Source organism: Prosopis cineraria, unplaced genomic scaffold (genome assembly GCF_029017545.1).
Source record: "Prosopis cineraria cultivar Desert tree isolate PC_DT_omini unplaced genomic scaffold, ASM2901754v1 PC10, whole genome shotgun sequence".
NCBI classification, from domain to species: domain Eukaryota; kingdom Viridiplantae; phylum Streptophyta; class Magnoliopsida; order Fabales; family Fabaceae; genus Prosopis; species Prosopis cineraria.
In genome coordinates, this window is record NW_026555341.1 from 6,473,745 (window position 1) to 6,595,640 (window position 121,896).

The 121,896-nt window shown below is 34.0% G+C and overlaps 8 protein-coding genes, 2 long non-coding RNA genes and 1 other non-coding gene across 16 annotated transcripts; 3 read left to right on the forward strand and 8 right to left on the reverse strand.

The window, feature by feature from the left end:
* Positions 1-1,052: 1,052 nt before the first annotated feature.
* On the forward strand, positions 1,053-10,783 carry LOC129322269 (uncharacterized). 2 transcript variants are annotated; one of them, XM_054968480.1, is made up of 12 exons: positions 1,053-1,342; positions 5,027-5,145; positions 5,234-5,340; positions 5,425-5,512; positions 6,476-7,559; positions 7,673-7,727; positions 7,846-7,927; positions 8,076-8,156; positions 9,504-9,551; positions 9,679-9,728; positions 10,030-10,150; positions 10,504-10,783. In XM_054968480.1, the coding sequence occupies exons 1-12, from the start codon at positions 1,165-1,167 to the stop codon at positions 10,582-10,584; spliced, it is 2,094 nt and encodes a 697-aa protein (XP_054824455.1). In that variant the 5' UTR covers positions 1,053-1,164; the 3' UTR covers positions 10,585-10,783. The 2 variants fall into 2 exon arrangements, with proteins under 2 accessions (XP_054824455.1, XP_054824454.1); XM_054968479.1 differs by having other exon boundaries at positions 1,055-1,342; positions 9,504-9,608.
* A 20,864-nt stretch (positions 10,784-31,647) lies between these two features.
* Positions 31,648-35,360, reverse strand: LOC129321569 (uncharacterized). The gene is made up of 3 exons (XR_008596036.1): positions 35,249-35,360; positions 32,392-32,450; positions 31,648-32,257 (listed from the first exon to the last, which is right to left on the reverse strand). It is a non-coding gene; the product is annotated as an uncharacterized LOC129321569 (long non-coding RNA).
* Positions 35,361-36,622: 1,262 nt separating this feature from the next.
* On the forward strand, positions 36,623-40,355 carry LOC129284412 (homeobox protein knotted-1-like 7). The gene is made up of 5 exons (XM_054919892.1): positions 36,623-37,406; positions 37,507-37,627; positions 39,143-39,333; positions 39,436-39,567; positions 39,933-40,355. Exons 1-5 carry the CDS (start codon positions 37,125-37,127, stop codon positions 40,071-40,073), a joined length of 867 nt encoding a protein of 288 aa, XP_054775867.1. The 5' UTR covers positions 36,623-37,124; the 3' UTR covers positions 40,074-40,355.
* Positions 40,356-47,829: 7,474 nt separating this feature from the next.
* Positions 47,830-50,529, forward strand: LOC129321606 (bifunctional dTDP-4-dehydrorhamnose 3,5-epimerase/dTDP-4-dehydrorhamnose reductase). Its single transcript, XM_054967437.1, has 2 exons — positions 47,830-48,380; positions 49,894-50,529. The coding sequence occupies exons 1-2, from the start codon at positions 47,928-47,930 to the stop codon at positions 50,341-50,343; spliced, it is 903 nt and encodes a 300-aa protein (XP_054823412.1). The 5' UTR covers positions 47,830-47,927; the 3' UTR covers positions 50,344-50,529.
* Positions 50,530-53,774: 3,245 nt separating this feature from the next.
* Positions 53,775-55,820, reverse strand: LOC129284605 (transcription factor TCP9-like). The gene has a single exon (XM_054920131.1). The coding sequence runs from the start codon at positions 55,607-55,609 to the stop codon at positions 54,449-54,451; it is 1,161 nt and encodes a 386-aa protein (XP_054776106.1). The 5' UTR covers positions 55,610-55,820; the 3' UTR covers positions 53,775-54,448.
* A 3,607-nt stretch (positions 55,821-59,427) lies between these two features.
* Positions 59,428-67,879, reverse strand: LOC129322148 (hydroxymethylglutaryl-CoA synthase-like). 2 transcript variants are annotated; one of them, XM_054968232.1, is made up of 12 exons: positions 67,505-67,878; positions 66,224-66,330; positions 65,595-65,727; positions 64,896-65,039; positions 64,559-64,717; positions 64,318-64,391; positions 64,145-64,220; positions 63,895-63,950; positions 63,725-63,812; positions 63,462-63,602; positions 63,225-63,374; positions 59,428-59,962 (listed from the first exon to the last, which is right to left on the reverse strand). In XM_054968232.1, the coding sequence occupies exons 1-12, from the start codon at positions 67,565-67,567 to the stop codon at positions 59,750-59,752; spliced, it is 1,404 nt and encodes a 467-aa protein (XP_054824207.1). In that variant the 5' UTR covers positions 67,568-67,878; the 3' UTR covers positions 59,428-59,749. The 2 variants fall into 2 exon arrangements, with proteins under 2 accessions (XP_054824207.1, XP_054824208.1); XM_054968233.1 differs by lacking the exons at positions 64,145-64,220; positions 64,318-64,391 and having other exon boundaries at positions 67,505-67,879.
* A 6,493-nt stretch (positions 67,880-74,372) lies between these two features.
* LOC129321903 (uncharacterized) lies at positions 74,373-78,090 on the reverse strand. Its single transcript, XR_008596139.1, has 3 exons — positions 77,433-78,090; positions 74,780-75,045; positions 74,373-74,670 (listed from the first exon to the last, which is right to left on the reverse strand). It is a non-coding gene; the product is annotated as an uncharacterized LOC129321903 (long non-coding RNA).
* TRNAL-AAG (transfer RNA leucine (anticodon AAG)) lies at positions 75,723-75,803 on the reverse strand. The gene has a single exon. It is a non-coding gene; the product is annotated as a tRNA-Leu (tRNA).
* A 3,522-nt stretch (positions 78,091-81,612) lies between the features above and the next one.
* LOC129321902 (protein HOTHEAD-like) lies at positions 81,613-84,784 on the reverse strand. The gene is made up of 6 exons (XM_054967867.1): positions 84,519-84,784; positions 84,079-84,421; positions 83,694-83,995; positions 83,193-83,578; positions 81,986-82,551; positions 81,613-81,877 (listed from the first exon to the last, which is right to left on the reverse strand). The coding sequence occupies exons 1-6, from the start codon at positions 84,601-84,603 to the stop codon at positions 81,832-81,834; spliced, it is 1,728 nt and encodes a 575-aa protein (XP_054823842.1). The 5' UTR covers positions 84,604-84,784; the 3' UTR covers positions 81,613-81,831.
* A 2,410-nt stretch (positions 84,785-87,194) lies between these two features.
* Positions 87,195-94,518, reverse strand: LOC129322811 (SPX domain-containing membrane protein At4g22990-like). 2 transcript variants are annotated; one of them, XM_054969218.1, is made up of 12 exons: positions 94,292-94,518; positions 94,121-94,200; positions 93,308-93,366; positions 93,077-93,197; positions 92,534-92,845; positions 92,332-92,436; positions 91,726-92,180; positions 91,089-91,390; positions 90,198-90,370; positions 88,752-88,942; positions 88,362-88,495; positions 87,195-87,838 (listed from the first exon to the last, which is right to left on the reverse strand). In XM_054969218.1, exons 3-12 carry the CDS (start codon positions 93,358-93,360, stop codon positions 87,600-87,602), a joined length of 2,085 nt encoding a protein of 694 aa, XP_054825193.1. In that variant the 5' UTR covers positions 93,361-93,366; positions 94,121-94,200; positions 94,292-94,518; the 3' UTR covers positions 87,195-87,599. The 2 variants fall into 2 exon arrangements, with proteins under 2 accessions (XP_054825193.1, XP_054825192.1); XM_054969217.1 differs by having other exon boundaries at positions 94,121-94,210.
* A 5,639-nt stretch (positions 94,519-100,157) lies between these two features.
* On the reverse strand, positions 100,158-117,913 carry LOC129322328 (DNA-directed RNA polymerase IV subunit 1). 3 transcript variants are annotated; one of them, XM_054968608.1, is made up of 16 exons: positions 117,693-117,913; positions 115,565-115,689; positions 115,144-115,264; positions 114,914-115,038; positions 114,241-114,288; positions 113,929-114,141; positions 111,876-112,031; positions 111,678-111,773; positions 109,307-111,588; positions 108,112-108,257; positions 107,586-107,842; positions 107,331-107,504; positions 107,098-107,235; positions 105,459-105,682; positions 102,778-102,889; positions 100,158-100,947 (listed from the first exon to the last, which is right to left on the reverse strand). In XM_054968608.1, exons 2-16 carry the CDS (start codon positions 115,649-115,651, stop codon positions 100,783-100,785), a joined length of 4,344 nt encoding a protein of 1,447 aa, XP_054824583.1. In that variant the 5' UTR covers positions 115,652-115,689; positions 117,693-117,913; the 3' UTR covers positions 100,158-100,782. The 3 variants fall into 3 exon arrangements, with proteins under 3 accessions (XP_054824583.1, XP_054824582.1, XP_054824584.1); XM_054968607.1 differs by having other exon boundaries at positions 117,657-117,913; XM_054968609.1 differs by lacking the exons at positions 115,144-115,264; positions 115,565-115,689; positions 117,693-117,913 and having other exon boundaries at positions 114,909-115,015.
* Between the last annotated feature and the right edge of the window lie 3,983 nt (positions 117,914-121,896).

The window sequence follows — 121,896 nt, forward strand, 5'->3', positions numbered from 1 at the left end:
AAGAAGAGTATCTTTCACTTGATCATGGTGTACATCACTAGCTGTTAGGGCAAAGAAGAAATATAGAGCTTTCCTTTGGTCAATCATAAGTGTTCGTCGCTAAAGCAAAGAAGAGAACGAGCAAGCCTAAATTCCACCAGCCAAACTCATAAATTGAAGAAGGGTGTTTTAGTTGTTTCTTGTTATATCAAAATATTATTTAAGGATTTAAGAATTTCATCGGCCTTTTAAAATTACTTGAGACCTGATTGAATTTAATTAATCCCTTTGGGACTTAATTGTCATTTTCCCACCCATTATTCATTTTGCTCATTACAAAAAATAAAAACAAGGAATAGCAAAATTGGGAGAGTGTAAATGGGATTTTTTCTTATATTATTTATAACTCACTTCATTAAATTTTTATAGCACATTTTTTCATTTGACCTTTATTAAATATTGGGAAGAGAAAATACATTATTAAAATATGTATATTTATAGGGATAAAGTTGAAAAGTAATCAATTTCTCAAGGAATTTTTACAAATATAGTCCACATTATAGGACTAAATCAAACAAACAGTTTAACATTTATTATATTTTACATTATAATTAATTTAATATATTTGTAAATGATATGCAGTTGTATATCAATGATAAATTTTATAATTTTTTAACTTTTTAATGATAAATTATTTATATATCAATAATAAACTCTTATATATCAATGTGTATCAGTCACATTTTTAAATTTTAAAAAATTTGCTCCATATTTTTTGGGTAATTTTTTTTTTGGCTGTGCCAATTTATCCAATTTTGTTAGACAGCATTAATGAAACTTTAACTTTTTTTTTCTTATGATAAAATATATTAAAAATTAAAAATTATTTATAAATAAAATTAGGGGAGTAATTCGCAATAGCACCTGCTTAGGGTGAAAGTTAAAATCCCAGGGCTGTTCTTGTTTCCTGGAAATGGAAAGTCAAGAAAACGAATAAAAAGTGCGATACAAATTCCCATTGACATTGCCGTCAGCACTCAATAAACTTTACTCATTCGTCATTTTCCTCCTAATTTTTTGTTTTCCTAAATCCTAATTGGCCCACTCATCGCTGTTCTCTACCTAAAGACAACCCAAGAACGTGCACCATCGTCTTCATCAGGCCAGAGAAAACTTCTCTCATTAATGGCGTCGTCTTCCCCTAAACATGAGCTGAGGGATCAGGAAAAGGAGCAACCACAGCCGCCACAGCAGGAGGCACTGAGAGAGTTTATGCACAAGACCAAAACGATTCAGTTTCTTGGACGCACCATCCCAATCGTTCTTCAAAATGACAACGGTCCCTGCCCTCTCCTCGCTATCTGTAAGTCTTTCTCCCATCTTCGGCTCTTACGTACGCGTTTCTTTCTTTTTCTTCGATTCCGAAGGCACTCGTTTGGTGGTTCCTATTTCATAAGAAATTGAAACGTTTGAACGGTAGGTTCCTCGTCGATATTTGCTTTCCTCAATTGCACTATATGATTCCATTTCTCGATACCAGAACGAATTTTCGCTCAGTTAGGAATGGTTGAGACTGAAGTATTAATATTACTCTTCTCAGAGCGGCCGATTGATCTTAGTTGAAGGATTACTTATTACCATCAAACTCTTACGCACTCTGGCTCTATTTTATTTTTGTTGTCATAGTCACTGTCGATTGAAGGCCAGGAGCTCCTTATCGTATCCTTTCCCTGTAAATTTACCCAACAAACATTATTGGTCTGACTTTAGGTTTATCGCAACCGCTCATATTGGCACCAACCTCATTTCTCCCCCTTTGTTCGACACTGCTTGTTGCGTTATTTATTTCCTTTGGAAGGTCAATAAGGTGGAGTAATTTGTTGTGCGAGTACAATTTTTTTTTAAATGATAAAATATATTCAAGAGTATCTAGTGCTATTTCAGCTTTGTCCTTTAGTTTTAGATATAATGCTACTATGGAGATAGGAGGATGTCTGAGTTTTCCCCTACAATCATACTGAAAAGATCATAACAGATGCTGGTGAAAATAAAAAAGGCTAGTTGAGCCTAACCCTAAGCATTTGAGGTTGTTGATATAAATATAATACTAAGGACAAAACTCACGTGTTCTATTTCAATTTTCAAAAGTCATTGTATAATAACAAGTTCCTTGTTCACCTTTATTTTCTTTCATTCAAATATTTCAACAATGTCATTTTGATGCAAAATAAGGGAGTTAGTTAAGGTAGTTAATAGTTATAGGAATGGGTAGTCAATAGCTGTTGGACTTGTGTCCGTACAAGGCATTAGGAATTTTTTTGATTGAGGCTTTTGGCATAACAGGAATTGAGTTCAGCCTTCTGTTCCTCTACTCAATACATTAGTGGGGAGAAAACTCTTGTTATATTTCAATTTTTGAAAGTCATTGTATAACAAGTTTCTTGTTCTCCTTTATTGTCATTCAGTGAAATATTGCCTCAATGTTACAATGTCATTTTGATACAAAATAAGAGTTAGTTAAGGTAGTTATAGGAATGGGTAGTTAATAGCTCTTGGACTTGTGTCCATACAAGGTATGAGGAAGTTTTGTGATTGGCTTTTGGCATTATAGGAATTGAGTTCAGCCTTTTGTTCCTCTACTTAATACAATAGTCGGGAGAAAACTTAGTAATTTTCAAAAGTCATTGAATAATAACAAGTTTCTTGTTCACCTTTTTTTTTTCTCTCAGTCAAATATTTCCTCAAACAATGTCATTTTGATCCAAAATAAGAGAGTTAGGTAAGGTAGTTATAGGGATGGGTAGTTAAAATAGCTGTTGGACTCGTGTCCATATAAGGCATGGGGAAGTTTTATGATTGAAGCTTTTGGCATAATAGGAATTGAGTTCAGCCTTTTGTTCCTCTACCCTCTATCTCACATATCTATGTATTTCTTCGCTGCTTCTCCTTCTGTTCTTTTCTTTCGTAACTCATTCTTGGTCTCCATGGGCCAAAATGTCCCCAATGAATGGAAAGTTAATCAAGATTCCTACACATTTTATGCTTGGCTGCTCGAGTTCAATGAATATTCTTTGGAGAAAGAATCCCATCATTTAAATTTAGAAGAATGGAAATTTGCTTAACAAAATGGGAGGAAAGCCACCCTGTGTGAAGGAATAAAACATTTTTGGACAAAACTGCCAAAGACAGCCACAGCATTCATGGCCATTAACCTGGGATTAAGAGCATTTGGGCGATGAAGATGGCTGTGAACAGAGTTCAAGAAATCCTTCTATCTGGCAGCTTGGGAATTTGATCAAGAAGAGAGTTCAAGAAATTGTGGAAAAAGAGGAGCCAGAGTGATAGCTGAAAATCATGAAGGGTCAAAATTAACAAAGCAGAAACAAATGTCAAAGTCTGCTGCTTAAGTTTTCAGCAGGAAATTGCAGAAACAGAGGTAAAAGCTGAAGATCAATCAGTGCAGAGGCATGGGTCAAAGTTGAAAAGATTGCTGCTCGTATAATGGTGATACAAATACCAAAACAAGAATTATTAGCAAAATGCGTCTACTGGTTGCTAAAATAATAATTATAATTTTGACATAAAGATAGCGTTGAATAACATGAAAGAGAAATCATTTATATGGAACAAAGTTACTTCTATTTTGGGCCAGTCAAACAGAGCATCAATATTTTCCACCATCTATTGAGTGAAAAATGATAGAAAATTGTTTAAGATGGTTTGGACTACAAAGAAGACCGTGACAGGCACCAGTGAGAAAAGTGGAATAGATAATTTTGAGCCTTATTAAGAGGGATAGAGGAAAGTCAAAGAGAACACTTATGGAAGTTGTTCATTGAGACTTCTTAGTTGATAACATTTTTAAAAACTTGGTAAATAATAGAATTTAATGGTGTCATGCAATCTATGTAGCTGACCTCACCTTGTGGGATGAGGCTTGTTGTTGTTGTTAGAGTTCTAAAATCAATTATTTATTTTAACTGTTATTTAATTTTCTTTCTTTTGTTAAGCTATTCATAAGGAGTATCTCAAAAAAGAACTTTGTGGATAACATGAAAGAAGTCATCTTTATTTCCCTTGTGGGCTTATGCTCTTCTTGCTGCACATACTTGCTTCTTTCATCTCTCAGACCAATTATATGAGTTAAAATTGTAGCTTTTCTGTGAGGTGAATGCAGATGAGTGCAAAATTAATATTGCAGTGAGAAGCGTATTTTGTAAAAGTAGATTGGGAATTTAGGATGATGCTAATGGTCTTGGTGATTTGGAGGGATGAACTTCTTGTAATTTAGCTTGATGGTTGATGGTGCTGAGGGTGAAGATTTTGAACACAATGATGGTGAAGAGAAGGAGCACAAGACTAACAAGGCCAAGCATGAAGGCCCTAAGGATGGAGAAAAGAATGCTAGCTCAATGGAGAAACACAAAACTACTCCAAGTACATAATGCTCCTACTGTTGTAGTCATGCAGATGTATAAACTGCAGCTTACTTCTTCAGCAATCAAGATGTTGTGTTGGCATCCAAATAAGCATTTAACTTGCCATTTCAACCATTCATTAGCACTGTTTTGCCACATCATCAACTTAAAGACTAAACTACTGATAAACATATCTATTGTTTTTTTTTTTTTGTCAAAGGGGCAAATATATCTATTTCAAAAACTAATGTCCACTATATGGACCAAAAGATTAGTTTTTTCCTTTTTTCTTGTTCTTTAGCAAAAACTTTGTTGAACGTGATCTCTTAATTAATAATATTTCTAAAAGCTTAATAAATGATAGAGCACAATGGCGTCTTGCAATCCATGTAGCCGACCCCACCTAGTGGGATAAAGGCTTGTTGTTGTTGTTGTTGTTGTTGTTTTAGCAAAAACTAGCTCTCTTGGATGATAATTTAAAACTTAGAATCTTTCTATCTCAGTCCTTGGTTGACCAAATTCTGTGCTTTATTTATGCTCTTTAGTTGTCTTTTATACTTTAAATTTGATCTTTCTTGCCCTTTTGCAATGCTCTGATTAATGGTGGTTTGTATATCATATGGCTGCAGGTAATGTGCTGCTGCTAAGAAACATCTTAAATTTGAGTCCAGATATTGCTGAAGTTTCGCAGGAGAAATTGCTTTCACTGGTTGCTGAACGATTAATTGATTCCAACAGTAATGTGAATGTAAGAATTGACAAGTTTATTTTGTGATTTTTTGTGATCTTACTATTGTTGTGTAGGTTGCTTTGACAACTTTTCTTATTGCTTGTAGAATAAAGATGCAGGCTATGTCAAAAATCAGCTACAGAACATTTCCGACGCGATTGATTTGCTTCCAAGACTTGCTACTGGCATTGATGTAAATATAAAATTTACCAGGTCAGTTATGATGATTTCTTTGCCTGACATGGGCTTTAATTATCCACTTTGATGGTTTGATAAAAGATTACTTGGTAATTGCAGAATAAATGATTTTGAGTTCACTCCAGAATGTGCTATATTTGATCTGCTGGACATCCCGTTGTATCATGGCTGGATTGTTGATCCTCAGGTAAGCTTTTTCTGTTTTGCCTGTATATAAAGGAAGTAGTTTTGTTGATGTCACACAGCAGCAATGATTTGATTGCTGTACAAATGTTCTAGATACACTCTAACTCTATTAATCCACATGTTATTCGTGCCATTGGTTGGCAACTCACTAGTCTCCATGATTTTGGGGGCCTCTCATCATGAGCCTATCCTCTGTCTGTCCTTTATGGCAAGAATTTTGTTGTTGCTATTTTTGAACTCATCAGAGTAGGGTTTTGGGAACTACTTTTTTGATCCATGTATTACCATTCAGTTTTAAAATTAGTCCTTGTAATTTAAATTTAAAATTAGTCCTTATAATTTAAACTTTTGTAATTTGATCCTATGGTCCTTATAGTTTTGACAATTCTAGTTTCTTGTATTAAGCTTTTGACAACCTTCTATTAAAATTTTGATGACGAGGCCACCTTCGATTATCTTAATATTATGAATATGAATGCTTTCAACTAAAACAAGTAAAACATCATCTACGTGTATGATGCGTGATGTAACACATATTACATTACTCGGATGAAATGGTTCAATTGTGTGTGTTCAGGGTGTCAAGACAATATATGGTTGACTGTGTTAACAAGACAAAATACAGCTTTATTGGTCAGATTTTAGTTAGGTGAATTATGTAAGATATCCAATAGCAAATTATTAGGATTTGTTTGTTTGCTTCTCTGTCAGTTCTGTTTCTTCTAAAATAATCTTTTTCATGTGGAATACTTGATATGTTCTTAGCTTGCCTATTTGACATTGGGAAGATGCACTTTTGGATGGAAGCTATTTGTTACCTCACCTGGCTTTACCATTTCCTTGACACTACAGCCAGACTTTTCTGTTCTCTGATGTCATAATTTATTTAGTTAAATCCATTTATTTCTTCTTGATGTGCTGGTTAGAATTTGATGCCAAAAACCTTTGTGTGCTTGTGAACCAGGATTATGATACAGCTAATGCAATAGGGTCCAAGTCCTATAATGCTCTTATGGGGGAGCTTGTTGCTCTTGAAACAAGAAACATGGAAGGTCAGCATAAGAATAGTCCTGAAGAAGATTGTGTTGATTTTGTGGCTGCAACAACTGCAGCTCTTGGTGTTCCTTCTCCAAGTCTCTCAAAAACCAGGTCCTTTGATGATTCTCCACATTCTGTTTCTGATCGACAAATGCTCAGAAAAGGGGATCTTGAAGAAGAGGCAGAGCTGTTGAGAGCTTTGAAGTTATCTGAGGCTGATTCAATAACATCAGTGAGTAATGCTGTTGAGGATCATGTAAATGAAACCACTATGTCTGTCAGTAAGGATGACAATTCATTTGACAAGGTTATTGCCATAAACTCTGGAGATGAGTTTAGAAAGAAAACTGATTCTGAGAACAATGACTCTCATGAACCAGTACCCCTCATCCGTGATGATTGCATTTGCACTGGTTCTGGTAGTGATATCGCTGAGGAGATAGCTTCTGCACCTACTATGGGGGAAGTAGCCAATTTATCTGTAAAGACTGATGGGGTAAATAGCTGGGATCAATTGACTCATATGGGGCCCAAAGAATCCATTGATAAGAATAAGAACGGTCTTGATATTTTGGTTCAGAATGAAAGTGAACCTCTCCATTCTTCTGGAAAAAGTTGCCTGTCTTCAATAGAGAGCCATATGGATGTCTCAGAAGGGGGTGAAAAGGTTCACAATCAGCCCACTGTGACAACTAATGTTTATAGAGCTGTAGATGAAACCCATGAACATGATCCTACAGGATTATCATTATCTGCAACTGATAGAAATTCAGAATCGTCTAGTGGCAGAGTTCAGCAAATTGATTCCTCTGAAGAAGTATTGTCTTCAAGCATTGATGGGAGTGAGCCCATATATGAAGGAGAGGAATGTGTATTGGATAAAGGAAATGCAAACTTTCAGGATAATGAACCTGTCTACGAAGGTGAGGTAGTGCTTGCAGAACAAGCAGACAAAAGCATTCCAACGCCCTCTGATCCAAGCACTAAGGATGAAATTACACTCCAACAAGGTCTGTCTTAGCTGCTATATACTAGGGCGATGTAGGGTTCTTGTAAAACTATGTTTTTGATGGATAAGTATATTTTTTTAAGTAAGAAATATCTTCTTGTTTGATGGTCTCAGGGGAATTGATCAGGAGCTTCTTGAGGAACAATGCCAGTCAGTTGACATTTTATGGGTATGTTACTGTGTTGTCCTCCTTTTCTAAATCTCTCCTAACTATACGTCTGAATGCATATGTTTTCTTCAGTGTCCATGGTTAAGTCTCTATATTTGCGTTTTATATGCTTCTGCAGCCTATTTTGTTTACAAGAAGGTCTTAAAGAGCGCGAGTTATGTGTTTTTTTCCGTAACAATCATTTCAGCACCATGTTTAAGGTCAGTGAAAAGCTTTGATGGTTCTTGTATTTGGTGCTTTGGTCATTTGAATTAAGTACCTTTTCTATCAGTGATAAAGTTTCTTTAGTTTGGCATAATCGATTATGTACTAGTTCAAGAAATACATAATTATCTATCTGTATTACAGTATGAGGATGAACTTTATCTTCTAGCTACAGATCAAGGATACATCAACCAACCTGATTTGGTGTGGGAAAAACTGAATGAGGTAGAATTCTTTTCTGAACTATCCTTTTCATCTGACTTTCTTTCAACAGTTGTTTTTTTTTGGTGGTTATTTTCTTTATGGGAGACGGGGTGCTGGTGTGCACTTCCAGATTTTGGTCAAAATATAGTATGATTCCAATGTTTGTGGGAGTTATAGTTTTTTGCATTTAAGTTTTACATATTTAGATAGAGCATAATAACGTTATGTAATTCATGCAACCAACCCCATCTAGTAAGATAAGGTTTGTTTTTGTTTTTGTTGTTGTAAGTTTTACATATTCAAATTTTAAAATTCATCTTGTTGAGGACATGCAAAGTTCTCATCTTGGTTACGTGAGCTTCATTTATGTACTTTTGACAGAATTTGAGCAGTTTTTGAGGATGCAAAATATGCTTTTTCTGTGTATAAATACCACGTGGGGAATCTTTCATTTCTTCCTCTGTTTATTTTATAGCCTTTTTGTATCTTTGGCTTTGCTATGGAATTTCTATTGCCATGAATGAGTTCACTTGTGTGAGATGTGACACCCTTCCCAAAAGCTATCTAATACTGCGAGAGAACCAATCAACTTAAATGCTTTGCAGAGCATCCATCCCGTCTTATCCTTGTGAAACTTAAGCATCCTATGCTACCTTATTCTCTATCAATTAGTCATTAGGAGAGCTGGTGTTCTAGGGGTCCCACTTTATGACACTTGGTGACAGTTCACCAACTTCCTTGCTGGTTAACTCTCAACAAGTAAGAACCCTCCGTAGATAGCTATTTCTAGAACTGTCTATCACTAGCATCGATACTAATTAATGGGTATTCAAGTGGGACAGAAAACCTTCGCCTAGAAATTAGTTATTGAGGTGGGAGAAGCAACTCACTCAAAGACCACATAGAGCATCCCATATTACTTCACGTGGGATCAGGCATCTCATACTACCTTAGTCTCCATCAATATTATTATTGTAAGTATTACTCCGAGAAAAAGAATCTCAACAATGCTTGAAGGTTTCTGGGATGAATTAACTAAACACCAAATTACTTGTTTGTGACGGTGCTAATCAAGATATTTTGTTGAAAAGAAGAAATGTTGCAGCTTGGTTAATTTCTTTTAATTTCTGCCTTTTATTTGAGTTCCAAATACTTGCTTCTCTTTAGACACATTCTACTGCTACAAAACGGAACTTTGGTCACTGGACAAGTACCTCCAAAAAATCAGAAAGCACTTACGAATTGCTCAACAGATGCGCTAAGCATGCTGTCGGAACCATAGAGACGCAGACATGAATGGTTTAGTTACATAAATTCTGAATTATTTTGGATTACAATGTATTAGTTTGATTTGTATTTTTATTGCAGGTCAATGGTGATACATTGTTTATGACTGGTAATTTCAAGGAATTTAAGGTAGAAAGTCAGGAAAATAACAGCTGGGACGAGCATAATGCTATGACCAGTACTGCTGTATGTATATCCTTTAAAAGTGAAACATCCGAGCTTATTCTTTCCTTGATATTAACATTACATTTTTCAGGATTATCTTGCCAGCATAAATAGTGCAGCACAGGCAGGCTTAGATATAAAGTAATTTTTCCAACTTGCTACTGCCATGTGTGTATATATATTTATATAAGTTTTTATTTGACAGCGTGGAAAACATTTCTAGCTTAAAATTATTATTATTGTTTGTACATCTTGGTTTCTTTGTCCATCCGTGACCATGTTAGATATTTCATTGTCATTGGCATGGTTTAAAACTCAGAATGATTTAGGGAAAAAAAAAAGGATATTTTCTCCTCATCCAAATTGAAACCTGTTATTGTTCCAGGGGTATCTCAAGTTATTGATTTAAAACTTACACAAACCTTAACTCTAATTGCAACAGTTCGGATCTGCAACTAGCAATTGCCTTGCAACAACAGGAGTTTGAGCAACCGCCACCTCGTCAAAATTCACAGCAACCATCCACTATTGGCAGTTCCAGACTGGTCACAGGTCCTCCCCAGGTAGATTTTGTTTGCCTGTCATTTATTGCATTGAGTTGATGCTTGGATGCCTGTGTACAGATTTATGCTCAATTATATTGAATTTATGTGCACCACACTGTAAGTTTAGATCGTCACTGGTTTGGTCAAGTGCAATCTCACATGCGAGTTGTGTAAGCTTGTATTGATTGGCTAGTGCTTCGTAATTGAAGTTTTTAATTACTGCCTATGTTTCTCTCAAATCCCCGGGAACGTGAATTTTTATTTTTTTATTTTAAATGTTTGAGGGAAAATAATCTCTACTATGGTATTTTTTTTTTTTTTGGGTCATATACAAGATCTTTTATCTGAATACAAACGGATGCTATTTGCAGGCGGCAAGAAACAGCGAAAGGCATCCATCTTCCTCTTCCAAGGCCGAAGGGAAGTCAAAAGAGAAATGTACAGTGATGTGAATATCATAAGCGAGAGGAGTAATAGAAGATTAGAAACTTGCAGTTCTTAATGCTTGTCTTGATGCTATTGTATCCCGTAACAGCAACGCCATTCATCATGTATGTGATTTAAGTAATGTTTCTTCTGTAAATAGAAGAAGTATAGTATACCTCAGTGCTAGATCTTTTGAACTTGTGACACCAATCTCAACTTTTCCCCTGCTCTGCTTGCCTGGACTAACCGCCACAATGAACGTTTCTGTTAGCTTTCTGCCAATAGTTTCTTTGCAGGTTTTATAGTTTTTGAAGTAGGGAAGGAAGAAGGCCTCACCCCTCAAAGCCCTATTCCTAGAATTGTCATCGCATCTTTGTGCTCTCGCGGTACCTCTTTGATGTAAAAAGCCACAGATTTTAATATAGATTTTAGATTTGCATTAGGCGTCGTCGTTTTCAACCATATATATAGGTCAGATGGCGATGGGAGAAGCAAAGCGAAAACATCGTATGGAGATAAAGAAAAGTTGGCAAAAGCCGTTGGTTTTTAAAGTATTTTTTAGCTGGATAACTTGTAACCGATAATTTAACCTCGTATTTTTAAATGCTAATATGACCGTACTGGTTACAACTCGTTTGTCGGTGTTCGATAAAATTTTAAAATGATAGTTATATTTTAAAAAGATGAATTAATGATAGGTTTTTGACAAAACTTTTTTAAAATGAATTATAAATATTAATTCAAAGTTATGAGTAAAATTTTGTTACAATTTAATAGTTATATTTAATGTTTAAATATTTATTCGGAATTGAAATTTTTTGAATTTGCAATTATTTATACTGATCGGTATGTTTGAGAATCAAAATATTTTATATGAAGAAATAGTTGATATTTTTGAATTCTTTAAAGTGAATAAGAGTTTGTTTGTTTGTTTGTTTGTTTTTTGCGAGTGAGTAAGAGTCCATTGCACATTAGCACATGAATGCACTTGTTTTCATTGGCAAACTGGGATAGCATATATCCGCATTATCTTGACAAAGAACAATAATGCGAGCGAATAGATTCATTGAAAATCGAAAAAAATTGAGCAAATAAATTGATATGTTGCAAATGGTAAGTTTTAAATTTCTAAGATATGATAATGACATGTAAATGTATATACTTATGTAAATGTTAAAAAGTTAAACATAATATAAATAAATTGAGTTTCAAGGAAGTGTTTCCAAAATAATATAAAAATAAATATAAAAAAATACAATATGATTTTTTTTCTAAACTTTCGAGTAATTTTGAAACATATAGAAAAAATTAATAATTTAAATATTAAAATATATAATGCATATTAATTACAAGTTATAATAGGTGGAGAACATTGGGTATAAAACAATACTCTTTGTGTTAAAAAATATAAACATTTTTTGAGGGTTTGATGTTAAAAAATATAAAATATTTTTAGTGTTTCGATGTATAATTAATGCATTTTTTCCTCAAAATGTTCAAAATAAATAAGAGAGAATTGGTGAAAAAGACCTGCTTGAGAAGAAAATTGTGCCCAAGAATCAAATGAAATTTAAAGCCCAAATTTGTTATAATATTTAGAAAAGAATGGATGAAAATGCTCTTTACCCATTCAACATTGCTCTTTGTCTATATTTCAAGCTTCCACCTTTGTCTGTCATCATCCTTTGTCTCTCACTTCATCATCTCTCTCATTGGCCTACCACCTTCCTCCCCCTATGGCTTGCGTTCTCTTCGTTTTCATTGAGCTTGGCCACTTTTTTGATAGCATTATGCTTTGTTGCTGGTTAGTCTTCCTATAGTTTTGATTTTGGTTTTTAATTGGTTCAACAATCATGATATAATTGTACACCATCTATTTCTAATATAATTGCCACATGCTTTTATTTCTTGGAGCACAACTATAAGCAAATCATGTAATGGAGATTACTTTGGCCAACACAATTTCTCAATTTGTGTTGAGGAAATATGATTTGATTTACAATATGAAATTTAAGGTAATGGTTCAGAAATTAGGAAATATTATGATACATTGTGTAAAGATTGAAAGAATTGTCTAATTATTAAATACAGTCACTTATGGAATTTAGCATTTTGAGGCATAGTTTATGTAAAATTTCAGTTCTTATTATACATCTCATTTTCCATTATAGTTTTTACATCAAATCTTAAAAAGTTATTTTACAGCTGAATGTTTCTTGTATTTTTGCAGAACTTCTATCAAGAACTAGGAAAGAAGCATAAGCTAGATCTCTACCTTTTAATGTTTTGTTGTTGGAATGGAGGAATTGTACCGGAACTATAAAATTGCAATACATACATTTTTGTTATTCTTGTTTATTCAAATAAATTTGTGGTATACTTCAGATGCCTTGTTTAGAAATAAATTTTGTCTATGCATACAAAATGCAATCATTTTGTTTGGAATCACTTAATTTTGCAATAGATATAATATAAATGAAATACTTGACCATGATCTACTTGACTAAATCATGCCTAACATCATAATGAAATCATGTAAATATTCAGAATTTCATAATGAACCTCCAAAAATTTATATTTCAAGTATCAATAATATCTTGAATCCATCACTTTTTTAATCTACTCATGTTTGTAACTTCAACATTATCTTGTGATTAGCATATTAGCTTATGGTATTGAATTAATACTGGTGTGCTTTTTATATTGCAATTTTGTCTTTAATATGTTTTCTTTGTTATTTTCATAATACAAGGCAAACTTGTTACAACATTAAATCACCCTATGTCAGCTGTCATAGGGAATCTAGATTTCTCACAAGGCAATTGTAAATTGTAATGACTTATTTAATTTTCTTTTGAATTACTAGTTGTAATTTTGTGGGTGTTGTGTTTTAATGATTGAATGATCCACTTGTGATAGTTACTAATTTTCATTTCAAGCATACTATTTTAGATGTACTAAAGCATAAAGTTTTGCTTGAAGATGAGAAAAAAAGTTCAAGTCAAGAAGTTTTTACATGCATATCATAATTCAAGTGAGCTATAACAAAATGTTGATAAAGGGATTTCCCTGAAAGATTGAATAAAAATGTAAGTGTAGAATTGAATTACATGTAAATGACTACGAATTATATGTAATTCACATTGATATAACACATGCCTCGTAATTGGCACCCAAAGTTAGACCCCTTGCACCCTAAACCAAAACACTTACACCCAAGCCATACTCCTTGTATAATGTCTACCTTGACATTACCAAAACAACACACTTATTTGCTGTTGTGATAACTAGAATTAGATAAAATCCCAAGCAAAGGTTATCATAACCTAAGGGTTTTAAAATATAATTAGTTAAAATAATGAGATCTCAAGAAAATCCTTTTTAAAATATTTTTTGAGTTCAAACTATAGTTCAAAATTAATTAAATATGGTAACGAAAGCATGAAAATCAAAATAGTAATTGAAACAAGCTGAAGCAAATTTAAAAATTCTCCATATTATGGCCCATTTGCCACAACACAAGCCGCGATCCTCATAACGGATGGCATAAAGAGTTGAGTCCCTTGAAGGCCACTTGCGCTGCGGCACAACTACCATGCACCACGGTGTGCACATACTGTCATGACAGCAAATTGCTGTCATGATAGCTCTCTAAATTTTTGGAGAATGTTGTTTCGTCATTCGATATTCAATTTGAGTGGTTTAAGTATCCACACAAAGCTCTTCTAACCCTCTAACTAATGGCACTGGTCTCACACTCAAATAATCATTAGTTAAGAAGATGGACACCTAAACTCAAAATAGTTTGTTTTCACCTTAAAACACATTCAAAAGTGTCTAACTCACGATACCAAATGTTATTAGCCCTAGATACACTTTGACCACATCAAATGGACCACACATAACATGACAATTCATTTATATCACACAATTAATCAATCATACTCAAAATGACCACCAAACTCTAATTTTACAATAACACAAATGGGTGGATTAAATTCAACGCACATGTTAACTTAGGTCATTTTAGCACATAAATTACTTTAATTATATTACTTGTAAAAGTAACTTAGCCAAGCACACATAACATCAACCTTGGACTAAGATACGCACATTTATCATAAATTTATACAAGTGATATCTCAAAATAATGTCATGTTCTTAAGTTAGTATTATAACATAGCATATTCGTTACAAACCCACAAAAAGAAAGGGAAAAGCTATACAACAACGTTCTTCACCAGTTGCCCCTTCCTTTCCCTTGCCCTTGCTAGATCCTTCACCTGTAAAATATAACCACAGGTTGAGATAAACATCTTAATATTAGAATAATTCACTACTATTAATTAACGTACACAACCATAAGAGAATAAAGCTATAAAGCTCCAAAATATACTTTTAGCGTATTATAACATACTCTTTTTCATCAATATAAATTATTTACCACTAGTATGATCATTCTATCATCTAAGCCTCCATATCACATCGACTAAAACCATAGGCTTTTGAACTAAGTGCACATCCATAATGGTCCAAGCTCACCTTCGGTAGTAGAATCACCCGACCAAAAGCATCCTATCCTACTTTTAAACTATGGTCTCCCCTTATCTCACATGAATTGGGGTGTCGTTACTCCAACGCCGCATCATTGAAGCTAAGGAGCGTCATTCTCCAACACCGCATCCCGCATAGATACTAAAGAGACAATCTCTATCATCGTGCCTCACTAGACATTAAGGAGATACATGCCACATGGATTTTTACTACTCCTTCCTACGGGTGAACTCTCATCCCTTAACATGATCATGCTTACACTCATCATATATAACACATATACATTTTAAATTTCTCAACTAGTCTATATAAAACTTTCATCATTCTCATCATTTATAAATAGTTTTTCATGTACAAAACCACATTTCGCAATATGCAAGGTTATCAAATTTTAAGTAATAAATTTAACATATTGACAAGCAGATAGTTAAGCAAAATAATCAAATAGTATAAATTATTTCCTTACCTCAACTCTTTGTCACATAAAAGGATTGTTGTAACTCAACATTAGTTTCACACGTTCTATATACACGAGGTAGCTCGAGTAATACGTAATCTACACAATCAAGTGACAATCATCAATTATCACTCCGGATAAACCCTAAATTTTTTAGGTTCTAAGTGCCCATAACACTCAATTCTTTTATCTAACCACACCGACCATTTCAAAATACTCTAACCATCCTATTAAACATCCTAACATACTAAATTCATCATCTAATTTTTCACATTATCTTAAAATCTTTAAATTATACCTAGGGTTCGTCCAAACCCTTAATAAAAAAAATCTCTAATCACCATAAAACTCATAAATTTAGGATTAAAAGCTTGATTTAACTCTCTAAGACCTTAGATAAATCAATGAATTCAATCTAAATCTAAGAAAATAAAAATCAAAGCCCCCATTACCCTAAAAGTTAGAAATCTTTGCATAAAGATGAAAGAGAGGGAATGTGAAATTTACCCAAGAATGATTCAAGCTCCGAATGCTCCTAATGTGGCTTAAGGATTTTGCCCTAGCATTACACGAGCTCCTCTCTATTTCTATCCCATTTTCTTTCTTTCTTCCTTCTATTTCTAGTTTGTTTTTCATGTCTGATAAGTGCAGATTTTGCACGTGTGTTGTGGCGCATTGACACGCCTATCACGGCGCATGGCATAGAAAGTCCCATAAAAAAATTAAACTTTTTTTCGTGTCATAGCCCGCTTAAACATCGACCTGGCCTTCTCCTAAGGCTATCCAAGAATCTAAAAATTATATTAGTTTTCCATAAACCTCATTAATCAATAATTTATCTAAATTGACCAATTTATCCTTGGAAACATTGATAATTACTAATTAGAAAATTTAAAATATTACACCTTATGGTCAGGCCAGATCTTGTAATATCCGTCTTGACATTACCATAAGTCACCATATAAGATCACCACGCATAGTAATTATTTTTACATGTACCACAATGATAAAAGAGTTAATTAATTAAACATTTAAAAATATTTTTTTAAAAAAAACCTTTGAGAGGGTAGTTTGAACTCAGACTAAGTGTTTAAAATAATTTAAGAAGTATGGAAGCTAATCATAAACAAAACACAAGAAAACAGGGTACAAAATGTTATTTTGGCATATTCTGACATATATGCAATGGCATGTGATCAATGCGTCGCGGCACGTGGTATAGATAAGGAACTCTGTCCTCTATACCATATGCAGCAACATGTGAACCTTGTGCATGCATATGCCTTGTCATGATAGTTGTTTTAGACTAATTGCACCATTTTTGCATTTAAAGTTTGATTGGAGTAATTCAAGCACATACACAAAGCTTATTTGATAATCTAGCTAATTATACAAGTTTCATTATGATTTGAGATCATATATGAATTTTGGACACCCTGATGTAAAAAATCATATTTTAAAATAAACTTAGTGCATCCAAGTGCTCAAATCATAAATGTTATACCATTAATTCCACTTAGGGCTTGAACCAAGTCCAATGGACCAATATGCACTTGATTAACCAACCCAACACATGTTAATACATCACACATGTTTTGGCCACTTAAAGCCCTAGTTTCATGTAATAGAGCCAATTATCATTCAACATATTCATTACTTGGCCATATCATTCCTACTTATCATATCTATTTACATAATATTTGTATTTATACTAGTATTTTAGCCCATCATTACAAATCACCACACATTTCACCACATAATACAATTCCTTGGCTAAAATACATCATCGCACAATATCATACAAGTGCAACTTAAAAATGACATTCATTTCTAGCTGGTAACCCAAAATACTAAATATTCACAATCATGTACACAAACTCAAAATGTGAAGTGGACATTACAAATTAATATAGCTATGAAGATATTCCTTACCCACAAGATGAGATAAACATCTCAGTAACTAGGACAGTCTATATTATCAATTACCAAGCAAAATTATAAATAAGTCATAGGAGTAATCATTTAAAATATACTATTCAAGTAAATAACAAATCACTATAATATCATGCATGATCTTATCCATCTAAACTTTCAATACTCCTAACTAAATCTATAGGCTACTTCACAAGATCAAACCATATGTTTGGTCCAAGTTCACCCTCTAATGTAGAACTATCCAGTAAAAGGTTTCTTAATCCACTTTTGGTCTATATCTTTCCCCTATCACAAGTAAACATAATCTCGTTACTCTAACACTGCACCCTTTTAGGTGCTAAGGAGTATAATTCTCCAACATCAAATCCCTTTGGGTATTAAGAAGAATATAAGATGTACTCAGTGTCTTGATATGTCATCTATATCATATGGATTTTAATCACCAATAACATCACTAAGGTAAACTCCCACCCATATTAACATATACCACTAATGACTATTTAGTCATGCATATGAAATTTTTCCATAAACATTATCAATTCATAACATAATCATATATATATATATATATATATAAAATTCACCACCTTAACATGCCAAATAATCAGGCTTTACTATCTATTTTAAATTGTACATATAAGTAATACTTTTACCTTCAATTGAAAATACAATTTAACTTTAAAACACATAAATATATGTATCATTTACTATACATATGTAAAATCTTGATTTTTTTTAGATAAAAAAATTGTTGTGAAATTTAAATTTTTATTAAAAAATGATGATAATAATAGGAATTTATATTATGTGAGATTATTTAGAAATAATAATATGGTTAGAAATTTAATTATGAATTTAAAACTTAGGTTTAAAAATTATATAAGAAATATTTTATTAAGATATAATTTTAAGATTTAGAATAATAAAAAAATATGTATGTGTGTGTGAGAAAAAAAAAGAAAGAAAGTAAAAAAAAAAGAGGTACTGTGGAAGTCCCACATCGTTTAGATATGGGAAGGTGAGGTGCCTCCTCACATATAAAAGGAGGAGGCGCATGCGTAAGGAGCGGAAAGCAGAAGCAAAATGAAAAAGTTTGCAATTTGTGAAAATTGCAGCTAAGGGCCCAAGATGTAATTTAGAGAAAATTGCAAGTAATGGCCCAAAGGTTTGAATAATTAAATTCAAACCTATAATTTTTTTTAATAATATAATTTTGTCACCCACAATCCTATTTTTATATTATTTTTCTATCTTCCTCTCACGTTGCTTGGCATTTTCTCGCAAGGGGGATTATTTTCTTTTTCTTCAGGTATGTTCTAACTTTCCTGTTTAAATTAGCATTTAAAAATTTATTTAATTATAAAATTAATTTTACAGTTATTTTTTAAATAATATTAGCTTTCTAGTGATATGATTATTTTATAGGATAGAGCAAATATTCTGATTAGAATTTTTCTATAGGATAGTTAATCTAATGATATGATAGATTAAAAATATAGGTTAAAGCTCTTAGGAATATAATAAATATCATAGAATATTTTCTTGAGGTTGAAACTCATGTTTAAGAATTTTTAAGTTAAAATCTAGATCTATATTGTTAAAATTATATTGAATCTGAGATGTAAGGATGAACCTCTAATTATTAAATAGTTATTTAAGTATGAATAGGTATTTTTGAGGTTATAGAAAGGTGATTTGAGGCTTCAAGATAATTCTAAAATTTTTAATTTATTTTTGAATGAATTTTTAGAATATAGATGGATGAAATTGTAATACTAGAAATGATTTGAGGCTTAAAAATAATTTATTAGGGTACGAGAATTTTAGAAAAGAATTTAGAAAATTAAATGAGGCATAAATCTTACATTAGTGTTAATATGAATTTTAGATCTAAGAATTTCTAACTCTTTAATTTAGAGTTATTTATTAATTTCAATGAAAAATTAATATATAGTGTTGTGAAATAATTATGTAGATTATATTGATAAAGATAGTGGTGAAAGAGGAGTTGTGAAGGGGAACTTGTTATTCAAGATACAAGGTAACCATTGTTAATGTGTTGTGATGGGTGTGTTTGTGAATGGTTATGTGTTATTTTATTATTTGGAAAAATTATGAATTATTAAAAATAAATACTGTATATACTTGTTTGAAATTATTGCCAAGTGGGTTAAAAATTTATTTTTGTTTATCATGATGAGATATTATTGTTCGGATATATTTCTGTTTGGATATTTGAATGATGCATGACTTGTCAGGGTATTTTAATGTATGGTGTTAATGGGAATTTCTGTTCGGTTAATTATTACCACGTGGTAAGCCCTCATTGGACCCAATGAGTGGCGTGTCGCTTGGTCCAACTCACCTTTGGCCGGGTGATTTAGCGTCTGAGCATGGCGAAAGGAGGATATAAGGTGCAGTCATGCAAATTAAATACTTGTTCGGTTTGTTTGGAAATATTGTTCGGTTAAATATTTTTGTGTGCCCACTTAGCAATCGCATGATTAGTTATATCCGCATGCATCATTACATATTAATTTTTAGTTACTGGGACTTTTAAGTCTCATTCCCCGTGGTTAATATTTTTACAGGAGAGAGTCCGGCCGAGAAAGCACCAGAGGTGTAACTATGGTGTATGAGACACCATCTTTTACATTGCCTCTTATTTTGGATTATACAATGTATCTTGTGCCAACTTAGGACATATCTTCTTTGAGAAGCATGTAAACTCTAATCCTTTTTATTAAAAGTATTTATATGATCAAGAGGATTATGTCTGTCTCTCTTGATTTATGATCTGATTTGAATATCATGTCATGAGGATCATGTCTATTCCTCATGGTTCTAATTGCTTTTTGGGATATTTTAAGACCTGTGGTATATCTTGGATGTATCATGGTAAAAAAAATTTCTACCATGATAATGGTTTTAATAATTTACGAAAAATTAGTTTGTAAATTTGAGGGTGTTACAACATATATAGATGCATGCGTGCATGCATATATATATATATATATATATATATGTATTCATGCAATACTTGTAGACAACTTTACAAGCTAATAGATAATATAAATTATTTACTTACCTCAAACCTTTTGTTACTAAATAGTTACTCATGGCACGTATTCGCTACTATCTCTTCCTTAACCTTTACAAGGTTTCCAGTGACAGAATCTACAATAATAAGCACTATATGTTAATTTCTCAACTTAATGTAAGTACTTTTAGTTAAATTTAACCCAATTGCACTACTCACAACCTATCACCTTAATAGTTAGGCTAGTTAAAGCTACAACCAGCTCACACCATTACCTCAAATCCTTACTTAAAAAAATCACAACATAAATCAACTCAAAAGGCTCTAAAACCCTAAAATCTTTTTAAGGCTTCACCCAAACTTAACCTACAACCACTACTTCTCTATAAATCACTTGTCCCAATTCCAAGGAACCTAGATCAAGCTCTTAGAGTCACATACAACACTTAAAACATGGATCCCTAACTTTTTCAATCCCTTATCAAAACTTTCTCACTTTAAATTCCCATAGAAACAAGATGAGAAGTAGAAAAGAGTAGTAAGAAACTTACCTACTAGTTAGAAGGTTTAAAACAACTACTAATATTTCATAATATGTTGCCCTAGCTGAGCCTCCCCTCTTCTCCTCAGTCTTCTCTAAATTTCTAAAGTTTCCTTTTGCCTCTTAAGTTGAATTACAAGTTATTAAACTGATTTAAGTGCTATACACCATGCCACATAATGCACATGTTACGGCATGTTGCACAGTGAGAGAATTCTCATTTGTCTTATACCATGCGCCATGCCACATAATGCACATGTTGCGGCATGTTACACAGTGAGAGAATTCTCACTTATCTCATATCATGCAGTCCTGATCTGATCCAATCTCCATCCTAACCCATCCTCAAAGTTGTCCAACAATTCAAAACATCAATTAATAATAAAAAACATAATTAATTTACCCATTCACTAATTCTACCCTTAATTAGTACTTAATTTCTAGATTAAAAACCTAAGATGTTACAGATCCCTTGCACGCTAAGTGAAAACCCTTGCACCCATGTTAAAACTCTTGCATCCAAGCTAGATCCTTTGCACTTAAGCCAGACTGCTTGCACCAAAGCCAAATCGATTGGACCTAAGTTAAAACCCTTGCACCTTAAGCTAAAATCTTTGCATCCTCTAGTTATTAAGTTTACATACTATATTTGATAATTACATGTAATCAAGGGGTATTGCCTTTTTTTAGTGACCCTTTATCAGCTGGCACATCATTGCCTGTTGGAGTGGAGGGGGGACTTCAATGGTAGGATGTTGTGCCTTTTTTAATTTTTTTAATTAACACAGAGGGCATTTCGATCATTGGTTTAGATTGTTTAATGAATAAAATATTCAACTTTGTCCCTTAATTTGCTTTGGTCCTTGGGCATAATTTATCTCTCAAGGAGGTCTCTTTCACCAATTTTTTCAATAAATAAATTATTTTATATGTACTTTAAAGTGAAACACCCTATTAAATAGATATAAATATGAAAATATAGTATTAGTGTAAAGACAATTAACTACTTATTGAGAGGTAAAATTTAGTTAAAAATATCCTATATTTTTCAATGGAGGGAGTATCTAGTAGTTCTCGTGTAATATTTTTAGCCTAAGGAAACATCTAGTTACTTTATCACTATATATTTAATATATTTCTTTCAAATTAAAATAGATTTTAAAATGTTAATAGTATTAATAATGAGAATTTATTATAAAATAAATAATATATAAAAAGATTCATATATTTTAACTTGATTGAAAACAAGTAGTTTCAATATATAAAACTAAATATAAAAGAATTTTGCTAACCACTATTTTCCGTTCCTACAATTATATCAAAATAAAACCGTTGGTCATCTAGATCAACTAGCTAATGGTTGATCTAGTTTTATCAGAAGTCTCAAATTTGAGCATTGAATATGTAATAATAATTAAATTTTTGGCAGGAGGCATAAAAATTACAAGCTACAGGCTAGATTAGTCCATGCATCAAGAAGCAAATGCACACTGCTTTTAAGTGGGCCTACGCAGAGTGCGATCACAAAGATAAAACAAGCCAAGGAGGATCCAATTAAGCACCGACAGTCAACCAAACCATCGTAAGGTTAAATTCAGCTAATTGTTGTTTAATGCCATTGTTATCTGTTAAAACTTAAAAGAAGCTCAGGAATGGTGAAAGCGCTGCATGATTGTTCATTTTAATATAACAAAGCTTTGATGGCTGAATTGATTAATTAATTAATTAAAAAGTGGGATTTAGATAATGAGAAAAAGAAATAGTGGGAAAAAGTGTTGTTGCTCATTGGGAGTGATGGGATGGCACCTCTGATTTGTGATTATCACATCACGCCCCAGTTGCGTTTGCTTTCTCCTTTGCTTGGATTTGCATTCGTCATTTGAATTAAATCTGTGTCTAATGATAAGGGGGACCACTGAGCAACGCAGCTTCATTTCCCCTGAAGAAGACGACAAAGCTCCAGCTGTGATGTTGACCCAGCTGTTAATTCCGTCGACGACCGCCACCGCCACCACCGCCGTATCCCGCCTTCTCTTTTCTCGAAAACTATGTTCTTTTTTAACTGTTGCTTTTTTCCTCGCTCTTCATTCCCGTTAATTAATGCAGCACGCTCCTGTCTGAATCTGTCACGTTTAAGTAATTAGGGTTTCGAAGTGCATGCAACGGTTTTGCTATTACAAGTCAATTTCTCGAGGTAGAAGACGATAACCATTTTCTCACTCGGTTACCATTTCTTCATCTTCAAGTGCAGGTTAATTGGTGGCACGAACTTGCTCATGAATTTGTCAACCTAATTATTACGCTCTGATCGGAACTGTCACCGCACGTTATTGTCACTGTGATGAAAATGAGAAGAAACCCAGAGCCCCATTTACCCAATGGATTTTTCCTTTTCTTTTTCAGTTCTCTTTTCTCGTTATTTGAGAATTGAGATTGATGAGGCTGGGATATGATTTATAAATGCATTGAATCCTTTTTTTTTTTTGCTTATAAATATTTTCTCAAGACAATCCTATTAGAGATATGACACCTATTTTCATCACATTGTGAGGAATTAACCTGGTACACCAATCTTTATTAATTAATAATATATTGATATGAATATGGAGCTGGAGAGGGAAAACCAGAAAACGTTTGGGTAAAACGACGTCGGACCGCACCACTTCATCTGGTCCACAGGATTTCTTGTTTCTATGCACCGTGTGCGTGAAGCTATTCCCTACAAGCATCAGAGTCAAGTTTGGCCTCATCGACATTCATGAATTTACAAACATTGAAGTGTTCCTTTCACGTTGATATTTGGGCTGTTTCCTTTCTTTGCTGGCTAACGTAATTATGATTTTTAACGCCTCAAACCAGAACGTCTACACCTCACATTACTTTTTTTTTTTCTTTCTTTTCTCTATGAAGGGCAACAACTCATTTTAACCTCAAACTCAATTAAGATAAAAAAAAAAAATTTTATAATCATATTTAATTTATCACAAAACATTAAAAGCTAATTCCAATAAACCCATAACAAACTCCAACAAAAATAAATAGCATTTCAGTTGCAATTCAAAGGATTTAAATTCATAACAACATTCAACAAACTTCAACACTACATTATAATTATAATTATATTAAAATAATTTTATAGGACTGAACCAAGTAGTCTGAAAGCTTGTTCTCCTATCCAATCCCACCCTAAGATGAATTCCTGTCTTGTTAGTCTTTTCAATAGGATTAAACCATGTTTGTTTGGTTTGGATAGAACTGAAAGACTTTTGCATAACCTTACCTCTAACTATGTGATCTAAATTTTAAAAAAGGTTGGTTGAGTTATTAATTTTACATGAAAATGGAATAATTTTGTTTATTTACTCATATTTAAACAAAAACTTAATTGATTCCCATTTATAACAAGAATTGTTCTTATCTTCGTTTTTTACCATCAAGAAGGAAGCTTTCATAGAAAACACGACCAAGCTTATAGACAGAGAATGGGTAAAAGGAACAATGAAACAAAGTCATAAGCCAACATGGTAGAGACCTATAAAAACATAACAGAAAAAACCAAATCATAACAATAATAGAAATTAACCAATGCCTTCTCGATCACTAGATATCACTGGATGCTAAAATTCCCTTTAAGAATCGCCTGAATCCTTTAGAAAAATAGCAGTAAGAGGGAGTAGGGGGTTAATAATCTAACCATTAGGATCCACTCCCTTGAGAGAAAAATACCAACCAATCGATAGCAGAGTTTCCTTCCTGCTTAATGAATGAGAAAGAAATAAAATCTATAGACTCAAGAGAAGCTAGTTAGTCTTCAAGAATCCTATGCATAGACTAAGAGCAGTAAGAGGGGTCTTTGCAAGAGACAGCCTTATAAAGATCCAAACAATCTAGTTCAATCAAAAGCTATAGAGATAGCTTTTCACATGCAAATAATTTAGAAAGAACGTTTAAGTTTGCAGTAACTTGTTCACGCCAACCTTTTACAAAACATCCAGTATTGTCCCTAACAATAATGCCTATAGCTGCCCTTTTTCTGAAGCCAAAATAAGCTCCATCACAGTTAATCTTGAAAGTGCCAACATCAAGGGAATTCTAAACAGCATTAAATAAGTTTTAAGCAGGAGGGCTCATTTGATCTTTGTAATTAATCTGCTAGTATTCTTCAATTGTGGCATTTGTTATGGTGATAACTTGAACAGGATTTAAAGTTGCTGCATTAAAAATAGAGGCAGATCTAGTTTTCTAGATGTTTCGATAAAGACAAGTAATGTATGCTTTGTCATAATCCTTCAAAGGGTTATCATCAAGAAGAAAGGAAGTGCACCAGCTTGCAAATGAAGAGATTGTTAAAGGATTCATGACCAGAGTCAGAGGGGACCCGAACCAAACTCTCCTTGACCATTCACACAGCAACAATAAATGTTCAATGATGTCTGGTTGAGTTCCACATATTGGCAAGTAGGATCAACAACACATTTTCTAGAACAAAGTACATCCTTAGTAGCTAAAGCCCGATTTAAGGCCTTTTATAGGAAGTGTTTAACTTTAGGATACATTTTAACTTTCCAAATCTGGTTCCATGCTATAGTAAGGAACCCATTTGAGGAACTTGGAGCATCAATTGTTGAACTTAGAAGAGTATTTTCCATTCTTTGCTCTTGTCCAAACAACAACATCAGTAATAGAACGCCCACTACAAGAAAATTATGATTTAGTGAGGACTACATTCCTCACTAAATCTGACTTATTCCTTACCAATCATGATTTTTCCTCTCTAAATTCATAGCTAAATGACGAGTCGCTAATAATTAGCAAGGAATAATGCTTTCCTCATTAATTTGGTGAGGGAATAGTGAGGACATAATTTCCTTGCTAATAGTAGCGAGGCCATAATTTCCTTTACTAATTTTATATTTTTAGCATGGCCATTGCAAGGAATGCTATCCTCACCAAATTATCGAGGAACCAATTCCTCACTATTTCCTCACAAATTAGTTCAATTAGAGAAGAATAATTTTCTCATTATTTCCTCATTAAATTGCACGTAATAAATCCAATTCAATCAAGAAATTGACTCACAAATTAAATTTTTATTAGCAAATAATTCAATCCATAAACAAGAACTCTATAAGAACTTTAAGGTACACAATATAACATAAGTTTGCCACATTATAATCCCTACCAAATCTAAAGTACCTAATATAATCCTTTTAAGCAAACCCTTATACACCTTGCCAAAGCCTCACTCTCCTAATACAGATTCAGCTCTAAAATTTTGAGTTGCTACCTTCAGTTCTTCAAAAGTGAAATCTATCAAGTTTGCCACATCCTAGATCTGTCTATTAGGAAGCTCCTCTTCACCTCTTACTTTAAACATTTAGCTGATATCAAAGCCTAAAAGAGATGTATTAGTTACACTTTAATGCTAATTTGGAAATGATATCCCCTCCTCTACCAGAAAAATGTTTCCTTGAAAAATTTCAACTCCTTTAAAGAATATAAACATGCAAGGAAAAGATTAAAAATTAATAATGGCTAGAAATTGGATGAGCTAGATAGTTATTGTAGATAAAAAAATATTAGCAAGGGTCACCATAGCTAAAGATGGTTATATGGGCTCATGATCAAATAGTATTCAAGAGTTAGAATAAAACAAACTCACCTAATATATAGATTTATTCTACACTTGTTTCACAGCAATAGGTAGGTATTTAGAGGATTAAAGAAACATTATATGAAATCAACCCTGTTTCTAGAGCTTAGAAAGCAATGAAATGCATATAAAACCATAGAAACAGGTACCAAACAATAAGGGATTTGAACACAAAATTCATCCAAAGTAAAAGTAAAATTAAATTTTATTGATGTTTAATGAATAATCTTCCAACAACATCATATAAATAGAGTTCAACAGGGAAAATTAGGTGTGCAAGATTAGGATGGATTTTTTCCGTGATTTGTCCATGCCAAAGCATTCATGATATATGTCCATGCCAAAGCATTCATGCCAAAGATTGGGATGGAAGTCACAAAATGCATATGATGAATTTGTGAATAGTTAAGGGTTGAGTTAATGTGCCTTCATATCCTCCTTCCTTATATGGCATGTATAATATAATTGGATTTTTATTTCTAGTATTACTTGCGTATATGAATTTCATATCACTTGAATTATATTATTAATGGATGCTAGGGTTATAGTTTAGATTGACCATCATTAGTTGAAGTTAACTTCCTAGACTCCAGGGAATACATATAAATATGACATATAATTATGCAATAATTGATGTCTTTGTTTGCCCATGTTCTTGCTTGGTTTTTGTTTTTGAGTGGTCAGTCCTTTGGCTTCACATATGATAATATCTCTGGCAAACCTAGATCACTTGGCTATCTAATTCTAAGTTTCTTGGTTGTCTTGTCTTGATTATAGGTTCAAAGGATGACATCATCACCTCATAAGGCTAATAAACTGTCTTTATCTCTCAAGGCTTTTAGAAAGATTCAATAAGAGTGTGCTAGCTCGCAAGTAGTTAATAGTGTAAAGAATGCCAAGTCTAAATGTTTAACTCCTGAATTTGTTGGCAATCACATAAATCCAGTGACAAAGCTAAGAAAGCAAGTTGGATTGCTAGATGCTAATCAAGTATATCTAAATAAAGGAAAGCATAATATTCAATCAAGAAAGCCTTGCACAACAATCTTAGATTTATTGGTTAGGATTTTAGTTCTTTTAGTTCAAAAGAAAAAAACAATATATATATATGTATGAAAATAAATTTAATCCTTTTTAGGATTATATTTTTAAAAAATATTTGTTTAATTGAAGATCAGATTTTTAAGTCCCTTAATCTAATTTTAGAAATTACTAAATGTAATTAAAAAAAGAAAAGAGCAATTAATATTAAAATATGTAAACTTAGTTTGGTTCTTCATGTGTCATGCACGTTCCTGCACAAAGAAGAAAACAAAAGAAGCAGAAACAAACACGCAAGAATAGCAAAGCAGACAATAAATAGAAAAGAAAATAGAAAGCATAGCAGACACATTCACGCGAGTAGAAAAACACAGCAAAAGGAGCAGCAAGCAACCATGATGCGCACACACAGACCTTTGGTGGGTAGAGAGAAAACACCAGTGAAAAAGAAGCAGAACATAGTAGATGCAGAAAAGACTAGACAAGAGAAACGAAACACACACAAAACGAGCAGAGCAGATCAGTGGGAGCAAAGGGAACCCAGATGTTCATGGCAAGAGGAAGATCTCAAGCTTCAGTGATAAAGAGCAGAAATGCAGCATGCACGAAAAAAGGAGCAAATTCGAGAAAGGATGGAGAATGAGAAGGAGACAAAGAGTGAGAGATGAGAAGGAAACCGAGAAAAATAGAGCATGAAGAAAATACAAAAGGGAGAGAGGAAACAACACAGAAAAAAAGAGACCGAGAGAAGAAAGAGAGATAGAGAATGAGAGAGAGAGAGAGATGAGGTTGAGATTAGAAGCAAAAAGACAGATTTGAGACAGAGAGAAAAATAGAACACCAAGGAAGAAGGAGCACTGATTCAAAATTGAGAAAAAATGAGAAGCAGAGATGGGGAAGAGAGGGAGCAAGGAGAGAACACAGACAGCATGCATAAAACTGAAGAATGAGAGAGCACAAAGAAAACAAAAAAATAGCACAAAAGAAAATAGAGCACAAATGACTGGACGAAAAGGAGTAAGCAAGGCATGTTGCAAAAAAGAAGAAAATAGAGCACCAAGAATGAGAGAATTGAGAACGGATGAGAAAATTAAAAGAAAAACATAGCAGGAGATGTGTTGGAGACAAACCGAGCTATTGCCAAGTTGTTAGAGATGGGATTTGCACTTGGAAATGAAGGAGAGGAACGTTGGAGAGCTGAGGAGGACGCATTATAAATTTTTAAAAAAAAGACAAAGAAGTGTGTCTGAGCATTATGTATAGGAAGCTTTTAGAATAGTTCAAGCTAGCCCAGAGCAGAAGAAGAATGAACCATAGCTTAAATCAGGTAATATTTAAAGTTATCTTCCTTAATATAGATTCATTGATAAAAACACATGCATATATATATATATATATATTGATAGATATTGAGAGTGTGGATTGATCTAGATATGTATTTAGGCATTAAAGATTCAGGAATTGAATGTTTTTATTTAGAACATATCTGAGAGGTGTTTGACAAAATAAAAAAAAGAGAGCCTGTGATAATATTGTTGATAATTTATGGGGTGATTGTGGTTCAAAATTATAATCCTGCTAAAAGTTTATGCCAAATCTAAATTCTTTTTAGAATATATCCTCAAGTCAAAAGAATAGTGAATTGTCAAAATAGTTTATTTCTCTACTCTTTTCATTGCCTTTATTGCATGAATTATCTAGCCAACCATAATATTATGCACTGACTATAAATGTAGATATTTCAATTATCTATTTGTCATGTGAGATTTTTAAAATCTCCGTAGGCATTTAAAATAATTTCATACCGTGTAAATCAATAAGATTTTACAAGTATGAGTATCAATTTTGTAGGTATTTATATGGGTTTCGAAGGGCCATTATTAAAATTAATTTTTTTTATAATAAATATTTAAGTCTCATGTGAGATTTCAAGAATCTTCATAAAGAATTATATTAATTACCTTATCATGTGGGATAATAAATCCTCACAGATATCACGATTCTTAATTTATATGAATTTTGTTAAAAAAATAATAAATATTTTTTATAATATTAATTAATTAAATTAAAAAATATAAATTTTAATTATATTGTCTAATTAGATCTTTTGGTCATGTGAGATTTTTAAAACTCCGTAGACCTTTAGAGTAATCATACTACCGCATGAGTCAATAAGACTTCATAAGTATAATGATTAATATTTTTATATTTAAAAATATGCATTGTATAATTATGCATTAAAATATATTTAAAATGAATATTATTTAATCCTTTTATCATGTGAGACTTTGGATCTCTGCAGATATTTAAGATAATCTCGTATAGTGTACATTAATAAAGTTTTGCAAATATGAAAGTAAAACTTATATGTTAATATGGGTTCAAAAGGCCCATCATTAAAGTTAACTCTCTTTTTATAATTCAAATTAATAATTTATTTAAGTCCCATGTGAGATTTCAAGAATCTTTATAGAGACTTAAACTAATCACATTATCATGTAGGATAATAAGTCTTCGTAGATGTAGTGATTTTTAATTTTTATAATAAATAAATAATTTTTATAAATAATGATATAATTCACAATTTAGCAAATTAATTAACCCAAATTAATGTATTTAAATTGTAATTACATTTACTGATTATATCTTTTAGTCATGTGAGATTTTTGAATCTTCATAAACTTCTAAGATAATTGTGTTAACGTATGAGTCAATAAGACTCTGCAAATATAACGATTAAGTTTTTAAAATATATATAAATTATATATTAAATTAATTAAACTAAAAATGTATTTAAATAAATTTAATTCCTTTATCATGTGAGATTTTAGAATCTCCACAGATATTTAGGATAATCATGTTACCGTATAAGTTAATAAAGCTTTGCAGGTATGACGATTAAAATTCTTTAAAAACATATATATATACATATACATACTTAAATAAATTATTATTAACACTTAAAAATATAAATAAATTGCTAAATTTTTTTATCGTGCGAGATTTTAGAATCTCTACAAATGTTTAGAACAACTGCATTAACGTATGAACTAATAAGGCTCTACAAGTATAGCAATTAAAATTTCCAATCATAAAACATAAAAGAAAAATAATTTTAAACTCTTTTATTTCTTTATTCCAAAAATTTAAAAATTGAGAAAATAAGTGAAATTAAATTAATTTTTGCAATTTAAAACATACATATCAAAATTTTAAAAATTATTTTATTTGTAAAATGGTGAATTATTTCTAATTAATTTTTTTTCAAAAAAAATATTTTCACCAACAACTTTCAAGCTCGAACTACGTGGACTTTAATCCCTATCACAGGGTACGTAGGCCTCACAGTCAAATTCTGAGTCAAGTCCTCTCTCGTAAATAAATAAATATTTCTTACTTAATTCTTATCATTTTTATATCAAACACATAAATATAAAAGAGATAATTAAAATAGTTTTAAAACCATATTAATATAGCACAATAAACTTCAGGTAACCATTCTCACAAATGGGTGTTGTGCCGCCAAACACCTTCCCCACACTCAATCGACTTCCGAACCTATTTTTTATTTTCACAGACCATCCTTATCCTCTTTTAATTAGTTTTTCAAGATTTTCTTCAAAATTTTAGTGGCAACTCCTCATTCATGCGGTGCTCGCCTCGAAGGTCGGTACCTCTGCTGGCGCACCATTTGCTTCGCATTTTTCAGGTGTGACAGGGAAAATTTGGTTGCTATTGTAACCGCCAAGTGTAAAAGAGAACATGTTGAATTTAAAGCTAAGAAGCTAAAGAAAGATAAAGTGCCAATGGAATGTATTACTGATAAATTTTCTAGATTGATAGGTGATATCCGAAGGCAAATACTATACATGAGAAAGATAAGGAAAAGAGAAATGTAGCTATAGGAAAATCCATGATATGTCCATGCCAAAGTAGACAAGGACTGGCTAAGAACCTTGGGAGAAATGGAGAGAACTTGTGGGAAGAATAAGTGGCCAATAATCTCAATCTATACTCAATAGCTAAAATTCTAACAAATAAGAACCTCTAGGGCTGTGTATAAAGCTGTATATACAACAATTAAAATAATAATAATCCAAGTTTTAAAATAAATTATTTCCATCTACGAATATTCCTATTCGGTCACATAAGACCTCTGCCTCTTCTATGGAATGAGCTGAAATAATGCAATATAAATGAACAAAAGAAACCACAATTGCACTGTAACGAAACCTTGGACAAAAAAAATGAGCAGATATGTTTAAATTGTAGACAGCTAGTAAAGCATAGGAACGATACATTATCAACAATTGTAATATTCTATCACAATCATATGAGGCAAGTCCTACTAAAAATATGATTTTTATTCTTTTTAATTGCAAAAGTAGACATAATGAAGCTAATTAACAAGGTTACCTATGCCAATTGATTTAGAATTCTTCATTATCCTCAATCTCTTGCAAGAGGCAGTGAACATCCTGAAACAAGAGCAAAGGGATAATATCAGGAAGATAAATGCGCATATCAACTTGATCTTTGTTCATACTAAAACAAGAGCAAGGCGTGATTGTATTACATCAGTAGCAAAGTCATTTGTCTTAAAACCAATTACCTTCACAAGAAAAGGAAGTGAATTAGCATCGCAACCCAACACAATTGCACAAATGATTCCTAATCCAATCCAATAAATCAATACAAATAGTTAAATTAACTATAGAATAAACAAACTTGAGTCCACAGCATGCATCCAAACCATAACTCTATATACAAAAGGCATCATAGATTTATTGCAATATGAAAATATGGTCTTACAATATTTCTCAAATAATCTAGAATTCCAAATCTTAATAAATAGAAATTGAGTTCGTTGCCTAAAGTAAGCTACCACAAGTCCACAAATCAAAAATTGCTATGGTCTTGTTATTCAAATATTAAGGAAAAAATTCAAAAAAAATAGCAAAAAGTGATATACCCGTGAGGAACAAAATAGAGATTACTCAAAATCTCAAAGACCAGAGGGAGTGAGCTTTATAGATTTAAATCTGATTTAAAGTTCACACTATAGAGGGAGTAAGGAGGCAAGGATGATGAACCCAAGGAAGGACAGAGCTCGGCTGCTTAACGAGAGGCACTTTCTTTACTCACACTCATAAGGGTAGGGGTGAGTATCGGTCGGTTCGGTTTGATTTGGTTCCAAAATATGCAAAACTGATCGATCGAATAACACTGAAAATGAAAATTAAATTAAACAAACCAATCAAATCGAACAAGGACCGAACCGAAATTTGATAATTCAGTTCAGTCGGTTAATTCAGTTTTTTAGTTTCATATTGGGCTATTGAAATTAGGCCTATTTTTTAATTATTAAAATAAACAACACTATAAAATTGAGCCTTTTTTCTATTCATTTTTTTTCAATATGAACCCATTTTAATTACACCCATATAACATAAAACCCAAATATTATAAAGGCATGGATAATCAAATAAATAACCACAAATAAATACCAATGATCAAATAATAGCTCCATGATCCAGTCATAATATCATAATCTAGTCACAACCATGCTAAATATATAATTGTAATAAAACAGACATATGAGTGATGAAAAATAAAAATAAAATAAAAATAATTTATAAATTAATAAATTATATGTAATTCGGTCGGTTCGGTCTATTCAATTTTAAATTTTACTAACTGAATCGAACCAATCAACCAAAATATTTAAAATAAAAAAATCGAATCGAATCGAAAAATCAAATAGACCGAATCAAATAAATAAAATTTGATTCGATTTTTGATTTCGATTCGGTTTTGCTTACCCCTACATAAGGGCATGAATGTGAGGCAAGATTCAAGAAGCTGAGATGGAGGAGGTAAAACTTGATAGATGATAATAGCACTCACAAGGACACAGATGCGAGGCAAAATTTGAGAAGATGATAATGATATGGAGGCAAACTTTAGACTGGATCAAAGCTCGACGGACGATGATGGCTTTGACAAGGTCACAAATATGAGGCGAGAGAGAACAAAGAGGCGATCAGGACTTTGGGCGAGAGGCAAGGTTTCCTGAGCTGAGACTTGATATTGGGTTAGAGTTTATATGAAAAAAAGAAAATATGGAGGGAATATAATCTATAAAGTAAAAACAATTATTTACGTATAAGATGTTTAATATTTTTAAGAAAAGTATATATAAGATAATATAAATTTTTAGAAAAAATTTTTTATATATAAGATAATATAAAATAATAGATTTTTTTTTGGTAAAATAGGAACTTTTAAAAAAATAAATACAAGTTAAACCTTTTTAATTCTCATTATTATTTTTTTATTTTACTATTAACTTTTTAGAGAGGAACAACTATTCCTCTCTAATTCCTCGCTAACTAAAAAGGATTATATTACCTGACTAATTCTCTCATTATTTAGACCATTTAAAAAGGATTATATTATTTCTCGCTAATTAGATAAATGAGAAAGATATATATTATTCCTTGCTAATTTTTTTTAGAGATGAAACAAAATTCTTTGCTAATGCAGTAATTTAGAGAGAAATAATTAAGTCCTCACTAACATGACTCTTTCTAGTAGTAGCAAGGGAATGCAAATTTTTTACTTAAATCCAAAGTATCTTTAGTGACAAGATTAGGGATAGGATCCAAGTTCTAAAGCACCATTTGAGATAAGGGCGTCTACTTTCAAATTTTTTTCAAGCATAGCATCATTAAATGGCTTTATAGTTGGACAAACCTAGAATCTAAGGGTTTTGATCAAGGGAACGCCCTAAGCCGAGTCTAAAGCAAGCATCTTTAAGGAGGAGAGGTCTCGCCCTATTAATATACTACTCCAAGCCTATAAGGCTCTAAGACCATTTTTTGCTTGTAAAAAGGAGCAGGATGGAAATTAAACAACTTTAAGGACTTGAACCCACTTCTCATTTAGATTTTGAAGAACCTACCAGGCAGTTTAGGTGAGCAATGCATCATTAAAACTCATAAAATCTTGCAAACCCAAGCCTCCATCTATTTTTGGGGCACAAAATTTGTCCCAAGCCTTTCAATGAATGCTATTCCTAGATTTAGATTGACCCAAAAAAAGTTAGCCATAAAACTATTTAATTCAAAACAAGTTCTCTTCGAAAACTTGAAGCAAGTCACAGGAAAAATTGGAATGACATTTTTTTATCCTTCCTCTTTTCAAAGTTTATCCCTCAAATATCCCTAGTAGGGTAAAGAGTGAAATTTTTTCGAATCCAATTTACTTAAGATAGGATACACTGGTAGTACAGTTATCCTAAAGTCTTTCTAGTGATCTAATTCTTAAAGGCTTGGTATAATGCATACCCTTAAGGTTTGATCCCACTATCGGTTAAGGTCTGCTGAGAATCTCCACAAGACCTAAAGAACAAATAAAGAAACAATAAACAAAAAGGGAAAAGAAAAATCACAACACTCAAAAACCACCTTCACAGATTCAACCAAGTAGGTAGCAAAGAATGCATAAAATGATGGAGAAGACAATCCTTACAAAACGCCACAGTGGGTGGCAACTAAACTACATGGAGAGAAATCCTATGCCCGAGAGAGAGGAGGGAGGCTCCCCACAAACTCCCCATATGCATAATTATTCATATCTCTTATAAAATGTGTCTTATAATACAAGAGAGCAGTTAGATATATTTCACTCTTTTTGCTTTGGTTTTTTTTTTTTTTCAAGTGGAAGCAAACCGAAAGCATGCTAGTTTTGGATAAAACGCTTCCTAGTTTTCAACGCTACCACCCACACTTGAAACATACAAAAGTAAAGCGCCTACATTCATTTCATTTTGTTCATATTTAATTAATTTTTAATTTCTTTATTTTTTATCTTTTTAGGTTCAACCACCATGTACCCACCACCAATTAAGCAACTTCTACAGTTCCTACCACATACATAGAACCACCCAGTCTACCCACCTTATATATTACTCCTCAAATCCGAATCTTTTGTTGGTCACATAAAATAATAATTAATTATAATACACATCAATTGATTTATGAAAATAGACACGCTAGTGTAGAAGGTATAGTTGGAGGGACGTAACAAATACGAGGAAATATTGAGATGGTGGGTGACAATGGCAATTTGCATTGGACATTGGTACTCCAATTATAGGCCTTACCGAATGGTGATATTAATTTAAAGCCTTTAATTACACATTTGCTGGTGACGTGTCACCTTTTTTCTTAGTTTAAATTTAAATAATAGACAGGTGCCTTTTGCTAACTGCAATGAGGTACGTTTGATTTGATTTCACCCACCATACCAGAATATTTGAACAATTTTATTCATGAAAAATTTAAGCTTAACTAGTAAGGATAGTTCAAAATGAAAAAGAGAAATCCTTGAAAGCTCAACCTTCACCTCACTTTCTTTCTTTTTTGTTTTTCGCCAGACTTCACCTCACTTTCTAAACAACTAATTAACAAGCTTCGAACTCAATAAAGGTTGGTGGGAAGAAAAAAGATTAAAAAAAAACTAAAAATGAAATTTGTGGATTTTATCTTTTTTTCTTTTTAATAACTTGACTTGAGGCAGGAAAACAGAAGTCCGTCGACAAACAAAACTGTGTAAAAAGTGTACTCTATAATTCTTAAGCCTAATGACAAAAACCATGTGGGAAAACAATTGTCTGCGGACAACCCAAAATTATGATCACCAATCAACATCACATCAACGCACCTAACCTTAGCCCTGAAAAAAAAAAAAAAGGACACTTCCACACTCAAAAAAAAAAGAAAAAAATAAAATAAATTGTCAGGCCACAGGAGCAGCTTTATCTTCTTTTCCTGACCTCGCTTCCAAGCTCCTTTCATAGTAATGATTCTGCAGCTTGCTCCTTTTCTCTTTCCCTCTCTCATCTTCTCACAGATTCAAAACAAAATTTGAATACACCTTCTTTTGATCTTTTCCATCTTCTCTCTCACGCGCAGCGACGCACAAGCACCCGCATATAAATCGTTTTAATGCCTCTGCATCTTCCTCTTTCTCAGTGTCTGTAAAGATCTTTGTTTCTATCAGTAGTAAGAGCGGAAAGTTTTGTGTCCCAGATCCCTATATAAGGCTTCTCTCTCTCCCTCTCCCCGAAAACGATAAACCGTCCAATTCTCTCTCCTGGCAAAACACGATCTCCCACCAAAGCTCCCTCCTCTAATTCGTGCCTTAGAGTGGTCCTCAACTCTCACATCTTTTTCCCTTTATAATTCGCTGCCTCGTCTTCAATCCTTTTCGCGTTAATCAATTCACTTGCCTGTTGGCTGTTGCTTCTGCTCTGTGCCTTTACTTCATTCATATCAGGAAATGCAATCAGAACCGAGCTTGGGAATGATGGGCGGTGGTTTTAACGGAGACATGACTTCCGGTGACCACCTCCGACAACTCAAGGCGGAGATAGCCACTCACCCTCTCTATGACCAGCTTCTCGCTGCGCACGTTGCTTGCTTACGTGTCGCCACTCCCATCGATCAGCTTCCACTCATCGACGCTCAGTTATCGCAGTCACATCATATCCTCCGCTCATACGCCTCGCAGCAAACCCATACCCTTTCACTTCCTGAGCGTCAGGACCTTGACAATTTCCTGGTAAAGTTTCAGCGTACATATTTGATTAATTTTGCTACTATTTCTTGTTCTATTTTTTCAATTAATTTGAGGCTTCATGGTCATGGACATCACTTCGCAGGCACAATATTTGTTAGTGTTGTGTTCTTTCAAAGAACAGCTTCAACAACATGTCAAAGTTCATGCTGTCGAAGCTGTCATGGCCTGCCGTGATATTGAAAATACCCTACAAGCTCTCACCGGTATATTTACTCTCCACTTCTATTCTTTATATTTCAACCCGTATCAATATCATCTTTCTTATTATTTTGTTCTAGATAGGTGAAATAATGATTGTTTCTGCATGATATACACATATATACACACGCGTACGCCACTAATATTAGGCAGAAACGTATAAACAACCTATTGTTGATACTGCTGTTTTTTCCTCGGGAGGGGGGCTATGTTGTTTACTTGTTTTATATGCCATTCTGGGCTTGTGTAGAGATCTCAGACATGTAAGAGTGAGATATCTTATTTCTTGGTAAGATGTGAATTCACTTTTTCTCTTGCGTTGGACACGCTTCGAAAGGAAGGGCAGAAATAAGCTATAGGTTTCGTTGTCATTTAGTTTAGGTAAGAGGGAAATCAGTGGGACTGGTAGGGTCTGCTTTATAATGTTATGTAGTTAGTTTGGCTAGCAGTGGAAGTCCCACCCGCTACCAGCAATATCTCTGGTGGTTCCGTATCATATTTATAATTTTCTTCCTAAAATTAAGGAACTTCCAGATTTATATGTTTATCCCTAAAATTTTCTATTACTTCTTTTTGAAGTTTGTATCTCAGAGTTTGCTTATTGATTTAACATCTATAGTTCATACAACATACAAGGATGTCAATGTGAAATACTGATGTTCGATGATTCTTTACCGAGTGAAATTAACCTCTTTATGTGTGTGTCTCTGCTACGTGCTTAGTTTGTAATGATCCACGTGCTTAAATCCATTCTGTTTAGGTTCAGGACGATAAGAATAATGAACAACTTGGTAGGCTGTCTCGTTTTGGAGTAATGTGGATCCTCTCTATTCATGTCGATGCACCCCTTTTTTTTTTTTTTTTGCATTAAAACTATGACTTTGTTGTGTTGGATCACCTCTAGGTTTATATCTACGGTGATCCAAAGTTATTTTACGCAGATCTGGATAGTTTTTAGAGAGACTTCAACTTTGAGGCAGCTCTTTATAGTATTACCTTCAGGATATTATAGAAAACAGCTTGAGAACAACTTTTCTAGAACTTATTGTACATCACCTTCTTCCAGAAAAATATATGCCTAGTGAAACATGGTACAATTTTGTATGACCGAGGCTGTTCAAAAATGCATGCTTTTTCTCGTGCTGGAGTCTTTGCGCAAATATATTAGAAAACGTATTTAAGTTTACTGGTAAAATGATTTTTCAAAAATTTATTATATATAATGAATAGGTATATATAGTAAATACATATAATATTTAAACTTTATGCATAATTATATAAGTTCTGGAGTCAAACTAAGCATCAGTAAGTAATTATTGATGCTGCGAATTCCCCCAAATAAAATCTCATGGAAAAGGCAAAAGTGTTCCATCGATCTCGTTGGTTCTAATCTCCTAGAGATAGAACTGGATCGATGCTATAATTGGGTGTGTTATGTACTTCACATTTTCAAAATACGAGAGCTATGAGGAGGCTAATTAACTCCGATGCACTTAACGGCATAAATGGTTAAAGTTCAGGTGTAAGTCTGGGTGAGGGAAGCGGTGCAACAATGTCAGATGATGAAGATGATTTGCCGATGGATTTTTCTTTAGATCAATCCGGCGCTGAAGGTCACGACATGATGGGATTTGGTCCATTGCTTCCCACGGAATCTGAAAGGTCACTGATGGAAAGAGTTCGTCAGGAACTAAAGATTGAGCTGAAGCAGGTTAATTATTCTCAAAATCACCTTCCTATAGAAAAGTGACTTTTAACTTTCTTTTATCTCCTTTTCCCCTTCTGAATAATAACTCAAATATTGAATCTTTAGGGTTTCAAGTCAAGAATTGAAGATGTCAGGGAGGAAATATTAAGGAAAAGAAGAGCAGGGAAGTTACCTGGTGACACAACCTCAGTGTTGAAGAACTGGTGGCAGCAACATTCAAAGTGGCCCTACCCAACTGTAAGCCCAGTGACCATCTTCTTCATAAATAATTATTGTGTGTATCCCCAACGAGTTTAAACGTCTTTATTCTTCATCTACTCTTTCATGCTCTATTCATGATGTTTTTGTCAATGTGAAACCAACTCTAGACGTAGAAATTTATTACTTACTGCTGCCACCATCAATATCACAAAGTTCTACGTTCAGAAATTTGTCTCCTGAAGAACTATTCTGTCCTTTGTGTATTTCTGTGTTATGATGCATGACCTTGGACAGTTCTCTCATATATAAGAGAAACTAATAACTTCTTAGATATTTCCTAAGATATATAAAAATGCATCTGGTTTAAGAAGGCTGTTGGATAATCACTTGCAAACTGGCAGGAAGATGACAAGGCAAAACTAGTGGAGGAGACAGGTCTGCAGCTGAAGCAGATCAATAATTGGTTCATCAACCAAAGAAAACGCAATTGGCACAGCAACTCTCAGTCAGTCACCTCTTTGAAATCCAAACGCAAGAGGTAGACCCTACACCTGAGGGATCGAACACCCAACAACAACAAAAACGGTCTAATTACAACTTTATGCTATAGTGTAGCCTTCGAGATATACATGATGGTATGGAACTGTGGTGTAACTTTTTAACTCTGATGTATCTGTTTCTTTATTAGCGAGGAAAATGGTTCTTAATCCCTTCTTGTATTTTGTAAATCGTTGTTTGCAACGTTTCTCAGTCCCGACCAGCTGAACAAGTATTAGTGCATTAACATATAGCGCTTGCAGTTGCAGGCTTTGCTTTGCGGTTCATAGACCCTATTCATATGTGTATATATATATGAGTCGTGTCATTCACTCATCATTTGTCTTCTTAAGCAGATAAAGAAAAATGGTTTTTTAAAAAGCGGATCTAATTTCATAGACCCTATTCACTCGACGATGTTGAGCAGTAATTACGATAATTCGAAGTCGCCTTCAAAATGACAACTGATTTCAAATTTAATTTTGGCCAAAATATAACTTGGCAAATTGGGCGAATTGTGGTGTTAGTGCGAAGTTGATAGATCCTTGAAAGGATAAATAAAACCGGGAGCAAATTAAAGCACTGATCAGAAAGATTAATGCTTGATTATTGAATAATATAATAATATTGGCCCCTGGGCCTTTGTCCCCCAACAAGATCAGTACTTGACAAGTAATGATTAATGATAACGGTAATGCGCCATTACGTTGTTGGTCAAGAATCCAAGATATATAATTAATCATTAGAAAGCGAACAATATGCAGATTCTTTTTAGTAGTACAATACACTGTTCATCTCACATGATCATACCCCTTATTTTACAATCAAAATTAGATCTTGATCGGAAACAGAACATTGAGTGGGGGCTTCTCAAGTTATGCCCATCAATATCGTTTTAAGCATGGCATTATAGAAAAGTGAAGAACAGGTTGAAAGATAAGGAGAATAAGGGTATTAATCGTAAAATCACAAACATAAGCTTCCGATAGCTTTCAGTTTCTACTATTCTAGAAATCTTATTGGTTCTTTTAATTTTAAAAATTGTTCAAGTGATGTTATTAGAGCTTTAGGATATGTGGCTTAACAAACATTTTTCGTTGTTCAGTTACATGTGCAGAGGTATTGGATTACGATAGCTTTGTTTTATTGTACATTCAATCATCATTTATTGTCGCTGATTGCCTTGATGATTTGATTTGATATAAATATATTAAGTATAGAAGGTTAAATACATAAGTTTTATCCTTTCTCAAACCATAATATTTGTCATCTTCTAAAAAGTGTGTTCTAAAGTATAACCATTGGTTATAATTTTTTTTTCAACTATACCCCTACTTCATTAGTGACTCTTTTTTGAAAAAAATGATACAATAAAATTTTAATTATTATTATTAAAGTATTTATATAGTGTATTTAATGAGAATATAGTTAAAAAAATGTAAAAAAAATCAAGAAATTAAGATTTAAACTAACTTTTTTTAAAATTGTGAATTGATTTCCAATGTCATGTATTGCCATCCAGAGAAAATATTGTTACAATGAATTTTAGGGGGAAGGCAAATCAAATAGATAAGACCTGTTTCTTAACATGATCAGTAGATCATAAGTAGGATGCAGTAATGTAGAAATGAGATGTTTTTGCAGATAAAATAGTACATTTCTACCAATGGGGGTTAAGTCCAATGGAAGGGTTAAACCAAAATTTGTACCACTCTATGATTGGACACATACTTAAGGTCAAACTAGGATCCTACCTTGAGCAAATTAATCCACTTACAAAACACGGCCCATCACAAAACACGGCCCAGCACTGTAGCACCTGCTAATAGCCTAAAGCTAAAGTCACACATCTTTTTTTAACTGGCAGAGTCACGCATATCTGAAGATAAGGAATATTTACTCTTCACAGAATAGTGACTAAGCCTCACCTCGTGAATCATGGTTCATCTCCCATCATTGCACCATAAAGTCTTGAAGGCTTAAAGCTAAAGCCTTGCCTTGTAATATGAAGATGAATGCTAAAGTTGCTGTTGAGCTGGGCCTGAAGCCTCGACCGACTTTGCATCTCGCACCCTTATGCATTGTGACTCGTGATCTGAAGACTGAAGATGCTAAAGCCTTACGCGCATCCTTCTCCTTTAGATCTACAAACTTGTCATCGTCATTGCCTCAAACTTAAGGAGTCACCACTGTCATCATTGCAAATATCCTGCTTGCATATCTATTACTCTCTACACCCATTTCTCTTTGTCTTTCACGCTCTCTTGCTTATATATTTGCTATTCTTTACCCCTATTTCTATTTTCCTCATATGCTTTGCTCCTTTGGTAAGATCGTGCAAATTTATTGACTTTTTTCTAGGTTTATAAATTTGTTAGTTGAGTTCTAAATATGCAAACTTCTCCTCTTGTTTGTGATTTTATGATGTTTTTAATGAATTTTTGCAATTTCTATAGATAAAATGGCTAACTAAAACCCATACAAGTTAACCTAACCTATTTTTTAATGAGTTAGAATGAGTTGGCTATGGGGTACAAGATAACCCATACCTGTTTTGCATTATATGGGCAGCACTTTTGGTTAGCCCATCCCACCTATTGCTCAACCCTATTTTACAAAATTGCCTATTAAATTATCTCATATAAGTCAATTTAGAAAATAGTCTTGGAGTTGCATGCCTTTATCTCTAATCTCCATCAATTAATAAATAATTACTAAATTTCACCAAACTATAGTATGTCATACACCGTCGGACTACAATAAATTATACCACTCAAACTACAATAAATCACAAAGGTTACCTCCCAATAATTCATGCTCTAAAATACAATCGCATTTTCTTTTCACACACACTCTTCCACAACACAAGGTAAGGTACACAACATGATTTTCAAGATACACACAAGCAAAACTCATCATCGTAAATCATTTTCACATTTCCCACAATTTCAATATGCTACTTACAATTTTTCATAATCATTATATTTTCCAACAACAATATTCATCACAAAATACCATCTTTCAACGCATATTCATATAAAAGTCACAAACCACTCTTAAATGAATATTAGCATTTTCATATTAGAACTAGACTTTTTATTATCATAACACATTTCTAGAAACTATCAAACACCCAAAAACTATCTAGTATGCCCATGTTATAACAAGGATTAAGCCCAGTTACTTCTAACTCTGCAAGTTCGAAGGGCAATAAAAACAATTAAAATAACTTTGCGAAGCCAAACAACTTTCATACTATGATCCAAAGATAGTAACCTAGTTACTCAGAAGCTCACAACAATGTCTACAAGGCCCATACAACAACCAAAGCACAAACATACACAAATCAACATCCTAAAATATTATCCCAAGCATCTCAACTATCAGAATTTATCCCGTCAAATCCAATGATAAATTCTCACACCAATTTTTACAATACAAATCAATTTTCATTGTTCATCTCCAAATAAGGCCTTTTTGAATAGAAGTCTCGAGTTTAAAATGATAAGTTCAATTAATTTCAAACATAGCAACCTTATTACCCAAAGTTTCTAACCGAGTAAATTATTAGACAAAACTATCTTTCAATTAACCAAGACCAAAAATCTCAAGGGATTTCAAAAATAAATGCACCTAAAAACCATAAATTCAATAAAACCACCAATCCAATTGCAATTTTATATTCTAATGAGTATAACTAAGTTACCTTAATCCAATGATCACATTCTTCAACTATCAATTCCCTAAAAATTCAAATTTGATTTTCTAACAACACAGGTATTCTCCAACAACCATAATATTCATAAATCCACAATCTAAAATTCCAAACAAGGTTAGGGAAAGCTTAAAATTATCTCTTGGAGTCAAAAAAATGTCTTCAATCAACCTAAAAATTAGACCTCAACACTATCAATATCACAATCCTTATAAATCCTAAATGTCTATCGATTAAAAAGGAAAAGTGAGGGGGAGAAATCACTTGCTATAGGGGTTGGGAGGTTTAAATCAAAGCTCCAAGGCTTTAAAATGGCATGCCCTCACTTTCTCTCTCTACCTTCAGCACTCTCTCTCTCCCTTCTCCCATAAATGAAGTCTAAAGCTCTATTTATAATCCAAGTCAATGAATTTGCTCGCGAGCGGTTGTGCCCATTGTAATTATGTCCATGCACAGGCAAACATTAAAGGGGAATTTTGCCTATTCACCTTTTGTTTGTGAGCAGATGACCATTCAATGTGTCTTGTCTGAAATCAAACATGACTTGAGACATTAATCCTCCTCCCTCTTCCCATGTCCGCAAATGAATGACCTTCATTGTAACCTTATCTGCTAGCGATCAAGACCAAGAGCGTTAGCTCTTGGCCAAAACACCTTGATTTTACCAAAAAAATACAATTAAACTCTTAATCAAATGCTTAACCAAGGTTTAAAACATTGGTGTTATAGCTAATTCCTTACAATGTGATAAATCAAAGTTTGAATTTTTGCTAAGAGGGATATGTACGATAATGCATTTCTTCCTTCCCAAAATATATTTATGTGAGCAATGAGTTAAAAACCTTACCAAACAAATATACATTTTCGTCGTTTATGTTAGCCACTTGTTTACTTCCTCCCGTTACAAATATAGAAACTAAATACATAATTCAAACATATTAAGAAAATTAGTTATGCCATTCTTCTAATATTATTTATAAGTCACTTTTAATATATTTTATCAAAATTAAAGAAAAATTTAAATTCATCAGCTCTACCTAAAAATTTAATAAATTAGCAATTGCCTTTACTAAATAAAACTACTTTAACATGACCAAAATAAATAAATAAATAAATAAACCTACTTTAATAACATATTTTCTTTCACTAACATTAAATGGAAGGGAAATGAAAAATTTTGTGATAAAAAATTAATGATGTAATTTATAAATAAGATAAAAAAAATTCTCTCTTCATCTTATAAATAGGATTAAGGGAGTAATTATTTCTGAAAAAAAACATGCATTTAATTTTCCTAAAATATCCTCATTTTAATCATTTATACGGGAAATTATCTCTATTAATTACACACATCAATATATTCAACCAATATAAGTAATTTGGGGGAAAAAAAATAAAAAGGGGATTGACATCTTATATTTACCACCAAAGCAGGCTTTTCGTTTTTTGGCTCCCAGTTTAAGACCGAGGCAGGGGATAGTGCGCATGTGCATGTGGGGTAGAAAGGGAATAATACATTTTGAGAGAGTGAAGAACATGATGTATATTTGGGTTGTACTATTTGCTTTGGGCCGTTAACTTGGATGGCGTCCAGTAAGCCCAAATTGGGTAACGTACTTGTTTAGTTTGGTTTGATTCCCGCTTCACGACGACGAAGCCTCGTATGAAAATTAAAAAGCACGAGGACCGTGAAAAGCGACTGGACTCTAGAGGTGTGCCTTGAAATCTCACTTGCGGCGATTCTTCTCTGCTCTCTTGTCGCCTTATACTTCAATTTCTAAGACCAAAAATGCTATTATTCTCTTCGCCTCCCTCTTGCTCTGCATTTTTCATTTAGGCCAATGGATTGGACCAACAAATTGAATTTAGCTTCAGGATGCTTTTTGTCTGTGCATGTGAATCTCAATCAGCCTTACTTAGCGTGTGTTTGATTTTTATTTTATATTTAGCAAAAATTCATTTAAAAAAATCCAACTATTTATTAGATTTGTTAAAATACATCTAAAATATAATTTGAATATATTTTGAACGGTTACTCAAATTTACTTTTAGTTCCCACCAACACTCTATTAAGAAACAAATTGAGGGTTCGGTGATCTTTGATTAGTCTGCAAAGAGAACACTTGCTTGTTAATTCTTACCGCGCCCATTTTATTTTGCACTTATAAAAGTAATGTATTTACATTATTTACTTATTTTAATCTAAATATACTAAGCACTGCAGGAAAAACAATGACTATAATCATCGAAATTAATTAATTATATAATGAGGTGAGGTGAACGCTTTCATCACGCTCTTTCTTTTTGAAAATAATAATCATAATAATTTTGTTAGGCGATTTTTCTGTCAGGATTTCGAATTTTAATAGTTTTTGGCTAATACAATAAGAGGAGAAATCGTTTTCTTCATTTAACTTGTGAAAACCAGCCTCCCTCCTTCATCCGGTGCTGCGGATAACTTCGGATCACATCCCATTGAATTTCACCCTCCACGATTTTCCTCAACCTTCAAGCCTAAAAGGACCCTGACATGACTGCCCATTCTCCAACTTTACTTTGTTTCTTTTAAAGCAAGGCACACATGGAACTAATCACAATCTTACATTAAATGGGTCCATGACACGCAAAATACAATTTTTTTTTTTTTGGGCCAGCCACAAAATACAATCTATATGTATAAGACATTGTATTATTCACAAAACATATTACGTGTCTCAACTCAAAATTTGTACGTTCCCGTTCTAGTTAGGAAATATATAACTCAGAAAAATGTAACATGACAAGAGTTGTCTCTTCTTATTACAGGTTAATGTTAGGTTTAGTTTGGTATGTGAAAAAATCCTTTATGGAAAGAGAATGGGATGGAAAAAAAATAGACTCATGTATTTGGTACGCTATAAATTAATAATACATTTTCTAATCGTTAGTTAAGAGAATAAATTTTAAGCCAAACCCTTTTCTCATGCTAATTCCTATTCACGTTTTCTTTTTCTTTTTTAAATTTAGAATTTTAGATAATCCCTTAAGGCGTTTGAGGAGTTTTCTCTTTATGAGTAGTTGAATTTTTTTTAAAAAAATATATTTCAATAATTTTTAAGTATTAATAAAATTTAATTGTTATAATTGAAATATTGAACAAATTCACCTCACTCAAAAATTATAATTTTTAGGTAAGAAATTGATAGATTTAAACGGAGGGACATGGTTTGCATTTTAATTTGAAAAAATGACAGAAAAAATTATTTAAATTATATAAATGATATATTAATATCATGAAATAGTATAATTTTCATGAAATCTCATCAATTTTTTTGTCATTAGAGAATTAAAAAAATGATTAAATTATCCTCAAATAAAATAAAAATTTTTAGAGTTGCAAATGATTATTAAATTATTATGAATTTAGAAATAAAAGTTGTGAATTAAAAGTTACAAATTTTTAACACCAAATGTATATCAGGGCATGCATATGTGGAGTTGTGAATAACTATTAAATTATTATGAATTTAAAAATAAAAGTTGTTAATATAGAAATAAAAATTATAAATAAAAAATTGTGAATTTTTAACACATAATATATATATATATATATCTCAAGATCTGTAAATACAGAGTTGTGAGTGATTATTGAATTATTGTAAATTTAAAAATAAAAGTTATTAATATAAGAATAAAAATTATAAATTTTTAACACCTAATACATATCAGAAACTACAAATCAAAACTTACAAATATCTATGAAACTATTGTGAATTTATAAATAAAAATTATTAATATATGAATAAAAATTATGAATAAAAAATAATAAATTTTTTAATATAAATAAAGAGTAAAAGTTTCATTTGCTATAACTTTTTAATGATAGAAACATCCTTAAACTTTAAAAAAAATTATGTTATTTTATGAAATCAATTCATCATTTACATAATTAAAATAAATTTTTCTGTCATTTTTCGTTTTAATTTTTATTTTTAATAATCACCGTCGGGCAGTCTGCGTCCAAATAAAACATTTAAAAAGGGCTGAAAAAACGAAGAGTACTCTGCTCCACCCGGTATAAAGGACAGCATCGCCAAGATCTTGCGCAGCCTCCTGCTTGAAAGAAATTGAAGAGAAGAAGCAGATCCCATCTCGCTCGCAGGAGATGGGCTTCCCAGCTCACGGCTCCTCCGGTGACAAGCCCTTCAAGTTCCTGATTTACGGCCGCACCGGCTGGATTGGCGGTCTCCTCGGCAAACTCTGCCAAGCTCAGGGCATCGACTTCGAATACGGCTCCGGCCGCCTTGAGAATCGCTCTTCTTTGGAAGCAGACATCGCTCACGTGAAGCCCACTCACGTGTTCAACGCTGCTGGAGTTACAGGGCGCCCGAATGTGGACTGGTGCGAATCTCACAAAGTTGAGACCATCAGGACCAACGTGGTGGGCACTCTGACCTTGGCCGATGTGTGCAGGGAGAGAGGTCTCATCCTCATCAACTATGCCACTGGCTGCATCTTCGAGTACGACTCCGATCACCTCATCGGATCCGGCATCGGCTTCAAGGAAGAGGACACTCCCAATTTCATCGGATCCTTCTATTCCAAGACCAAGGCCATGGTAAGTTTATTTTTGCATCAATTTCTTCCTCCGTTCAATAATTAAACTCGCTTCGGTCCCTCTAGCCTTGATGAGAATGTAGTAGACTAAAATTACGTACAAAAATTCGAATGGATGTGATTTATATATCTTCTTTTTTTAGATAAATGTGATTTATATACGAGCTTTTGAAAGTTTCATATGTAATTCATTGCAATGAAATTGAGTACCTTAACTTAAGCTGAGTGTCATTCATCAGTAATTGCTTTAACATTTGTTAAGCTGTGTCGTTGTAAATCTCTGGATTTCTGTCTCAATTATGTGCCGTTGGCAACACATTTGGTGCATAAATGCCAAAAAAAAAAAAAAATCACCCTGGACATGACTGGAATTGTTTACAGTAATAGATCTGGACTCGTGACGTCTCGATTTCCTTTCGGCCCTTTATTTCTTCTGATATCTTACAGTTACGGACTCCGTTTTTTTTTTAATGATAAATAAATAAAATAACACAAGTCACATTTGCTGCTTAGCGACTGTTGGTATTATTAGTGGGCCCAAATCTCCACCTGCGAAGCTAGTTTTTTATGAAGTTCTTGGTCTCCCGAGATCAGATCTCGCATGAATGATTGAATTGAAATGCTATAAACCGTGCCATCGTCGAAATTATTGCTAAACATAGTTTAAGTATGCTAGATTGATGAACACATTAGAAGTAGAGTATTATTGGAGGATCTAGTTTCAGGGTTATCATATAAATGAGCACTAGGAGCGTATTGTCTTTAAAACATTCAGATTGAATCTAGATAATCTAAATTTACAGCTTTTCAACGGTTGTTTTTTAAAATAAAAAGTTACTTTTTTGAAAAACTGACAACTAAGAAATTGTTTTTATAATAAATTCTGTGTCCATCGAAATAATTTTTTTAAAAAAAATTAAAGTAAGAAGTTATAAATATAGATCATCTAGATTAGATCTAAACAGTCTAAAGTGGATGAAACTAGTTCCTATTATTGGCTAAGCACATTCTATCTTGAGAGGTGGATTAAGTCAATGAGAAATAACGACGTGGACATGTGATGTACCTACCTCCCAGGTGTCACATGTCCATGCATATCTCAGTGGATTAGTCTACCTGTTTTCATCCACCGAGGGTACTTCAGAGTTTTGGGTACGACCTATTTACTAGTCAGTTGACAGTTATTCACAAGCCAGCCTATGCAAGTGGTGGACCCAAGACCCTGTGTTAGGCGGGTAGAAGAGCAAGGTTGAAATTAGGGTCAAAACATTAAAGCCAATGGGGTTAACAACGGTAAAACTTACATGCCTTACATGCAATATTTTCAGAAGTGAGTGGGGGCAAGTGTCCGCCCTCATTAGCAAGTAGGTCTGCCACTATGACAGCGAGACATGGCGTGTTGAAGATTTTCTGGACCTTTAACTTCTAATTGGTTAGAAGTTAAATGACAAAATCTTACATATAACCCTTTTAGCTCAGCCATATTTGCTGAATTTGCCTGTTGTTTGTTTCAGGTGGAAGATCTGCTCGGGAACTATGAGAACGTCTGTACCTTGCGCGTCAGAATGCCTATCTCATCAGATCTAGCTAACCCTCGCAATTTCGTCACAAAGATCACTCGATATGAGAAGGTAGTGAACATTCCAAATTCAATGACTATATTGGATGAACTGCTTCCCATTTCCTTGGAAATGGCAAAGAGAAATCTCACTGGCATCTGGAATTTCACAAACCCTGGAGTGGTAAGCCACAATGAAATCTTGGAGATGTACAGAGATTATGTCGACCCGAACTTTGCTTGGAAGAACTTTACCCTTGAGGAGCAGGCTAAGGTAATAGTTGCCCCCAGGAGCAACAATGAGCTTGATACGGCTAAGCTGAAGAAAGAATTCCCTGAACTCTTGCCTATCAAGGAATCCCTCATTAAGTATGTTTTCCAGCCAAATCAGAAGGTTAAGGCTTGAAGCATGTAGGTTTTCATTGTTACCCCTGCTGCTGTTGCACTAAATTGCTTGTATGGACGCTGTTTTCTGTAATCTCAGGTGTCCCTCTTCATTAGCATGCATCGCAAGTGCATTTATTCTGTTGGATTTCTTGTATTTGTATTGACTTTATGGTGAATAAATTAGTTGCAGCTTATTTATGCTTAATTATGCTTTAATTGTTTGTCTTTGAAGATATTTAAATGCCACATTTTCACTGCGAACATTAAGCCCTTTTATGATAGCAAGCATGATGCAATATAGGCGGCTGAGCTTGTTACAGCGATCAATAATCATAACTACGGAGTTGATGACTGCGTGCCGCAAAACGTAAACATGCTCGGAAATGGTAAAATAGACGTTTGCTAAGGGCATATGCGTATAATCAACCAAGTGTTGCTTTTAGAGGTTGAGATCTTTTATTAATTATTATCAAAAACTAACTCTGTAAAAAAATTAAAATATTTTTAATTAAATTTTATTTTAATAAAATAGTTACTAATTTTTAAATTAATTTTGTTTTTTTATATTTATTTCTATTTAATAGAATATTTTATCTTAAATTAAATGTAAAATAATTTATTTAATAGAGGCACTTTTAAAAAAAATAAGACAATGATTATATTTTAAAAAAATTAAAAATATCTTACATTTTTTAACATTCAATCTTAAAAAATGACTCATATTTTGTAATGGAGGGAGTAATTTTGAAATACATATATCTTGTAATATATCTTATTCTCTACTCTTTCTATATTTACTCTTATTTAATAGAGTATTTTATTTTAAATTAAATATAAAATAATTTATGTATCATGGATATTTAAAAAACACACATTAATTATATTTTAAAATATTAAAAATATCTTATATTTTTAAACATTCAATCCTTCAAAAAATACATTACATTTTTAAACAGAGATATTAACTAGATATCAAAAGAGGTAAAATTTACCTGCATCCTATCCATTATACAGTCTAAAAAAATAAGATGGTTTTATTTATTACTTATAAATTATAAATAATAGGACTTGTTAGAGTTTTTATATTGATTTTTATTTTATCATGTATATTATTAAATTAATATATACTCAATGTGATCCAAATTGTAACACATTTTTTTCAACCAAGCTTGATCTAAACTTGGTATTTTTCAAATTATTTGTCTAAATTTATCTTTGTATTGATTAATGTGTGTACAAGAAATATAATTTGACTCAATATTTCTTCTCACCATTTTTGATGAAGTAAGGAAATAAATACTTTTTAATAAATCAAAAGTTTAAGTAAGTTAAGTCTTAGACACTCAATAAGCATAGAATGTCTTTTGACTCGAAATATACTTATAAAAATATTTATAAATTATTTTTTAACAAAAATTTTATATCGATAATGAAATTTGAATTATGACTTCGTGAATTATAATCTAAATACTTGTAAACTGAACGAACATTTTCTGACAAAATATTCACTTTTATTAGCATGTAAAAGATGGTTGAAGGTGTCTTGCAATTTGCACCATGGTACTTTTTTGGGTGATGCTATATTAATATATTGTTATCGATATTAACCATGTTATTAAAGATTGGGCTTGTCAGAAGACAGTGGGCCCACTTACTGCTTAGCAGATCCGGGCCTTGAACTACAGCTGCCGGTATGAAGAGTATTTTAAGCATCTCATGTCGACCTCGTGCTGTGTGGACAGCGGGCCCCCCCTTACTAACCGCACAAGATTAACAACTAATCATATGATATTGATTCATGTATGATTAGTGCTGGGTTTCTGTGAATGACGAGTTGGAATTTGTTGCCAGAAAAAAAAAAATTAAAACCGGAGACGAGTTGGAACAATTTGTTAATCTTTGATTGACCATGGATCTCATTTAACGAGATTAAAATTACATAGATATGTGTGTTTATTTATGGTATTAGTCAATTGGAGAAAGAGTCAGCAGCAAGTGCGAGATACATCTGAATCCTGTCCCGTAATTCATAATTTAATAAAGAGAAAAAGAAAGAAAGAAAGAAGGAAGGAAAGAAGTTACATGGGCACAATGGAGAGAGAGGCTTACGGCCGAAACAGATTTTAGGGTGAAATCGCATGTAAAGTTTTGGACAAACCGAACAGATCTCGTGAATTTCAAATAACGAGTAGAGGGAACACACCGTGGGTGTGGATGCTCCTTGTCCTTGTAAACTTGATCCATTTTTGCAACAGTTATGATAATTATCTTGGGACAGCTTCTGCATTTAGTGTTTTAAAATCCAATTATTGTGCGGTTTTTCTTTTAATCCCTAAGAAACATATGACATCGCGAAAAGGCTACATAATCTCCCTTGTTGTTTCAACGAGTCCTATGAAATATTTAATCATCACATGAGAAATCTAAACAGGGTGGTATCTTTGGCAAATGACAGCAAAAGAATTTGAAATTTTAAAATATTATATAATTGTATAAAGACACCGAACGAAGCACCACATATCTCCTCCTTTACACGTCACAGTTGCCCTGCTTGCTTAACACAACTCACAGTACTTGACCTATCTATTACGTTATTCTCCTCACATGCTACGACTCATCTCTAACAAGTAGTTTTCAATTTTTACCTCTCATGTATTCATTTCTGGATCTGTCCCCTGTCGAATTGTCTTAGGTAAAAATAACGCGTCTAATCGTTCTCAGAATTAGAGCTTTGTTGACGAAACATAGGAAGCCTAGTTTGTGTCGAAAGAATAGCGTGTTGGCACCACTCGGAGCACCCAATATGTTTTTGCTCCATTATTGATAACAACCAAACTCATTGGTGGAGCCTCACCAAAATCCAAATGCTTATGCGCTCTGTTATCCGTGGCAATAGTTATTCCATAAATCAACTCTTCAGCTTTGCAAATGTAGCTTTACAGAAGGGTTCACCATCACATGGGGCAGGGGGCAGCTTGGCTCAAGTGGAGTCATTGGACCCCACGGAGAGTCGTTGTGAATGTAACACGCGCGTGTGGAGTGCGGCCCCTTGCGGGGCCCACCACCATGACCAGTCTCTTCTCCACAGATCATTTACATGCTCCATCTTTTCTCTCTCTGTTTTTTTTTCCCCAACTTTTTTGTCTAAGTCATTTATATGTTTTATTTTTTTAATCACTTCTAACTAACTCAAAATAATAATAAAAATTTAAAAATTTATTTTTTATTTTGTCTCAATTAAAAAAATTTAAAATATGAATTTTTTAAAAAATTAAAATAATATACTTCTTTTTAGAATTATACATTAAAGATTAAAAAAAAGCCAAAATAACTTATATAAAAAATCAAAATTTTTTAAAGTATAACTAATAAAAAGAATGGAGGGAGTATATCGCATGAATTTTTATTTTTTAAAAAAATCAAAATACTTTTTGGTCACACACGGATCTATTTATATAGAAAGAGATAAATAATTAAATATATAAAGTGATGAACTACAATCACAGGTCACGGCACATCCTCACCACCACTTCGTCAACCTCTCTCTCACCTTATTTACAAGCTGCGTTCCCTATTCCCCCAAAAATACAAAATCAGTTAGTGGAAGGTGGGCCAGACCACCACTCACTTTCACACGTGTCGGCCTATCCATCCACGTGCTTGAAGCCCAAAAAGCCTCCGTAGTCCGTACTCTTCTCTCCCTCCCCACGTGTGCCTCATCCTCACTCCTATTTCTCTTTTAATAAACTTCTCACGGATCCTGCTTCTTTCCTTTCTTCTTTCCTTGCTCTCCCCTGTAATGAATACCAGACCAGTAGTTGAACATTGATTGCAGAAAGTGTACGCAAAGCCCAGTAGCCTACTTCGCTTATCACTGCAACTGCATTTCAAACGTGTGTTTCTGGGTTGTGTACCAAATCCTCTATAGAAAACAAAAGGTCAAAAACACACAATAATATCGCTTAAGCTGCTCCGACGTCAAAATTGCTGGCTCCATTCATTGAAAGTTCCAAGTACAAACGACAGTAAAATAAAGAGAAAAGGCTTCCCATGTCATTTATTATTCTTTCTATTTCAACAGCTTTTCAGTTAGTGGAAGCCAGTCCCCTTGATTGATTTGAAGCTTACGCTTGTTTATTCGCTGACCGCCCCATCAACTGCAACTCTTGCTTATCGTAAATCTCCAATGAAAAATCCCTCAGCATCTGGGCCTTGCTGCCGCCGCTACTACTACCGCCCGTCGCCCCGCTACAACTAACGCTCGGTGCCATCGTCGATTTCTTCGCCGCCGTTGGCCCCACCATGCTCGTACTCACCGCCGCTGAGTTGGACGAATTATTGCATCCCACTGGCGAGACTTCCATGCCGCTCGAGGTATTTGTTATTGCTGCCACCAGAGATGATACGGGTCTGGCTGACACATTCAATACAGGCGTCACCGTCGGCGACAAAGTCCATATCTGAGGTGGTTGGTTTGACGATCCCGTACTTCCACCCGCTGGCGTCGCCGCCGCCGCCGCAGGAGGGATCATCCAAAAGGCGTTCGCCGGGATCATCATATTAGTGTTGCCCACTGCCCACAGAGGCACTAGGCCGTGCGGGAGAGCCGATTGAACCGGGGCCAAACCGGACGATTGTGAAACGGCTTCACTCACGTCCACAAACTCGCTATTCGACGGCCTTTTCCGCTTCTTCCTGAGTTCGGAGTCCGGATTGCTGTTGGCGCTAGACGTTGTGGGAATCTTTAGAGTTCCCCCAACGGAGACAGCGATGGCTGGGACGGTGCCGGAGCCGGTGGCCTCGATGATAGCCTGCTCCGCGCGTTCGAGGAGCCACCGAACGGTCTCGCCATCAGATTTATGACCTAACTCCCGAGTCAGCTGGAAGATCCGAGCCGCGCAAGTGGCGGGTATTCGGATCCTACGTCCGCGGCCTTCCACCTTCGTGTGACGGTCCTTGGCTGAGGAGCGTCTCGCCGTGGAGACCGGCATGGACATGGGCATAGTCAGGGGCATTTGCATCTGCATCGCGACAGGAACGACTCCAATCGGAGCAGACGAGGAAGGCTGCGTCTTTTGTTCTTGGTCTGACGGCGTATCCGAATCAAGGGGCTCCTCCTTCAACGGCAAGACCTGGAAAGCCATGGGATCGTCCGAGACGGGCCCCTTCGAAGGTCCATTGTTCCTGTCGGTGTTGATGGCCGCGGGATCCCCGGCGCTGGTGCTGAGGTCGGAAGTTCCGCCATCGTCGTCTTGATCCATGTCATGCTCCTGAGACGACGTCATTTGAAGAAATCGGAAAGAGAATGGAGAAAACAAACAACGATCAGAGAAATCACAGAGATATAGGGAAGGAGCCTGGAAAATGGAAATTGAATTGCTGGGAACACGAGTAAGTCCAATAAAACAGAGTCCGAGGGTATGAGTAAAATGGCAGAGAAGTGAGCAACGAAGGATGGGGCCTTGGGGGCTTTCCAAGTGGGGAAATTTTCCTTTTATTTTTCCCTCTTGCTTTTATTTTTAATTTTAATTTCTTATTGGGGTGATAACAATGCAAAGTTTCTGCGAAACCTCAACGATCCAACGGTGATGATTAGATCGAATTAGTTAGGGGATCACCAGAAGATGCCACATGTTCGGTCCTACTTGGTGGCCATCCCGATTTGTCCTCCATCCCATTCTGGGGACCACTGGGGAATGGTGGGGACGGGTGGTCTCATTTCTACACCAATAGGTCCAGAGGCTGACGTCAGGAGGACCTAAAATAGTTCTCTCATTGATTTAATAAATGGTTTTTATTGGCTGGCACCACCAATATATGGTGGTCCACGCACACTAGAAAAGTGTGAATATTTTTAAAAGGTGACAGGAGTATGCTTCTGTTTCCTTTTACATATATACATATATATTTCTTTTTTTAAATCCAGCTTCAGCTCACAGATAAGAACTCATTGGAGCGTGGTTTATAAGTTATAATAAAGTTTAGATTAGCTAAATCTATTGTCCAAAAAGGATACACCCTAAATCCTATTGACAAAAGGAAATGACTAGGGAAGTCTTGGGCCGTGAATCATAATTCCTATGGAATGATATGCCTCATTCTGGAGGTATCGTCATTTTAATACTTCATTTATGGTTTTGGCAAATCATCCCTATTTTATCAAGTTCTAATTTCCAAGAGCAAATAGGGTTTCAGTGTGCCATTATCGGATATACCAGCGACAAGATTTGACCTCATACTTCAAATCAGTATATACGGTCTACTAATTAAATCTCAATTTGATCAAATGGAAGTATAGTTATATGGGCTCTTTAAACATTATTTTAAAGTTTAATTTTTAGAGAGGCATATGAAAAAACATTACTTACGACAAAATAACTCTTTAAATAATTTTTAAATTTTTTGAGAGATTAATCTCATGACTCGATTGTAAGAATATTTTGGACAATCAAAAAAGTATATACAGTCTACTATAAAATTTAAATATTTTTATTTTAAGCCGGCTAATTTTTTTTAAATTCCTTTTTACTTTCTTTCTCACTTGAATATAGGATAAAAGTATAAATTTAATCATAAATTATTTTTTAAGAATTATTGGTTAGCTTGTATAATGAGATGGTGTTAAAAAAGGGGACGGGAGAATTTTAGGTGGGGACCCTTGATTCAATATAATAAAAAAGAAGACTCCAGAATTTTTAAAATTTTACTAAAAGATACATACAGAATTTCTTTTAAATTTGTGATGAAAATGGCAACACTGTCCTCATTTAATTAAACAACATAGACAACATATTTGTTTTGATATGATATATTATTCATTTACTTACAGAATATTATTAATTATTTAACACCACTTATTTATAACCTTAGTTTCACTTGATTTCACTCCAAATATTAGTTTTATTATAAGACGATTTGTTTGTTTTCATGCTATATGTTATTTTTTTATTTAAGGAATGTTATCTGTTTCCTTACTTCATTTTTTATGACCCTTGAAACAAAATTAAGTGAAAATAGGACTATAAACAATTAAATTAAGGAAATGAATAAGATTCCGTAAGTAAATAAACAACATATAATATGAGAACGAACATATTGTTTATGTTGTTCATTTAAATTAGGGTAATTTCATCATTTCTGTTACAAAGTTTAAAAAAAATTATGTATGATTTCTTCAGTGAAATTTCAAAAATTACGAGATCCTCTTTTTTATTATGTTTAGTCAGCGATCCCTCATTAAAATTTTTCAAAAAAAATTTAGTTATAACTCAGTATCTAAAGTTTTACTTGACTTAGTTATAACTTAGTTCTTAAACTTTGACTCGTTATAACTCAGTTTTTAAAGTTCCAACTCAATTATAAATCAATCTTTAAACTTTGCTTCTTGCAAATTAGTCCCTGAAATTTTAACCTTTTAAAAAATAAAATTATAAAGATTAAAAATATTTTAAAACTTACTATGAATATTTTAAATTATTAAACCTTTTTAATCTTTATAGATATTATATATATTAAAAATTTAAAATAATTTTAATCTTTATAATTTTATTTTCAAGAGATTGAAATTTCAGAAATTAAATTACAACAATCAAAATTTAAGAACTTATTTATAACCAAGTTAAAACGTAAGAAATTGAGTTATGATGGTCAAAATTTAAAAATTAAATTATAATTAAATTAAAATTATAAGAATTAAATGATTAATTTTTTTTAAAAAAAATCAATTACAAGAACATGTGCAACCTTCCATCCATTGTTGCTAACGTCCGTTAACTCAAGTTTGTAGGGTCCACATTCCCCACTTCGTTTTTCCATCAGCGACTGAGCTCTTCAACTTCATCTTCTAATAATAGATGCAGTGCAGTTCAATAAAACAGAAATCTCAATCCTTCTATCACTCCCCTCTCACCTCAAATCGTCAATTGGAGCAATCCCTAGCTTTCTGCGCCAAATCCTACATTCTGATCATTAAGTACACTCTCCCTCAACCGCCGATGCCATCAGCTGAAGTCAATTTGGGTTCGCCGCGTATTGTGTGGGTTACACTAAGAATGAAGAGCTTCGATGCGAGAGGAAGCTTGCATGGTCGAAGTCGTCGTCGGCGTTGGAGGATCAGAACAGCGTCGTGCATAAGCTTGCCAGCGTGGCTTCTGCAATAATCAAATTGTTGCTCGAGGCTTGATTTGATGATAGCTTTGTGATATGTAACTCTGTTTCTTCCCCTTTGTAGTACTTTAGATGGTAGTTCTAGTAACAATGGAAGGATGTTCTTTTATAATTGGTGTTTATTATAGTTATGGCTGAAGACGATCAAGACTAAACAGGATGGCGGTGCCAAGAGGGAGGCCAATGAAGGGTGGGTGTTACACTTCTGAGAAGAGGAAGACACCCCTTGGCGCCTAGCTGTGAGGTCCAAGCTTAGGTAGAAGAAGATGGAGCAATGGAAGGGAGCTAGACTGCCGCCTGCACAAGAGGATGATTCCAGTGTCGTTTCAGACGGCGTTGGGGAGTGTAAGGACAGCCCATAGAGAAGATGAAATTGATCGTGGAGTGATTGGAGGAGGAGATGAGGCCAAAGATGGTGGAATCGCAGAGTTTGAAGAGCTAAGATTGAAGATAAGGTTAGAGAAAGAAGATGAAATCCAAGGGGGCGGAGAGAGAGAGTTAAAATAAACGACCGTCTGTGAAAAATGAACGGGAAGTTCTAGATGTACCATTTTTTATAATTGATAATTTTTTCTACACCATTTTATAATATAGGCTAGCCATTAAAAAAAATACATAACTACATTTGTACCTTTATTCTTGAATTTATATGTTTAATTTTTCCTTTTAAAAAATTTAAAATTAATGGAATTGACATGTCTTGTAATAGTTACTGCAGATTAAAGCAAAGAGTTATCACAAATACCGTTAACTCGCAACTCGTCATGCTTCATCTCAACAAAATTTAACAAATAAATAGCTTTATCAGACGCCAGTATACAATTCTTCCGTGCCAAGTGCTAATGTGCTATATTAGACATGACAATTAATTTTTTACACTAAGACTTATAAAAATAGTTTTAAAATCGACCTGTGATACAGCAGCATACAAATGCAATACATCGACAAAACATTTGCTCAACTTACCATCATCTCTAGTTTATGAAAAGGCTTGCATTTAAGTGATGCTCCCCTGAAACTAGCTGAATTTGATAACAAATCATGTTTTACATTACCAACACTATTGAAAAACAAATTAATTTGAACAACTGGCACAATTATTTGAAGCAAGGACATCGAAAAGGGGGGTGGAATTTTTGAATTTTCAACATTTGCGACAACGACAACCAATCGCCTTCCCTCCGAACACGTAAACGTAACTAACAAGGACACAAGCACAGATACCAATCAGAGCATTTCACGTTCTGTGTGTTTCAGTATCAGTGACCATTGGCAGTCACACAATTTCCAGCTGGGGCCTTGCCGATCACACTAGTTTTGGTTGCATAGAACCTCCGGTACATGGAATCTACTTCAGTGAGATAGAAGGTGCCTGGAGATAGAAGGCTAGAGTCCTTGCTCGTCACAAAGCCCTTGGCACCATACCTATGTTCCATTAGCTTCAGAGTTTCAATGAACTTCTCTGGAATAAACTGCATCAAACCATGCACTTATCAAAAGTTTATTCAATTGTATGGCCAGGAAGCGCGACTCTGGTTTAAGCATACAACAACAACAACAACAACAAGCCTTTATCCCACTAGGTGGGGTCGGCTACATGGATTGCAAGACGCCATTGTACTCTATCATTTATTAAGCTTTTAGAAATATTATTAATTAAGAGATCACGTTCAACAACTTCCAAGAGTGTTCTCTTAGGCCTTCCTCTACCTCTCTTAATCGGACTTAAAGTTATATGTTCCACTCTTCTCACTGGTGCCTCCCTTGGTCTTCTTTGTACATGCCCAAACCATCTCAACCGATTTTCTACCATTTTTTCTCAATAGGTGCCACCCTCACTTTTTCACGTATGTGCTCATTTCGAATTTTATCTTTACGTGTATGTCCGCACATCCATCGTAACATTCTCATCTCTGCTACTCCAACTTTATGCTCTTGCTGTCCCGTTAGAGCCCAGCATTCACTACTATATAACATTGCCGGTCTGATAGCAGTACGATCAAACTTTCCTTTAAGTTTATTAGGCACCTTACGGTCACAAATAACTCCTTTAGCTTTTCTCCAATTAAACCACCCAGCTTGAATTCTATGTGAAATATCTCCACTGATTTCGCCATCATTTTGAATAATGGCTCCCAAATATCTAAACTTTTCCACTTGAGGTATAATTTGATCTCCCAATTTCACTTCCAAATTATTTTCGAATAGTCCTTTACCAAATTTACAATATAAATATTCCGTCTTACTTCTACTCAGACGAAAACCTTTCGACTCCAATGTCCTCCTCCATAACTCAAGTTTGCAATTAACCTCTTCTCTTGTCTCTGCTATAAGAACTATATCATCCGCGAAGAGCATACATTTCGGGATTTCCTCTTGAATATGTTCCGTCAAAACATTTAAAATCAAGTTGAACAAATAAGGACTCAGAGATGATCCCTGATGTAGTCCAATCTTTATAGGAAAATCCTTTGTTTGACCACTAGGCGTTCTTATACTAGTTTTTACCCCCTCATACATATCTTGTATGGCTTTAATATAAGCAATCCGTACTCCCTTTTTTTCCAACGCTTTCCAAAGCACTTCTCTTGGTATACGGTCATAAGCTTTTTCCAAATCAATAAAAACCATGTGTAAATCTTTATCTTTACAACGATACTTTTCCATTAATCCCCTTAGTAGATAAATTGCCTCTGTAGTTGATCTACCTGGCATAAAACCAAATTGATTCTCAGAAATACTTGTCTCCAATCTCAACCTGTGCTCAATTACTTTCTCCCACAATTTCATTGTGTGGCTCATGAGTTTAATCCCTCTATAGTTAGTACAATTCTGAATATCTCCTTTATTTTTATAAATAGGAATTAATGTACTTCTCCTCCACTCATCAGGCATTTTCTTGGACCGTAAAATCACATTAAATAACTTAGTTAACCATCTCACCCCTTCTTCACCTAAACATTTCCACGCTTCGATAGATATACAATCAGGTCCGTTAGCTCTACCATTTGCCATTTTCTTAAGAGCTTCCTTTACCTCCTTATCACGTATTTTTCGATAGAATGACAAATTTTGTTCTCCTTCACCAGTTACTAAATCCTCCAAGTTACTAGATGAATCCTCTCCATCATTGAAAAGTTTAGAAAAATAAGTCTCCCATCTATTTTTAATTTCATCATCTGTAACTAAAATTCTTCCCTCTTCATCCTTAATACACCTTACCTGTTCTAGATCTCTTGATTTTCTTTCCCTACTCTTGGCAATCTTATAAATATTTTGCTCTCCTTCCTTCGTCTCAAGGTTCTTATAAAATTCTTCAAAAGCTTTGGAACGAGCTTCACCCACAGCTCTCTTAGTTTCCTTCTTAGCCATACGGTACCTCTTCCAATTTTCTTCATTGTTACACAAATGTATGGCTTTAAAACAGTTCTTCTTATACTTGATTTTGTCCTGTACACTATTATTCCACCACCAAGACTCCTTATCTCTCGGACCAGAACCTTTCGATTCTCCCAAAACTACTTTTGCAACCTCCCGTATCTTTTTAGCCATATCCTCCCATATGATGTTAGCACTTCCCTGAGAATCCCAAATTCCTTTATCCAAAAGATTTCGCTTGAAAATATCTTGCTTCTCACCTTTTAATTGCCACCACCTAATCTTTGGTGTTACTACTTGTCGACGTTTTTGGATTTTACTCATAATACACACATCAAGGACTAGGACCCTATGTTGTGTCGTTACAGCATCTCCAGGGATCACCTTACAATTTTTACAAAGTTTTCTATCTGTGTTCCTAACCAAAAGAAAATCAATCTGCGACCTTGAGGCTCCACTTTTGTAAGTGATGAGATGCTCATCTCTCTTCTTGAAACAAGTGTTGGCAATCTTAAAATCATACGCCAATGAGAAATCAAGAAGAGTTTGCCCTTCATTGTTTTGCTCTCCAAAACCAAAACCACCATGCACCCTCGCATACTGACCAGCTTCCCTCCCGACATGCCCATTAAAGTCTCCTCCAATAAAAATCTTTTCACTCTGTGGTATGTGTCGAATCAACCCCTCCAGATCCTCCCAAAATAATTCCTTAAGACTGGCTTCTGTCCCGACTTGCGGCGCATAAGCGCTAACAATATTAACAGTCTCACGTCCAATTATCATTTTTAAAGAAATAATTCTGTCTCCAATTCTGCTAACTTCTACAACGTTCTTCTTCCACTCATTATCTATAATGATGCCTACTCCATTGCGTGCACTTACTTTTCCTGTATACCAAAGTTTGAAACCTTGAATATCCTTAGCTCCTTCTCCACGCCATTTTGTTTCTTGCAAGCAAAGGATATTGATTTTCCTTTGAATCATAACCCCTACAACCTCTACAGATTTACAATTTAATGTCCCAACATTCCAAGGTTTAAGCATCTTGCTCAAAATTAGAGCAATAGCCCAGAAAGGTAAGTCTGATCAAGTCAAAACCGTTTATTCTCCTCGCATTGACATGTGCTAGTGTCAATCCTCAAGCTACACTTCTTGGGCATTTACACATCTTCATTTTAGTATTGTTTAAAAAAAAATCTTCAAGAGCTTGTATCTCTGTCAACCTTATCTGATGCTCTGATTGCTTTCCTACGTCATTTTTTTTTTTGAATAAAACTTCCTACGTCAATTTTAAACCTATCAAGCACACAAATTCGAAATAATTTCATATTTGAACAGGCTTTTGAAAATCAGTACCTCATGTCTTGACTTCAATTTTCCGTCAACATTCATCACTTTAGCAATGTTCGATAAGCTGAATGGATGTTGACCATCATGTAATCGCAAAGAGAACATTGTGGCAGTTAGGCCACTTCCATATGAGAAGAGTATCACCCGGTTGTTTGCCTGAAAATTATAAACATTATCAGAAAGCGTGCACTTTTGAAGTGAGCAAGCCTTGTATTTGATACATTTAATAACCGAAGCATTTACCAATGTGCTATGTTTGTTGTGAATGAGGGATGCAAATGCCGCATAAAGAGAAGCAGTGTACATGTTGCCAACTTGTTTGGGTATCAAAGTAGTAGGTTGGACTTTTGCATCATACAGCGGCTTTGCAACTTGTTGGGATGCCTGCAAATCAAGAATATTGAACATCATGAGCAGCAAGTCTAAAAATCTTCAATTGCTAAGAATTTTATACATGTTCGGTAACTGAAAAAACTAGCTTCCCAAATTGTGGTGCTCTGCCTGACCTTTTCAAGATCTCGGCTTTGGTAGCTTTCATCACCAGATAATGTTAAAAAAGGCTCCAGCTTTTCTTTAGCAACCTCATCCGCAGAGCTGCAATTGATATCAATGTTCAAACACCCAAGCACGAGACAAAAATAAATTGAAAGAGTTTTCCAGACGAAATAAAGCAAACCTGGGATTTTTCAGGTAGTCGTTGAACACCAAACGAGCAAAACTTTTTTGTACAAGCTGCAGTAGTTCAAAGTATTAAAGTGTCACACTGATATATTAAACAGATACCCATTAATTATGGTAGATATAATTAAAAAATGAAAAATTAAGATGCTAAATAATGTATTCTTAAGTACCACAGAGACTTGCATGTTTCCCCCTTCTTATTCTATTATGGCCTGGGAATCTGGGACCCTAATAATCTAACCTACCTTGTTATAAGGAGAGTGAAATACAACGTAGTCAGCATCAGAAATAAAAAATTGTTTCCCCTGAAATTTCTCATATCTGCAAAAAGTAAAATGGTAAAGCACGTAAACATTACTTGGAAATCAAGAGTACATGAAAACTGAATTAAAAATACACAATGTCACAATTAACGTACTTGTGACAGAAATGTTTATAGCAAGAATCAAGAGCCATTAGGTAACATGTTTGAGAAAGCTTCCCATCAACAACCTACACCATGTAAATTAGATGGACAGGCTGCAGGTGGAAACCAAAAAACTAAAAAAACCTTCAAATATTATCCTATCTCGCACAATATATTCTCAAGACCAAACTAGTGCTACAAGGATGCTAGAAAAGTGCTCGGACATAAATTGTAAAGGGATTGAGAAGCTTACTGGATATTCACTAGCAAGATTAGGCTTGTAAAAGTCATATACATGAGACATATGACTTCCCCTCAATTTGCTTTCAAAAGCAATAGGCGCATCAGGACCAATTAGCATGGCAATAGCAGCAGCTCCACCAGTAGGCCGAGCAGGCCCTTCAGCATAGACCTGAGAAAGAACACATGCATAAGATTGTACTCAATAAGAATTATGAAACCTGGAACCCACATCTTCGAGGTCTGACTTTGTAAATGCTCTGGGTCTTGTATTCAGAAGGGAGTACGAAACATGTTTACAGTTATATTATATAGTCTAAATGCCAAGTGAAAATGAGAAGTGACCTCACCGCACTGTCAGTGCAGACAACAAGTCCATAGCGTCCATCCCATGAACTGCTTTCCACCCAGTTTACACAATTGAACAAAGCAGCAGTTCCTCCATAGCATGCATTTGTGGAATCAACACCCTCAATGTCAGAATTTCCATATTTCTGTTTGTTTCCAACAAGTAAATGAGTATTCCATTAAAATGCTGTGATTGTGGATGGATGGTAATAAAAGCAAGCATAAAAGTGCACCAATTCCAACTGATCAATAACAAGACACACACACTTAAAAAGTATCTGAGACAGTTAAATTTAGAAGTGTACTTTCAACCATTCTTATTGAAAGCAATTACTGAGAATTTATCTGAGACACACAAATTTAATGACACTGCAAATTTAAGACAAGCAATTTCAGAAGGAAAAAAAAGAAGAAGAAGCATTTATTATAATCTAGTCATAGACCCAAGATGAAAATCTAGCCAGCAATTTTCAACTTTAGCAGTGTGCTCTGCTGGGAATACGCAATAATGAATCTCAATGGCTTTTAAACCAACATTAAATACTTCAAACTGAAATGGATACCTTTCGACTTGAGTAAATACATATACAAATTGGTTAAGGTTCTAAACCACCATCTCATGGCAAATGAAATAAATTATACTCTAGGAAATTACTTTTAATCAGGAGAATATAGCCTTGCAGTTGAAAATGGAAACGTACCTCAAAGATCTGCATCAAGAAGGTCTTAATGGACTTGCTCTTGTCTATCACAGTCTCGCTGCCTACTTCCAGGCGACCAATTTGTTTGGGATCAATCTCATAATTCTCAAGAAGGGATGTTACCACTGTCAAACTGAAAATGAAAAAGTTGAGCTTATAGAATGAAACTAGGAAAGATAACCACCTTCATAGAAGTTAGGAAGGAATATATTTAAATTCATAATGTGCAGCAATGGTTCATTATTATTGCTTCTAGAAGTTCCCCCATTATTTACAAAGCCCTACAATGTCATAACTCATACAAATTGAAGATAACTGATTCAATACAGGGGAAGGCTAAAATGTTTCAGGATTAGATCTTCCCATCTTCCTGTCAACTTCAACAACATGGCTTTGCAACCAAATCAAGGAAAATTGATTTGGTTTTATAACATTAGATTAGGCATGCCCTGATATTTGAATTCCCATTATTCTGTTCTTTACATTAGCCGAGATTGAAGCTTGTAAATATTCAATGATAGCTTTCCTTAGTATTTTGAACGATGCACAAAATTATCTTTTACTAAGTGTTTCAGTATTCACTGCTATTGAGCTGAAAAATCAGAGATTATTAAATCGAAAATAATAACCTCATTGAGATGACATCTTCCAACTCTGTACAAAATGCCATGCAATCTTGTCCCAGCCCGATGGTATACTTCCCTTTACTGGCACCATCATGAGCCTCCAATGCTTCCTGCATGCATAATGTGAAAAAAATGAAAGCATTACTTGAACGGAAAGATTTGCAACCTCAACTTAAAGAACAATCAAATAGAAAATAAATCAAGGACCAGATACATATTGCCGAGGATGCATTAAGAGCATGGTTTGACTTGAAAGAAAATAACTCAGAGATGACCAATGGGAGTGTGCCGCCTTATTTTTTAACCCCTTTCTCGCAGTAAATGAAGGAAGCCTTAGAAGTTAGAAATAGTCATTTGAACAATAATTTAAAGTGATTTCCTGATTATCCCATGGAAAGCTGGGTTTAAAGAGAATGTTATTGGTCGCTTGTCTCCTATGGATACTTTGTAACCTTTCTTATTGGGGGGAAAAATCACAGAGAGAGAGAGAGAGAGAGAGAGAGAGAGAGAGAGAACGTTATACGGATTTCCCCCTTTTTCTCAAGTGATGATTTCATGAAAATTTCCCACTAATTATTAAGGGCCAGTCCTTTTCACATATATAGAAACTTCACACAATACTCACCAGGCAAAATTAAAACAGGGAATTACATCACAGGCATTCCATCTCAACTTATAACAAGCCCTTTAAGTTTTCTTTTCTTTTGTTTTTTTTTTTCCAACCAACCACCAATTTAATGGTCATTATCTCACAAATGCAAATGACAACTTCCGGCCACATGGTGAGCTTTCGAGAAGAATAATATCCCCAAATGTACGGAAGAAAATTAAATCGATTCAATCCCTCACAGCAAAACCGTAAAGCAGCTGCAGAAGAGGTAACCGTAACAGAATTCTGATCCAAAATGGTAAACAACTATAAGAAGCAAAGGCTTTGGAGGCAGGGAGAACATGGATCTTCTTTGCATTCAAATGCAAAATAGCTTCTAAACTGTAAGCTTCAGCATCTTCAATAATTTTAAATGTTCTTATGGCCCATGTACTGTTTTTCCCAAATAATTTACACAACATAGAACGGATGACAAAATTCCCCCGAGCCCTTTCATGCACGGAAACTCATTTTCTACTGATTTTCTCATTGATGAAACCCGATCAGCACTACTTACCTCGCGGCAAAAAAAAAAAAAAACAACTCACTGTCACTGGTTTTGGCATTACTCGAGATTTCCAACCAAAAAGGCACAGGAAGAGGAACGAAAAGAAGACCGAAAATGAAAAAATGACCTGCTGAACGAATGTGGGAGGGAAGTAGATGTCGAGGGCGAGAATCCCAACATTCTTAGCCATTTGTGCAAACTTGGGATTGGCAAGCAACGGTTCGAGAGATCTCCAACGAAAATAGCGCCACTCTTTGTATGGGTTCGCAGCTGCGCGAAGAGAAGCTTATGTGAGAGAGGGGGGGGGGTGAGAGGCTGGGTAATGTTTGAGCCTGTGCGTGGAGTGCCGAGGGATCTCACATGCAGGTGCTGTAGTATATATGTGTATATATAAATGCAGAAGCAGCCACACCACCAAGCTCCCCCACCCCCACAACGTCTAAAACGAAGTCTTCGTGAGCTTTCGCTTTACGACAGCCTCAGAGCCCCCTTCTCCTATCGAGTTTTTACCCTTTTTTCGTTCCTTGCTCTCTTTCCTTCTTTCTTTTTTCCTTTTTGTTTTTAATTCGTTCCATTTATTGATAAACAGATTTGACAGTCAAAAAAAAAAAAAATTGCATCCCCTTATTCATAGGTTTGAGTCGGTGATGCATCGTTGCATGCTTCATGTTTTTCTCTTTTTCTAAAAATAAAAAAATAAAGCTATCCAAGAGGAAAACATTTTGCTCTTTTCATATGCCGCTTTTTTTAATGAGGTGAGGATTTTATATTTATTATTGATATATAGAAAAATAAAAAAACTAATGCTTGTAAAATTTCGTTATGAATACATTTTGAGCTTTCCTATCCCCTACTCATTTGTTTTAAAAAAAATATTTTGAAAAATTTTAAATTTCAGAATTTTAAATTCTTCAAAAAAAAAAACAAAAAGAAAGTTATCATATTTTTTATGGACTTTAAGCAAAATAAAATTGAAAAAAAAAAAGGCGGGACCTTTAATAATTCAAGCTCTACTGGAAAGGTTCATAATTATTACGAGTAAGCAAAATATGCTAGGTCCTTTTTTTTCCCTCATCAGGTATTTAATCTTATATATTTAATATATTTTTATTTAATTAAATCAAAGCATGTAAATTTTAATATGTTAATAATAATAACAACAAGAGTTTGTTATAAGATAAATAATTTATAAAAAATTCATATATATTAATTTAATTAAAAAATTAAATACATAAGATTAAATATATAAATTTTTCCCTCTTCCCATATTAAGTGAACTAAATGGACCATCCACTTTAACATTATACCAACAGGGTTACTGCCAGCGGCCAACGAATTTGGTAAAATTTTCCTGATGACTGCAGAAAAAAGTAAGTGGAATCTTTAAATTTTATACAAATCTCAAAAAAAAAAAACAAAGAAATACACATATATATTGATACTGCAAGTTTTCTGTCTACGTGTGCACAGAAAACTTCCATTTATAATATATACGCAGAACTAGAAAGTGACATCTAAATCAAAGATGCATATTTTCATGTGCTCTTTGTGGTCCCTGCACTCACGCATTATATCACGAATTTTGAGCCTAGAGAGCAGAGCATACTGAGAGACTGAATTTACTGAGAAAAATAATAGTAAAAGCTGGAATCTTTTCTGACATGTTAAAGTTGGCCCTGGCTCCCTCTATCATTTGTCTATTCGCACTTTTCCGGTTCATGCCTCGTGCTTTCGGTTCCCCCCCCCCCCCCCCCCTTGTTTGGTTAAAGCAAACAAGAAGAGGAGAGATCGAGGTGAAGTAAAATTCGAAGTGCAAGAAAACTAAAAACGTGGAATTGAATGGGAGAATGGACATGACACTTGGAGTTCAAGTGTTGGGTAGATGATTACGTGAAGTAGCCGATCTCGTAGCTTCCTAAAATGTCTTCATTAACACTCGGATTGGGTAAAAATATAGACAAACTCTCTCGAGGATTATTTGTGTAACTTCATTTTGAAGAATCAGTTTTTGTTGGTCGTTTTTTCTAGTGTTCTCTCCACCCTATCTTTCTTATACTTTTTTCTTGGTCATACTTTTACTTCTTTTCCATTTATTTGCTTGGGTTCTAATGTAATAAATTAATTGTTGACTTTTCAGTAAGGTGGGGCGAAGTATATGACGATGGAAGTTGAAAATTCGCTAAGTGCAAATTAATCTAATTCCACTTGCAGTCTTGCACGCACCCAACCCATCCTTGTCTGTATCTTCTAGAGGTGTTCATGAGACAGGATGAGACCGGGATACCCCTGTTCCGTATCTCGTTTTGAAAAAAAATCGGGACTGAATTTTAGTCCCATTTTTCGTCCCATCCTGAAAGTCGTTCCATCCCGTTAAGAGTCGGGACAGGACTGAGATAAGATCGGGACGTCCCGCCGTCCCAATAAATGAAATAATATCGAAAAAAGATCTAAATAATAATGTTCATTAAAATTTTAAATTATATAATTTATTAAGTTTAAAATCAAAATAACACAAGTACATAAATAATAATAATTTAAAATTAATTATTGAATTATATTAATCACAACTACATATTATAATAAAAAATACAAGTGATCTTTATGTTATAAGATTAGCAACAACAGGCAAGTCAAACACAACATCAAATAATTGTTCTTCTACTTTAGTGAAGATGTACTAAGTTAATTACTCTTTTAAAAATAAGCAAGAAATATGTTATGAATAAAAGTTATTAAATATATAGATATAAGAATAAATGATATTAATATAATTTATATATTATAAAAAAGATATCGTCATGTTTACTCCATGTCATTAAAATTATCAATATAAAAACACTTTAGTTTTAAATAAGAATTGTAAGTATTAAAATTATAATTGATATAATTAATATAAGTATAAATTATATTAATATAATTAATATATTTAAAATAAAAAATAATATATATAATATTCGGGAGGGGACGGGACGTTCTGATGGTAATCTCATGTCCCGTCCTGTTCCGAACCTCTTTCCTGTCCCGTCCCATAAAGTCTCATCTCGATTATTTTTGGATCGGGACAAGACTCGTCTCGATATAATTGAGACGATACCGGATTAATCGAGACGAGTTTAGATTAAACACCCCTAGTATCTTCCATACCTATCAGCACCACAAGCGCATTTTTGTACGTACACACAAGCTAAGTTTTAAATTATGCACACATGCAAGTGATGAGGCGCGCGCGCGTACACAATCAAATTCACGTGGAGTTGCGTTGAGCCGTCCTCTGTTCAATGATCAATGGACCAATTATTCCACACAAAAAAAAAGGTAAATGGACCAGAATAAGCGGGGATGAGTTTGTAATGATTTTTGGGTATCCCAGTGTGAACCCTATGCGCCTGCCAAGGCGGAAGAATGTATCCATCAACAAACACAAGGCGAGCTGAAGTTTGAAATAAGAGAAAATAATTCAACGCAAAATCTTAAAACTTGAATTTATAAGTCATTTTATTTAATGAATTCAATTCCACCCCATACAGGGTTTTGCACATCAAAGTCTATTATATGAATAATTTTTTTTTTTAATATATACAAATGTGATGTAGAGTGAAAGCGCAAGATATGGTAAGGGCCACGCGGTTCACATTGGGAATAATGAAGGAAGAAAGGAGCAAAGGGAAGCATAAAATAATATACCCAATTCAATGGAAGTTCTGCAATGGATAATGTTATTATTTGGCCTCACGTTTCGCGCGCGATGGGAATATAGATTATGAACTACTAACTGGGAACTGATATCCCATATCCTGTTGCTGCGCGAGATTCATCTTCTTATTTATAAATTCAATCCCTCTACTTCACTATTAATTAACGTAATAAAAATATCTCCAGGCAGGGCATATATATACATATATATCGGAAGATTCAGTTAAAATAACAGCATATTGGAATTGATTTTTTCCAACTAATGAACGTTCAAAGCCACCAAAAACAAAAAATGCTATCGCAATTGGATTCGTTGGAGCTTTCGGCCCTTAAATTGGATTCATGGGAATTCAAATTTTTAATGCCTTGAATTAAGTCAATCGTTCAATCGATCCTATGAAGTGCGTAGTTTAAAAAAGGGGGGAAATGAAGAAGAAAATTGAAGACTGGCATGGAAAATGATTTAATTTTTCAAATACATTAAGTTAACGTGGCAGGTGCACCTCCTAAAATTATTTTGGGAAAGATGTTAATTATTTTTAACTAGAGTTTATCTTTGATCTTCAAACTTTATATAAAATGTCATTTTAATCTCTTATTTTTTTAAGTATATTTTCAATCCTTTAACTTTAATATTATTAATTTAACTGATTATTTTTTGTGTCAATCATTATTACTTTTAAAAAATTAAATTAAATTAATTAATATTTAAGTATCTTTTGTTAATATTTAAATTTTAATGTAAAAAATTTTGTTGATGAGACTAATAATGCTATAATTAAATGATTAAACAAGACACTTTATAAAATTAAAATAAAATCTTATATAAAGTTAAGAGAGATGGACTTTAATCATGGCTGCTTTTCATGAACAAATTAAAATGTTTTTGGAACACTACTTGACAAAAAACATTTAATAGAGTCGAGGATGGATACTTCTTTGTGGGGTATTTAATCTTCTTCTTAATTAGTTGCAATAAAAGTCCTCCTAATTATATTAATTGTCGGTCATGTAAGACCTAACCTCACACGCACACTGTACGGTTCCCCTTGTTTATGAGAAAGAAGCAACAATGATAGCATTTTTGTACGCTTGTCGGTCCAAGGTGGCAGGTAGATGATTCGTGTTTAACACTAAACAAAATTTAATTTTTGGTTTTTTATGACGAATTCATAAAAGAAGCTCACCCCATCGATAAAACACCTCTCCGGGCTCTTCCCAAGGGAGTAACCAGATTTTAAAGCCATGCCATGCACTAGTTGATTGGGGTGGAAAGTAGAGGAGGAAGATGATAATAATGAGTTAAATTAATAAATTTTAAATAAATAAACAAATAAGATTATAAAAATTTAATAAAGAGAATGTGTGAAATGAAAGTGTAAGAAAATTCAATTATAAACTTGTAACCTACTTTTTTCATTTAAAAATATAAAATATTTTTTTAAGAGTTAAATGTTAAAAAATGTAAAGTATTATTAATTTTTCAAGGTGTAATCATTACTTTTTTGTTAAAAATACCCCTATTAATGAATGACTTTATATTTATTATATGATATTTAATAAAGGTAAATATAAAAAAATAGAGTTAATTTGAAAGTAGATGACTATTTTGTTGGAGTGAGATTCAATTAAAAATATTTTATATTTTTTAACAGAGAAAATAAGTTCTATATTTTTAAAACTGGTGGTTTTTCATTCATATCCTTTAAATCAAAGTGCTAAATATGCTATAAAAGCTAATAAAATTAAAATATTTAGTAAACATTAAAACGATAATTTTAAAAAATAGTATCTAAAATACGTGAAATATTTACAATGAAAGAGAGATAATATATTTTATTTTTCTGAATTAAAAATTGAGAGAGAACTATTAGAATAGTTTAAAAGAACATGAAAAAAGGTCCACACAATGCTTCTAAATCCTACATTTTTTTGTCAGATCATAGATACTTTACATTGCGGTAAGAAAGATAATACAAGATTAAAATAAATTATGGAGAACTGTAGAAAAAAGTAAAAATAGTGTAGAAAGAACGGTACTCAATGCAATTTACAAAAGTAATAATAAAGATAATCCAAAATGTTATCTCTGTATAATGAATTAAATAAAAATAACTATATTTGAATAAAAATTATGTATGCTATTTTAGTCTTGGGGAGATTGTGACGTGAAGCAAAATTGAAAAAAAATATTACCAGTGGAATTACTAAAATAAAAAATCAATTCCATGAAAAATTAAACGAAGAAACCTGTCAAATCAAAATTTGAAAAATATATTTCATCTTTTTAAGAGTACAGTTTCTATACTCGAGTTTATTCCTCTATCAAGATATTTAAATAGAAAAATAAGTCACGTTGATAAAGACGTCCATGGTGGCAATTATTCACGAGATGTATAAAGCAAAAGGTTAAAGCGAGATTTAGTAATAAAAGGAGACAGATAAAATGAGTGGCATCCGTTTCGATATATAACTAGATTGGATTTCGGGCGTTGCACTGGTTTTATGTAAGAAAATTGCAAGAAGTAATATAGATAACAAAATTTATAAAATTTCAATTTAAATAATAATGCTGTCTTGTTAGACAGAATGAAGATTTGTTTGCGCATACATTTACATTCAAGTCAATTTCAAAGTTAAAAAAAAATAAATGAATGAATATTAATTTTTTTTAAAAAAAATTGAACACGTTTAGTCAAGGAATAATAAAATTTTTTGATCACAACTCATGTTACAATGTGGAAGAAATATATCACGTAATGTTTTATTTTCATGTAATATTTGATTATTTTGATAAGCTACATTGGATAGTTGTGAAAAATAGTCTAATACAACATATGAGAAATAATATCATAAAAAATGCAATAAAGATTTTATAAAATTTTAAAATAACTAAATATAATCTCTATTTTATAAATAGAACTTTATGAAAATATCATAAAATATAAAAATAACTAAATAATAAGTACTTGTAATCATCACCATCATCTATAATGATTTAACTTGTCATTTAAATTTGGGTAAAATTAGAACTTTATTCTAGGAATAATGAACTTTTAACCTCTTAAATTTGCCTTATTTTTCAATTTAGTCTTTTGAATTTAAATGATTTGGTCATAAAAAATGAAAACAATGGACTTAAATATAATTAGAGATGCCTTATAGAGACTAATCTATATAGTAGTTAAAGAGAAACTTGATTGAGGTAACTACTTAATAGATAAATGCTAATCCCAACATCTCTAGTCAAAATTTAGCCATTGCAATCTACTAAGGTTGGCTCCAAAATGTTCATTAAGGATCAGGTCATCAATCCTTGATATCCTCAGCATTCTCATGTTGTTATTTATATCCTCTGCATGTGGTCCATAAAGCTTCTTCTCGATTTGCATGTGACCCTCTTCAGTTGAAGTTATGAAAATACATGTTAGATAATGAGAACAACTTATATCCAGGTGAGTATCAGCAAAAGTGGCCTTCGCTCCATATATCCTCTTCAGTTGACTGATATTGCATATCACCGTTTTAGATAATGAGAACAGCATATATCGTATCAAGTGACAACGCAAAATATGCTCAATTGCATTGATCTCAGATCCCCTACGAGGAAGATACGTAAAATAAGGATTATGAATTTTGAAAATTGCAATGTAATAATTATCTAAAACAGTGAGCCACTTCCATTTTCAAACTAAGAAAGAAAATATACCGGAAATTGGAGTGTCAATGACGTTTAGAATGAGGTCATGAGAGTGCAGAGAAGCGTGCATATGAACAAAAGGATGTAACACCAGAAATGCTAGCCTGAGACTTGAAGGCTTGTGTTCCAAGAATAGTACTTGCCAGTTGCACTCTTGCCATTCCCTGTGCGACCCATTAACACCATTGTTCTCCCTTGTTTGCTTGAGCGCACACAAGTAATCTCCCATTCTCCACCCAATAATACTGTACGTAGATTCAATTCACTTGCAATTACTGCATCACACAGAAAATGTGGTAATTGTATGATATTTGATTGATAGGTCTCGCCTAGAACTAACTATGATATTTGGTCCAAAATATAAAATATTAAGTTTTTTTTTACCTCTATCCTTACTTCATTTATTACTCTTTTAAAAAAATGATGTATTAAAATTTTAATTATCATTATCAAAATATTTATATAAGTTATTTAATAAGGATAAAATAAATTTTTTAAAAAATTAAAATTTCAATTAACATTTTTCAAGAACTGTGAATTAGTCACCAATATCCCATATTTTAGTGGAGAGAAAGTAAATGTTTATTGATTATTAGCTTCTAGTTTCATTTTAGGATTAATCATGCACAGTAAATGTACTTTAAAAAAGGATTTAGATTATCTGTTTATTGATTATTAGTGTTCTGTTTTATTTTGGGATTTTTTTTATCACCGGCTGCATTCAAGAAAGTATTTGCTTTTTACCTGGTCAATTGTTTGTTCTTTTTTATTTACCCTTGTAATTTTTCGTTATTTAGAATCATCACATTATAAATTTAAAATAAACTTAGAATCGAAATGCTACTTAATCAAAGTTAAAGAAAAGGCCCGCAATGAAAAGAATGCAGCGGTGGGCTCAACTGGAATAGAAGAGCAATTTCATTTGAAATGGGAAAAAGCGGAGGGAGAAACATGTTGAGAGTGGGATTTGAACCCACGCCCTTTCGGACCAGAACCTTAATCTGGCGCCTTAGACCAACTCGGCCATCTCAACAATCAACATTGAGAGACTGACGCTAAATTCTATATAAATAATAATATTCCCAAATTACCCCTCCCAAAAAATTCCACGCGGCTTAGAAAAGAGGATTCATGCTGTGCTCCAATCAAACTGACAATTTTTTTGGTCAATAGATTGTAACAATTTGACACGCCATTTGATTCAAACATTGTTAATTTTTTGAATATGAGCAAGTCAGTCTCAATTCAGAAGAAAGCCTTAACAGTTATTTTGACACGCGCATCGTGTATGACTAGAGCTAGTTTAAGTGGTCACCATATAAATTAGTATTGAAAGTTCATTGCCTCTTAATTATTTTAATAAAAAATATTAACTATCAGTTTTTTAAAAAATAATTTTTATTTAAAAAATATCTAGTAAAAAAATATAAATCTAGACCATGAAAATTATATCAAAATAATTCAGAAATAATGAGCTTTCAATGCTTATTTACATGATGAACATTGAAACTGGTTCCTTATATTGTTAGAGAATATAGTCACGTAAAGATAGAAAATGTATAAGAATCTCAAAATATAAAATCAATAATTTTATAAAATATTTATGATGTTTTTATCATCATTATTGTTTTAATATCATTAGTATTATTAATTTTATGTAGAAATACCAAAATTCATTTCTGTTAAATATATTGATTTCTTTCCCAATATACTCCTTTTTTTTTATAATTACAAACAAATTCATAGTCAAACTTTTTGCCGAGGCTTAATGATTCGATGACATAAAGAACCTCCCGCGAATGGGAGAAGTTGTGAGTTCAAACTGATCATAGTGAGTCGTACAATGTGAGTTATCTTTCCAATAAGAAAAGTAGGGTGCGTGTGTGTGATTTAAAAAAAAATAAATTAAAAGACAAATAACGTGGATAAGTAATGCATCTCAGAATGCATGTTTTTACTTTTTCTAACATTATATTTAACTTATGTTATTATACGTCAAACATGATGAAACATTGTGTGAAGAATTCCCATTCAGGCGGCATATCTGAAACTAACCTTCCCAGAATTTGTTGGTTATCTGGGAAAAATACAAACATATCTTCAGGTAGGGCATCACATGACAGCTTCCAGAGGCTAGCTGGCGCCACAATCAAATGAAAGACACGCCACACTACACCCTACCTTAACGCTTTGATCTATCATTCAACCCATTATCTGCTCATACCCCACACACACACACACACACACGTGCCTAACCTTGTTGGACTATTAATCTTATTCCAAGTAAACCCTGATTTAGTTAACTCTTTAATTTATATATACACCTATCTGTCTATTGCTCAATCTGTCTACACATAAATTGATGGGTTCTTATTCAAACAATAATCGTGAACAAGAGCACGTGATTGAGTAGCTGATCATTGAATATTCTTCATCGTTACATGAACAGGCCAGTAAGGACATAAATTCACACCAGCTAGCGTTATATATATACATATATATGCAACTCAAACATGTATGTGTTGGTCTATGTGTTGAGCTTTCACCGAAGCTTCTGCTAGACAAGGCAAATAGAATCGATCATATCGTAGACTAATTGAAAATGTCCAGAAATTACAAGACTTTGAATCGGAACGTGAATTGAATATTTCTCTATACATACCCGTGATGATCGATCATCGTCACGTCATCAGAAAAAAAACTCATCGGCCACGTGCGGACCTCCAGCTATATATCTGGTGCTTATGTATAAGCAGATAGATAGAGAATATGAATCAACGAATTAGGCATAATCAGTTACAGGGCAACTCTCCTTTGGCAGGTCGGATGGTTGAAGTGAATCCACAGTATTCATTATTTTGAGCACCTGCCAAAGAAGAGAAGCCCTGCAACTGAGTCGCTTATGTGTATTGGACTGCTATGGGAGAAGAGAAAGCCCTGAGATGCATCTTTATAAGTGGCCCTATGAGAAGTAGCAATAGCATATGCCTTGGGGATATCCTCTCATCCCAGAGTGCCTGCTTTTTACGGATTCCATGCAGATTTATGAAACCGCCCAATACCATAACTTTTTCTCTAAAATCTCAAGCTAAGTGAGAGATGCTTGCTTGCATCTTGATCTGTGTATCCCTCTTTATCCTTCTCTGCTGTCTCTGGGAGACGGATTTTTCGGGAATGAGGAACAACTGAAAAAGTAATGGTGGCCCTCTGAAAAGGCTAAGGACTCAAACGGGGTAGAGATGCCACCAGGATCTTGGCCGGGACCAGGTATATCCCTGTCATATTCTTCTTCGTTTTATTTTTTCCCCTTAACGTATTTACTTTTTATATGCACACAGTAATTTAAATATTTAAAAAAATTTAATAAGTTATATCATAGAGATATATACATACAGTATCGGAGCCACATACACTTGAGAGGGAGGCATATGCACCCCTTCAAGTTGGAGAAAATTATAAATAAGTAGTAGATATTTTGTAATTTTACTTTCTCTAGTTACACAATTTTAAACCCCTTAAAATCTAGGTTCTTTTTTTTGTAAATATTTTAAATTAAATTCAGTTATGAATTCACTAAGTCCATAGCTCTAATATAATTTTTAAAAAAGAATATACTTATTTATTTAATTTTTTTAAATCTCTAGTTAATTATTATATAGTTTCATATATAAATAATATCATAAATTAGTGACTTATATAGAAGAAAATACTTTTAACAGCATTTGATAATAAGTATGGAACAATTATAAAATATATGATTATTTTAAAAAAATTAAATAATTCTTTTTAAATTATTATTTTTAAAATTAATTTGCACCCTTGATATATGGTCCTGGCTCTCCGTTACTGTATGTGTGTGTGTGTGTGTGTATCAATTGCCATCGACTATGGAGAACTGAAGACATAAATCCCCTGTCAAGTGATTGATACGGTCAATTTTTTTTCTAAAAAAAAATTCTCAAATTTAAACAATAATATCGGTAAATTCTATAGACCGTGCAACAGTGAATGATCTGATGGCGCTTGTACTTTTGAAGTGTCATATTTAATTTTTTGAACCGCCTGGAAGTTGATTCCATTGAAAAGAATTACGTTTATTTATTATAGCATTTTTGAATTCTCAAGTCATTACTATATCTTGGTCCCTTGAAAGCTCATTGCTGAGTTTATACCATCGAATATAACCTTGAAGTGCCCTCAAACTTTCTGCCCTGTCAGAAGATATTTGATAATTTAATATATTCCATGCAAAAAGCTTTCAATCTTATTGTTTCATTAAACAAAATCTTCTATTGGTCTCGCCATGGTATTTAACCACCCGTATTATTTGGCTATTCCCTTTTTTAAAATAATTTGTTATACACCGGAAAGCATATTATTAATTAGGCTATTTTAACTGTGCTAATATGATCATCCTTGGCAATATATATATATATATATATATGGAATCATTCATTGTAAGAAGAAACATGCCTGCAAGAAGAATTACTTTGGATTCAGAAATTTAGGAGTGACTGGATCAATCTTGGCAATCACAACGCCTCCTATTATCACACCAAAGCCAAAACTCGCAGATCACAAAGCAAAATCTCCTCACTTAAAGACGATAACAGGGACTGGATCTCTAAGGAGGAAGCACTTAAAGAGTTGGTACAAGAATACTTTATCAATCTATACTAGACTCCTCCAGTTGCAAACTGCTTGTACTTGCACCGAGGTATGTTTCCAACAATCTCTACTTGCTCCTTTGACATTTTAAGTGCTGACATCTCCCTTGAAGAATTGAAAAACGCTCTACTCGAAATAAAGCCCTTAAAAGCCCCTGGGCTCGATGGTCTACATACATTATTTTTCCAAAGTTAAGGGGATATTGTTGGAGACTATTTTGTATGGTCAATAACATTTTTAATGGAGAAGCTCTGGGACTTGGTTGCCAAACCCACCAACATTAAGGAATCCTGGCCTATTAGTATGTGTACTGTGACTTACAACCTTGTAACTAAATTCCTTGCCAATCGTCTCAAACACGTGATGCCCACACTTGTCCTACCCTTCTAATCTAGCTTCATTAAAGGTAGGAGTATCATTGATAATATCATCATTACTCAAGAAGTCATTTACTCAATGAACAAGAAGCAGGTCAAGAAAAGTTAGCTTGCAATTAAAGTGGATCTAGGGAAAGCCTTTGACAAGCTAAATTGGTCCTTTGTAGAAGATACTCTTCGAGATGCCAGATTGCCTAATAAATGTGTCTCAACTATTATGCAATGCATCAGCACACCAATAATGCGAATACTTTGGAATGGTAAGCTTTGCCAACAATTCCAACCAACCAGAGGCATTTGCCAGGGAGACCCCTTATCCCTTTTTATCTTTGTGTTATGTATGGAGAGGCTCTCTCAATTTATTCATCGAGAAGTGCATCTTGGTAACTAGGATACCATCAAACTTGGAAGGAGGGCCCCACTACCCTCTCATCTCTTGTTTGCAAACGATCTTATACTATTTGGAGGTGCCACATACAGCCAAGCCTAGGTTATTCAAAAGATTTCTAATGATTTTTGCCAAGCTTGGGCCAAATCGTGAGCCAAAGTAAAACACGTATCCATTTTTTTTAAAATGTCTCCAGAAGGGATAATGGCTTGATCTTTGACATGCTTAATTTCAAGCGCACCAATTGCCTTAGGAAGTATCTAGGAGTACCCTTCCTTCACTCACATATTACTAAGGACACTTATCACTACATAATAGAGCAGGTGCAACAAAAGTTAGCCAACTGGAAAGCCAGGTCCCTATGTCTTGCAAGTAGAATCTCTTTAGCAAAATCTATGCTTAGTTCCATACCATTGTATACCATGCAGACATCTTTGCTCCCAATATCTTGTTGTGAAACTACAGAAGAGCTCATTCGAGGATTTATCAAGGGTGCTGATAGTCAGAATAGAAAAATTAGTCTAGTGAAGTGGTAGGACATGTCTCAACCTCTTAACTTTGGGGGTTGTGGCATTAAAAACCTTGAAGGTCAAAATCAAGCATTTCTATCAATTTTAGTTCCAAGTAGTTAAGGCTAAATACAATTGGGCCTGAGGATGTGCAGCTAGTTTCAAGACCAATGCAGCTTTATACTTTTAGTGTAGTATTGTTGGAGTCTAGCAAGACATCGAGATGCATACTGCATGGCAACTTGGTAATGGGCAACATGTTAGGTTTTGGTTGGATAGCTGGATCGATGATATGGGACCACTCAAAAACATTGCATTTGCTAATATTCTGCCTACAGACTTATCCAACAAAGTTCATGATTATGTAAATGAGATATGTCACCAGACCACCGCAACTTGCTTAGGAGCCCAATAGCTATTACTGGAATCTCACAAATAGCAGTGAATTCTTGTTGCTTCTGCATTAGGATCTACTCAAGAAACTCCGTGGAATGAGGAACATCAAGCATGGACTTGGATATGGAAGTGGCCGAGCATCCAGAGAGTTAAAACCTTCATATGGTTAACCAAGAAGAATTGCTCATGCTAAACAAGTGAGAAGGGGAATGGCTTCGAATTAATGCTGCTTGTGATGTTTGTGATGGTTCTGTTGAAGATGTTGACCACATCCTGCGTAGATGTTCCCAAGCTAGGCTTTGCTGCTAGTTAATGGTTGTCCCGCAACATGCCACCATTGCCTATGTTTGTGATTTAGTTTTTTCTATTGTTAAAGCCCATGACGTGATTAAATCACTGGATCATGAAGCCTAATCTATTGGCTGCTACTTTGTTGTACTTGTAAATATTTGTTAATATTATTCCTCTTTCACTCAAACAAAAAAAAAAAAAAGGAATCATTCATTGTAAGTTGTAACAAAAAGAATATCTTCATTAAGTTTGTATTGTCTAAATTGAAAGGTTTATAAAATCTACTAACTTTTTTTTGCTTTTGCCAACAATCTGTTAACTCTTACAATAATAATTGCCTTTTTTACACCTCTCTGGAAGTGATCTCTAACATATAAACTCATTGATGAACCTCGTCCCGAAATAATAGAATCAAATTAATATCACTAATCATTAGTCAGCAGCAAGTCTCTGCCTCAGCATTTTGATTCCCATATACCTGCACCATCAGAAAGAAAAAACCAGCCGAATGACCATTAATGGATAGATTCTGGAAGAATATCTTAACTAATTATATATATATGAAAAATGCAGATAATTGAAGTACCTTCCTAGCATCATAACAGTGGCTTGAGGATTAGTTCCCGGAGAATAATTAAAGGTGGAACCATCAATAACACGTAAAGAGTCAACTCCAATAACCTTATAATCACTATCTACGACCCTCCCTACTTGGCACCCTCCATGATAGTGCCAAATCGTCATCACTGTGTTCCTGCAAAACTCCTCCAATGGCGTCGCCGAATTCACGTGCTTCGGCAATAAATTCACCGGCCATCTTGAACTCATGTTGGCCAGAAACTCCTCTGCTATATTCTGGTACGTGAACGGCGAGAATGCCTGCGATTCTATCACTCTCTCGATTATTCTCATGCCTTCGACGCATCTCTCCAGGTCTCGTGGGTCCTCAAAGTAGTTGAACGTCACTAACGGATCGTCGTTTACGTCACGGGTTGGGAGCTCCAAAAACCCGGTTGAAATTGGGCCCATTATTTTCTCAAGAATGAACCCGCCTCTTAACTCCGCGTCCTCAAGACTGTCCATCAGCTGTATGGCCTTTGCCAGGGCTTCTGGGGTTCTTTCCTTCGGCGGCACCTTCGAGAACTGACCAATCTGTAATTGTCACCGAATCAAGCCTCTTAGCAATAATAGTTAACACTGTCAGATCTTCTTTGATTGGGCTCGTGCAAAAGAAGTGTGAAAATGGACTTAAAAAACGAGATACAGCAAAATACTTTTTTGCTACAATTTATAAGATATATTTAGAAAATTCAATGTCCTGAAATAAAACACTTGACAAAAATAATATTTCATTAACTATGCTTCTTCACTATTACATTTTTTATATATTATTTCTATTTAATATTCTATCACAAATCTAATATTAAAGTAAAGTTAGTTTTAGAAGTTTATATTTTTATTTTTAAAAAACAAAATTATAAATTGTATTTAATAAATATATATGATTTGGTATAAAAGTGTTTCATAAATTGAGATGAAGAGAGAGAAAGAGTAACAAAGCAAAAGAAGCACTTGAAGTTAATTTATAAGTTATGGGTTTAAATTTTGTTATTAATTTGAAAACATTGTTGGTGGGTTTGAGCTTTTTTGGTCCAAAAGCATACTTTGGTGAGGTTTTGAGACTTGACTTCCTTGAACAACTTTTTTTTTTTTTTTTAAATAGAAAAAAGAGTGGATCCGCAGAAGAAAAACAAATACGGCGGCCTTATTTTCTGGGGAGCTATGATGCTTACTCTTGGCGAAAACAAGCCATAGTTTCTGGGATCACCGCGGCCAAAGTTTTCGCCGCTGGCGGCTTCGATGTAGCTGCCGGAGCTTGTGATGCCGACAACCTGAATGAGGGAGACCTCCACAGGGATAGGGGATGGCACGAATACGGCGTTCATGGGGTTATCTGACATTCCTTGGCCCACTAAGGGTTGGTCCAACACTACACTGATATTATGGGCCCTGAGGTGGGCTTCTGGGCCTATCCCACTCAACATCAGAAGCTGTGGGCTTCCAAGGGCACCGGCTGACACAATAATCTCGTTCCCCTGCCCGTATCTCAGGTAGGCCCTGTGTAACCCCCCAGACGCATCTCTAAACAAAACTCCTCGGGCCACTGGTTTTGACCCTCCTGTTGAAAATTAAGATGCAGATTAGTGACTAGGGAGCAGTGAATTAACCAAGTTTATCCGAAAATGAGTTGTAGTATTGTTTGTGAACTGTGCAGCTCTTAATTCTAGACGGACCTTGAACTCTGAACGATATACGGTGGACGGTGGCATGCAAAAGCACAGTGATTCTGGTGGAATCGGCATATCGGAGAAGATCAGCAGCAGTATGCCTGTGACCTTGCCGGTCAAAAATGGTACCACCGACCTTGGTTCCCTCCATGTGGTCGTAAGTGAAGCCATTGAAAGGGAGCACTCCAATCTCCAGCAACCCATCCCGAACGGCCGACTGCCACTGACGCATCGGCGGCTCAAAAGCCACCGACTGCTCCACCCATTCGTACGATTCGTTCACCACCCTTCCGTCCCAACCAGCATCCCTACCAATCCAATTCCGATAAAGAAAGTCAGAAAGATGCATAGATAAAGGTGAAGATGATGCATGCATGTTCATATAATATACCTGACGTAGAGAGGGCTAGCACGAGTGTAGAAGCCGGCGTTCAGGCAGGTTCCACCGCCGAGAACTCGGGCTCTGGAGTTGATGACGCCGTCTTGAGAGATGAAGCGCTGGGCGGGAGAGGCAGGGGAGGTATCGGAGAGAGGGACGCCGAAGGAGGCCAAGTCGGTGATGTTGGGGTTACCGTAAGGAGAGCCACCGCGTTCCAGGAGAAGCACCGTGTAATTTTGGGACAGCGTCGCCGCTAAGGGACAGCCAGCTGTACCGCCGCCTATTATTATGTAGTCGTAGTACGACACCTTCGGAGCTGTCGTTGCGCTCCGCATGAATGGATACTTCCGGCGACCTGTCCCGACAGACACAAGAAAAATCCCGTCTTCCTTTAATTAATGCTTCCCAATTTTTACTCTTTTAATATATGCTGTAACTATATAATTAATTACCTTCCCGTGATGCGCAATGCTGAGGAGAAAAGAAAATGCCAGAAAGAGCAGCGAGAGCAACGAGCCTCAACCAGCAAGCACCCATGAGCGAATAGCTCAGGATTTGCGACTGCGGGGTTGGTTTTGGCTACACGCGCGTTGTACTGAATAAGACAACCATTCTTCTTTGATAATATATACTGCAGATATTTCCTATAAATTTGACTAATGTAAAGAGCACTCGTTGTCTTTGTCGCCGAAATTAACAGATTTTACTGTATATGTTCTTCTCACGTCCATCCGCGGAGAACAAGGCGCGCGCGCAAGAAAGTGCAGGTTATGTGACACCAACAAAAATGCCAAAAAAAAAAAAAAGGTTCAGTTCCAATATGTATAAGTAGCGTCTTTAATTTGTTTCTAGTTATGGTTTATTTTCATAATTTTCGACCCCTTTTTTAATCATCTCTTCCGGCACGGTAGATGGTGGTAGACTTTTCCCAACCGAACGGTTATATGTTAGATTCTAGATTTGAGTATAATACCAGGAAATAGGCTTATAGTATATTTACAATTAACTTCTAAAATTTACAATTGCATTATTTAACTGATTTTGAACAATTTGGAGAATAGATTTCACATTTGTGCGCGCATTTGTCTTATATTGATGACGAGAAGTTTTAAATAGCTCGATGACGACGTTCCCATGATCATGGGCTCAAATGTAAGATTGGTTATCAATACCTGACTTGCCACTTGCCAGTAGTCAGTGTCGGAGCTCAATCAAATTGATAGCTGCCACCAGCAGTGCCAAACTGCCAACAATGTAGCTCTGTCATTAAGCTCCAGCATCCACGATTATAGCAAAGGGAGAAGAATTTTTTCTAAAGAGAGGATGAATATTTTAGTACATGCACCTCGATTTTAAATTTCATCAAAGTTTCTCAAGACTTAAATGAAAGTGAGAAATATTTGAGCAGTGAACTTGGGATGCGACATAATAATAATTAATACCCATTAAAATTTGAAACCTTAGTTTAGTTTAAGAGGATTAAAATGAAATTAATTTAAATAATATAAGTACCAAATAGCCTTTATTTAAATATTAAAAAATATTAGTCAAATTTACATGTAATGTTAAAAAAATAACAATTAAAATTGAAAAATTAACAACTGAAATTGTTCTAGTAGTACACTTAAATTACTTTATTTGACTTATTAATCCTTAAAAAAATGAAAAGACTTGTTAAATTAGTTTATCTGAAGTTAGGCAATAACTTCAGTTATTAATTTCCCAATGTTAATTGTTGATTCCCTAACATTACACGTAAATTTAACTGTTATTTTTTAAATATTTAAATAGAGACGATTTCAATAAGTTCATCATTTAAATTAATTTCATTTTGGCTCTCTTAAATTGAACTTAAATTTCAGATATTAACAGGCCTTATTCATTATTATATCACTTCCCTAGCCCTCTACTGAAATGCTCCCTAAATGAAAATTCTCCAAGGGACTAATTGTAATTAGGTCCCTTAGAAGGAAATCTAATTGAAATTCTCCAATAAAAGACACTTGGGCTTGATAATTATTATACAATTAAGGAGAACGCCGCTTCCAATCAATTAATAAAAAATAAAAATTATTTTTGTTGCACCTTCCCTTGATATTTGGAGTTTTTTTAGACCTAGACTAATTTAAATTAAGTTAGGTCAAACCAGTTAATAAGGGCGTCAAGCTCTCCAAACAAGTGTTTAACACAAATATATACTCCCTTCGTTAAAAAATATAAAGTATTTTTAATCTTTCGACGTACAATCATTATTTTTTTTCAGAAATACTTCTATTGATAATGACTTTATATTTATTGTAAGATATTTAATAAGAATATGTATGAAAAGATAGTGTTAATTTAAAAATAGATAATTATTTTATTGAAAGTGAGATTTAATTAAAAATATCTTATATTTTTGAATGGAGAGAATACTTTATTTTAATTAAAGGGTAGAAAATATTTTTCTTTTTAACTCTCAAGTATTTGTTTTAATTTGCTTCCACCTCAGTTTACTCCTAACATTGCTCAAAGGCTTGGTTTGGTTTAACCGAGTAAAAACCAAACCGAGTTGGATAAAGTTGGGATGTGATCATTCATAAGAAATTCAATTCGAGTTGGGTTGGATCATGCTAAGATTTTCTTTTGGTAATTTATTAATCACTTTTTTCTTTTAATATATCTTCAATTATTTATGATTTTAATCAAATCTGTTGTGATTCGAGATTTGAGAATATATAAAGGTAAAAGAAAGCCAGGCAACATACCCTTTTGACTTGCTATGATTTTATATTTAAAAATTTTGACACAATTAACATTAAATACACATTGAAGCGTGCATATCTTCAGGAGAATGGAGAGTAGTGATCTTGGTGTAAGTATATCTAGTGCGTGCATGATTCTTGACAATTTGAGGTGGAAGCTAGCTGCCAATAATGATAATACATACGAATGCTTATGAAGAGGATGAACCACACGGATTCTCTCAATTTGCAATCTCTTTCATTTGTATTCATTCGAATCTGTAACCATTAGATTAACGTAAATTATTATCATGTTATTTTCTTCGTATATTACACTAGGAAATTCGACATCCAATTTGTCATTTTATTTGGATTATAGATCTATAAAAAAGAATGATCCGAAAATGGTGACAAAAGGTGAGAATCTAAATGTTGATTCTGATGTTATTGGGCTCGAGCTATGAAACACTTTCAGCTTACAGACATTAAGCTAACCGTTGATTCTGACTAGTGAGAATCCATCATGACCACCTGAGTTCTATCAATAGACAATAAAAACAAAAGAAATGATATTCATGTACCTTTTAGATACTAAAAATTCACCGTCGCATCACCTACATCAATGAGGGAAGCTAGATAGATCAGCTATATTTTGCAACTTCATGGAGCCCAAAGGACTTGAATGGGGAAAAATTATGTTGAATTCTTGAAACTTTAGCCGGATATTACATTGAAACGGCCACGATGAGAAATGGGAGGTTGCGTTGACCGCCACGGAAATCTCTTTGATTTGCAGCCAGGAGACAGAATTTAATACAGAGAGTTGTAGGTATAGCAGGTGGCGATGATGGAGATGATGCAGATGAAGAGAGAAGGAAGGAGGGTGATATTAAGGAGCCTACTCACTCCCAGATAGCCAGCAAGAGTAATAGTTGCATCAGCCACCACTCTCGCAAGCGTCCCAGCCTCCGTTGACAGTAGCCCCCCATTATAGGTTCCGCGAGAAAGCCTTGATGACATGACCCGGGAAAGAAGTGACAGGTTGACCCCTGTAAGTGTATTATATCAGTAAACAGCACCATCTTTTTTCTACTTTGTAGCATTCCAGATTACTAGAATCATGCAGAACATCAATATGACTTGTGAGGTAATATAAAATTAGAGATTTGAGGTCTGAGTTATTGCTTGTGAATATATTTTACATTGATTTATAACGAGTCATGTTGTTCACAAGTCATAAATAGTATTAGCTTACCCAGACTTTGTACAATGCACTGAATGCACCTACCTTTTTGATAGAGAGTTCTTAATTGTATGCTTTTTTATTGGAATTAAAAAGCTAGGTGTCAAGCCAAATAGAGATTAAAGATCAAAGTACAGGAGCATGAAGCTCAGTGTAAATGAACATGAACTCAACAACCATCTCACAAACCTAGTAAGCAAACCAGTTAACAAGCATTCTATCTGATCTTTTTTGCCGGCGTGAGTAAAACAACCTCCCTCCTGTGCACCTTCACAATATTACTATATTTATTATTACCATAGATAATAAAATCAGTATTAAAATCATACCTTCAAGGACTTCCGCGGCAACAAACATAAGGAGACCTGAACAGATGTATTGTGGCTGGGTGTAAGGAAAGAATAAATGGAAGCTCAGAAGTATGCCAAGGCAAACCATAATTTCTGAGACCAACAAAATTTGCCTACAAAAGAAATCGACAACAAATGTTCTCTCAGCAGTATGTGGAAAAGATTTCAACAACTTCAACATTCAATACATGGATCTGGGAAAAGTAAAGGGAAGTGAAACCTTCGTCGCTAGCTTAAGGGGAAAAAAAAAAACTCTCTCATGCATTAACATGCACAATGTAACAGAATGCATTTTCAAAGCAAGATCCAAGGCATATATTTTTTAATGGGTGAATATTAAACGAAGCATGGATTTTTATTGCACGTTACCTGTCTTCAAACATGTTGCTTATATAGCTTCCCACAACAATATTTACAGGAAGAACTGTCAAGCCAAGGCAAGCAAGAAAAATTGCTACCGAGCTTGTTGACCAGTTGAAGTAGTATGTTGTGATGACACTAGATTCTGATAATAAAATCTCCATTGCATATTTGAGCATGAAATATATTAATAACTGAACCTGAAGATGTTACAGAAATTTTGGTCAGCAAACACATTCCTTATTTTCATTTAACAATCTCCAGCACAAATGTGGAGGATATTAATAGATTACAATATCAAATTAGAGAAACAGTATCTTAAAGAATTCACTCCAATAGGAATGTTAAATTACATGAAAATGGCAAGATCTGGGTTTAAGCATAGAAACAGAGAGAACTTCTACCAAACAAAATAATGCCAGAATCTGAAAATACTACTAAAATGGACAAAGGAGAATCTCCATATACAAGTTCAAATAGTCCAAAGACACCCTCTACCCAGTTTTCTATAACAACTAATAAAGAAAATGCAAATGATAACTGACTACTAGCTGAGTACGCGTGCTGTAAACATGGAGAACATGGAATGTAATGCTTAAGTGCTAAATAACTGCTGCTCTAATGCTAAAATACTAAAGAAACTGTTAGCTCTAATTTTAATTTACAACTGCTAATTTCTCCCTGTTGACATGGCATTAGCTTTCCTCCACTCTTGCTTACTCCCTCTACTGTACATAGGTCGTGGTACTCTATCAGAAAATCATTTCTAGATCTGCAAGTGTTTGTTTTAGCATGCTAATTGTTAATACCACTGCTACAAAGTACTCCAATTAAATTCCGTTCCATGACCTTACCTAATCATAAGCTGGCCAAAACCTACTCAATATGTACAACAGTCTGGCAGCAATGTGGCAGCAAGATATTTCACAAGCAGTTAACATATTGTAATGATGTATGCATAGTTAATAAACTCTTAATTATCATATATCAACGTCTATTTTTTTTTTTTTTTTTACTTGTGTCAACTAATTTTCCCTTCGACTATATCTTCTCTAAGTTCTATGGCATTTTACAACTAATAAATGCATAAGAAGGATGTAGATTTTTGTTATACCACAAATTTTGATTGTAAAACATGTCTTTGAGAGCTTCATCAAACTATCACTTTATATGGAATTAGACGATAGGGGCAACCAATCAAATGCTCTACTTGACTTTTTTGTCACATTATCCCAAAACAATTAATTTCCCTTAGGTTTGTCATCTATAGCTTTCCAAACAGTTTTTTGACAGGACAGTTAAAGCTCTACTTGTATACTTTCGCATATGCATCATTTCTTTTAAAAAAATTTCAACAATGACACGAAACATATTCATCTTAACAGATTTTCATCAATTGAAAAGGATACAACATAATATTGGTCGATAATGAAACATCTAGAGGCTGCCACAAACCTTTACAGAGGGTGTGAGTAGTCTGTATGCTGATCGAATTGAAGTGGCAGGCTTACGGGATTCCTCTGGAGCTTCTTCACTATCATCACAGTCCTGCTCAGCATCTTCGTCTTCCTTGTGGTCTGAAGTGATCAGTAAAGGTTGTTTAACACCTTCTTCAAGAGCATCATTTTCTGCCAAGCAAAATAAAGAGAATAAGAAAAGGGGCCCAACATAATGAACAATGTCATTGTTTGAATACAAAATCCATGTAATATGAAACAATGAGGTAAAAGTCACTCATTATCCGTATCAGCAATTTAAATTTCTCCTCGATTTCTAGAGTATTATATCATGGCAGAAGTTATACTGATTCACTGGAAATAGAATTCCAGATATGATTTAGAGCATAAATAATTAAATATTGCTAGAGGCCTTTATTAAATTCTAAGGATAAGCCCCTGCAAATCCACATTCAATTAATCTAGTAGTTGTGACATCCATTACATTGATGGTCAACAGAATACTCATCAACGTTGCATCAAAGGTATTGAGAATGAAATGGGACAACAACAAATACAAAAATAAATGCTAACCGAGGGGACAAGACATATAATTTAAAACTTTGCTATGCTCCATTAAGCCAAACAGGATGTAGACTGATAAAATAAATTAATTAAAATTGTTAATGAGTACTTTGGTCCCATAACCCAACTGCATGGATCAGTCTGCATTCTTGAGTGGCAAGAAGCATGTATAAAGCAAGCTCTTTTTTCCCGCATTATTTGTGAACCATATTTGAATAGAATAGTGAAATTAGAGGTGTGATAATTTCAATGAAAGCACATTGTTGACAGGGAATAATATCATTGCAAGAATCATCAGCAAAAAGGCCATGGCATAGAACAGTACCAGCATTAGATTGATGAGGTACGTGATTCTCTTCAACGTCATGGACAGGTTCTTTAAAAGTGATCCACAACCAAACTAGATATACCAGCCAAGCAACGGACATAACCCACCCAGGCAAGGTGTCTTGGTTGAAGGTGAGCTTGTATATTTTAAAATTTGTCTGCAGTAAGCCAGCTAACGCAGGGCCACAAGCCATTCCAAGAGCACTAGCACTTACAAAACCAGCCGATGCTTGCATGCGGATTTTAAGAGGGACACAATCACTGATGTAACGCCGGTTAACAGCTCTGGCAGAGCCCAATCTGCAATGAATTAACATATTGGTTAACCATAACATCTATACGTGGAAAACATCTCATAACATTCCTAGGTACAAAACTAACCCACAAAAATGTGTCCTCAACTTTCCTAAATCCTAGTGCAAATGATGATGATTTGCATATTCATGGAATACATCTCAAGTAAATAACAAAATTCCTTGGTCCATGACAATAATCCCATACAAAGGTACCTATTTGACAACCAAATGGATCACAAAAAACTGTGACAATACGGGGGAAAAGATGTATTGAATCTTTTCTAAAGTGAAATGAATAAAGGCACATGACACCATAAATGGAAATAGAAGACTACTTACCCACAAAAAAGACGACCTAGTAAGAGAACCCATATTGAATTGAGATCATAAGCCAATGCATACATAGTGTTGCCCAGAAAAAGAACTATGCTGCTGAATACAAGAGGTCTGAAGTACGATTTATTAGACCATGCACTGAAATACACTGAAGAAAACACTTGCGCAACAGCCATTGCCCCAATTACAATACCACAAACAGTTGCTGCAGCTCCAAGGCTCATTGAGTAATCATCCGCTGTAGGGACAATAATATATGTGTTGACCATATACAAAAATGTGTTAGCTAGGTTCAGAATAAGTGACATAAAATTGTATCTTTGATCATCGACATGTTCCTCAGCAGGAGCTGGTAGGTCTTCTTGCATAATGAATGCATGTTGTGCCATAAAGTTGAGGAAGTTTGTTGAGTGAGTCAACCTGTCTACAGCTGCTTTTATTGAATGAATGACAGGATCCTGCAATGAATTCAATTAAGTATAATGGACGATACTGACCTTATTGCTACTAATTAATAAGCTATTAAGGAGTGCCTAAAAATATTCTGAAATAAATGCCAAATCAAAATCAATAAATAAATAATTAAGGCAGAGGAAAAACAAAGGAAACCTGAAGGGGGAGAGTAGGCTGGTCATAAATTGATAAGTAACTCCCTTGACGGTCCTGGAGTTCATGAAGATTGCGAGATAAGGCTCCAACAACAGCTCCTATCCCCTGCAAACTCCATGTGTCTCAGTCAACATCTTTCATACAGGACATCAAATACATTGTATTATGCTCACGCTCTATTTGTTTAAAAAAGAAATATTACCACATGCTTAAACACTTGTTGCAGTTGAGAATAAGGATGGTTTGCTCGAGTTTTAACATAATAATCAGTGAATTTGTAGCCAAAGCGTTTATCAAACTTCTTCAGAATCTTTCGCAAACCAACAGCATTGATCTCAACAAAATATAGAAGCTTTAGGAGATCTTGTCCCAATGCTCTATAAGCCTCTCGTAGTTCAGATATTTTGGATATATCAGGCTGCTCCTGAAGGGCATCATGCTGCTCCGCAAGCTCAGCTATCCTACTTGCCAAAAGCCCTTGTTGTTCCAACAGGAAAAGGACAATCTTTTCGATCTGAATTTAATAAAAAGGAAGTGAGTGAAACAAATGTAAGACACAAAGAAAGAATGCCAGACAGTATTTGATAAAACGCTACATTTGACAACGGCTATGATTCAGTTTTCTCAGGTTGTCATTTTCTCATATAGCCAGCATCTAGTTTGAGCAATTAAAGACAGCGGAAAAGTCCACATTTCATACAATAAATGAGTCATTTTTATGTATTGAACAGTGAAGATATCACACCTGATTATCTAGCATTCTTGAGAAATCCTTGAGTACATGCCGCCGGTCTTGTGTCCCAAGTTGAATTTGTTGAGCATATTGTCTAACTTTTTTCTTCATTAATTTGTAGTTTATGTAATATCTAAAACAAAATCCAAAATAATCAATATGCATACATATGAACTGACAGCTAAATCTGTGAGTGTGACAAATATTTGACTTAAAGCTTGTCACTGTCTCATACAAACATACCCTTGCCATTCTTGGATTTGTCTTTCTTTTAACTTTTTCCCGAAGGCAACCATCTCTCTCTGAAATTGCACAAAAAAGGTCATTTCATAGAAGTTGATGAAAACAATATGGGGGAAAAAAAGTAAGCGGAGGGAACATTCATGTATTTATGGTTTTATTAATTATGTGCACCACAAGATTCAGTTCATTATGAACAAAATTGGTCTCATCTCTGACACATAATGGCATGAATTCAACATTCAAATCAGCAAACTCGCTCTGAGAGTTTACAAAATAATTCTTCGCCTAATCAAGATATAACCTGTTTCTTTTCTCCCAAACTAAGCAGGTATCTACCGAGCAAAATTATCGCAGCGAATGCAAAAGCGGGAATCATTATAGAGGGCATACAGTTGAAATATTCATTGGCACACAGGCGAAGTTCTAATGTCCTCTCCGAGATAGGCAAGAATTTAGAACACGCGAACATGCACACACCAAACCACTAAAATCAACCATGTCACTTAAATACACGGGAAAAGAAGTTCAGCTTAGGCTAACTTATGGTCTGCATAAACCGGCCATAGTCCAGAGTCAAAACTTATTCGCAAAAATTTCACAACGACCGAATAGACTTGAAACCGTCACAAAGTCAAACTTTCAACATTAAATAAACTAGAACAAGAATACGGGCTTATCAACTCCACTCAAAGAGGCCCACGCCAAATCATTTCGGAAAGAGAAAGCGTCCCCGAAACAAAACTCATACGCAACACGGACTTCCAATAATTGAAAGACGTTTTCAAATCATAAAATTGAATCAACGGCACATACCGCGGTTCTTCACAGGGTGCCCGACAATAACACACTGGTTTGATGCTGGAGAAAACAAGCCGCGTGAAACAAGATCGTGCCTGCAGGAATCTTACAAAACAAAACAGAGCATCAATATATTGAACGTGCAAGATGCGAAGAGCAAGACCAAATTAGTAAAATTATCATTACATGACCGAAACGCTCCACTTAGATGACAATCAACGAACACTGACAAAAGAACGAATCCAGGACGCAAATGAAATGGAGAAGGATATCGACAAGAAGGAATAAGCAAGATTTGCTAAAGAGTGAAACCTTGAGCACTGAAAACCAGAAAGGATTTAAAATTCGATAAGAGAGGAAGCGAGAGAAGAGAGCGTGATTTGAACGGAGGCGGGGACGTTATATATGGAAAGGATGTGGAACCAGCTGGCTAACGAACGGAGCCGATACGAAGCCGTATCAATGTTTGTCACGGAATCGGAATCTAGGAAATGAATGTGAATGAATGAATGAATGAATGGAGACTTGGGAAAATAGGAAATTTAAAAAATCAACTAAAAGTATATTTTTATAATAGTAATGGCATCATTATCAGATTGAGACCACATGTGCAGACCAAGGGTCCAGGACTCCAGGTGCACTTGGACTTTGTCTCTGAAGTGAAGGTCGTGAGGTCCAGGATGGCGGCACGTGAAAGAAACTGAAATAGAAAAAGCGCATTCAAGAAAAAATACTATTCACAGACAAAGATTACCAAAAAAATGTATATTATTTTTATTTTAACAATAATTAATTTCATATTAATAAAAAACATTTTTTAGAGGTTTGTAAATGTGATTTTGGGAGTACAAATTACGAACTATGGGTGAAGGAAGCGAGCCTGAGAGATTGAAGTCAGATTAGTTTCAAGAATTGCGTGTCGTTTTATATTTAGCGGTATGGCCGCCATGCTTGATGTAGGATGTACATTACTATAGTTTAAGTTTAGGAAGTTCGATATAAATACACATATAAATACAAAAAAGCTTTTGTCATTTTTTAAATATTTTATATTTCCCCTCGTTTGATCTAACTTATCTGTATGGCACTGTTCCACATTGTCACATGGGGATGAAATGCCGTTATCAATTTTTTACATTTTCCTTCTATTTTTCATTATTGCTCATAGGATGATAATCCTTTTAAAAGAAACAACAATAATAAAAGAGGTTTGCACATGCAAACAATTACTCCCTCCATTCATATTTATAGCACAAAATTTTAGAGAGTAATTTGTTTGTGTTAATAAGACAATTATAAAATTGGAAGAGTATCTAATATTTTTCTCAATATACTCCTATTAAATGTATGGAATGAGTTGCTGTAAATGTGACATTTCTTATTAAAGGTTAGCAAATAAAATTGACATTAATTTTTAGTCAAAAAAACTGACATTAAATAAAGGTAGAATTGGAAAAAAAAAATGAAGGTAAGTCTAAAACATGAATTGATCAATTTAGTTTAACTGTGTTTTCTAACGCATTTTGGCCATGAGAAGAAAAAACACTACTTTAACGTGGAGTTGGCTGGGGGTTTGTCTTGCTCCTAAATGCAAGAGGCTAATCTCCCCTGCCTCCTATGCTTTTTATATTTTCTGAACTACCCCTATATATAGTTAAGTTATTAAATTATGTATACACTATGTTCACAATATTTTAAGGTAGTGTTTAGATTGATGAATTTGAATTAAATTTAAAATTCTACATTTGAAAACTCTAGTTTAAATTCATATATTTAAACTTATTTGTTTAGATACTTTAAAAATTTCAAATAAAAAAAGAGAGATGAATTGATGTTTGAAAAAAAATTAAAAATGATGAGTATATTTATATTTTCAATAAACAAGAGATAAGAAAAAAAATATGAAAATCATGGTAGTATCAATGGTAAAAATATAAAGAGAACAAGATGTTTAAGGTAATAATTTTAAATGTTAAGGTGTAGAGAAAATTTTAAACTATAAATAAATTATAATTTAAAATGAATTTACATCTAAATCAATAAAAAAATTGTAATCAAATGAGAGATTAGGTTCAAACTTAAATCCTCATTAATCCAAATACACCATAATATAAATAACTAAAACAGTACAATTTTAAAAAAACTAACTAAATCTTCTTAATCTATATGAATTAATTAACTAAATTTAAAAAAATCTAAACTTTCATATTCTACCTTAAAATAAAAAAATATTTATGTTATTTTAGTTTGATAGAGAGAGGAATCTCATCCTCAGTCAACAAAACCGTTTTGAAACGTGAGGCATGAGTGAAGGCTAGGCTATTTGTTATTGTCGGTTGCTTATTTGTCAGTCACTAAATGGAAGAACACAACACACTCCAAAGCATAACACCAACCAAGTATTGCATCATCCACCCTCTATTATCTAATACTTCCTCTCTTTAAAAATATATTATATTTTTAATTTAATATATTTTTAATTAAATCTCATCTTTCAATAAAATAATTATTTATTTTTAAATTAATTATATATTTTTATATTTATTTTTATTACACATTCTATAATAAATATAAAATTATTATCAATAAAAATAATTTAAAAAAATAATAATTAAACATAAAAAAATTAAAAATATTTTATAATTTATAATATTAAATTTTTTTAAAAATATTTTTTATTTTTAAACAGATAAATTATTTTTTAATAGACACATTTCATCAAAATTAAAAGAACACAACACAACGCGCGTGAGACTGTGGGTTAGCGCTTTGAGCCGAGCCGAGCCGAGTGAGTGTGCAACCAGAACCACGCGATCAAGTGCAAGACCAAGTGGGGTTATAGTACTTGGCAATACACACAAGCCACTAATGGAGGCCGTCTCTTGAGCCGTGAAAGTGACTGTTCGTCAAAGGAACATGTGCCGGACAGCACTCTTCTCGGATAAAGATGGCTCACAAAACGACACCAAACAGTGTTTCAGTCTGACACTAACATCTGTGTCTCTGCAATGGATGGATCCAAGAGATCACATTCAATCGCCCCAAGGCCCTGAGCCTTCCGAATATGCTCACTCATGTATTATAGTAAAGCCAACTTGCAGTTATTAACTTAAAACTAACACCCCAAAAGTGGTCTTAGTCTACGTCCACAAACAGAATATTGCACGGTTCACTTCATTTATTATTACCATCAGGTTCACACCCTTCAACCCACGTTGATTCCAATAAAAAAATTATAATCATTTAAGAAAAAATATAAATGTAAAAAACATTTTTACAAGAACTACATTTAATTAACTTTGACAATACTCGAATAAAAAAAGATGGCCATAAAATTAAAAGTCTCCCTCCATGTGTTATAGGCTATAGCCTTGTATGTTATTTTACATGATTCTATTTATAAATTATTTTTTAAAATTTTTAAATTATCTGATATTTTTTCTCTTTTTATAAGGTAACAATACCTTTGATACCAACAAGTAGTATATATTTATGGTGGAAAAATATGTTAGAAGAGGTAAATAAATTATATTAGAACTTACTATTGTTAATTAATCAAGGGCAACATCGGAAAGATGGTCTAAATTTTAAGAACATCAACAAAATTTAACCATTTTTCTTCATTTTAGTAAATTAGTTAGAAATGACTTACTCCCTCAAGTCCTCATTATAAGTCACCTATAATTAACTTACAAGAACCAAAACAATTAGTTGCATTATTAAAATTATCTAAAAATTGTTTTGATTACCATTTCCGCTCCTAGTTAATTACCATAAATTTAAAAGATAAATATTTTTAATATCCTCATTGAAAATTGAGAAGGACATATTCAAAATAAAACAATTAATATCACACAAACTCCTCTTGCAAGGTGACTTATATTAAAGATCAAATAATTTTTTTTTTTTTTTACAAATACCCTAAAATAGGGACCGGGGGAAGTATGTATATAAGATGGGATGTAGGATACAATGCAACGTTTTATGAATATTTAATAATACTCCTTAGAAATGCTCAAAACTACTACAATTCATTCTAACTGCATTATCTCATGCGTGTGGAGTAATGATGGAAAAATTGGGAAAGAAAAAGGTCTGTTTCAGGCACCAACTACTTTTAATGGTGTCAATTGATATGTGCATTTTATCCATAGCCTCATTATTGATAATGGAGGTACTGTTATTTTTGTCTTGAAACATTAGTGCGTTGGTTACTATCAGGATCCCAATCTGATCGCGACATGCTAAGACGAAACTGAGCCCATTCTAAGCTCAAAAACTATTTTGAAATATGATGTGTGTGGATGGGTCCGACCAGACACCAGAATAGGTTCCAACCCACCTCCCACATGTTGCATGGTCCCAGTCTCATGATTACTAGGCTAAACATAAGTTAACGGTGGTCATTATCTTATCTTTTCTCTGTTCTGGTTTTTTCAGTTGATTCATCGCCCTAATTATAACTAAGAAATCACCAGGTAGTGCTCAATGTGCTCATCATATGCCCATAAATCATCATCACAGTTTTTCCCCCCACGTTTGTTCTTTCGCTTAACAGTGACAAACTCAGAAAATCAGACATGTAATGAAGAAGTTTGTCATTAAGAAAGGTATTATGGCCAGCAATTCACGATAGTACTGTTCCTTCTGCAGAACACGTTTGATTCGTTCAAGACTATGTTTGCTAGGAACACACGCACCTAACCATTATAGTACTTCCAATCCAAATCAGAAGAATATACGGTTTAAATAGGATGATATAAAACGTGGGAAAACAAGACAGCATATGTATTTGCCAGTGTCTTTTAGCGTAGATATGCACATGCATGTCGAATAGAATATATATCGATGACCAGAAAGAGGAAATAATCCAAAAAATGTTAACTTAATCACAGAACATGAATCCCAATGGCAGAGTTCAATATAAAGTTGTCTTTACATATCATATTAGGCAACTACTGAAGACTGATATTAAATTATATGGATTTCGTCAATTTCTTTGGTTAATTTATTGAGTTGGCATATAAATCTCCACTTCATACAACGCAATGAATGCATGCTTTGTGAGTCGCGTATCTAGAAACTAAACAATAAAATACTATTTGCTTTTTCAATGTGGGGTTACTATATAATATATTGGATTCAGATTTACTGCCAATGATTTTCATAAAGACTATACAGATTAGGCAAAAAGAGAAAGGGAGACTATGGTGTTAAGGCAGCGACAGGGACCGAAAAAGGGGTAGCTTTCATTGGATTGACAAGCAGGCCACGCCGCACTACATTGATAGGATTGCTTAATGCACTTTTTGGTGAGTCTCTGAAATGAATAGCTTTGTGGAAACAAAGGAAATTCTAGAGAATTGAAAAGTGGCTTTTTCGACGTGGAAGCAGAACTTACACTAGAAAAGATCATGATCTAACTCGATCCACATTAGTCTAGATCTTGTTAAAATCCGTTCATAGCGATGTGACACAAGCTTAGAATGTCGGGTACATTACACCCAAACAAAAAAAAAAAAAAAAAAGAACAGCTTGGTCTGATTGAGGCATGGTGAATTCACAATAAACCAGACCTACGTCAAGGCAAGAATTTGATATTTGGGAATTGGGACCACCAAACTTAGCATGCAATGCTGATGAACCCAACAGGACCAAGACTGCAGCATCTGTGTACATGGCTAGATATTAAACAAGTTAAGACAACATTGAAGTGATTAAACTTGAGTCTCACGAAACAATAGGCAACATTAAGGGACATCTTTGGTAGACGTAAACTTCTTATGCCGACCTGATGTTGCCAGATAAAATAAAACTTAAGCAAATTCAATGACAACCATGTAAAACATGAATTCTTTACAGACAACTGGTAAATGATAAAAAGTAAACTAGGGTTTTGAAAACATATATATATCCATTGTAAAGAATTCTCATAAATTTTTTTAGCCATCTTCCAGTTTCAACTTTCGACCTTGGCTAAATCCGCAGAGCAGAAACCAGATCCTCATATATGCTAAATGACATGACAACCATCAAAATTGAAACACAGAAATTGAGACAAATATTTTTCCCATTGCTGCATTACAAAATTCACAAATACATCAACTTGGGGTTGACCTTTGCAAGCTTCTCGTTGCTGCTTCCGCTAATCTTCTTTGCCTAACTTTTAACCAAGGCAAATAAGCATTAGCGGAAGTAGCAAAAAGAAGCTGAGGGAAAGGAACCACTAATATATTTTGAATTAAAGAAGTTAGGTTGTAGCATTACAAAAAATATATATTCTCTCACGCTTTCAACTTGTATAGTCCCCTTTGGATTTTGTTCTGCTCCGAATGAAAATGTACAGCTTTCCAAGAAGAATAGAACTCCAGAAAGTCGGTTAGGTGCTACTCTCTCAAACTTCGAGAAAGCTTATAACAAAAGTTTAGTCAAGTATCAAGCCTGGACACGCATACTGAGAAAGCTGAGTCATCTTTCAGCTGTATATTATCATGATGACTTCAGAGGAAACATCCCTTGCGTTCTATTTGTCACTATCAAGCCTCGACATGCATACTGAGATGGCATAGAGAAATATGACAAAAGTACGCTCCAGATTAGTCACCTTTCAGCTGTATAATGTGGCAAGACTTCAGCATTGATGCTTTATTTGTCAGGTGGCTGCATACCAAGATGGTTTACATGCTTCCCGACCACTTTTCCTCATACCGCCTCGCCCTTGCTGGTGCAATGATCTCCAGAGCATTATGAATGCATTTACGGTAGGAAAAATCCTCAACAGACTCATCATTCCGTACTATAAAGAAACAGTGAGTATTTTGATGTATAGGATGTTGACCAACCTGCCAATCAAAAAGAGAAGGGACATGGGGGTCTGACCAATATCATAAAAGAGAGAAGTTTCACACAATGCACAGTACTACTCGATGCACTATCTAACGTTGAAAGTCAAGCAAATTCCACATGCACCTACTTATCTCAATCTTAACTCAGTATCGATGCATTACAAGTTTCAAAGCAACATTTCTTCTTATATAATTAATATCACTTACAGGGCAATTCTAGCACAAAATGGTAATGGAAATGTGAAAACTCTCACAGGGACATGGGAATCTAAGAGAACCACTTTGTCATCTACCAAAGACAATAAAAATACTTCCCCTTATAGTAAGTTTCACATAGGAAGAACTGCAGAGTGTTGTGTAATTAGACCTTGAAAACAGGAACAAGTTTTTCCTTTTATGAAAAGGAGAAGAAGATGATCTGGCTGCATCTATTTTTCCAGTTGGAAGTCAATGAATGTGACTAAATAGCTGAAATATTATGAAAAATCACCACAAAAATTTGTTAAAAAAGTAGCATTATCAAGTCCGTAGCAGTGAGAAGTGGCCAGGTTTAGCCCATTTCTATATCAGATTCCAAAATCTATAGCTATCCTTGGCAGCAATCCAATATTGGTGTGCTAATGGCACAAGGATCTGGAGATAAACAATAACCTATAGCATCATTGATTTATTGTTTGTTGCTGTATCTAACAGTGCATTGTTGGGGGGGGGGAATTTCAAGAAAATTAAACTCATTAAAAATTTAAAATTGACCAATTTATTCTCATACTTTTGGTCTTGCTAAATGTCTATAGATCAGAAGATGAAGAAAATGAAGATGCCAACGACAAGCCTTATCGCAAAAGATGGAATCAACTACATGAATTACACAATATCATTGTTCTCCATAATTCGGAAGACGTGCCAAAAAATACTAATAACTTGACTCAAAAGATCATTAAGGGAAAATGTTAAAATGTGACATAACATTCGTTTCAAGAGTTTGTTAATAACGAAAAATGAAAAGAATTGAATTTGAGAAAAACAAATGAAGAGAAATGATCTTTGTATCCCTATTTTTAAAAGAGAACAAAAAACATTATTGAGAAATGATTACAAGAACAAAATAAACATAGTATTTCTGTTGCTTTCTGATTTTTTGCTGTTTAGTTTCCCCCCAAAAAAACATAGTACAAAGAGGATGAGAAGGTATACTTTTCCACCCTTGTAACCAAAAGGGGCACAAGAAGAGACCTTATAGAAAGAATTCTGGCATAAAAACTGCTCGAGAACTTGTTACTTTTAGAAACCTATCGGCATGTTTTGTTGCTTGTTTTCAGAATAATTTTTCGATCTGAAAAACAAAAAAAAAAAAAGACATCTGTATGAAAAAATGTTCTGTTATCTATTCTAAAAAAACAAAAAATTTAGAAGTTGTTATGAAAAATTAAAAAACCAGAACATCTTTTTGATGTTTTGTTACTTTTTGTTCTCTAAAATTAGAGAGAAGGCAGAAAACATCATGTTTTCATTAATGATAATTATGTAATAAAATAAATAATTATTTCAACCATCATTTCACCATTTTAGGTATGTTTTTCAGAATAATTATTCAAACAGATTTTGTTCATTTTTTGTTTCCAAAATTTGTTCCAAAAAATCACTCTGTAGGATTATTTTAAGAACATAAAAACAGAAAACAGAATCAAACAAGCCCTATATTTCTACTTATGGCCAGTGGAACCTGACTAGTGAAGAAGTTCATCAATTATTCTGAGCCCATTAACAAGAATCAATGCTGTAGTTTTAACTTTTAGTACATGCACCTTCTTCCCCAATTACGCGTACCTTTATGTCCCTTACTCCATTGCCAATCTTTTTATTCCAATGAGGATGAAAGTGCAAAACCTGCTTCATGATTTGCTTGTCCACCTCATTTAGTTGCTGATCTGGCGAATATCTACACAAACAACAGCCATACCAAAAAAAAGTTACACCAGAAAATGTAGGGGGCGCACCATGTTGGGAAAACCTAGTCTATTGAACACAAGAACCACATCCAATGGAATGTATACCTCAAGCTTGGTAGCAATTTACAAAATGAGCAAAATTCATATTGGGGTTATAAACAAAGTAACATTCAATATTTATGTTAGGCCAGGTCATCAAGCATTTATGCTAGAATCCCTCCCATGTTCAGCACTACTCTCAATTTGAGAGCTGTTGACAGAGACAGGGTACAGCAATTTTGCCAGAAAGTTGACCTTATGTACTAACAGCTCATCCCCAAGAAAAATAAAGGGAAAATTGCATTCAGGTCCCACAGAAGAAAGTTTATTACCAAGAGATCCTATAAATTTCACTAAATACTCCTACATCCCAAATCCTGCTCATTGACAACTTGACCAAGGACATTGACAATTGGACAACGGTCATTTATAACTTGCATTTTCCTTTACAAGTTGTAAATAGCCATTGGCCAGTTGTTAACGCCCTTAGTCAAGTTGTCAATGTGCAGAATTTAGGACTTGGGAGTATTTTATAAAATTCATGGACCTCTTGATAATAAACTTCTTTCTGTGGGACCTGAATGTAATTTTTCCAAAAATAAATCAATCACACACTTTATTTGATGTATAATAGCCATTTTAATGCCACAATTTCTGGTATTTTACAAGGCAAAAAAATAATGAAGAAAAAACACGCTACCTATAAGTTGTTCTTGCCTCTTACACACAATCTATCACCAGTTAGAGGTCATTTAACCCAATCCTAACAACAGCAATTCCAACCCAAAATGACAGTGAATTATTCATTTCTAGCTCCAAGAGGCACTTAAGCCAACAAACTGATGATAAATAAGCTAATCACATGGATTATTTGGGACACTAAGTGAGGTGACGAGCCCTCCCTCATTAGCTAGATGCTGAGGTGGGAAAACCAACTTAGTTAAATGCCCTGTAGAGCACTTCATGCTAACCAATGCAAAGCCTAGGCATCCATACTACCTTAGTCTCTATCAATTGGCCCCCTCTTAGAGAGGTCACATCTCAGCAACTACATTTTGCGACACTATACTTGACTTCTTTTCTAGTGAAAACCCATTGTAGGCAGCCCTTTGTCAAACCACTGACCGCAATCTCTAATACCAATTGATGGACACTTAATTGGAATCTTCCCTCAAAAACTAGCTAGTAAGGTGAGAGAACTAACTAACTTAAATATCCCATAAAGAACTCATACTACTATAACGTGAGTCCAAGACATTCCATATTATCATAGTCCCCATCAAATTCTCTTTCAATTTTGGAGAGCAGATTATAAGTTGCACTTCAAATCAATATTTCTTTTTAAATATTTAATCATAACAATCAACCATTCAAAAGCATCATATTCACCATAAGACCTCATTATATAACTTCCTTAAGTGTCCTTGTTAGTCTCCCTCTACATCTTTTCACAGAGTTATAGACTATCTACTCAACTCTCTTCAATGATGCCTCCGGTGGCCTTTTTGAATATTTAATATCAAAGATATAGATTTTCTGTGCATTTCAATTTTCAAATTTCACATCTGCAAATTTAATTCTTACAATGGCTAACAACATGCTAGCTCTACTATAAAGAATGCATAAATTGGGCTGACACAATAGGCTATGGATCAAGCCAAAAATCAGTTTATGTAAGAAAAAGAATTCTCACACAACAGTCCTGTTTCATTAAAACCCGGGGGGGGGGGGAGGAATTGAACTTCCATTTGAAAGACCAAAAAACTGAGGTTTATTAGACAAAATCCTTCTAAACCTATCCAAATCAGCACTGGAGAATTGAGAATGGATATGCTTTGATATAAATGGAATTGTTTTGTTTCTCCCCACTGAGTGCAGAAAAAGTCCATAAAACTGGTAATAACAATTTTCTAAGGGTAGGAAGAAAACATTCATGTAAATTTAAATCAAAGAAATTTTCCAAATAAAATGTTCCCCATCTCTTCCCCATTCTCCTAATTCCAGGCATGCGCTAGGATAATATAAGTGATCACGTAGAAGCACTTAGTACATAAACTTGTGATGCTGGTCTACAGAGAGTTTGACAGAACCTTTCAATGCAACTTCCATGCCTAATCCTGTAAACACTAACATGAGGCAAATAACGCAAGACACAGCATAATCCTATTACAGACTTCTCACATGAGACAAAAATTAAGAACTACTTCTTTATCATAAAAAAGCAAGCCCAGAAGAGAATATAATTTTCTTTATGCAGCAGAAAATCTTGGGCGGAAGCAACTGACTGAGATAATCTCTATCACAGCTGTAAAGACAGTATGCCCAATTTGCTTTCTTGTTTTATCCATTCGATAAAACACACTATAAATGTTATTTGTAAACATCACTCCATATGAAATAGAGCTCCTTAACGTTGAGACAATATTTGCTGCCACTAATCAAATAAATATCACAAGTTAAACTCAAAGCAAAGTAGCAAACCATGCTACAGCGACAAAAAGCTACAGCAAATCAACTTACACTTTTAATATGCGCTTTGCTTTGTTAGCCAGCTTCAGAATATCATCCACTGACACCAACTTTCTAATAAGCCCCTTTAAAGCAAGGCAACCCTTTTTATACATAGCACTGCATTTGTCAGACAAATACATTTGTGCTTCAAAAGTATTGATCTGTTGATTCGGCTCATCCACATTGACTTCTAGCAACTTGTAGACATCAACAGGTTTATCAAGTTCATATCCCTGATAAATTTCAACATACCAAATATCAATACAGTTAAACAAAATATTACAAGGAAATGATAAAGTATTTCTAATTAAAAAAAGAATTGTTTGATGAGAAAAGAGAACAGTAGATCAACAGAGGACAAGAAACTAGATAAGGGGGGAAAATGAAAAATCACTAGTTCACAGATGTCGTCAATCCCTTTGTAAATAAAGGATAAAAAAAAAAAGATGCAAGTCTAATAGAAAAAGCAAATTAACATGTATAAATCAATAATGAAAATCAACAGGAACCAAATCATATGTTCCAACAAGCTCATAAAAAATATACAAAAATCAATTAAATTTACTGGCAAGTAGCGTCATTAACATTAGAATTAGGAAACCCTGATACAATACCCCCTTTGTGCACATACTTCAGGATGGGGAAAGCAAATAAAGTCAGGCTGGTTTATTAAGTATTGACCATTCAACCATTAACAACTTGCTGACACAACACCAGCTTAAGTGGAAGGAGTCAAACCTCCCTGTTAGCTGCACAATGTACATAGCATCAGGAATAGGCAGATGCTATTTGTGCTGATGTTTTATTTTCTTAATTATTGCAGATAATACAGGAATATTTGGCATACAAAGCACCATGCAGGATCAGATTAACTCATTCATTCATTCAGTTTACATGTAATTGTCATGAAGAGTTTGTCCTTGTCTAATGGGCAATCTTGCAGGAAGAATTTAGCGTTAAGATTCGCACATCTATTTTTCCAGCAATTCGTACTTTCTTATTCCCTTTGATCCTTTTTATAAGGGTCCATCCACCACTTCATACATATAGGAATTTAGTTAGAATAGGTCAATCTCATTGAAGATGTCTTAAATTTGAATTTTCTCAAAAATTACCCTCATTCAATGAAGATCATTAAATTATGCACTTTTACCTTTATTCTAAACAAGGGCATTTTCGCCCAAAAAAAATAATGATTCAAACAATTTCTAAAGCACCTTATATTAAGGACCAAGCAAACATTCTAGAAGGACACTTGTTAAAAAGGACCCAAAGGAGTATTTCCTACAGGTCATTTGCTGCACCAATCAAACCCTCAATAAGAAAACATTTGATGAGAACAAATGAGACTGTTACTGAACAAGCTTGCACTGTATACTGTGAAAATCATAAGGGATTCAGATAATGAGATGAATAATCAAAAATCCACCACCAGCAGAATCACAGCTTCAATATTTGACTTTTGAGACATGACATCCATTTCTGACAGACCAACAGATAATGGATTTTTTTTTTTAGACAATGAACTGTGCAGTTCACATTGCTAGCACATTCTTGGCTTTTTTCCCCTAATGCAGTCATATTTGTAATAAACTAAAATCTGATCTCAAGCTTGATATATCATACATGAGGAAGCAATTAACTTTACCTTGTTAGAATACATTATATCAAACTGCCCACCTGTCCCTATGGAAGGACAGTTTCCCCAAGCCAATGCATCTAGACTCCCCTGGAGATCATCCCTAACTCCAGCTTTAGCAGCTTTTATAAAGCAACTGCCAGGATTCTGCAATAAAGATTTCAAAGTGTAAGCAAAGATATGGCTATGCATGCTATTCATCATGAAAGCATTTGACTGTAATCATAAGCGTGAAAACTGACAGAGAAGCATGCTTGCACAAAGGGTGATGACACAGATGCATGTTGTCTTTGCCGTGCCATGCCTTTAGGATTCAATCCCACAAATTCTCCACTAACTGATAGACTATCAGCAACTAGAAGCAAATGCTTAGGAAGGATTATCTTGCCGGTATCAGAGATTGCAGATTCCAAACTCTGCATTTATAAAGATGTGTTAGTCAATTAAGTACATGGTGCCATAAATTTCAATTGGAATTGAAGGGTGAAATTACACACATTGTGAAAATATTTCCACCCCGAGTCTATTCCATAGGCTGAACAGAAATGATGTATGTTTTCTGGATGACTACGTGTCCAATCAATCAGATGCCTTATTGGAAGGCAATGATTCACAAGTGTACTCCAGAATCTTCCACTGCCACGGTCATGGGACAAAGTGACCCTCAAGTACAGCTCACCAGAAGAACTATTAGATTTTGATACTTTTGACCGATCACTCCATATGATATCTACCTTTGTTATCTCCAGACAACCTAAAGGACAGTACAGGAATTCATAATAATGAAAGAACATGTGAGTCACTTGTCCACTCCACAATATAATGCCAGATGTAGTAGAAGTTGTAAGAAATTACAATTAATATAATTTGTAGAGGCATCATTTTTAAATCACTTGCACAACTTGAACAGAAGCCAGCGATAAGCAAGTGTAAAAATGACACATCCAAAAGCCAGCGAAAAGCAAGTGTAAAAATGACACATCCAAAAGCCAGCGAAAAGCAAGTATTTAGATCACTACCAACCTTTTATTGCAGTTCCTAGAAGGAAAGGTATGAACCAGCCCTGAACAAAATCTAGCTGTATATAGTCCCTTGGATTTTCAACAAGTGTGACGGTGATGCAAAGATTATCTTCACCTTTTTCATTATTGCCAGCCATAGAACATTTCCTGATAATCCATTGTCCAAGTCAATAGGGAGGGAATGAGGAAAAAGTAACAGAAATCGTGTCAGCAACAAAAAGTTATATTGCTTTCAGGTGAGTTTTCTACTTTCATTTAAGATGTTTATCAACACATACATCTTTCCTCCTTTAAAGAAGTAAATGGTCCCAGTAGGTGATAATTGCAACAGAAACAAATTCAATTCGTACACATTAAAAAAAGGTACCATCATAAGCAGTAAAGATGAATATAGAAGTTCTCCAACTAAGGCAAACAAGTATGCAGACACAAATCTTGCTGATAAATCAATACCGATATAAAATATAAAATATATAACGAGTCATACTATTCATAAGCTATGGACAATGTGGTTCATTTCTCAAATTTCAAGTAATGCCTTGGGGCCTACATATAGTTTCATTCATATTAGAAAACCAACCTGATATCAGTACTCGTTATTCTTTCTTGATCAGAATTCCATTTTATAACAATCTTAAACCTTCATTGCAAAATTGAACAATTCAGTGCACATTTGCACTGCACAGAATTGTCTATTTTCATTAAATCCTATTTGTCTCACTTCTAATTTTCAATCTCACCAGTTTCTTTCTTTCATTCCAAAAGTTCTCTACAGTTTTGTTTCAAATAGCCTCAGAGGATTTTAGTTATTATTTATAGACAATTTTTTTAGTGGTGTGGCTTGTGACTTGCATGCAAAGCAAATTTACGAGTGCAACAACCTTGAATGTAACTTATCTCCCGTATGATTTATATATATATCAGTGTATGGACAGGAAATTGAACTTGCAATTTTGGCTTTATGTCTAAATGTACTGATCAAATTGAGAAAGATAGAAGAAATATATTGGAAGATTTGTATCATTCTCAAGTCATGCTCCTCATGCATGTCATATGAATGTGGGAACAAATACAATTGTAGCTAAATATCAGGAAGTAAAACAATATAGAGCATACGAACTTTATCATAATATTAATGAAAAAGAAAATCCAAAATTAGCAATTCTTGAAGCAACAAACAGCGAGGAAAAGCTTACTTGCTTGATATTTCTAAACTGGGAAGAACGACTTGTGATTTACATCTTTGGGCTTGTGAATTCCATCTTTTGTGCAAAGAGTCAATAATCAAATCCACTTTTAGCTTTCTCTTCGTTAAAATTGCCATGTTAATATGAAAATGGCACACCCAAGGACTCAATTTCCGTTGCATACAATTTGGTTGGGTGAATATTATCATGACATTAGAAACAATGTCTGAAAACCGCAGTCTCTCCAAATGATTTTTAACTTCCAAGGCTCCATATTCAAACCCATATTTCTGTCTATTCAGATTCTCAGATAAAAATAAAGACACTGTCTGGTCACCGCTTTTTTTCTTCGAACCACACTCCAGTACTTTTTTCAAATTCAGCAAAGGTGATGTTTCAAGTAGACTGATTGGTTGATCCAAAGCACTGTACGCAGCTTCAGAAATTGCACAAGCTGAAAGTGCTCCGACAGGTTGGCCACCAATAGCACCATCTTGACAATAGATATCAGCAGATGGGTCATCATTTGTATCATATGAGAACTTTATAAGTTGACTACCATATGAACTTCTCACTGTTCCATCATATGCAAGGTACAAATCACGCATGAAGAACATAAGTCTTCGCGTCAAAGTTCCAGGTAGATCAGCGTTGTCACTGAATGAACTATCTCGGCTTGTAACTGAATGAACAAAACATTCAAGAGGATTCAACCCTGTCAGAAATGAGCTTTCAACCACAGCATATGGAATGTAAGACTGAGCAGATACAGGAGTATCATAAAACATATGGATTGAATCAACTTCCTTTTGACTATTCCAAGCAGCACACGAAAGCTGATGTGGAATTTTGAATGATAGGCGAACCAGAGAATGTTGCAAGCCAAGACACATCGCATGCTGCACTAATTTGAGTAAATTACCCTTGCTTCCAGCTTTAAACATTGTAAGCAAAGCATTGTCCTTGGATCCAAATTTGATGGCTAAGCTTTGAATATCTCTATAAACTTGTCGAAATGCATCAACTGAACATTGACTGAGAGCTGCAGATATTTGCCTGTCATAATTCAGATGCTCTCCTTCAACAACAAAAGAATTCAGTTTCTCTTCTCCGTTTCCAGAAATCTCATCTTGATGATGAGTCACCAACAACTGTTTAAACTTACATGCATATTCTGCTTCTTGCAAGCCATAGCAGAGTTCCTCCATCATATTTTTCCGTGAGTAGGAGTCAGAAGAAAGGTACAAGTCTGAGAGTGATACACTAAACCCAGTCATAGACAACCACTCACAAAGAACTTTTTGCGCTACATGCAAGAAGCCTAGAAATTTCTCCGGATAATGCTGCACCAAGCTCTGATATATATTACAAGAAGAGTCACGTAACCAACCAGAAGAATCAGAATGTGATATTAACTCCCCCTCACTAATAAAAACATCACTTGAAGGACAGGAGTAGTCAAAATCAGGAGGCAAGAGCATGCTAAATAATTGTTTGCCACTCCAGAAAGAAGAATTACTAAAATGAGCTTTTACAATTGCAGGTGGTATCAGATTATGGCAGCAAAACATTTGAAGCTGCTGCATTTGGTAAATATTTAACAAAGCCCCATCTTCCATAAGTAAATAAGCAGCAGTTAAACTGTCTTGACTAAGCGAAAGTAGATTTCTACCACTTTGCTCATTTATTAATTGCCTATCTAACGCAACTAGCTCGTTCAGCTCAACTCTTGAACCAATTGATTGTGGAATATAACCATGCACGCAATCCCCATCAAAATCGCCACGCAATGGGGAACAACAAAATGGATTAATAGATACCACATATGACATGGGAAGGACCCTAACAAAAAGGGCAATCAGCGAATGTGGATGTATTGAAGGAGGCCTATTGATCAAGACCATATCCCCATCGCTAAGAGGCCTATAAATCATGTCCCCTATCTTGAGGTCTTCCTTTTTATACAATAACAATGGTTTGCCTTTTCTACAGACACGTATATGCCCCTTCTCTAGTAAAAGAAGCTCACAGCAGTAAAGCAATTTTTCCTTATTTTGCCTATTGACATGTTCAGAAACCAGCAAACTTTCTGCAATTTGAAAAGGGATACCAATTTGGCCAAGCTTGAGATTTGGATCACCAATAACTACTGTACGGAATGAATGATCATTGCGCTTCCCAAGAACAACATCTTTCATCCATCTCAAACCAGATGAGGTGCAAGCATTTTCTTTAAGCTTTCTTTGCTGGAGAGCAGCAAAACTATTATCTGGTGTTTTATCAGGATTTAGCTGCATCATTAAACTAGAATCATAAATAACCAGCAGTATTCCAGACAGATTTGCTGAAACAGTAGAAAAAAATACTCTGAATTGCATGCCTTAGAGATCCTCAGACAATCCAAAACACGAGAAATTAACTCATCAGCTGTGCCTCTGAAGTCAACCAGTTTCTTGTATGCTCTTGTCCTGTCATCCTAAGTCATTTAAGCCAATAAAGTAGCACATAAGAAAAGAGAAACTGGAGTCATTTGACTATGTGAATTAACCAATATATAATCAGAGGTGAAGATATGTACAAAAAACAATCGGTTCTCATTAGAAGAAGCATGCATGATTTCTGTCAGACGGTGAGAATTTGGTGTCACAAGGAAGCTATGGAGAAAAAGCAAATCACTCTGCGAAACAAACTTTTCAATGAAACTTGGATCAACATCACTCAACAAATCATCAACCTGCAAATCAAAACGACATAAAAATTACATCAGCTTTGCATTAAGAAACACCAGTGCTGACGATGAAAATGATTTTAGAACATGAAGAACTAAATTACGCTGAGGGTGTATAGATATGACAGGAGGGGCAAACACTTTCTAATTGGAAAGAACAGAAGACTTTTTTAGGAGACTTGGTTTTCCAGTCCTTCCCAGTCACTATAACCCTTCTTGCTATGCAGGATCATTCATAGACTCATAGTAAAGCGAGTGATTAATAAAAACCAATTGACAAATCCTACCAAATCTAAATCCCAAAATTTTGGACAGCAATGCATGTATTTGTTTGCAATCAAACATGCACGGGATAACATATATCACTGTATCTTTCATGTTGACAACTAATGCACATCGACACAATTTCATATGAATCTTTTCAAAATATCAAAATCAGAATGTGCTTTTCTTCATTTGAATTTTAGTGGCAAAAAGTTACGCTCTGCAGCAGCATGATCATTGATAAAACTCAAACTTATAGATGTGTGGTACACTGATTTATCATTCTCCCAGGCATACTAAATCAGATTTTGAGATTCCCCTGTTTGATTTGATTTGACAAATATTAAGCACATGATGTTCCAATGATTGATAATGATTCCCTTCTAGGTTGCAATTAGCAATCCTAGGTATCCAACATTGAATTTTTAAACACTCTCTTCCAGTCATCCATATATAACCAATCACATGTATGCATGCACATGTGCACGTGCAAATAATATACCATCATAATGTGCCATCATAATGTGCCAACCGCTTGCACATACCATCATAATGTGCAATTTATGAAATCTAAACAGCATGGAAAATAAACATTGCTGAAGATGCAATATCTCTTTTCCTCAGCTTAAAAATCACATGCATTAATTATAAAATGCATAATTAATATAAAATCTTCAAATCGACAAAATTTATAAAAGGGAAAATAGTGATGAAGGACCATCGGAAGAAATTTATATCAGTCAAGGACTAGTTGTTGTCAAAATCTAAATATTTCATAAGCTTGTAAAATAAACCTTAAGGCAAAGAATGTTAACGTTTTAGCTCATAATTATTTAAAACTACATATCCACTGAAGGCTTAAACATATAGCAAACTGATCCACTAGAGTACTCCTAGAAAGTTTGAAGACAGGCTCAATTCATAAAAGGATTACACAAATTGGTATAAACGTGAATAAAAGTCAAAGGCGTGCATTAAATTCTTTAGAATATCAACCGGAACAATATATTTCATCTTAAACTTTAAAAGTTACGGGAGATTCATGCCAAATTAGTCAAATCAAAGATTAGAACAAGCACCAATGCCAATCACAGACCATTCCAAAGAGGTAATAAATAGCCTTAGAATCTGGCATTCCAAGAAATAAAAAAGAACAAAATCCCATGCCTTCTTATCAGGGAATGCAAGCTTCCTTACCTTTTCAGGGAGGCATCACATTCCAAAAAATTATGGAAATGCTAAGGAAAGAAGTTAAGATTTCATAACCTGAGACATCAAACTTGGGTATCCAACACGCCCAGGAATTCTAGATGCATAGATGAAGACTGTGTACCAAACAACTCCATAATATAATGTGGATATGATACTTGTAGTCAATAAAATTTTTAAGAATAGTAATAGCAAATATGTAGAATTTGAAAAATCAATAACATAATTCACTGCAAGATTGGCCTTCTCTAAAATTAAAAAGAAAAAAAGGAGGAAGAAAACAAATATCTGATCGTTTATCTAATCTATCAAAATTGTGAAAAAGGGTATGAACAGATAACCCCGGAATCATCAAATCCCATGCACATTCATTGTATACAACAAAAGAAGAAACAACAATGCTGCAAAATTCTAATAAGCACACAGCTACCTGAGCAGGTGATAAAACCCTTCTATTCATTTTCATACAACTTTCTTCTTGTTGAACATCACTTGGAATAAAATCCCAATAATCAGCAGGCAATCCTCTCAAAATTTTCTTCGGATTTTTCTCATTTATTTCCACCATAATTGCAGTTCTTCTGAATAGATCGTTTGAAGAAACTTTGAATTTCATTGCCGGATAAAACCCAGTTGAACTTCCCTGTTTATTGCACAAGCTGTTAATTTTTTGTGGAGAAGTGAAGAAGAGAGTGAAGAATAAAAATTATTAAAAAACGTTAGGGAAGCATTTCATACTTACAGCACAATATTTGCAACCCATTGGTTGCTTGTTTTTTGAATGAACACCCTGTAAGAAGAAATCTGAACTATCAATGGGTACCCTAGCAAGCATGCAAACCCATAGAAGCTAACCAATGTATTACTAACACAATCACACGCTGAACCTTTAGGGAGCCAAAACTTGGAAAAGAAAATGAAAGGAATGAATCTGCACATAATCAACTACTCTACCTTTTTGTCCAACCCTTCGACAGGCAAATAAAGGGAGAAAAAAATGAAAAGGATTGAACACATATTGAGATATCCAAAAATGAACATAGGCAACCAGTTCTGTCCCCCAGCATTAATAATTCATCTGGGGATTTCCATATTTTGTAATGCATGAAAGGAAGGATCTGATTCCACATAACATAAAAGACAGAATAAATTCTCATATTTTTACAGTATTCGATTCTCAAGTACATTTTTAATTGTCTAACTTCAACAAAAAGGTGGCTGGCAAAAATATCCTTGTAGCTTATATGAAAACTCAAAGTTTGATATGAGCACTTTAAATGAAAACTCAAAGCATACGGTAAATTTGGATTTCAAGGATTTCTTGCTTAATTTTCCTGCAGAAAATTATTTAAATATATAATATACAATCTCATTAGCAACAAAGTAATTATTCGTAGGAGGAGGAGGTACCTGACCTTAAACCACAATTCTTGTCGAATAGACTTACATCCAGGGCAGATTTTGTTCAAAATTTCTGAAATCTCAGAGAGAAAATATGGGTGGAGCAACGGAAAAGGAAATTTGATAACTCCAAAATGACCTGAAACTCAACATATTTCTCTCAGTATCCTATCTAGTGAAGTTACATTGATCAGAAATTGAGTGAATCCCAAAACACCTTTTCTTATTAGATATCCATACACACCTTCGCAGAATTTCCTTTCCTTTGAACCACATGTGGAGCACTCCCAAGATGGATTTGGAAGACCCAAATCAGAACAGGTGACCTGCCCAGCTGCATTAATCTGCAATGCAGATATATACTCCTGTAGAGGTAAAACTAATTAACTTGCAATATATGGCTATTGAATTAAAAGGCCATAAGAAGATATTTATGATTGATGATCAAACCAGCAGACTACAATTTCCTTTTTGACCAGTAAGGACAATTTATGCACCCAAACATAAATGAACAGGTCCCTACCCTCTACTTCAAGCTTCACATTACATGGCATGCCATTTAATCTAATACTTTGTTATGCCAAACTGGCAAGACAAAGGATCAAACTGAAAAAACAAAGAAAAGAAGAAACTGATATTAATAAAAGATCAAGATTATACTTAACTCTATCTGTCTCAGTTAAAACATCAAACTTTATCCCCGTTATGAGACCACATGGCACCTTTTGCTCGTGAGAGAAGTCATCATCCATGGGACACGGAATCTTCGTATTCAGCACAAATGTTGAGCCTATTCATTTGCGAAAGTAAATAAATGAATGAATAATATAGGATAAAATAAATAAGCCCAAAGAACAAGAGTGCAGAGCGGGTTATGCTTAAATTATAGAAAATTAACCTCATTTAACTAGCTTGGCCTACAGATGCATCGTTTTACTCATGGTGATTTTTCCTATCATAGCATTCTAGTAAAACTAGTCCAGTAATATATTTTCTATATTCTAATATTAGACAACTTCAAAGCATTTGAGCTACATAAACTAATCAACCCATCAAAACTTAGCATGCTTATTCAAAATCTAAATTAATGAACTCCAGCTAGAACATGCAGAACAAAGAATTAAATGTTTTAAAGGAATCAACCTTAGAATGGTGTGTTTTATCTCCATGTCCCTATGGACATGATGATAAAAATATATTAAAATCGCCATATTTGACATAATTTGGGGAGCATGCATTTTTCAAAGGAAAGAAATCCAGCAGAAGACAGTAATGGAAGGATATAAATAACTTTTTTGTAGAAAATGCAGAATATGTCATGTATAAATTGAAAAGTTTATCCTGCAGGCAAATTATATCCTATAAAGGAATAAGAGCAATAAAAAGACATATTAGAAAAATCTAAGCAACCAACAAAACAAGTCAGCTCATAAATGAACAGACAATAAAATAGAGCCCTACTTATCCGTAATATATCATTACACATAGTCCTTCTTGCCACTGAGAACATTAAGATTTGCAAAGAGGTCGTCATTCAAAACACAAATAATTAAAATGGTAATAATTAGAAAACAGAATTATGGAAAACAAGTTCAAGATTTTTTTTTCCCCTTCTTTTCAGTGAGACGGAAGGAGTATCCTCCACCAATAGCAGTAACTGACTGTCCTCAAAATACAAAAGGGCAAAAGGAAAATCCCTCCTTACTGGATTTTTCTTCACACACAAAGGCTAGTACTCTTAGAAGACAAAGGCCCCAACCACTTACACCAACCTAGGATAGTTTCAAAGAGTCGGCAGTAATTCATCTTTCTTACACATTGATTAATTCATTATAATTAAAATGTGAAAATCAACCATGGTAATCAAGAACATAATTCAATAAATCATTGGACATATATCCTTTTGATTTCATCCAAAGTTAGCCAGCGTGAATGCTTCATCCCCTGCCAGCTATTGCAGAACTGCAATGTTCCTCTGAGACCACACCATTACCATGTCCCAGCCCTACCTATTAAAAATCTTTGAAATCTCATCTCATTCTCTTGTTGGTAAATAAGTTCCCTTTTCTTGGGTTTCAGTAATACTATTAGTATCTTATCCTCTTGTAGGTAAATGATCTCTTTCAACCTGTTGCTGTGTTATGTAATCGTGTTACGCATTACAATGTACAAACTATGGCATAGACGAACTTTACTAACAATGTGATCAACATTGGGTTGAAAGTTAAAGAATTTAAACGGCATTCTAAAGTGTTACATGCTTTTGAAATAAACTTCGGTGCTCAGCCTGTAACGAGTATTTACAAAGCCTAGACGTATACGCGTTTATCTGTGTTTATCTTTAAATGGAACAATCATATGGAGGATAAAAGGGTTTCCGCTGTATTCATATGATCCAGCACGGTTTTAAGTAAAATCTAGCTTTTGAAAAAACGGAAGCCAACCAATTACATATAAAAAACGGAGAAAACTGGTCCATAGCTGAATGGATTAGCAGTTGTGTGCAGCAAACGAATTACTTCGGCAGGAAAATCTATGCACATTGCCAGCAACACCATCCCTCAAACCTCAAAAGGCATGATCATGTAACATGCAAGGCAGTGCCATGCACCCTTAATATAAATAACCCTCAATGAACCCAACAACAAACATTATAGACGAGACTGCGGTGGTCGTTCAAAAGAAATAGTGATCGCAGTATTTCTAAGAAACAGAAACACAACGTCCACGAATTGAGAGTAATTAAAAAGAGCAGACCTGGAAGAACAGAAACGACGAAACTCTGATACCCACTCGTTGAAAAGAATGCGGCTTTGCAGAGCGAAACAGAGTAGAACCAAGTACCGCAGCTCACAAGGGAGCTGCTCTGCAACTACGGATAACAGAACCAGGGGAGCCAAGTTTAAGAAAAAGAAATCAAAGAAACGACGAAGGAGAGGAGAGGAGAGGAGTGATATCGCCGGCGGTCACTTTCAACGAAACAGCAGACAAATGCCGAGGTGGAGAGGACTGTTTTGAGACCAGAGGCCGAGGGAAAAGGTTCTAGTTAGCGTCAGAAATATAACCCTCCGTTCTTCTTGAATTTACGGCCCTGACCTAACCTCTGCGACTCGGTACTGATTAAGAATCAATGTGCAGGCAGTTACAAGAAAAATATAAAAAATTAAAAAAAATAAAAAATTCATAAGAGCTGTTTAAAACTATTTTTATTTTATTATTTTAAAAATTGATATTCTGTAAAATATATTTTGAGAACAGAAAAATAATAAAAATAAGTATTTTTTTCTTCCTCTCTTGTTCTCCAAAACAATAATCACAAAATATTTAAAAGTTATTTTTATTTTTCTATTCTCTAAAATAATATTTTATTTTTTTTATTCTTCAAAATATTTTTTCAAAATACATTATTAAATAATTTTTTTTTATTCTTTTATTTTGAAGAATAAAAAATTATTTTTAGAATAGGTTTCACACAGGCTCGTAATAATTAAAAAAAAGAGAGAGATGCAGTGGGACCCGCTGGAGGGGCGGAAGCGGAAAGCATGCCAACCCAAAATACCTTATATTACGCTAATGCTCGTACCTTATATTCAGGGAAGCCAAAATGGAGCTTTCAGTTTGTTTTCTTGCCTGATATTTGATAATACGTTTGTAAATGGTTGGCAAAAAATAAAAAATAAAAACTTTTGTTGATGCAAAGAATTTATTGAAAGCCTTACCAAAGGTCTAGAGCGAGAAGATTCTGACTTTATAGCATTCAGATTGTGGTCGAACAAGTAGATTAAATAGATGAAAATTCTGGAGATTCTGAACTAAAGCTTGCTCGTTTGTTGCAGGAGAAAGCTGGATCATGTCTGGCAAGGGCAAGGCAGAGACATGAATGTGGGTATGGTTGGAAAGGAAATTACTAGGTAAAGTTTTTTGCCTTTCTTTGTTCATGTGCGTTTAGGTTAGTAAGTTAGTAACTGGTTGTGTGTCTATTCGTTGGAATGCATTTCTTCAACAAAAATAAAAAAGAAATTTATATATTACGTATATATCCAGAATCAATACTCGGGTCTTGGGCCCTCCGGTGCGTAACTCGTGAGTGAATGCCGAGTTGCTGACTGCTCCCCTGTCTGTTTCCTCCTGTGAAGGATCAAGGGTCATGTATGTGAACGCTTGTCATCCATCAATATTACTATTCAATTGGATATTAGATATATATAATTTAAAAAGACGAGCCCCAAAAAAAAACCTTTTAGCCTTTCACCCGTAAAAGGTGAGCCAGAATTTTACTGCATTGAATTTTTTTCTTAATCTATATACAAAAACATTAAGCATCATATGGAAAGATACGGAGGAATTGCACCTTATAAAACGCCCATTTGATTAACATTAAAAAATAAATAATTTTTAGATAATTTAAATATTTTATAAAAATATGTTTATTTCATAGAGATTTTATAAAAATTCAACATTATTTTATATTTAATTACATTAATAAAACATAATTATTAATTAATTATTTTTAAATTTTATGATATCTTCCTTAACTTTTATTTTATGAAAAGGATTTATTTTTAATTATATTTAAAATTGTATAATATATTCATTTATCTTTGTTTTTAAAAACATTTTCTCTCATCTACCAGTTTTTATAAACTACTTAAATAATTAGACACATGTTTTAAAATTTTGATAATTTTAAAAATTTAGAAAAGATATCATAAAAACTCACAAAATAAATTTAAAAAAATAAATATTTTTTATAAAAAATAAACTAAAAAATATGCTCAAAAAAAATATGCCATTCATGATTTATAAAATCACGTTTCGGTATAGTTTATATATATTTTCCGTTTTTAAGAATAATCAACAATCTTTTAAACTCTAATTTTTATGGGCCAACTTTTCACCCCTTATTTTCAATCAATATTAATTTATTGAATATCTTTAGCTAAGGCCAAAACTAACTAAAATAGTTTGTTTTTTTTTGCCGTTGTATCTTTTATAAGAAATATATTATTCATAGTTTATATATTTTACTACAGTTTTTATATTTGGTATTAACATTAATGTGTTATTGGATTTATGTTTTTACTATCATTAGAATAGATTATGTACAGTACTTTTTCAAATCACAATATAAGATATCTTATAGAAATCTTATGATCCAAAATATAAGATATTAAATAATTTTTATATCTTTTTAACTATATCCCTCCTTTATTTATTACTCTTTAAAAAATTATATATTTAAATTTTAATTATCATTATCAAGGCTCTTACATGAGGTATTTAATAAGAGTATAAATGAAAAGATATTGACATTTTTAAAAATTTAAGATTCCAACTAACATTATTTACAAATTATGAATTAATTAATTATGACTTATATTATGATTTAGAGAGAATAGTTCAAAGCTAGATGTTAATACTGTAAATTTTTATGGATTATGGGGTGATATCTTGATAATGATGATGGCTTTGCCATGCAAATCTTGAGTTTAATCCACATCTATGTAAAGAGTTTAGAATGCCATATACGCCAGTCTAGCTTTTTCCCAAATCAATGACAAATGAATCTTCGAAATGTATAAGGAAAATAAAATTTTTTATCCATAAAATTTCCTTTATCAATTTAGTTCACATGAATTGTCCATTATCAGTTACATCCCTGTATTTTTATAATCAACAGAACCAAATATTGTGGTTTGAAAACGATATAAAGAAAATTAATGAAATCATTCCATATCGGGGATGTTCGAGTTTAAAACTGATACATGATTATGAAACTAATGCCATTTTCTAAACCTCATTTCCTCCGCACCAGTTTGGAATTATAAAAATGGTACAAGATTTTAGGGACATAATGGATAACAACCAAATTACAAAGACCAAGTTAATAAATATGAGAAAGTCTAGGCATCAAAAGTTTTATTTTCCCAAAATTTATATTGAAATAAATATTTCAGACTAAAATATTTGTTCCGTTTATTTAATCCCACACATGAAAAACAAAGCCAGCCACAAATGAAAATCTGCTATACAAAGAAGCACCTTTATTTAAGGCTTAGGATTATATTCTACATACAGAATATAATTAGGGGGAGAACCCATTTACCCCTCTGTATTTGATGCATATTCGTGAACCTTGATTATATTTTTTTCCCCCCCAAAGAAAATTAACCATTTGTTTCTTTTTAATTTTCCTGTTTTACCGTGGAAAGAGGGCAATATTGGAATATTTATTTATTTATGGATTAACATTAATTAATAAGTCCAAATAGATTGGTCTTTATAATCTTATGTGGACCATGATAGGAGGACTACACAAGTGAGCCCAATGGACAGAAGTCCAACCCATAACGCAATAGTTGCCAGTTATTTCCTATCTCTTAACTGACTGAGTCAGAGATAATGAAGTATATAATTATTTATTATTTAATAAGGCAGTTATCAACTTAATTTATATAAGACGATTAGTCGATAACCGCACGCACACGACTCATTCCTCTACTTTCATTATTTCTGAACTCTCTGAAGGCTCTGGGGACCAGTGATTTGTGTGCCTGCCTACACTCGAGGTAATCGAGCTTTCTTAGGCGCTCATGGATTCTTCATGTATGCATACATTATTTTACTTATTTATATGAATTAAGATATATAGATCTAACAGGCAAAAGATAGTGAGACACGGATCAAAATCAATTATACGGAGATCATTGTGAAGGTGTTAAAACAACTTGCATTAATGTAATGTAAGCTAAAAATGACTATATATCATATTAAGTGAGCAGAGCATCGTTGCTGGCAACACACCACACCAGGATCAAAACAACTCAACCTCGTCACTGGAAATAACAACACAAATGAGTTTCATTCTGTGATTCTGATCACGCAAGCGATTCACTTTTATTCTGATATTTATTTTTCATTGCCCCATCTAAACTAATTTCAAAGGATTTATTCCAAGCAAGACACGCAATTGGAATTAGAAATCGCCTGCTCTTCA

Excerpts from the sequence above, each read along its gene's own strand:
- LOC129322269 (XM_054968479.1), top strand. The coding sequence starts at position 1,165 with ATGGCGTCGTCTTCCCCTAAACATGAGCTGAGGGATCAGGAAAAGGAG. Across the intron at positions 1,343-5,026 it reads CTGCCCTCTCCTCGCTATCT|GTAATGTGCTGCTGCTAAGA; the intron begins GTAAGTCTTTCT and ends ATATGGCTGCAG. Across the intron at positions 7,728-7,845 it reads AGTCAGTTGACATTTTATGG|CCTATTTTGTTTACAAGAAG; the intron begins GTATGTTACTGT and ends ATGCTTCTGCAG.
- LOC129284605 (XM_054920131.1), bottom strand. The coding sequence starts at position 55,609 with ATGACGTCGTCTCAGGAGCATGACATGGATCAAGACGACGATGGCGGA.
- LOC129322148 (XM_054968232.1), bottom strand. The coding sequence starts at position 67,567 with ATGGCTAAGAATGTTGGGATTCTCGCCCTCGACATCTACTTCCCTCCC. Across the intron at positions 64,392-64,558 it reads ATCTTGCTAGTGAATATCCA|GTTGTTGATGGGAAGCTTTC; the intron begins GTAAGCTTCTCA and ends TACATGGTGTAG. Across the intron at positions 63,603-63,724 it reads AAAGCCGAGATCTTGAAAAG|GCATCCCAACAAGTTGCAAA; the intron begins GTCAGGCAGAGC and ends CTTGATTTGCAG.
- LOC129321902 (XM_054967867.1), bottom strand. The coding sequence starts at position 84,603 with ATGGGTGCTTGCTGGTTGAGGCTCGTTGCTCTCGCTGCTCTTTCTGGC. Across the intron at positions 84,422-84,518 it reads GCATTGCGCATCACGGGAAG|GTCGCCGGAAGTATCCATTC; the intron begins GTAATTAATTAT and ends CTGTCGGGACAG. Across the intron at positions 83,579-83,693 it reads TATATCGTTCAGAGTTCAAG|GAGGGTCAAAACCAGTGGCC; the intron begins GTCCGTCTAGAA and ends AATTTTCAACAG.
- LOC129322328 (XM_054968608.1), bottom strand. The coding sequence starts at position 115,651 with ATGGATGATGACTTCTCTCACGAGCAAAAGGTGCCATGTGGTCTCATA. Across the intron at positions 114,289-114,913 it reads GACAAGAATTGTGGTTTAAG|GGTGTTCATTCAAAAAACAA; the intron begins GTCAGGTACCTC and ends TTCTTCTTACAG. Across the intron at positions 100,948-102,777 it reads ATGGAGTAAGGGACATAAAG|GTTGGTCAACATCCTATACA; the intron begins GTACGCGTAATT and ends TTTGATTGGCAG.
- LOC129321606 (XM_054967437.1), top strand. The coding sequence starts at position 47,928 with ATGGGCTTCCCAGCTCACGGCTCCTCCGGTGACAAGCCCTTCAAGTTC. Across the intron at positions 48,381-49,893 it reads ATTCCAAGACCAAGGCCATG|GTGGAAGATCTGCTCGGGAA; the intron begins GTAAGTTTATTT and ends TGTTTGTTTCAG.
- LOC129284412 (XM_054919892.1), top strand. The coding sequence starts at position 37,125 with ATGCAATCAGAACCGAGCTTGGGAATGATGGGCGGTGGTTTTAACGGA. Across the intron at positions 37,628-39,142 it reads TACCCTACAAGCTCTCACCG|GTGTAAGTCTGGGTGAGGGA; the intron begins GTATATTTACTC and ends GTTAAAGTTCAG. Across the intron at positions 39,334-39,435 it reads TAAAGATTGAGCTGAAGCAG|GGTTTCAAGTCAAGAATTGA; the intron begins GTTAATTATTCT and ends TTGAATCTTTAG.
- LOC129322811 (XM_054969218.1), bottom strand. The coding sequence starts at position 93,360 with ATGGTTGCCTTCGGGAAAAAGTTAAAAGAAAGACAAATCCAAGAATGG. Across the intron at positions 92,846-93,076 it reads CAAGAATGCTAGATAATCAG|ATCGAAAAGATTGTCCTTTT; the intron begins GTGTGATATCTT and ends TATTAAATTCAG. Across the intron at positions 88,496-88,751 it reads AGCAACATGTTTGAAGACAG|GCAAATTTTGTTGGTCTCAG; the intron begins GTAACGTGCAAT and ends TTTCTTTTGTAG.